We start from the raw sequence: 144,179 nt of genomic DNA on the forward strand, positions 1-144,179 counted from the left end.
TGTAACAAGCAGCAAGTGGCTTAACCACTGAACCATGTCTCCAGCCCCGTGGTAATCATTTTCTCTTTCATTCATTCATTCTTTCTTTCTTTTCTTTCTTTCTTTCTCTCTCTCTTTCTTTCTTTCTTCCTTTCTTGTTTGTTTTTTTGTTTGTTTTGTTTTGTTTGTTTTTCGAGACAGGGCTTCTCTGTAGCTTTGGAGCCTGTCCTGGAACTCCTTCTGTAGACCAGGCTGGCCTCGAACTCACAGATCCAACTGCCTCTGCCTTCCAAGTGCTGGGACTAAAGGTGTGCGCCACCAATGCCTGGCATCATTTTCAATTAAGTAAATACTTTTGTTTAGAGACAATCACACACTTACAGAGAGCTTCCTGAACCATGCGCCTGATCCCCTCCTATATTCTAATGTGTTTCCTACAGGCTAGGACAAAAACAATCTAACAGCATGCAGACACACACACACACACACACACACACACACCCAGTGGCACAGCATCACCACCTAACCTTCACCCCCAGTTGTTTTTTGTTTTTGTTTTGTGGCTCTAAACAATTTTATCTAAAAAAGAAAAGGAAGGAAGAAAGGAAGGAAGGAAGGAAGGAAGGAAGGAAGGAAGGAAGGAAATGGAAGGAATGAAGGAAGGAAGAGAAAGAACCATCTCCAGAAGGGAAGGCTCTCGGTGAGCCCCTGCCTATCTTTCTATTTTTCTCCCTGGCTTCAGAGACTTCTGCAGAGGCCCCAGCTGCTCACTCCCATTCAGTTTTCAACCAGATAACAAATGCCTTTTATGCAAAATAAATAAGACTCCATTGAGAATCACAGGCCACACTCTATTGCTTCATGTCTCTTTGGGCTTCCTTAGTCTGGAGCAGTTCCTTGATCTCACCTTAATCTTCATGACCATGACATTTTGGAGACTGCCGGCCAGCTAGTTTGTAAAATACAACTTCATCTGGGGTTTTGCCTAGATTTTTCAAGCACTCTTAGCTATTTTATTTTCTCTCCTGTATCTGTTTTGTATGTGATGTACTGGTTGTATTTAGTCTGCCTCGGTTTTGCTTTATTTAATAGTTACAGTAAATAACTTAGTAACTAGGACTCTCTGTGGGCTGGGTGGATTTGGGTGCGTTTCCCTGGGAAATCCAGAGGGTGGTGCTGTCATCTCTTGATGCATCCTGTCAGGTGGTAGATAATTTTGATTTGTCCCCGTGGTCGAAGTCTGCCAGGCTTTTTCACCATGAGGTTTTCCTATATGGTGTTGCCTTATTTTTCCCAGGGGGACACAGGAAAAATGCCCAGTCTCCCCACATGCAGCACCAGTAACAAAATAAAGGAAAGACTGTGTCCAAGTCCAGCCTGGGGAGACTGATGAATTTATTATAGTTACTTAGGGAGTGTGGTGACTCAGAGACAGCTGCTTCACCAAGGAGTCCCACCCCAGCATGGGTAAGGGACTCAGGGAAGTTGTGCGTCGTTACAACTGCTTACTGCTTTCAGAACTGGGCCAGTGAACTTCCAGGACTTGTTAGGTTCCTGTGAGTTTCAGGGTTTTTCCTGTTCCCCACAGAAGGGGATGTGTCAATCCAGAGGGAATGGCTATACAGTGTATGGACACCTTAGGTTTTGTGTTCATAATTATTGTTAGCATTATTTTGATGATATAATCATCTCTGACTTTGAGGGACTGGAGAAGTGGCTCAGTAATTAAGAACATATGAGGACTGAGTTCACAACCATCTATAAGTCGAGTTCCAGGTAATCTGACACCTTTTTCTGGCCTTCACAGGCACCAGGGACACATGTGGGCACATACATGCGTGCAAGCAAACACTCACACATATAAAATCTTTAAAAATGTTACTTGCAGTAAGAGTCCTTTGGGCACATAGCCACCATTCTTTGAAAACTTTTGTGCTGTTTGATATAAACAGTCCAATCTCCTCCTGTAGGCTTCCTTGGAGCCATTTCTCTCCAAGGAGCTCTGGTTTCTTTTAGTGTGAATAGTATTTATTTATTTATGTGTATGTGTGTGCCCACACAAAGTTATGAGCCCCAAGTACATGCAGGAGCCCAAGGAAGCCAGAAAAGATGTCCTGTGCCCTGGAACTGGGGTTAAAGTTGGTTGTGAGCCATCCTGTGAGTGCTGGGGACTGAACCCAGGTCCTCCGAAAGAGCAATAGGCACTCTTACCCACTTACCAGTTCCCCAGCCCTGGAAATAGTTTTTTAAAAACAATAAGCCAGGGCTGGAGAGATGGCTCAGTGGCCAAGAGCCCTGGCTGCTCTTCCAAGAGGACCCCCCATTTCAATACTCAACACCTACACGGAGGCTCACAACCATCTGTAATTTCAGTCCAAAGGGATTTCATGCCCTCTTCTGGCCACTGATGGCACTGCACACACATAGAGCACAAGCAAAATGGAGGCAAAACACTCTTATACATAAAATAAATGAATTAAAAAAAATAAAAGCACAGGCAGTAGTGCACACCTTTAATCTCAATACTCAGGAGGCAGAGGCAGGTGGGTCTCAGTGAGTCTGAGGCCAGTCTGGTCTACAGAGTGATGTCTGCATTACTTTATCAATTAAGTGGAGGTGGAGCATGTCAATTTTTGTATATTGAAAACCATTAGATTGGTATAATGAGGCATGTCTTTAGTCTCATCAATTAGGAGGCAGAGGCAGGAGGATCTATATGAGTTAGAGCCAGCCTGGTCTAAATAGTTACAGGCAGCCAGAGCTACCCTGTCTCAAAGAAAAGAAAAGAAAAAAGAAAAAAGAAAACAGAAAAGGAAAAAGGAAAGGTAAAAGAAAACCATAAGATCACTCTCCCTCCCATTGTAATCTGGCACTGCAAGGCTCTTTTTGTTTTGTTTTTTTGTTTTGACTTTTTTTTTTCTTTCCTGGAGGGGCTTAGTGTGAGATCTTAACTTTCTTTTTCTTTTTCTTTTTCTTTGGGGTAGGGCAGTTTTGAGGCAGGGTTTCTCTGTGGCTTTGGAGGCTGTCCTGGGACCTAGCTCTTGTAGACCAGGCTGGTCTCGAACTCACAGAGATCTGCCTGCCTCTGCCTCCCAAGTGCTGGGATTAAAGGTGTGTGCCACCACTGCCAGGCAGGATTTTAACTTTTAAGCTTTGTGATTCTCTTCACTGCACAATGCTTTGTTTTGCTTGAGACTTAGTAGCCAAAGCTAGCCTTAAATTTGGTATGTACCAGAGGATGATCTTGAATTCTTTTTTATTTTTTTAGACAGGATCTCATTGTGTAACCTTGGCTGGCCTAGAACTCACTATTTGGACCAGGCTAGCCTGGGACTCAGAGATTCACCTACCTCTGGCTCCAGAGTGCTGGAATTAAAGGTACCATTCAATATCTTTTTCTTTCAGATTAAAAAAAATAGGTATGAGTGTTTTGCCTACATGTATGTACATGCACCACTTGCATGCTTGGTGCCCATAGATATGAGAAGAAGGCAATGGATTCCTTGGAATTGGAGTTATGGACAGTTGTGACCACCATAGGTGCTGGGAACTGAAACCAGGTCCTCTACAAGAGCAAAAAAATACTTTTAACTGCCAACCACGTCTCCAACCCAGATTTAAAAAAAAAAAAGGAAAATGTGTTTGCGTGAAAAAGAAATGGGATGGGGGTTATCTGCAAAGACCAGAAGAGGTGTCAGATCCCTTGCAGCTGGAAGTTACAGGTATTTGTGAGCCATTGGGATCCACATTTGGGTCTTCATATTAGAGTAACAAATACTGTTAACCTCTTAGCCATCTCTCCAGCCCAAGCTGCACAATGTCTTTATGAATGAATTGTTCGAAGAGAGGAGAGACAATGAGGAGCTCTGTTGTAATTTTAAAGGTTATTGTCAAATTCCCTTCCACAAGGAATATTCCAATTTTTGTTTTGTTTTTTCAAGACAGCGTTTCTCTGTGTAACAGCCCTAGATGTCTGGAACTTGCTTTGTAGATCATGCTTGCTTTGAACTGACAAAAAATCCACTGGCCTCTGTCTCCAGAGAGCTGGGATTGAAGGCATGGACTACCATGCCCGGTGAATGTTTCGACTTTTACTATTGTTGCTTTTGTGTATTATTCAGATATGTTATTTCTGATGCTTTAATGGCCACTATTATTAAATAATAACTTGATCATTTTTGAATGCCTCTGGTGACAAATGGAAATTGACAAGGAAAGAATGTTATAACTCGGAAGTACTGTCCCCACCAGGTTCAGCACTGTCCCTCCAGGGTTCAGTATTGTCTTTCTGGGTCCAGCACTGTCCCTCTGGGTTCAGCACTGGGGTTTGAACCTGCATATTAGCCAAGCACTCTACCACTACAATATATTTTTAAATCTTGTTTTTTTATTTTGAGACCGGGTCTTGGTAAGTTATCCGGGTTGGGCTTGAACAAAGTCAGCAGCTCAGGCATGTCAGCTTCCTGAGTAGATGGGATTACAGACCTGTACCATGGGGCTTGGCTTTCCCATTTCTGCAAAGCACTAAGGAAAACAGTAAAAAGATTAACTTGGAGTAGCTAGCTGCCTGGCTATTGCTGACAGAAACTTCATGGCAAGCAGTGGCTGCTCCTTGTGTTGTCCCAGCCAGAGAGAAAGCAGTTTGGTCTGTACTGGACACATCCGATGCCTCCATCTGCAGAGGCAGGAGCTGGCTGGTCCCCAGAAGTTCTGTTCAGCTGTTAGTAAACCACACAGGAGGGAAGTGTCTCAGCACTTGTTTGTGGGTATCCCATTCCTGTGTCTTTGATTAAAAATCATTGAAGTCTGACCCTGAGAAGAAAGCCACTCAATTGGAGCAGGCTGTAAGATAACCTAGGTTATGGAACTGCCTCGTATGTTAGTTAGGCTGGCCTGCCTCGTCACATGCAGGATGCACTCAGGCAGGACCGTGGCCAGCCCAGGGTCCTATGGCTGGTACATCACTATGCATCCTGTACCAGGTGCAAAGGTTCCTTTAAGAGGCAAACTCCACCCACTCCTGCCCTTGTCTTTCCTGCTGTTCTCTGAAGGGGGAGATAGGACTTTCTGTCTCTCTCTTCTCTGTCTCCCTCCCTCTCTTTCTGGTCTCTCCCCCTTCTCCCTTCCCCCTCCCCGAATAAAACTTCCCACTTAAGCACTGTCTATCTGGCGTGTTTGTCCCTCACCTGCCATGGAATTAGCGACTGCCTCACCTCATGCCATATTTATAACATTTGTATCTGACTTTTTTTTTAATTAAAAAAAAAAGGAAGGGGCAATTTCTTGTGGATCCTCACTTCAGGTGTCCTTTTTGTTTTTTAAATTCCTATGGATGTCTGTAGCCTGGATGGCCCCCTTCTTCCCATCTCATCCAAGAGCCCCTTGCTCACTCACTTCTCTGCCTGTGAAGAGTATTAAAACATAATCTATCCTTAAAGACACAAAGCAAGAGGCATCTTCTTCCCTAGGGACTCCTTGCTTCTCCCCCAAAACACCAGCCGGGCTCTTCAATCCCCAGCCACTTTGCAAATCCGTCCTTACAGCTTTTTTCTTCTTTTCTAAGATCTGTCTTACATTTCAGGTGGTTGTTAAACCCCTCTCTTCCCTGTTGGACACCCGCCTTGAGGGTGTAGACTGAGTCTTACGTAACACTATCTTCTGAGACACAAGTACCAGGCTTTACATAACGTCAGATACTAGCTTACTGAACAATTTCAAAACTGAATTAACAATCAAATGATAGGAAGCAGAGGTGGCGACAGTCATCGTGCGTGCGTGCGTGCGTGCGTGTGTGTGTAGGGGTGGGGGGTAGCACAAAGTCTCACGAAGTCTCTGAGCACAGCTGCTCAAGGGCTTCAAGAAACTAGTAGTCCCTAAAAATATTAGGCAGCGCATGTCTGTGGTGTGTTTGTGCTGGGCCAAAGTTTTTCACATGTCCTGGGTCTCTCCAGATGTTGAACTCAGCTGGCAGGCTTCATCTACAAACAGGCAGCCTTCAGCCTGTTACTGAGGGGATGTCCACACTTGCCAAGCCCTCTGCCTTGGCCGGGATAAGTTGAGAACTGGAGAGAAACTGCTATCCCAGGCGTACAAAAGCTGCCCATGCCAACTGCAGGGGCCACGTCTATGTTGCAAAATTTCCTTTTCTGAGGACACATGGGGTGTCGGGGAAATCCAGAAAACCAGACAGCTGCTCCCCGCCTGGGCGTGGGATGGGGCTTTCTTGAGCTTTTATAATGCTCTTCTATCAGCAGCATTTTGCAGGAGAGCCAAGCCCAGTTCAGGAATGTGTCCATCCCAAAGCAGGTTCACAGTCAAATGAGATCTCATTTAATAGTAAAAGGAAAAACCCTGGCCCGTGCCCCAGCACTAGATCCTGAAAGTTAGAACACTCCCCGGGGGAACAGCTGCAGGTTGGCTCAAGGCTCACCTGACCTCCTAGGACCAGGAACCTTGCTGACTGCTGGGGCAAACCATGCCCCAGAGACTGAAGATCTGGCTTTGAATGGGCTGATGCCCTGGCTTTGGGAATTCTGAAGGAATTTGTGGCCAGGGTACTAGGTGGAATAGGACCAGGCCCCGGAGATGTTCTCAGGGAGTAGTGATCAGGAAGTGTGTGTGTGTGTGTGTGTGTGTGTGTGTGTGTGTGTGTGTGTGTGTGTGTGTGTGTGTTTGTGTGTGTAAAATGTAGAGGTGATTAGTGGTCCCTGTGGGGGTCCAGGTCAGGGTGGCATGCCTGAGTTCAAATCCTAGCTCAGTGGGTGACTAGTTACTTATGTGGTCTTAGGCTATACTTGAACCTGTCTGAGCTTTGCTTTTTTCACTTGTGAAATGGATAGTCTCTGCCTTGCAAAAGTGGCTTTCTCACAGGCCACTGTCCCTGTTGGAACACAAGCATATTAACAATAACATTTGTTTTGCTGAAGACAGACCTGAGACTGTGCATGGAAGGCTCGGCTTTGTGAGTTGGTGGGCAGGACTGGACTGTATATGTTTCTTTTATCCTGGGCTAGTGTTTGAGAAGACAGGCCACCAACTCCTGCCATGGGGTGGGCTGTTCAGATTCCCTTCTGGCTCCTTCCCTGTTCTATGTTCAAGGCCTTTGGGAATAAAGAGTCTTTTCTTCCAGCTGGGCCTTGGCATTCTGAGTGGGGGTTCCCCAGTACCCTCTGACCAGTCTTAGCAGAAGAGGCAAGTCTCAGTTCCTTCCTCTCCTATTCTCTTAAAAGCAATAGAACTTGCCACTTTCAGGGCAGGGAACAAAGGCTGCCTGTTGCCTGGCAGGAGGTTCCTTCCTTTGCTCTAGTCCAGGCTGAAGATTGGCCAACGCTTTGGCTCTGAGGTCTAACCTGGAAGAGGGGAGGCAGGGTTTTAAGTGAAGGCTTTGCCTTCACTGGGACATGTTCCCTACCCATGCTGGGCTCCTCTTTCTTTGCCTTATCTGAGGAAGTCAGAGAGGGAGTGATGAGCTCTCTCAAGACACGAGTCTTCGCTGGGTAACTTCCTTTGAACTTGCCTGAGGTAGCTGAGTCCGCTGAGTCCACTGAGTCCGCTGAAGCAAGCAGTGGTGGTGTGTGCTCTAGAGGCACAGAGGGAAGTTGAGTTGGAGACAAGGATGAAGGCTTTGCTCAAAAGCCAAGCAGATCAAGGCTACTGGTTACTCTCCACAGCTAGAAGGTCCTATTGCTGAAGACCAAACTTATATATATATCATCAAGCACAGGGAGATTGAGCTGATGTTTGACTAGAAGCATCACCCCTATTGACAAGCATTCAAGGTGCTGGGAGGTGCTCTGCATGCTACCAGAGGCAAAAGGTATCTCTCCCAGCTACCATCCCTGCAGCCTGCCTACAAGATATACTTAGTGGTGCAAGAGTGGCACAAGTTACAGGAGTAAACAACCACTTTCTGGTTAGATTTAAGGTCCATTCCATGAGACAAATCCATACCTGACACTGATAAAGCAGCCAAGATTCCAAAACTAAATAGGCCATAGGCCTGGGGAAAACCTAAAACTATTTTTCTGCTTAAAGGAACACAGCAGAAAAGTGGCCCCTAGTGATAAACTGATACATCCACAGATCAGTGCCTTCCATCAGCTCTCATAGGAGAAGCTGCTTCTTGCAGTAGATGAAGTGTGAGAACCTTAGGAGCACTCACTCCTAAAAGGAATGTCTTTACCAACCCCCCCCCCCACTCACCCTCAGAGACCAATGTGGAAGAGGAGGCAGAAAGATCATTAACAGCCAAAGGTGATGGATGACTCCAGGGAAACTGCATCTTCCAGACACAACAGGACTGATGCACACATGAATCCAGAGTCCTTGGTGATAGGCAGAGGTTCAAGCAAGACAGGGTCCCAAAAATAATGGGCAGAAGTAGACATGGGCTCCCGTCCTTGATCAAGAAACTATCTGCAATTAAAACCTGCTGGCAAAGGAAAAAATGCATTTTCTCCAGTGAAGTCTCATTGGGTATATTAACCACGCACCTCAGGGCAGGCCCCATTCTCAGAAGTTGGCCAACATAAAATGAACTCAGTGGTATTTTTGTAGACTTTTTGGTTTAATCTTGTTTGGGCTTTTTTTTTTTTTTCCTTATTGGTCTTTTGCTTATTTTGACTTTTATTTTTGTGGTTTCATGGGTGTATTTGATTTTTTTTTCCCTTTTATTAGACAGAACATAAAGTTATTTGGGAACTGGAAGTGAGAAGAATCTGGGAGGATTGGGGGAAGGAAAAACATGATCAAAATAGTCTAAATTTTTACCTCAAAAAAAAAAATCCCTCCCAAAAGTCAAGCCTCAACAATGTAGACTTGTTGAGGATGGTGGGACAGACACACACCCTGGTGCTTAACTCCATCCCTGCCCTGCTACCAACAGGCTGTCAGCACATAGCTGGATACATCAGTACCCTCATGTGCAAAGCGGGGAAGCAGATGACCCACTCACTGCAGGGTCTGTGGTTTGTGCCTTTCCTGCTCTGAATACGGAAGTGAGTGCCAGAAGTGAAGGGTAACAATTGAAGGAACCGGCTTCCCTTTTGGCAGCCATAACGGTCGAACATGTGCTTCTATGACCTTGACCTAGTCACTAGAAAGTCAGATGCCTGTCTCGTGACAAGGAACCAATCAGAAGTTAGCTGGTGGCGCTATGCTTTACAACCCTGGGTGTGCTTTACGGACTAGCGCACAGCAATGACGCAGAGAGCATAGCAACCACCCTGGGAGGGCCTATGGGCCATAACAACCAGTTGACCAATCAACACAGGGCAAGCCCTCCAAGCCTGGAGGCACACCAATCGTGAGCCTGTGCGTACCCCTAGACACTCCCCTTACGCTGCCCTATAAAGATCTATGCGCAGCGGCTTCAAGCCGTCTTTTCTAGCTGTCCACCATGGCGGGTGGGTGAAAGACCCGAGCTAACATGGGGTTAGCTCGTTAAATTACAATAAAGCCTCGTGCAGTTTGCAGCAAGCTCTCGAATCCGCCTGGTGATTGGGGTGACCGCGAACGTGGCCTGGGACCCCGGAAACTTGAGTTTTCGGGGGTCTAACACAACCTTCAAGCTGTCTGGGAGAGCTAATTTTGAGTGGTTTTCTGTGCTTGTATCAAGAGGCAGCCTGAGGTTATGGGCAGAGTTCTCTGAGGCATATATCAAGAATGTGGGCGAGAGCAGACATGTTTGAACCCATCAATTCATTTCTCAATTCTGTTTTAATCATTATTGCAGTACGAGGACAGAACACAAGACTGTGTGCTTGCTAGGCCATTTTGGGTTTTGTTGTTTAAGATAGGCTCTTGCTAGCCTTAAACCAGTACCCAACATTTACAATTTTGAGTCCATTTCGTCATTGGAAAGCTCAGGTTGACCATCATTCCACTACTCCACCTACCATCTCTGCCTTGACCTTAGCAAGTTGCTGGGGACAGGGGAAGAGTACAGACTGAGCCTAGAACATACTCCATAGATACTTTGTTGCTACCTTTTGTATTTGACCCTTTCAATTACTTCTTTACCACACCTAAGTTCCTGCTGTTTTCCTGTCTTGCCTGTTGAGGGACCTGACCTCCATTACCACTTCTATAGTTCCTTGGGCAACATGAATGGACCCATCTACCTAATCTCACTATGTATCTCTGGCTGGCCTGGAGTTTCCTATCTAGGCCAGGATGGCCTCAAACTCAGAGATCTGTGTGCACCATCATTCCGTCTGTCCTCATTTTAATCCTGTCCTTACTGACTTCTTTCCCAAACTACACTTCTTTCTTGTGTTAGGGCTCAAACTTCTGGGGCTTTGAGGATGCCAGGCTAGCAAGTGCTGTTCCATTGAATTATATACACACACACCCTTTTTTTTAAACTGGCAGGGTCTCACTGCATAGCCCTGGCTGGTCTTCAACTCCTAATCTTGCCTCTGCCTCTGAAGGGGCAGCATTAAAGGTATGCAACACACTGCTGGTCTTCCTGCAGGCCCTTATTTCCTTCTAGCTTTCCTTCGCACCACCCTTGACATGTCTGTTTTCTCCCACACGCAGTCACCACTGCTGGTTCTGTGTTCTGTGTTCTTAACAAATGCCTCATGAATTTGTCAATTTCTCTCTATCCTAACAGTCATCGCCCAGCTCAGCAATTAGACTTATCTCCCAACCCCTTCAACTTCAGATCCTGCTGAGACCTACCGAAGTGATTTCTGTTTGTAGGATGTGCAAACACCCCTAGTGGGCCGCTGAGGCTGCCACTCTCCATATTACCTCCCTGTGGTCCAAGTCACTGTCCCCTCAAGTTCAGGAGCATGTTCTTTCTTACACTGCATGTGCACATGGCTCCCTTTGTGCTCACACAACCTGTCTAGGGTCATTTCTAGGCTCCTTCACACAGCTTAGCTATATTTCAGTTTGAAGGCTTTCTCCAAGTACCCCATCCCACCTTCTTGTAGGTTCTGGTTTATATCAATCATAACACACTTTTCATTGTCTACTCTCCTGGCCTAATTGACATTCTACACTGGCCCCAACCATATCTGGCTCAAATGTTCAACCCCCCGCTTAAGCACAGTGATTGGTATCCTGAGGAAATATAATCAAGAGACCATGGGTTTCCACTGATGATAGCTGGTGGTCCTTTTCCCAGGGCCATCTTCCTTTGCACTGACAGCAGTGGTCTGTGCCCTCCCAAGAGGCTCCCTCATCCAGTCAACCATCAACCTGTTGGTTCTATGTTCTTAATGAGTGGTTTATGAATAGTTTATGAATGTGTCCAGTTTCCTTAACCTGTGCCAGGCAACACCTCTTCATGAGCCCTTGAACACATCATCTTGTGTGTGTGTACACATGCAGAAGCCAAAGGATGACATCAAGTGTCTTCCTCTATTGCTGTCCATCTTATTTTGGGGGACAGTCTCTGACTGAATCTGGAGCTCACTAATTAGCTAGACTGGCTGGCCAGCAAGCTCCAGACTCTCTCCTCATTTCAGGGATACAGGAACACACCACCACTCTCAGCTTTTTATGTGGGTGCTGGGGGTCTGAACTGAGGTCTGCATGCTTACACACACTTTACCAACCAATCTCTCCTCCCCTCCCCCCTCCTTCCTTTTTGTGGTACTGGAGATTGAACCTAAGGCTTCACACATTGCCAGGCAAGAGCTCTAACATTATGTTAGAGCTTCACCCCCTATACCTACTTTTTTCAATCATCTAGAGTTCTGTAAACACTTTTAGAAAGGACTACATCTCCCAAGAATGCCTTCATAAGAACTTTTATTATTATTTAGAAATGCAGTTATATACATAGAACAATTAAAATTAAATTAAACTTTGTACAAATATTAAAATACTATCTTCATACCCACTGCAATGTACAGGATACCAAAAAATATATATAAAAATAAAATAAAGCAAACCCAGATTGATTGACATCCTGCACAGTCAATTATGCATGTGTTGTTTTAAACCATTATATGAGTACCATTCTGCAAAGGATCCCATAGTGGTGCACAACCTTAAGAAGCCAGGACAGTGTGCATATAGCCATGCAGCCCACAGCCATTTCCTCTCCCTACTTGGCAATCTAAGTGTTCTATCCCCACATCCTCCCTGGTGAGCTCTGCTATTAGAAGAGGGTTTTCTTTGTGTGTGTGTGTGTGTGTGTGTGTGTGTGTGTGTGTGTGTGTGTGTGTGTGTGTGTGAACTCTTTGTTCAAAACTCTACTAGGTTTTCAGCTGGAAATGAAGTCACATCTTAGAAAAACTAGCCCCACCACTTTTGGCTTTCCAGGGAACCAGCTACCACATCACTCAGCCTAAACATCTGCCAAGAAAATATTCTCTAAAGGCTGCAGAAGACCCAGCAGGCCCCACAAGAGGCGGCTCCAGCCATACTGTCAGGCACAGGCATACCTGCCATCAAGCTGTGCAGTAGGCATGCTACGAGTCCCTTCTAAAGCCCCTCTTTGGTCTTTAAGGAGGAGGAAGGGAACAAGAATCTAGAAATGTCTGCAACATATTCCATTTTCTATTCTGGAATGTTCCTCAGGAACAGAGGAGACAATGTTACGTAGGAAGCCAAGTGTTTCAGGAGTTCTGATGGGTTTGGGAAGAAAAAGGCGCCATCTATCCCCATTCAGCCACTCACAAAGCAGGAAAAGTATACCTTTGTCTTGTAGCCTGGCTTCTCTACAGAACTGTAAAGCTGGGGGTGGGGAAGAGGGCAAGATGAATGGGGAAGACTAAGTTCTCTTTGCAAATGGAGTGCTTGTAGAATGTACACTGAAATGCCTTATAAAAGCAAACAAATCCACAAAGTGGTCAGGACTCCACCCACTTCACAGTTCTCACTCAGTGAAACAGGAATACAGAAACGGCACACAAAATACAGAACTGGGCAGATAAAGCCTACCTGTTTAACTAAGGCATGGAGGGACGGAATTTCTATTTTATTCATTTCACCATTCTGGCCCTTGAAAATTGGTAAGACTGTCACCAGGATATAAAACCTGCATTGAGACAGCACAAGTATGAAAAAGCAAAAGCATCCCCCAAACCAAAACAAACAAAAAAACCAAAACTCTGTGTAAAAGTCCTTTGGTGCCGACTGTCTCTTCTGGACAAGTCTGCAGGATGCCCCTGGAGGTAAACCCAGTTAAGCAGGCAGCAAAACTCCTTCCCACTTGCTCTAAGCATCTTTCTACCCAACAGCCTGGCACCTGCCACTGACCCTGTTTCTACCCAGGCTCCACCTCAAGGCAATTAAGTCCCCCAGTCCCTCTGTATGGGACAAAGTCCAGATGCCCCCAAAGCCACAGCACATGGCTGATAGTTAAGAAATCACTTTAGAAAGAGAAACACAGGAAGAAGTTGAAGATGCCAGCAGCAGTAGGTGGGAAACTCCAAGAACAGACCTCAAAACTAGTTTCAGGAGGATGGAGAACATGACCCTTTTGTCCTCCAGTTAGATGAGCCCGGGCTTGTGATCCCCAGAGAGCATGTTAATGGATGGGGAGAGGGAAGGAGGCACCAGGAGGTTCTTTTATCCAAGGGTCAAGCCAGTCTTCTATGTGGCTAAATAACTTCAAAACAAAAGGTGCAATCTGTTAAGGGGCAAAAACCCAGAGTAAAGACACAGAAAAGGGAAGGATCTTCCATTTTTCTCTTAAAAGCTCCTAGAGCAGAATTCAGATTTTTAGAAGAGGAAGGCTCCTTCAGCAGACTCCTGCCCATCTGCCCCACTTCTCTCTTGAGGAGGGAGGGCACCACTGAGGATAAAGAAGAGTCCTTGTGCGATAACTTGGGGCCTCAGAACCCAACCCCCGGGTGGTATATGACAGCAACTGCTAAGAGGTGTGTACTGTCTCCACTGGGCTTTAGTCTTGTTCTAGCACCTTCTCCAGCCATTCCGAGCCAACCACACTTGCCTGGACACTGGGCACAATAGACTGGCCTCCTGGGTGGGAGATGTGGGAGTGGCCAACAGGGAAGCAGGCACTGCCCTAACCCTGAGAGGAAAGAAGACAGGGTGGCAGGAAGCCAGGCATGACAGGGACTAAAGTGCATTGTAAGTGGAGGCAGTGGGCTAGAGGACGTCATTCCCCTATCTGAGGCCACTGATGCCTGCAGCTAACCCTGTTAGGTCAGGAACTATAAATACCTGGGATTTTATTATTTTTACCACCCCAGAGAGGCTCAGGGAGAAATATCATAGGTGCAGTCCAGAATTGGCTGACATGTCCCAGCCTTGAGGAAAAGAATGAAGGGGGGGGGGTGGGAGAAGCACACATTCCTTAATACCACATCTGTCTTCTCAAGATGATAGAAGCCTGGTGGGCTTCAGCTACCCAGGCATTCGGTGCCATAGGAGGGCCCAGCACAATGCCCAGAGTACCCCTTTGATGCCAGCACTTTCGCACTCCCAGGGCCTAAATCTCATGCTTCTGGGTACCCACCAACCCACACCAGCTGGTAAAGCCAGGGGTGCCGGGAAGCATTTCTTAGCTCTGCAGGAAAGACAGAGTGACTTGTCAGCAATGACATGTGTAAGGGCTTGGAGAAGAGAGCAGAGTAGGAGAAGCAGCAACACAGCAGGCCACTTTCTGGGCATAGTTACTAAGGCACATGACTGTGGTGAGGAGGATCCTCGGGACCTGGCCTGAGCTGCCTGCAGCCACAGGGGACTTGGTCTGTACCTCTCAACCTCCCCTCCATCACCACAAACCTAGAAATGGGCAACTTGCCCAGACTGCCAAAACCCAGATGAGCTTTTGTTGGCATCTCAGCAAATCTCAGGGTTCTGTGGGCTGCAAGGAAGCCAGAGCTACCTAGGACGAAGTCCAGGAGACAGCATGCAACTTCCCCTTATCCAGGAACAGAAACCAAGGCCAAAGCAGTCAATGCTGGAAGCAGGAAGTGAGAACTTGCATATTAGGAAGACAATTATTATCTGACAACCTTCTTCCCTCCCGCAGGTCTTCTGGGTGCTTCTTGGAAACTCAAGAGCCAGGAACTTGCACCCAAGTTGGACGGCTGAGTGCTGGGCAGGTTTGGCATGACTTCCCAAACCTACTCTCAGTTAAGGAAGATGCCATCAGTGTCAACACACAGGGCAAGCTCAGGGACCCATATTCTGGCCCCAATAAGAGTCACTCCTGCTTTAAGGGCCTTACTGTTCAATCTGTTTCTGCAGCCCCAGTCCCAGCCCGTGTACAGGTGGCAATAGCCACTAAGGCCTGTGGACAGCAACCCACCTGCATATCGGGGAACCTGGACAGGGTGGGGGAAGGCACAAGTAAACACAGCAGTGCTCAGGCCCTCATGGCTGTGGGGTTGCCACCAGAGAGCTAGCTGGAAGGGATCCAGTGGCTCGGGAAAGGGAGGGTTCAATCCAGCACATTCAGACATGTCCCTGACAGATGGGAAGGCTGGGCCAGGCAAAGAGCCAGGTCCTCCAGCTGTTCAGTGGGCAGATGGTGAGAATCTTCCATGAGTATCCAGCGGGATGGCCTGCAGGCCCTCAGGTACACATAGATACACAGGTGGCAGCTCAGGCATCCAGGCGGGACAACTGGAGAGGACATGGTACTCAAACCCACAGGAGGAGAGAGGACGGGCAGAGAGGAGAGAAGCCAGTGGCAGCCCTCATGCTTCTTTCAACAGTGGGATATCTGCAGAGAGGTGGGGAGAAAACAGTAGTCAACGAAAGCTGTCTCAATTCTACTCCCAACTCTACCTCAGGGACCCCCCACATGGCCCCCATTTAAAGAAATAACGCTCTGCAGCACACATGTAAGCTATTCAGAATTTCTTGCTTTCTGCCTCATCTCTCCAACTGCCTGTATGATAAAATCTCAATGCTGAGCCTGGCATTCAAACACCTTCTGGACCCACCAACACAACCTTGTCTCTTTTCTCTGCTGGTCTAGTTACTTTTAGTTCTCCAGTCTTGCTCTAGGAAGCCACAAAGTCCTCAAGTACCAGCATTTCCTTAAAGCCACCTGACGTCTCTGTGAACCTGGACCAATCACATTGTTTCTTTGGGTTTTGGTCTTCTCAGATGTCACCAGAGGGGAGAAGGCCAGACCCATGTGTCATTTCGTTACTTTATAGCTATCCAATTTTTTAATGTGTGTGTACAACTGCACACTGCAGGGAGTATGTGATGATGTGCACTCGTACCTGCAGGCCACAGAACAACTTTTGGGAGTTCTCATTCTATTATGTGGGGCCCTGGGATCTAATTCAGATCATCAGGTTTGGTAGCAAGTGCCTTTACCCGCTGAGTCATCTTGCTGGCCTTATGTCTCTATTTTAAAGATAGGGTCTATGCAGTTCAAACTAACGTGGACTTGTGGTCCTCTTGTCTCAGTCTCTGAAATGCTAGGATTGCAGGCCTGAGGCAACATCTGGCTAGCACAACAATTACTGGTTCCATAATGCCTCCAATTAAGGCCCCATTGTCTTTCCAACTGATACTCCATGCAGCAGAGTGCATGTTTCCTGTTTGAGTCAGACCTGAAACCCCATTTGGCACCAAACATGAGATGGAGCTTTCAAAAAGGCCTGTTCAAGCCAGGAGTGATGACACCTACTTTTAATTCCAGCAGAATTATTTTTAATTGGAGGCAGAAGCAGGCTAATCTCTGTGGTTTTTAGGCCAGCCAAGGCTACAAGTGAGACCCTGTCATTGAAAAAAGAAAGCTTACTTAAGCTAGCACATGGTAGACAGCTGTGATCAGCCACTTGGGAGGCTGAGGCAGAAGGACAATGGTTTCTAAGGCAGAATGGACTATGCAGAGAGACCCTTTCTCTGAAAACAACAAAGTAACAAAAGCCCTCAATCCAAAAACACAAGCAAGAAGCCATCAAGGAAGAACAGGCAACTTCCTTGGCTCCTGAAGAAGGATAAAGGATGCCACCTGCTCTTAGCCACATCTCATATGTGCCTGAGGGTCCAGAGGTCACTGACTGCCACATCCAAACTAGGTCAGTTATTACAGGGCCCTTGCCATCTTTCTCCAACAAAGAACAAAGATAAGCTACTGATAGACACATTTCTAAGTGTTAGACATAGACTCTCTCCAGCATACCAGGATTTGTGAAGTTTCCTCTAGGGCTCTTTCAGAAAGGCAGAAAGTGTTACTATCAACAGTGAGCTTCTCTGTTTTGTCTGAATCTAGAACTACACTGGGATTTCACCTATAGATATTCTTTAAAGTGACAGATTTGAATTGCAGTTAAATTCTCCAGCAAAGGCAGATTGTCAGTAGTCAACCATTGCACTCTATGGCCAGTCTGACACAAAGGAACTAGTTACCATCATGGCATTGTAAGGTTAAAAATGCTATTTAGGGCTGGAGAGATGGCTCAGAAGAGCCCTGGCTGCTTTTCCAGAGGTCTTGAATTCAATTCCCAGCAACCATATGGTGGCTCACAACCATCTGTAGTGAGATCTTGTGCCCTCTTCTGGCCTGTAGGCTGACATGCAGGTAGAACACTGGATATATAAGAAAAAATTTTAAAATACTGGCTTAGAGGCACAGTCATTTAGTTTTAAATCTCAGGTGTCAATTACCAGTGGATAAATGGGTTCCATTTTCTCCATTTGTAAAGTGGGGACAGTCATAAATACCTATCACTCACTGTCACGCTTAACTGATATAGACAGCACAAGGAAACTGGCAATATACTCCTGTGTAAATGAAGCAGCTGTCTTCTCTACACGACACGCAGGCTACCATTTTCTCAGCAGTCCAGCCCAAGATCTCCTTATTTCCTGCCTTTCAGGAACACAAAACTTTTTAATAGCCCTATACCCTGACCCCTATTCCATTTGGTTTAGCGGAGCCTATGGCTGTGAATAGTATTAGACTCTAGAGCCATCACAATTCATAGGTAACAATGAAGTCTCCCTACTAGATCCCAAAGCTTTACCTGGCATTCTGAGGACCAAATCCTACTTTGTAGGCTAATACTCTGGCTGTTACTTTTTTTTTTGGGTGGTGGGTTGAGGGGTGAAAATACACTAATTATCAGAGTGGCCTACAGGGCTTCCTCATTCCCAGCAAGAATTCCAACAGCTAGTGATCCATGTTTAGCAAAGACCACTTACCATCTGTGTACTCCTCTGATGTGAGGGATAAAAGGCTTTGTATGTCACTGTTCTCCGAATCTGCAGCGTCTTTGTGTGTTGGCCGGCTGCTCCCTGAGCCGGCCACCCAGGAAGATGTGGTTGCTTGGTGCACCATCACAGTCTCTGAGCCCTGGGAACCCCAGGCTTCACACAGCCCAGAATGGCCCGGAGCCTCATCCTCTCCACCTGCAGAAGAGCAGGCCCCCTGGCCCTGAAGCTGCTGTTCCCTTGGCACGTTTCTCCCACTAGGTGCAGACCCTTCTGACAGAACGATCTGTACTCTAGGGTCAGCCGGTGGCATGCAATGACCAGAACTGCCATACACGGCTTCTTCGTATGAAGGTAGTGCAACCTGGACCCCATCCACCATGATGGAGACTTGGTCCCCAGAAACCCCTTGGTCACGCCTGGATCAGAAAAGAAAGACACAAGAATCTGAGCAACACAGAGGTGACTCAATAACATTGTACTAACAAAACCCATCATTCTCCAGCACTTATTATATACCAGCAAGTAGGAAGTACTTTAAACACTTTAGCATGCTGAATGGATCCTCACCTGAGCCCTTTTCATGAATGGATTCACCATTGGCTCAGAGAAGTAACTGCTTGGCAGCCAGAGAGCTGGTAAAGGGCGGACTTGGGATTGAACCCCTTTTTACATACTTCTAAAGACTGTATTCTTGGGGCTGGAGAGGATGGCTCAATGGCTAAGAGCACTGGCTGCTCTTTTTTTTTTTTTAAGATTTTATTATGTATACAACATTCTGCTTCCATGTATATCTGCACACCAGAAGAGGGCACCAGATCTCATAACGATGGTTGTGAGTCACCATGTGGTTGCTGGGAATTGAACTCAGGAGCTTTGGAAGAGCAGCCAGTGCTCTTAACCTTTGAGCCATCTGTCCAGCCCCCTCTTTCTTTTTTTGTTTTTTGTTTTTTTTTTCTTTTCTTCTTCTTCTTTTTTTTAATGAGACAGGGTTTCTTCTGGAACTCTTTAAAGACCAGGCTGGCCTCAAACTCACAGAGATCCACCTGCCTCTGCCTTCCAAGTGCTGGTGCACCACCACCGCCTGGCCCACTGGCTGCTCTTTCAAAGGACCTGGGTTTGATTCCCAGCATCCATATATCATGCATAGACATACATGTAGGCAAATCACTCATATATCTTGCTGGGTGTGGTAATACACACCTCTAATCCTAGCACTTGAGAGGCAGACACAGGAAGAATCTCTGAGTGTGAGGCCAGCTGGTCTAGAGTGAGACTCTAGTTTTTTTTGTCGTTGTTTTTTTTTTAATCACACATACAATTCTGAATTTTAACACAAATGCAGGAAAAAACATGTGGCAAAGTCTACATAAGGCCCCTGCATGATCCCAAGGTGGCACTGGTGTACAACCGAGGCCAGGAGCTGCAGTCTAGGTCCTCTGTTCCCATCCTAGGCACTCCCACTTCCTCAACACAAGGGTCTCACCACCACTGTCTTGGCTTACATGGAAACCACTTGCCTGATTTTTTTTTTTTTTTTTTTTGAGACAGGGTAGACACCACATCCAGCTGATGTTGTTTTTAAAGAGACATGTCTAACCCTGGACTCAGGGTCCTTTTACCTCAGGTTCCCAAATGCTAGAATTACAGGCATATAATATACTAGGGCTGGCTCTTGCTCTGTAGACCAGGCTGGCCTAGAACTCACAGGGATCTGCCTGTCTCTGCCTCCCAAGTGCGCCCACAGACTAGCTTTTACTTTGTATTCTAATAATTTGACTATAACACAAGTCCTTCAACACTGGTTTGGCTTTAAATATATACGTTTAGATATGCAACCCCTCTAGCTTCTTTTTAGTGAACATTGAGAGATTTACTTATTCAGACACCTTTTCTGGGGATCACTCTTATTATACACGCATTCCCCCCCCCACCCATTTTAAAGCATGGTGAAGACAAAATTTTGTATAAGCCTTACGATTTCTTTCCCCATATAACTTACAATGTTGTTACAGTCCAGAAATGTAACAATGGTATACTATAAAACAAGCTTCCCAAATTGTTCACAAAATTGTCTATTGCTGCTCTGTTCTTTGTTTTTATCCAGAATCAAACATACGTGCAGGCTAATTGTATGTCAACTTGATATAGGCTAGAACAGTGGTCCTCAACCTTCCTAATGCTATCACCCTTTAATATAGTTTCTCATGTTGTGATGACCACCCAGCCATAAAATTACTTCATTGCTACTTCATAACCGTAATTTTGTTAGTTATGAACTGTAATATAATTATCTAATATGGGAGTTCCTATGAAAGGGTCATTTGACCCACAAGGGGGTTGTGACCCAGACTAAGAATCACTGGACTAGAGTCATCTGAAAGGAGGGAATCCCAACTGAGAAAATGCCTCCAGAGTGGGCTGTAGGCAAGCCTGCTGAGCATTTCCTCAATTAGTGATTGATGTGGGAGGGCTCAGCCCAGCCCTTTGTGGGTGGGGTCATTCCTGGGCTAATGATCCTGAAAACAGGCAGAACAAGCCAGTAAGCAGTACTCCTTCATGACCTCTGCATTAGTTCCTGCCCTGTTTAAATTTCTGTCCACATCTCCTTCAGTGAAGGATTATGGATGTAGAAGTGTAAACCCTTTCTCTCCAACTTGTTTTTGATCTTGGTGTTTCATTATAACATCAGTAACCCTAAGACGCATACACTCTATGATTATTTGTCCTATCCCTTTCATTTCCACTAGAGTATACACTAGACTTTTATGACATTTTTTAAAAATTAAGATTATTTTATTTTATACGTATGACTGTTTTTTTCTGCATGTATGTCTATGTACCACATGGGTGCAACACTCCCAGTGGCCAGAATAAGGTGTCAGATCCTCTGGAACTGAATCTTCAGATGGTTGAAGCCATCTTGTGGATGCTAGGAATTGAACCCAGGTCCTCTAGAAGAGTACCCAGTGCTCTTAACTGCTGGGTCATCTCTCCAGCTTCAGAGACCCTGACAATTTTTTTAAGTGTCCAGGCCAGCTGTCTAGGAGGATATCCTACTACTTAAATGTGTGTAATTATTTTTCATTATAACTGAATGTAGCTTAGCTTTTACCAAGACTACTCAGACAGGAAGGATGTGTTCCTTCATTTTCCACACTGAGAGGCACAGTACCAATGCCTGGCTATACTGGTATTACCATTGCTCATAAGCGATTAACTCTCAATTTCTTTACCTGTACCTGGCAAACACAATCTACATTGCCCAATTCAAGTAACATATACACTGAAAACAATTAGCATCCCTAAAAGTACCCAGACATTTCTGAAGGGAAATGTTAAAATTTTTTTGTTGCTGGGTGTGGTTATACATGTCTTTAATCCTAACACTTGGGGGGGCAGAGGGAGGAGGGCACCTATGAGTTCTAGGCCAGCCTGGTTTACAGAATTACAAGACAGCCAGGGCTACACAGAAAAATCCTGTCTTGAAAAACAAAACTTTTTATTTATTTAGTGTATGCTGTCCTCTGACCCTCCCACATGTACACCACGTATGCATAGCACATGCTCACTCACATAGTAAACATAGTTAAAGAGTCTCCTTCAAAATACCTCTTTAAAAATAATTGCTACTCCCATTTCTTCTAGACAAGAGGAAAAAGGAAATATCACATTCCTATACAGAAATTCACTTCAGTACCCTGTCCAGTACCTGTAAATTCCAAATCTGGAGCATTTTATAGAGTGTAGTTTAATCTGGACTGTTGTACCTGAGAGCTAAGACAGTGACTAATGTAGGGCTATGAATGACTATAAATGATCTATTCTTCTAAGGCATGAGGTACCCTCAAGGGCTGAGCAACTACAGAAGCCAAGGCAGGGTAGGAGAAAAGTCCCCTATCAGAGATATACTCAGGGCTATTCCCACCGGGGCACCACCATTTGCCACCCCATCTCCTGAGTCTAGGATGATTAGTAGATAATATACCATAAGAGAAAAAGAATCTGCAGATAATCCACTTCTTCTGATTTCAGAATGGTTCCATGGTCCTGGATTCTCACTACACATTAAAATTATCTGAGAAGCTTTCTAGAAATGATTAAGGCCAGGATCCCACTCCAAACCAAAATAAATTAGAATCTGGGGAAGCTGAGCTGCACCAAGGATTAGAAACCAGGAGCAGGAAGAGGTAGCTTGCAAAAACACGCATGTATCCACATCATACAGAGAGCTATAAATCCTATCACTGCGCCTTAGCTCCAAAGTGTCTCAGGAGTGATGATGCCAATGTTGCTAAAACCACACTCCAGAGATAAGTGGAAATGCCATGGCTTTCAGGTTGAACAGATTTAGGTTTAAATTCTGCAGTCATCGTGAGATATAACATGAATATTTCCATTTGTCTGTAATGTTCCCATTAGGATCAAAGTAATGTATGTGAACCAACAAATACAGCAGCATGCAGATTCCAGGAATTTAACACACAGCTGAACCCTCCTCTCCACTTCCCTAAGATACAGACTGCAGAGGCTATAGGCCAGCAGCTTCCTAGAGCTAGTCCAAGGCTGGTCTCATGGGGATGCTTGACTAACAATGTGCTCACCTGTTATGATGAAAAGACTTCAGCTTTGGCTGCAGCAGTACAAACAGCACCACGAGGAGAAGAATGAGTGCCACAGAGCTGGCAGTGGAAGCCACTATGGACAGCGCAGGGACCCCGAGTGACGTATGAGTTTCTTTGTCTAAGGAAACAAGTCATCACAAACATTTGGTACCCAGAAACATAACACATGGGCTCATATTCCCTGCATGGTAATATACAGAAATATTTATTTGACAGCTGAACCTTTTCAGGAAAATCTTATAAAGTGGCCTATGTATGTATAGTATTTCTGGAAACATTTCCTTTCCTGTTCCCTGAATAAGATCCTCCCCTCACTCACTCAGTTTAACTGGTACCTAAACTCACTTAACTCTGGAGTTCTTAAAACACCAATGGCAGGCTGGCAAACATCAACTATTAAAAGGGCCACATCTTTCTACCACCTTGAGTTCCACCATGTTTTCCCCCAATACAGCAGGATAATTAAGAAGTGGGCAAATAATAAGGTCCTGTCCTAAACCCCATATTGTTTCCCATCCTTCTCTGAGGTGTTACAGGTTCTGGTTTTGTAGCCAAGTGTGAAGCAGAGAGAAAGCCATATGACACACACCCTTTTAGAAATCTGCATTTTCCTGTCATGCTAGACAAGAAGAGGCAGGAAGGTAAAAGACGGATTCTGTACAGCAGGGCTACAGCTCCATAACAAAACTGTCACTTTCTACTCAAGAGAAAAACGGAATGGAAGAGACACTGGAAAATGTGTTAGCATTGTGCTCGTTGCTCACTGTGCTTGCAGACAGAACACAGCCTAAGGTCATCAGCATCTGACTAGGCAAACAGCTATCCTGACATCAAAAGAATTTTACATAGTCAGGCAGATGCCTCAATAAAGACACAGAGCTTCTCAACGGTTCAGTGGAATGAAATGTGACATGCACCAGCAACCCAATGACATCCACAAAGACATGGAATACTAAAGAAAGAGAGGCCAAAGGGCTTAACACAGCCAAAGGAGCTCTTGAGAAAGTATGCACCATTCCCCAGAAGCTAGGAAAAAAGCAGGACCCAGGCAGCACCCCATTTCACATGTAGACTCACCTTCATTGAGATGACAGCTGACCTCCATGGCTGGCTTCCACTCACCATCCTTGCAGGTCAGGTATTTGTAGTCGCCCTTCAACATGTAGCCTTCTGCACATAGGTACTCGATGACACTGCCTGCTGTCAGCGGGTCTTTGCAGGGCCGGGGGTGGCAAATGTAGCCACCATTTTCTGGCTCTGGAGGCAGAGGACACACTGCAAAGACAGAGGGAAATGGTATCACAGTGAGGCTTCAATGGGCATGTACTCTCAGTAGCATGGCCCCGAAATACGAGGGGCATAGAACCATCCTTGGAAAAGCCTGCTGAACTAGTATGGAATTCAAGTTGTCACTGACAGGAGGACGTGCACCAGTAAGTCTGGCTACTTACAGCATTTCTCTCCTCCCCACTGGCCAGTAGACTCCAGAAAAGTTCTGTACCTGCTTCAATTTGGACCTGATTCAAACAGTGCTTATTAACAGTCAGACTGAGAGGGGATAAAGCATGGACAACTAACTCATTATGGCAAGTGTTAGGATTTTTTACAACATTGGTGCCAGGAAGACACCCTGGTATAATCAAAGCATGAGTTTGGCTTCTGAGAGGATTTCAGAGAGCTTTCCTGGGAGGCTTCCCAAACCCCATGCACCTTCTCTTGTCGGCCATGCTTCACTTGCCTCTGTCCCACAATTCTCCTCTAGGAATAATGACCAAGTTTTAAAGTTATTGTCATCTCTTAGGATTCTGTGAGGTAGTTATCATTTCTTCCCTCTGACGATGAGGATATTAAGTCCCACAAAGTGAAGCAACTTTTAGCCAAGATTAGGGCAGGGTGACCAGAATCAGGACTTCTGATTCTAACCCTGAGCTCTTTTTCCCATGAGACCTAATGCCTATCCCATGAGTGATTGGGATAGGCCACTCCCTCAATCTGGCCAACGAAGATGGCAAACAGGGTAGGTGGTGGGACTGTGGTTTAGAAAAGCTGTCGTGGGGTCACAGGAGCTGGAAGGTCTGAGCAGCTCTTAGGAGAAGGGAAACTCTTTCTATTTCATATAGATTACAGAACTGAATCCCAAGCCAGGCAGTGCAAGGGGGTGTGTCTAGCCACATTTGAGTCCAGTGGGGCACTAAGGAATCACTGAAAGGCTAGCCTGGGAGAAGGCAGCATGACTAGGCACTCATGACCTCCAACTTTGCAAATGTTTCACAAACACAAGATTCAACAGAGATTTTTCCAAAGGAAATTCAGTTTTGCTGACTACATGCCAGCCTATCCCCTGTATCACAGAGACATCCGTGTGGGAATCAGAATGGTGGTTTCCTTTTCTCACTTCCTCTAACAGACTCTGACTGGGAATGACACAGGACTGTCCGACTATCACGATAAGGCCCTGGCTCACTTCCATGTGAATGTCCCACAGATCAGTCTGCAGCCTCCCAGTAGCTCTGACCCAGAATGCTATTATGCAGTCTGGCTACGGAAAGGTGTTAGACGTAAAAAAGAGCCTCAGGCTGCACATCCCTAGATGTAGGTAGAAAATATGTCATTTTCTTTCTTTCCTTCTTTTTTTTCTTCCTTTCTTTCCTTCCCTGCTCCTCCTCCTCCTTCTTCTGTCATTTAAGTACATTTATAATTTTGGGGGGCATTTCTTGGGACTGAACCAGGGACTTGTGCATGCTAGATAAGCACTCTATCACTGAGACGCTCCCATTCACTTTCCTAGTATATGCTCTACCACTGACCTACACTTCCAGCTCAACAGTTTTTTAAAGTTGCTAATTTAAAAAGCTGCCAAAAGATCTAGAAGTTTGACAACTATGAAACTAGAAGATGAATCCAAATATGAGGCTGTGTCCCCTTGAAGGATATATCTCTGATATCCTTACCACCCACCCAGCTCAGAGTCCTGAGCAGGAGGGAAGAGAATACAAGGATTTCTGTAATTCTCAAAGTCAGTGGTCAAGTCATTCAGAGAGCTGGCCAGCAAACCAGCTGTCTTACTATTTCATTTTCCATCTTTTGTTCAGAGTAAGCCCCCTCAGACCTTCTGACTGATGTTTCTCTGCAGACTGTGTCTAATTGGTTCATTTCCTGGGCATAATTAATGCTGAACATTCTGGGTGGCTTGTGAGAGTAGGCAGGACCCACAGAGGCCAGTGTGCTTGGAAGAGGCTCGCAGAGAAGGGCTAGGATTCGAGGGCCATGCCTACTCTGCTATACCTCCCCTTCCCCTGTAAATCCCATAAATAGATAGGATCTCAGCATATATATATAGCATAAAGTTAAAAAAATAAGGTGTGCAGTGAAAATCCAGACATTTTCTTGCGCTCTGACCAATCAGTTCCCTCCAAAGATAGCATGTAGTTTTCCCTTATGCTTCTAAAACATCTCCCCACGCAGACTTGTTCTAATATGTCCCAAAGGATGGGATTCCTACTTCAAGACAGGGAGCATAAGGGCAGCAGAAATAACAGCTTGTACGGGGGCTCAGAATAACTCTGGAAAAGGGGCCCCTCAGATGAAGCTTCTTTTCATCAGGAGGGGAAGGGGCAATTTTTAGCAAATGCAACGAGATTGGAGAGTGTAAGTTAAGCCCAGGGAATCCAAAGTTTCCCAGTTTGGCTGAGCTGATTAACAAAAACCTTAGAGAGGACCTTGCCTCACAATTAAGAGAAACTTGTTATATGTTTAAGGTTCTTTACAAAAAGAGTTGAATCCATTCTGAGGTGCACCAGATTATTTCAGTAGTACAGCAAAAATAAACTTGGCATAAAAATTATTTTGTGTTTATCTACAAAAGTCACTCAAAAGCAATAAACTGGAATACTGCAGGTTCAGCATCAAGACAGTCAGAACCAGGTTCAAGAAAATAAAGAGGCTCTAGAATGAAGGGTCAGGAAACAGAACAGGCAAGGTCACTCTGAGATAGCAAGGCCACACACATAAAAATATTGCTCTTTAGTCCACAGAGGAGACTATGGGGAAGAGCTAAAACATAGGCCTTCAGTGAAGCCTGAAGGTTACAGGAAAGGGAAGAACATCCAGGGAAACCAAAGTCCACAAGGCAATGAAACACCCAGGAATTTCTGGCAGCCATGGTCCTGGCCAGGAGACTGACAATCTATACTTCAGGCTTTCTTTTTTTGTTTTTGTTTGTTTGTTTTTGTCAATACAGGGTTTCTTTGTGTAACAGTCCTGGCTGTCCTGGAACTAGATTTTTAGACCAGGCTGTCCTAGAATTCACTAATACTCATCTACCACTGCCTCCCAAGTGCTGGGATTAAAGGCTTTGCCACCACTGCCAGGTTTCCTTTTACAATTCCTCACTTAAAAAGGGAAGTTAAAGCTTTGTTCTTAACCCTGGAAAGACAATGAACTTATCTGATTTGGCAATAACTTAATTTTTAAGAGGAACAGAAAGCCAGATAACTTTAGAGGGGAAAAAAATTCATTCTCCTAGTTGCTGCTTCTGCATTCTACTGTCTCCTACAGATACTTAGGGCCTACATGTTAAATACTGTGTCTCCTCTGAGACTTCCTCAACAGCAACACTTAGATCCATAGATTTTAAGTAAAGTAATATCTGAAACTGTCTTGTACCATACCAAGTACATGACAGATATTAATAATTCTTTGTTTACTTTCACATAGTAAATAAATCCTCAAGGGAAGGGGCTAACCCACCAGAAGGCAATGTCTCCAGGGGTAACTAACACACTCTGAGCATTCAGTGACCATCTAGCCAGGCAGCAGTGAGAACACAAATTTGAGAGAAATGATCCAGCTGAAGTTTCCACTTTAGGGTCGCCTTAGCCTAACACACTCCTCAAAACCCAACAAGAACCCCAAAGCCCTTCTAATTGTCTTGCCTTTGTTGTTTTGGTGCCCAGTCTTTCAGGAAAAAGAGGCAACAAATTTTTGTAACAGCTCAAAGAACAAAATAAAACTCCAGGAAAGGTCTCGGGATAAACATACAAATATCTGAACCCTTTCAAAACAAGTAGCAAGCTATAGAAAGAATTGGGATGCAGCATCCAGTCTCTACGGGATTAGAGGGGACAAGGGCAGGCATACATTTAAATATCTAGTATATTTTCAAAAGACTAACCAAAAGAGGTTTCTGCCTAACAGTCACCAAGAAAACATTATACTATCAAACACAGGAGCCGCAGGGTTAACTGTTGTGTCAAGTGTTCACTCACAGGCCTGAAATAATATAGTTTCACATTAAAATCAGTATGTTAGCATTTGGGATACAAATGAGCACAAAGAAATAGTTGTTTAGGGGACTGGAGAGATGGCTCAGCAGTTAACAGCACTGTCTGATCCTCCACAAGATCAGGGTTCCATTCCTAGCAGCACAAGGTATCTCACAATCATCTACAACTCCAATTCCAAGGGATCCAATCAATGCCGCCTTCTGGCCTCTACAGATATTGCAGGTATATGATGTACAGACTGAGGGTGGGGGAGGGGAAGAGAAAGAGGGTCCCAGGCCCAAGCATTAATTCTAGAGAAGTGATCATTGGAGCAGGTTTTGTTGAGACAGGAGTTCTCTGTGAAGTATCCTTCACAAGTTGAGTCTTAACAGCTCATGCCTACTGATGATATATGCCAGGCACTATTTGAAGCAGTTTACACATGGAACTCCTTTATGTTTCACAACACACACAGACATACACACACACAGAGAGACACACGCACATCTTAAATATACTCCTAACATGAGCAAATTAAGGAAGAGAGGTTAAGATACTTGTCCAGTGCTAACCAGCAGGTAAGGCTAGTGCAACATATCAGGAGGTCTCAGAGCCTAGCTTCTCCCCCAAACCTTCACCTGCCATAGGTACCTCAGTGAGAAGTTCAGCAATACGGACAATCTGGACAAGGTAAGCAAACACTGAGGTCATTTCTAGGCTCGTTTTATTACACAAAGGCACTAAACCAAAACACCTCTGAGGTCATTTCTGACATTGAAAATCTGTCTGAAGTTGACTATGTGGTATCACCACCTCTCGAGAGGTTCATTTATAAAAATCCTAAACCAAGTGGTTTTAAACTTGCCTCAGAGTATGAAGGGCTGGCAGCACCTTGTGTCCACATAAGAAAGAGCTCCTTCAATGGAGCAGGTTCTTGCCACAGGCTTGCTGTGGGAGCCAGAAAAGAGAAATCTCATGACTAAGAAGACACCCAGGGCTGCTTCTGAATGGCTCTCCCGGCCTCCTGCATTACTGATCACCACTTGAGTAGTGAAAAGTCTAACACAGGCTGCAGCGAGAGGGAATCAAGATGATTTCTCATGCCATTTGCAACCTTCTCATATAAAACAAATCTTCCCAGCAGTCAGACAGGAAGCCCATTGTCCAGCCAGAATCTCTTTTCTTAGAGAACTTCCCACACACTGGGGGTAGGGCCACTCTGCCATAGTTCCAGCCTTTCTCAGGGTGTGCCACTGTGCTGGGGTGGGAGAGCACAGGAGGAACCACACAGGCCTAGGCTGTCTTCCTGCAGCCCTTCTCAGTCCCCAGTATCTTCCCAAGAAAGGCCTAGCTCAAGCCTTGCTTTGGGACATCAGCAATTGGCAGACAAGTCTAGCTGAGAGACTGTCCTTGTTTTAGTACTGGACTATTTCCCCTCTTTCTTGCCCTCTCTTTCATAGCCAGTAGCCTCAGAAGAGGAAAAGTATTCTTTTATTGCGTAAACATGGCAACTCTTATTACCTAGAGAGATACAAAAAAACTCTTAGTCACTCACAATAAAGTGGTGTTCTCTTGGCAAAGGATCCTGACCTTAAAGCACATATACCCAGGTGAAACTCCCACTTTTATGCTTCAGGGTTCCTGAGCACTTCTCCAGCCACTGCCAGAGAGCACAGGCTAGAATTTGTTAGTGTGGGTCCAGAATTAGATGCCTAGCTTGTTTGTTGCCTTCAAAAGTTACCCACTACAGCCTTAGGAAGATCTAGTCCTCAGTTTCCTCATCTAAAGAAGGGATGGATACATAGGTTGTTGTGAAGATTAATCCCAATATACAAGACAAGTGCCCGGGACAGGGTCTGTTACATACTAAGTGTTCAGTAAGCAGACCTTTATTATTTCCCTCTGCGTTCCTGTAACAATTGCATTCCTCTTGATAAACTACTACGATATTGTTTTTGCATTTATTTTTCCACAGGTCACCCTTCCTCCATTTCTCCACTAAGTGCCAGCACCCATCTGTCCACATTATAGGATAGGGATTTGTTTTGCTCATATTTGGTCCCCAGTGCGTCATAAATAATCTGACAGTAAATACTTAGTAGAAAATGGTATGGAACTTGCAAAAGCCTGTCAACTGCAATCCCTGTCTTGCTTCTAACTAGAATGGGCCACATAAAATAGAGAATCTCTCTGCAAGTAAATCTCTTATCCTGTAAATCGGCATCTAGCTAACCATGAAAATATACTGCCTGCCTAACAGCATCAGGCCAGAAGGGATCAGAGCATGGTCTTAGGTGTCAAACAGATGAATCTGAGTTTCAAGGGTCCACTCTGTGGCCTGTCAACTGCCCTGTCTTCTTCTGAGCTTTACTTAATAGTAATATCTAGTTCTACCAGTGTGATGAGCCATTTAATAAAAACAACATCCATGAAAATGCTTTTATCATGCTGCACATATACTAGGCACTAAAACATTTACTTCACAGAGTAAATTAAACCACATATTTCTGAGTTTTGAATGGGGCAGGACAAAGACCAAAAGAAAAGGACTATTTCAGAATTTCTGGATGTTTAGAGAGGGAATAGGCAGAAAATAGCAGTATGAAGCACTATGGGAGCTCCTTCTTTGCTCGCTCTCTGCACCATTTTAGCAGTGAGCCAACCTCTTTTCCACATCCCCTTTCAGCTGCAGAATTTAGGTTGCACTTGGCTGACAAATGGCCTCCATATGGTCTGTTACCCTTTCACCTCTTCTTGTTTTCACAGCTCAGGAAGGAGGGGAGAACAGGCTGGCAGCTGGGCTGGGTCCTTTCTCCTTCTCATTGTTATGATTGCTAGAAGAAGGGGCAGGCAGGAGGACATTCTCCTTTATCCTGCTACTCCAGGCCACCAGTCTAGCCAGCCACCACTGCTAGCCACCAGTCTTCCAGTTCAGTGAGCTGGAGAGCACAGCTCATAGCTGTTCTGTACGCCCAGGACAGAAAGATGGCCACAAAGCTAAGAAAGCAGGATATTCTGGGCGTGCTAACATATTATTGTGCTACCTTGGTTGGTAGAGAAAGGTCAAGAGAAATCAGAGGAGTTTATTTTTTCTTCAGTAGCAATGGCTACCCGGCCTCATCTCCTCACCCTATCTCCCACCCAAGCTGTCTAATGGTATGCTTTAGCCCTCAGAATTCCACCTGCAGGAGGAAGACCTACTCAGCTGCTTAGACACTGTCAGAGGGTAACCATGATACCTAAGGGCTTCCAGGGAAAATAGAGTTAGAGGCTTGTGTACAAAGGTCAAAGTTGTAGCTTCACTTCCTCTACCATCTAAAAGTAATGTCTAGTCATACCCTTTAAGAAGCATACATTTAAAAATTTAAAACAAACTTAGTCTCTGTTGTCCCACGAGGAGCAAATGAGGAAGAGAATTAACATTTACCAACAGGCACTACTTTAATCTTACTCAATCCCCCCACCCTACAAGAAACATGTAATGAGATTTTAGTCTGACTAAGAAACTAAGGCTCTGATAAATTTAGTAGTGGCTACTGAATTGTGGAATCTATATTCAAACTCTGATTTGCCCTTATGTGCTACATGGAATCTTCCCTGATTACACAATGTCACAGGACACCCCCACCACCCCACAATGCAACATATCACATGGAGATAAGAAACACAAACACAGGGTGCGGCAACTCCTTTCTGGAGTAGAATAAAGATGTGGTGTTTGCTTGTAAACATAGAGGCCTCCAAGGTTCACACACCAGTAGGCAATATTTCCCCAGCAAAGTGGGGAGAAAAGGTCAGTTTCCTTTACTACAAATGGAGCTGTTTAAAGATCACAGATACCAAAGCTGCACCTTGGAAAGGTGGGTACATTTTCAGAAGTGAAATGCAAACTGATGTTACCACTAAATGCAGACTACACAGGGCCACTGAAGTACCTCTAATGAAGCTCAAACAGCCCTATCATGCATCACAGTGAGCCAGGAAGTGCATGCTGCTTCCAGTGTTCAACAGGCACTGGTACTCACAGAGGCAGGCCTGAACAATCTAGAAAACTGAGGCATTCAGTAAATCCTAGTTATGGGTGGCCGGAGAGCTCCGATGAGGCAGTGGCTACATATCCTGGGTCTTTGCAAAATGCTCCCAGGAACTGAGGGGTGGAGATTAGACTTGGTCTAAGAAGTACTATGATGAGAGCTCTATCACTTTGCAGAGGATGTGTATCTGTTCACCCTCTCATGTGTCAGGGACAACAGGACAGAAAGGGGATAGAGGGTGCTATCAGGGGTATCTTGTCTTTTTTTTTTTTTTTTTTTTTTCCAGAACCAAAACATCTCAGAAATAAGGCAATGAAAGTATATGGGTAGAAAGAGGCAAAATCATCCCAAGATCTAGGTATTCTTTCTCTTTCACTTTGTAGGGCAGTGCTTCTCAACCTCGAGCCTCACAGGGGTTTTATCAAATATTCTGCATATCAGATATTTACAACTCAAAACAGTAGCAAAATTACAGTTCTAAGTGAAGTAGCAATAAAATAATTTTATGTATGGGGGTCACAACATGGTGTCCTGTATTAAAGGGTCACATTGATGAAAAGAACTCAGAGATCTGCCTGCCTCTGCCTCTTGAGTACTAGAACTAAAGATGTAAAGGTGTGTACCTCAACACTTGGCTTATTATCTTTTTTTATTTTTTATTTTTTTTTTGGTTTTTCGAGACAGGGTTTCTCTGTGTAGCTTTGGAGCCTATCCTGGCACTCGCTCTGGAGACCAGGCTGGCCTCGAACTCACAGAGATCCGCCTGCCTCTGCCTCCCAAATGCTGGGATTAAAGGCATGCACCAACGCCTGGCTTGGCTTATTATTTTTAAAACAGAGTCTCACCATGTAGCCCTGGCTGGCCTGGAACTCTCTACACAGACCAGGTTGGCTTTAAATCAGCCTGAAGGCCATGACCCTGTCCCCTTTTGTGGCTATTAAATCCTGGAAAGCCTTTGCAGTTGTTTTAAGATGAGGCCTTCCTATATAGCCAAATTTGAGATCCGTCTGTCTCAACCTGCCAAGTAGCTAGTATTTATCACTTTACCCAGCTTCTAGCAAGTCTTTTTTGACTGGCTAGTTTAACAGTCCTGGTCAAAAGATACTATCTGACAGAGCCTCATCTCCTCTGTGTGTCTACAGACAGTAACATGAAAATACAGCATTTAATAAACAGAAATAACCTTTAATCTTATCTTTCTAAAGTGTAATTTAATAACCTTTACCTAAAAGACAATAAAAAATTAAGAGTTTTCATTGTATTGTTTCTGGAAATTACTTTCCTAACAGAAATTTATTCATTAACTTAGAAATCATCTAATGACTACTTACTATGTCTCAGGGTGGTGCTACAAATTCAAGAGCAAACAATACAGCACCTGTCCTTGAAGAGAATCCAGTCTCTCTAGGGTTATAGACAAAGAGTCCCAAGTAGGTTATAGCAATAGTAACATCTACTCTGTTTAAGCTTCAGAGTTCATGTAAGGATTACATTTGCCCATTCATTCCCTTGAGAAGGTTTTACTAAGTACCAAGCACTGTGCCAGGCAATGGAGGAAGGAAGGTAGAATGATGAAAAGACAGTGGTCCTACTCTCTTGGGGGACTCTTGTCTAGTAAGTGACCACAGCATAAATCAATATGGGATATAAGAGGATTTGAAAAAGGATTAACCCAATGAAGAAGTGACTAGAGGAGATGGAATAAATTAGAGTTCCAATTGGAGGGTAACTAGAACCTGTGACCACAGGATAAACGATTGTGACAGAGATAAGCAGTGCAGAGAGAACACACTGAGAGTGGAAACAGGGCAAAGACAGACACAAAAGGTGGCTTGTGTGTAAGAAGTAACAAGTATGTCCAGTATTGGCAGGAGATAAGAGATTTAGAAAAATCAGACTGGTAAAGTAGGTGTTGCAGCTTGTACCTTTAATCTCATCACTGAGAAGCCTCAGCCAGGCTGCAAGTTCAAGCCAGCCAGGCCTACATGGTCAGTTCCTATCTTAGGGGAAAACAGTGGGAGGGATGTCAGATTCAGATAATTAGGGAAGGCCCTAAATGCAAGACTAGGAATGTGAACCTTTGGGTTCTTCTCCCTAGAGATGAACATTCTAAGAATCCTTCCAGCCCTAAAATGTAGAAGTACACTGCTCATAATAAAGTGAAAGTCTGCTTTATGGTACTAATTCTCCCAAAGAAGCCAGGTATATAAATCTGCTTACACACCCTGAAATAAATGCTTCCCAATGGACTGGATGTACAGTGAAGTAGAATAAGGAAAGGGGGAGAGCAGGGGGAAATCGTGGAAGTTTTCCGGTACAATCATCTTGCTTCTCAGGTTTTCGAGGAGACAGGAAAAAAACTGGAGGGTGAAGAGAAAAGGAATACAAAGATGACTTGGGGTCAATTTCTTTTCCAGGACTTGCCACATGGCAGCAGACGGAGTGCATCCCTAGAGGACTGGAACCCAGAAAGCAGCTGCTCCCAGGTTCTAATTCTAACAGGCCATAGGCCCTCTGCACAAACTCAATGCCAGAAATCAATAGGTCCCACTATGCCTGCATGTCAGACTCTCCTATCCCAGACTCATGCCCTACAAGTATTTGGAACAGAAGATTCGGGAAAATGACATAACTTACTTTAAAAGACTCCATTTATAAATTCATAGAAGATAAGAGTAATATAAAAATCTAATTTTACATAAATTGCCCGGAATTTGCTAGGAAAATGAGATGTTAATTATTTTAGACACTAAAGGACATCACCATAGGGGGTGGGGGTGGTAGGGGAGGACTGGAGGGAGAAGGGAACTGGGATTGTCATGTAAAACAATCCTGTTTCTAATTCAAATTAAAAAAAGTTGAAAAAAAAAGAATATCACCATAAAGTAGAGAGACAGAACGGTAGAGTATAACCAGAGTGGGAAAAAAAAAAAAAATCACTAAATGCTTCTGGTCCTCCTTTTCTTGCCCAATGCATTATTTCCCTCCGACCAAAAATCAGGCCAGAGGTTTCAGTATTAGAAGAGAGATTAAAGGATCCATAAAATGACGTGTATGTACACAGAGGAGTATAACTGTATGATTACATAATTAAGTATATTAAAGTATTTATACTGCTGAGACTAAAAGCTCCTTCTCAAAGGCATTCCACCAAAGTTGAAAGGGAAAAAAGAAGATAGAATATACAGCATCTAATTGCAATCTTCCACAACACCAGACATCCCCAGCTGGTGCCACAGCTGAATTCTCTTAATTAAATTCTTGTAACAGCAAGGATGAAAGACTGTATGCTTATCAACTCTACTCAGTGACCAACCAGGCATTTAAGAGGCTCCCAATACCATTATAATCAGAGACTTTTTTTCCAGGACAATGGAAATCCAGTGTGGGATATTAATTAGTTTCCCCTAAAACCTTATTATTTAAAGCACATACTTCACAACTCAATACTCACAAAGCTTCGGACAAGGATTGGAAAATAGAAAAGGTTCACAGTTTAGGAGCTGGTTTAATGTTTGGTGGTTCTCTTAATTCCTCAAACTTGAGGCTTTGCAAGTTAGAGGAATCTAACAATAGTTGAACAGGGTAGCTTTTATTTTACAGACTTAAAGCTGGGTGGTGGTGATACATGCCTTTAATCCCAGCACTTGGGAGGCAGAGAGAGGCAGAATTCTGTGAGTTCAAGGCCAGTCTGGTCTACAAAGTGAATTCCAGGACAGCCAGGACTACATTGAGAAATCCCATCTTGAAAAATAAAAACAAAAACAAAAGCATGGGTTAAATATATCTAAGTGGAATAAAGATGATAGAAATGAACATATTTGAATAAGTAAAATGTGCAGCCATTACTAAATGAAGAGGCTAGATACCCACACAATATATTCCAGAAAACATTCTCACAGTTCTGGAAAGGTCTTTATTTTTACAAAGAAGTTTTATTTCTGTATGACTTAAAGTCATAGTAGGTAGAACCTGTTCCCCTACTTCCCAAATGGTCCCAAAATGTCCCACAATGGGCTTACATATTGAAAGGAAGTCATGTTCTCTGCCAGAAAAAGACATTAAATGCCTAATTATACCCTGCCTCTTGACTATAACTGGGGATAGTACAAACTGGGTATTTCATACAACAGTCCTTATCTGTGCATGTGTTTTCTTCTTCATAGCTGAGCAGAGATGTTGACTCACCCCCAAGTAAATATTCTGCCCTCACTGCCCCATCCCCCACCTCTGGCACATTCACTGACTAAATTCCAAATTTCAAGTATGTCAACTTTGTAAGACCTACCCTTCTCATAACTGGAACCAGCAAATTCATTATCCATTTTCAGTCTAACTTTACAAAATAAAGGTTCGTGATTCTAAAAGTTCTGCTGTAGAGCAGAGGGAACACATGGTACAGCTCAGAGTATAAGTCTGCTTTCACAGGATGATGTCGGTCGAGTTCTTTATCAGCTGCTGCACAACTGTCCAAACTTATTACTCAGAGGTACTGATTTACAACAATCAGAAAGCAGGTTGCTCCTAAATGTCCAGAAGAAAACTGTTCAATTTTGCTTTGGAGATCCTCACTTCCAAGGGCCCAGAGTCATTGCGATACACGAAAAGAAAATATATTCTTAGGTACCCTCACCTGCAAATGAGGAATGTGGTTATAACCAAGGATCTCTGGCACTTAACATATATATTTACCTGCATTTCCCAGAAAACAGGCCTGCATCTGGAGTCAGAGGTTTGCTGTGCCTCATAAGGGAAGTCAAGTTAGTCAGCACCTATACAAGCCTGCTACTATCAAGACAGTTCATCTGGGCTTCTCTAGTTCCTACACTTTGTTGAAAAGACTTGTCAATTATGCAGATAGAGCCCTGAGGTGCTTCCAGCCAGGCCTCCTGGTGGAATAGTATTAGTAGCACAATAGTTTCTTCCCCAGCTGGGACTAGCTCAGCCTATGGCAAACAGAATCAATGTGTTCACTTCTCCATACAAGTGGACAATGTCCTGCAGAACAAAACAAACAAAACCACTCAGCTGAAAAGGGCGTATATGCTTTAGGTCTGATTCTGAACTCTAGGCCTGGTGCTCTTTCCTTCAGCTTTTTCTAAGTACCCTCAATCTTCCTATCATAGGACAAAAAGAAAAAAAAAAAAAAACACAAAGTTCTGTAACTTGGGCAGATGAGGGCTGTTTTAGGGGGACTGTTACTCAACTATAATGAGATACTTCACAATGCAGACCCAAAAAGCTTTCCAGAGAAGAGGAAGGTTTTGCTCTAAGGACAAATGTTGAAAACTCAGGCCTCCTCCTTAGCACTTCTTCTGTCTTATGAGCCCCAAATTCCATGGTGGAGCCTCATCCTGGCCTGGCAACAAATGGGGCTGATTCACAAAGAAATGCTCACTTTCTAAGGTTACAGGCCATGCCTTGGGTCTCTGCCAAGCACCTGAGCCAGGTCTATGAGGAGTGACAGACAGCTCCACCCAGGACCAGCAGCTGGAAGAGAAATGCATTCACTTTCTGTAGGAAATCATTTTACCTTCCCCACTTCTATGAGGAATTAATAGATTTTTGAGATGAGTGCATTTATGCCTATTCATTCCCACAGAATCTCTCAATATTAATTTTCCCAATTTCCATTTCTCACTATGAGCAACAGCTGGATTCTCTCTATTAAAAACACCTTTCTGCCAAACAAAACAGTCTTTATTAGCTAGGTAGTGGTTGCACATGCCTTTATAATCCCAGGACTGGAGGCAGAGGCAGGCAGATGTCTGAGTTTGAGGCCAGTCTGGTCTACAGAGCAAATTCTAGGACAGCTAGGGTTATACAGAGAAACCCTGTCTTGAAAAAAAGAAAAAAACCCAAAACCCCAAAATAAAATAAATAAATAAAATAAATAAAACACCTTTTGACTTAATAAATAAAACACTCTTTTACTTTAATAAAACCCCAAAGCTTCCCAAGTTTCTTATTGAAAATTTGTAAGGGGGCAGATACAAGGGAAGACTATTTGACTAAACACTGGCAAGGGTTTTCAGAAACACTTTTTCACTGCCAACTACCACGCACGAGGTGAATGATGTCCCCAGGACCTGGGCAGTAATCTTTAGCCAATCTCATCCTAAAATGATTGGGATCACTGGGAACTTCACCTCCACCTGGAAGAGAAACTGGTAAAGCTTTACTCAGGGTGGCACCAACTGCTGATCATACTTAGCAGCAACAACCTAGGGCTTTAGCTGCAAGGTCTGGAGAGAGAAACTGGTATCACCACTGAACGATCATCCCATACAAAGACAAAGACAAAGAAGCAGCCGTCTGTCAGCCCTCCCCTTTTCCCAATGCCTAACTTCATGACTTCCTTCTCAACTATGGGCAGTTGTCATTCTTTCTGCTGCCTACCTAGAGGCATACTCCACTTTGCTCTGATAGGTTAACCTCTAAGCACATTCTTCCTTGAGATGTTTCTTTCAGAATCTTTCAAATACTGCTAATTTCTTTCTATATGTCTCAGGGTTTCTGCCAAATATGTGCCTTTCCACAGTTCAACTCAGACCCAAATCAAGCACTAACTGTATCTAAGCTTCTCCTTCAGAAATTTCCTTCTCCGAATTCAAGTCTCCAACAGCAACAATCAAGCACATAATTCTACAATATTATGTTCACTATTTTAAAATGTGTGTGTTCTCCTTGTCCAGCAGCCAAGAGTTACTGGAGCACATTTAAGTCACTGGAAAAACACCAGACAGAGCTGTGTCCAGAAGGCTGATACCTCTCATAGACAAGCCAAATGCTCAAAAATACCCAAGGTTCGTGTTTCCCAGGGAGTCTCTCTCTTCTACAGGCCACTCCTGACCCAGTCCTAGCCAATACAGAGACTTCTGCCTACAGACAGCCCACATTCCAAATTGTATCAAGCATCAAACAAAAGATTTCACAATCCCACCCTTGCTGCAGGCTCCAAAGCTCTTAAAAGGCACCCTGTTTAAACAAGAGGTGCCATACATTTTTGGGAAATGATGAAGCAACTTCCCATAAGAGAAAAGAGAAAAAGCCCGCAAGTACAAAAATGGCTTCTTGGAAACCAGAACAGCTTCCCTGCCAAGGCAGAGAAGAAAGGATTTGACATCTAGGCCCTTTATCCTTGGCAAAGCTGCTCTACAGGAACAGGAGAGAAGGGGCATGTGGGGAAAACAGGAACTCAATGTAATTTCCAGAATCCCAGCATTATCAGATCCTGCATGATCCCCAAAGTCCGGCCCCTTCTCCTCCTCTTTACATATACAATGGATGTGGCCCAAAAACTATTGTAGACACACTTGTTACATTAAAAACAACTTACAATGAGTTTTTGGAGTGTTGTAAAACATTTTTGCTATAGTTACACTATTATTTTAAAAAAGAGAAAAAAAGGGAACATTCTGTATTTCATATAATTCATTACATTATCAGGTGGTTTTCTCTCATTTTCTTTCTTTTTATTTAACTTCATTTTTTATGTGCATTCGTGTTTTGACTGCATGTATGTCTATGTGAGGGTGTCAGATCCTGGAACTGGAGTTACAGACAGTTGGGAACTGCCACATGGGTGCTGAAATTGAACCTAGATTCTTTAGAAGAGCAGCCAGTGCTTTTAACCACTGAGCCATCTCTCCAGCCCTGGTTTTCTCACTTATATTAGTGTGGCTGGTTTCAGAGCAGGGACATGTATAAAACTAGGAAAAACAGAAAATTCCTATCAATCTGCTTGGTAGGCAAAGCTTATTAATTTCCCATATTTCACTTTTAAAACTACTATATTACTATGATACTGGAAGTACTCTTCAATCAAGTACGAAGAAAAATATCACCCACAAAGGAAATTTCCCTCAGGTTCCTGTCTGGAAAAAAAAAAAAAAAAACCAAACATGTCTTGATAATATCTTATACATTCATACAGCATTTGTGAGGGTTCCAAACCCACTTCTTTGACATAAATACTCTACCAAACCTGAGAATTCATTCGCATTTAGCCTGTTTGCCTGGGCTAGGCAGGCAGCAGCTTGTAACACACCAACCCCTAGCTTTTTCCTGGTGAATGGTACATGTAACATCCCCTCCCCTTTTATAGTCCTACTTACTTCATTTTATAGTAGCTATTCTCAATAAGAACAAAGAAAAGGTCATAACAAGCTGCTAAAGAAAGCCCATTTCTATTGGATGCAAAAAATTCCACAAAGTGTCTCTGTAGGGCCCTCCTGTTCTCCAACCCATCCTCCTCTACTGCTGCCATTTGGGCCCTAGCTGTAAATTAGAGCTTCCTTTCTGGTTAACTCCATGGATTCCTGCTACAAAACAATTTCAGAAAATAAAAGTTAATCTGCCTTAATTTTATTAAATTTTACTTTGAACAGTCTACTGTACCATCCAGAATTCTTTCTTTGATTGGAGCCTTCCTTTAGACAGCAGTAACTTATGGACACAACTCACACATCACTTTCAAAATATACCAGATAGCAATTCATTACTTATGAGCAGTATGTGTATCGATGGTGGGGAAAGGGAGAGCTTAGTGTTTCTCTGAGTCTGTTCAACGTTGTCTCCTCCCTGCAGGTAAGCTATGCTGAAAGACAATTTATTAGAGTGTCTCCATCACCTGCTTAAACCCCAAGAAATCCTTTTCTTTCAGCTACTAAAAAATTGGGCTGCAAAATGACAAAGGCCAACCTTATAAATAAAATTTATGGAAAGGAACTTGAGGGAAGGGCTAGAGATATATCATCTTTCCTCCTCTAACAAAGCCACAACTAAAACAAAGACAGAAATTAACCTGGAGGAGTTAGGAATTTTTAGTTCAGTGGTAGAATGCTTGCTTAGCAAGTGCCACCCTGCCCCCACCCCCAGTACTAAGGGCTAACTTGAAAGCTTCATTTTAATTGGAATGGGTTGAGTTAACAGAGAGGCTAAGGGAATCATTCATCCTTTCAATAAGACAGAGTTGAGTTTTGTGGAGTCTGAGCAACAACTGAATTAGAGAAAACAGAATAAGCAAGGCACAGGAGACACACGTCATGATGTATGTGTGACAGGGATGTAAGTTCTGGACAAAAGCCAGAAGGAAAGATGAGGATTATGCCGCTATGGACTGTGGACCTTACCATAGACTTAATTAAACTGCTTGTGTGTAATCACTCCAAGTCTGAGGTTTTAGGAGTTATTTTGGCAGCATGATAGAAGGGAGATTTGTGGAGAGAGCAACAGAGATGACACTGGAGACAGGAAAACCAGCAAGAGATGGAAGACCTTGGATGTCAGTTGTTTTGTTTCTCGTGGACTGGGCTATCATCTGTGCCCTGACTATAGTTAACCACCTGGCTGTGTGCCCACCTGTCTACCCACACAGATACCACCAGGAATAAGAACACCAGGGCCTTTGGAGAGGGGATGCTTCCAGAATCTCTGTCACTTGTAGATTCTGACCTCTAAACAGCAAGCTACAAAACTAGGGATTCAAAGTGAAGAGTATGCACCACCTCAGGGACTCACTGCTACAGTCTGCAAAACACCAGATGTCTCTCTTTAACAGACAGTCTGGACAAAGTGGCAGAACTTCTGTGTACCTGCTCCCAACCCACCTATAAAGAAATGATAGAAAATGTTCTATTCAAGCTATATAAGTATTTGGGGAAAGACATAAAATTAAATATTATTTCTAGTAGTTGAAAGTTCTGGGAAATGGAAGGTGTCAGTCATAAAATATACTCAAAAACTTCTAGAAGAAAACATTAGAGGCCATCTTTACAAAACTAGGATAAGAGATTATGTTTTCTAAATTAAAACAATGGTTATTAGTGTGTGTGTACACATGTGTGTATGGGCACATGTGCTACCATGTGCCTGTGGAAGTTAGAGTTGGTTCTTGCCTCCTATCATGCGTGCATAGCAAGCACTTTTACCTGCTGAGCCATCTCATACATCCTGAGAGAACAGTTGAAACAGGGCAAAAAAACAAAAACAAAAACAAAAACACATCCCAGAGAGGAAAAAAAATACTAGTAAAAGTAACAGTTAAAACAGTACTGGTTCTCAAAACGTTTATTCTCAAGTCCCTTTACCATGTGTAGGCCAGATGTTGTTGTGTGTGCCTGTAGTTCTTGCTACCCTTGGAGGCTGGAGTAAATCACTTGATCTCAGGAATTTGGGGCCAAACAGTCTGAGCAACATAGTAAATGAAAAAAAAAAAAAAATGACTAAGGACCCTGAGCTACTAAAGTCGAATCTGTTTCTGTTATCTTTTTAAAAATAGCTAATTTATTTATAAATTCTTTAAAAAAACACACATACAAAATGGACACTGTCAAGATCATGATATCACGCAGCCTTTGTAAATTAAGCTTCATACACAATGAGTGCAAAAAGAACAAAAAACTCGGGGGGTAATAAGAAAAAAGTTTCAACACTGCTGAGACTGAAATTCCCCAAGAATCTTAGCCATAGAGAAAGTTAAAACAACCTATAAACTAGGAAATAATAAAGGAAAAAAACTGAAGTCTCACAAAGATTTCATTTCCTGCTCATCAGATGGCCAAAACTCAACATCTAACAATATAAGCTGTAATAAGCATGCTGAGAAAAATAATTTTCTTATATTTCAGTATATGTTTAAGTACACAAAAGTCTAGAACCCAGGTATGATGAAATTGGTTTGTTGTTTTATTTTTGAGATTATGTCTCTCACTTCTGAGCTTAGGCAATTCTCTCAGATCATTTTTCCAAGTGTTGGGACTCTAAGTACATATACTGTTTTGTTTTCAGTGTTTACAAATTCTGGAGAAATGGCAACAGATTCAATGTAGCTAATATCTCAAAGACAGTACATATAAAAGTGTTCTTTTTCATTCACAATATTTTAAGCAATAACTTCTATATTTTCAGGCAATGTTGCCACAACTCTGTGCAGCTCTTCAAGAACCAGTTCCTGATGAGTTGAGACCAGGGCTGCATCAGCTATTGCTTCAGGTTATGGTAGGAGACCTGAATATTCTTTATAGATGGTATTTTGCAATGCCCCAAGCTAAGACATATCATTTCTCACCAAGGCATCTGGGAACTTGAAAACTGTTTTCTAATCTTCAGTACCACAGGTCCCATTTGGTCTCCAAGAACAGAGAGAAATCCTAAGAACTCACTGAGATTTGCCAAGTCCTATGGCAGACCTGTTTCCACCAATGCTGTGACTGACCTTGCCCCTCTCCAGAACACTCTCATCTGAAAGCTAAGACCCCAGATAGGATCTGTCAGAGTAACACAAGTAACTATAAGCAGGCCACAACTTTGCTGAAAGGCCCTCAGCCTCAGTGGCCTATTACCTGCCTTTCAAGTGAGGCCAGCAACTGACCCAGCTGCAGAGTCAACCTTGTGTGTATCCATTCTTATCCATTCCCCACTTTTTCATTCCTCCCGTTTTCAATGATAGCAAACTTTATGATGTAAAAATCCAGATCCCTGATTTCTCATTCTCTCTGAAACCATAGAAGCACCAGTATGTTTTTGGATTAGTATCTTGGTGTGGTCCACCCTCACCAACTGCTGAAGAATGACAGGGGCATGGGGGGTGAAGTTTCTGCCTCTGAAAGAAAATGAAATGAGTTTCTTCTCTACAATGAGGAGAACTGAGGATATAGAAAGTGTTTCACATTTTTTATTTTTGAAAAAAGAATGTAGGTTTCTGGTCTGCTCCTCAGGTCTATACAGGAATGGGAATGATTTTAAAAGCCCAGCAAAGGCAGAGAAGCACTGGGGCAGATGAAAAGGACCCACTGCTCCCTGGGGCACTGTTAAGCACTGTGAAAGTTACTGTTACAATTAATGGTAAGTTTTTTGAGCTCTTATAAGTATTCCTGTAAATAAGCAAAAATGGCAGGGGAATGAAGCAATTTGACAACTTAATTGGCAGCTGTTAAACTTTCTTTCTGCCCTGTCTACCTTAAAAGAATTGTCAGTCAAATAACCAGTTCAGCTAACTACCTTATAGCAGCTCTAGCATTTACAATGTTCCAGCCTTGAGAAAACTACAGCTAATGGCCTAGGATCCTAAAGGCAGAGCCTCAGCAAGGGCTGTAGAAAACAGTTTTTGCCAGACTTTTTGCTAGCACAGCCTCAGTGAACTCTAGATGACCTTGCAGCCCTAGACCAGAAAGGAAGTACTGCTGGTAGCCTAGCAGAGAGACTGACTACTGGTGCTAAGGAGGCAAGGCTAATAAGGCCAAGAGACAAGCATCAATGGCTGTGATTAGTCCAAACACTCCTTCCTGGGCTATATAAACAGGCTGCTCTGGCTCCCTTGGTGAGTTAGCTGGAATACCTCTCCTATGCTGCCTCCTATTAATTTTGCACCACCAGGGCTAAGTTTCTCTCAAGTGATCTTTTCTTGCCTACTTTTAGTAGTTCAGGCTAAGAAGAACAGTTATATGGAGAGCCAAACAGCTGGCAGGGATAGCTGTGAAAACAGCACGGCGGCTGGCTACTTAACAGCTGAAGAAGTAGCAGCTGAACAGTTCAAGAGGTACCAGGGCAGGAAGAGGGGACAAGAAGGAGATGACAACTGAGGACAGACAGATGAGGCTGAAGAATAAAAGCAGTAAGGAGCCAAAGAGGAGAAACTGCAGGCTCTAGTAGCCAGAGGAGTTCAGAGAGCTGTCAAAGGGCTAAAGGCCTAGACCTTGGAACGATAACTGTAACACAGGCCAGTGTTAAGGGCTAAGGAATCCTGATACCACAGCCTTCTTGGAAGCTGCAATGCCAGCCACAGCCAAGAACTGTGTGAGCATACTGTGTGTACATCCACATGGTGAACATACAAAACACTTGTACAGATGAGAGGATCTGGATTCAAATCCTGCTTTCCCCACTTCCTAGGACCAGACAAGGTAACACTCGTAGAGCTGACAATCCTAACACCAGAGCCTACAGGAGGACTGTAACAATACAAAGTGCCACTTATTCCTGCCTGGTTACTGGCATGGCCTGCTGCCAAGCAAGCTGCTAGAGACCAATACTTGAACTTCTCAGTGCCTGCCCACAATTTCTCTTCAGGCAGAGCTAAGGGACCCCTCACATCACTACAGCCCAGCAGACTGTAAAAGCATAATCTCAAATGACACTGCTTTTATAAGTCCAATGAAGGATGCAAACCTTGACATCTTTCTTACAGCCAAGAGTGCCTAGCAGCCAACTAATAACCAAAACTTCCCTTCTCTGAAACCTTCTGATTTGAATCTTGTCTCTCTACCAGCCCCAGTTAAGTTTCTCAAAGCTTTGCCAGAGAGAAGCCATTCAGTGTGAACTACTCAAGAGAAACTAAGATTTTCTCTATCTTATCCTATCCCCAATTAGTCTGTAGGACACTCTTTCCCATGAGACAAATGGTCTGCAATACTCAAATAGCTGGGGGTAGTGGTGCATGCCTTCAATTCCAGCACTTAGGAGGCTGAAATAATTTTGAGAATGTCCCATGTTTCAAAATAGCGGAACATTTTAAGTTATTAAAACAATAGTAGACAATGGCATGGGAGGTTAAGTGTTAAAAACAAAATAGACATAGTATTAGAGGGGCTGGAGAGATGGCTCTGTGGTTAGGAGCACTTGCTACTTTTGCAGAGGACTACGGTTGGGTCCCTAGCACTCTCAAGTCAGCTCACAAACTCCTCTAATTCCAGGGGATCCAACATCTTCTTGTGGCTTCCACAGGCATCAGGAATGCACGTGGTATACATCTATACATACAAGCAAACATTTAAAAAAAGTACTTGATTTACAATGAGAGGATCTGGGTTCAAATCCCAGCTTCATCCTTTATGAACTGTGCCATGCTTATTAGAAGGATAATAATATAGTAAAATATACACAAATCTGTTTTACATCATAGCTGTTACAGATAGCTACAACTATCTGTTACATCTCTGGTCTCCTGAGGTGGTTTGTATTATTTATTTTTCTTTGAGTCAAGAATGGAAAAGCACAAGAAATAGAACTACAACTGTGAAAATGTTTACAGGTGTTTACTGCAGGCCCGGTGATCCCTGTGTAGCCAGCACCCCAATGGAATCTGAACTGCTGAAGCTTCTGCATTCCCACATGGGCTACAGAGTTACTGGGAACATGAACAGTGTATGTCACATTCCAGGAGGTCTACAAATGTTGAGTGCTAAGAATGAGTGATGAAAAACTTGTAGATATACTTCCTGGAACAAGACAACATTCTTCACCTGTCTGCAGGCTCCAGGTGGGTGTGAACTTAATCACAGCAACAGTCTCAACTTTTGGAAATTCAGCTAAAGCCAGTCATTAAAATCATCTTCAAACCACATTTCCAGCAGGTGAAAAAGCAGAATGTGGTACCAAGCTGCCTAAATTAAAGCAGTGTGGTAAGGGAAACGAGAAAGTCAGGATTTCCAATTACTGCTAACAAGAGGGTGTTCAGAAGGGAGAAAATTAATGAAATCATCAAAAGACTGGTGATTGTACTTAAAATTAATGAAATCAACTTCAGTCTTTCACTCTTTCAAGAGAGATCTTGGGCTAGTCAGTGCTTGAGTTTCCTGAAAACGTCCCCAGCTGGATTAGAGAGGCTAGCAACAATTAACAAGGGTTGGGAAATCTTTAGCTCCCATGTCACAGGGTAGAAAGACAGGGCCAGACAATGGTTCTGAGGCAGTATGTTAATTCCTTTCAAGTCAGAAGTCCTTCAGCTTGCCAATACAAACATTACCAGGCCCCAGCAGGAAATAAAGGCAGAAAACAGGGTCAAACTCAACTTGCAGAACAGCAAACTCCTTTAGGACAAAACATTCTGTAACTCACAGCTACCCAGAATAACATGGACAGAAAAGAGAAGGGGTCTGAGAGCCCTGAGGGGACAATCACTCACACACACACACACACACACACACACACACACACACACACACACACAGGGTCTCTGGTGATCAACTTGTGTATGCTTCTAATACACTTAACATACATATGCAGCTCTAACAGAAGGGAGGGATTAGGATGAGGATAGGCTATGGTAAGGAGGGAAGGGTGGAAGTGAGCAGGGCAGAGGAAGACAACTGTACCAAGTCTTATTAAGGGAGAAACTACAGGGAAAAAAGAGGGACATAGATATAATTTCCTGTTGTTACAACCCATAACATGGGCCACACTGTGCCGATAGTGGAGGATGTTGGCTAACAATCCCATGCACCTTGGAAATAAGAACACATCATCAGCCTGTGAAGTCTTGCAATGAAGTGTGGTATACTTGAGTACAGCGGTGGGAATATGACAAACACATTAAGTTATTCCTCTCTGGAAGCAGGTATTAGGAAAGCAACAAACAATTTGTACTTTTGGCCAGCCAGTCTTTGAATACCATTCTGGTTCTGTGCTGCTTAGTAACAGTCTCATAGGAAAAATCCAAAGCAAGTAACAATCATCCTTAAGTTTTTGACATAGGGAAAGATATGTCTTAGCATTTCAGGCCCCTGGGCAAATGTCCCTGGAAATGGGACTGATGGCAAGTCCCCAGCTCAGGTTCTTGTTCCTTCATAGCACACAGCCCCAGCTGACAAAAGGCTCCCTGCAATGCATGCAATGCAGTCTTTCAGAGCTCAATCTGCCAGAAAGTCAGAAGAGTACAGGGAAGAAATAGTCAAGGTAACTCAGATCAGGGATTTACCAAGTCCAACTTCTGTTGGAACCAGGCCAATCTGGAGGAGACAAGAAAAAGGCCTGCAGACCCTCGCTTAATATTTAGATCTTCCTAGTGTCTCTGTGTAGCCCTGGCTTCCCTGGAACTTACTCTGTAGACCAGGCTGGCCTTGAATTTAAAGGTGAGTGCCACCACCCAGCTCAATTTGCTTTTTAACATTAAACATTATAAACTGACATTAATATCTTTTAAATAAAACAAACAACTTTAGAAATAATTACCAGCAGCTGGGCAGCGGCCGGTGGATCTCTGTGAGGTTGAGGCCAGCATGGTCTACAGAGTGAGTTTCAGGATAGCTAAAGCTACACAGAAAAACAAAACATAAACATAAAAACAAATAAAAAAAGACCACCCAAAAAATTACTAGCAAAAGCCATTCTTGTGATCTAGGGCATAAAGTCAACATTACACTTGTTAAAAATAGTTTAGTAATCGATTTTCTGAATGCAAAAAGGGACAACTGAACCACAAAGCTTCTGAATTTCCTAACAAGGAACTAAGAACAATGTATGGAAGGATGGGTTCCTTCACTGAAAGCCATTCTAAAGAAACCTGAGACACATTCCTGAAATCTAGAAAACGTCAAATAGAACAGTCCTCATCCCACTTCCCAATTACCCCAGCAGAGTAGATCTCAAATGATGAATACTGGAATACATCCACACGGGCCAGATGGTACCTTCAGTATTCTCCCTCCCCTCACCAAGGAAGAACCTCCCATATCCTTTGGCGTCCCCAAGGAATCCATGATGCTAGCCAAGATCCACAGGGGGCCCTTCACAGTGCATCAGGGAAATAAGAAGTCCTTGTCAAGCATGTCTTTACAGGCTGGTTGAGCTGTGGTAGGAAAGGGTCTATGGAGGGCCTATTTGGACTCTTCCCCCTAGGCAGTCTGGAAAGGCAGCACAAAAGAGCCTGTCAATTCCTGTCCCAACAGGGGATAGAAGCCCAACTAACAATCTTATCACCCTCAATCTTCTCCTACACTTGTACTTAAACTTATCTTCCTCTAACCCTCCCTACTTCCCTGCTTAGAGACAATCCCTTAGTGTTTGTTTTCTTGCACAATTTAATCCTTCAGCTCCTACAAAAGAGTTTGCTCCTCTTCATCTCTGACAAGGGTGTCTGTCTCCACCAGCAGCATCCTGACTCTGCGGAAGGACCCTAAACTGTTCTTTTGGTGCTCTGTAGTTTAAATTCTTGAACTTTTAGGCTCTGGTCAGCACCAGTTTTCTTTTTGGAAACTTCAGTTTCTGGACATGTTCCACCTAAGTGAAGTTGATCATACATTCACCACCCTAACTAGTTTAGGGAGTAAGTATCCTGGATCCCAGTTTTAAAAGAAGTGAAATGGGGTGCTGAGGAGATGTCTCAATCAGTAAAGTGGTTGGTAAGGGCCCGAGTTCAGATTCCAGCACCCAACTGAAAACCTAGATATGGTAGTGTGTGCCTGTAAACCCAGTGCTGAGGAAACAGAAACAGGTAGATCCCTGAACCTCACTGGCCAGCCAGCATTGCTCAATTTAGGAAGTTCTGGGTTCAATGAGAGACCCTGTTTCAAAAAAGAAAAATCAAGAGCAATAGAGGAAGACACCCAAAGTTAACCAATCTCCGGCCTCCACAAACTCATATGCACACTAACAAACACACATACCACCTCACACTCCAAAGCCTTAAACACAAAGCAACCTGACAAGTTTGAGAGAAGGACACACGGCAGATGTTACACTACTTTCTTCCCTTCTAAGGTCCCCAGCAGCTAGCTATGGTCTGCCACTTTACGGTGCCACACTGAAACAGTCATGATATTTGGAATATTTAACCACCACACCTGGTGTGTGCAATACCATTAGAACATTATAGACTCAACCGAGGACAGAACTTGAGAATCTAGTTCAAAATTACATAACATGTTCATACTGAACTAGGATTTATACCAGCCAACCTGGCTGAAGAAACAGCATCCTTAAACTTCCTGTGCCATCTTGCCTCCTTTTGCCTACTAAGTTCTGTTTGCCTTCAGGTCTCAGTAGACACCACTTCCCCAGGAAAGCCTCACAGTGACCACCCCAATCTTCTATGTGTATTCCAGTGCAGTGCTCAATTTTCTCACCAGAGCAGATGTCACATGAACTATCACGGTGCACAGCAGTGCCACAGCCTAGCCAAGTACTCACCACATACTTGTCATCAGAGTGCTTTTTCACAGCTCTGCCTTCATCACAGCACAGGGTACTGCTCCTGGCTACCACTGATGATGTCACAGGCTGGCAAGTGACAGCTTCCACAAACCAGCTCAGTATCTGGCTCCCGGAAAGCCTCCACGTCATTATATACCTCTAGCTGTGTCCTTCCCTGCCCACCTTCTGTCAACACATACTTGCTAAATAAAGGACTCAATGATGATTATGAAAATACCAAACCCAACTGTTTTCACAGCAACTCTGGGTCTCTATTAGTTACTTGTCTTGTTGCTTAAACAAAATACCTGACAAAGCAACATAAAGAAGAAAAGATTTATTTTGGCTCACAGTTTGAGGGAAGAGTCCATTGTGGCTGTTGGCATGAAAGTGATGTAGCTTTTTATAATACAACCAGTCAGTTGCAGAAGCAGTCATGTCAAGCAACTAGTCAGAGGCAGAACCATGGGCACTGCTGCCCATTTCCCTTTCTCCTTTTTACTCAGTGTGGGAACCCCAGCCTATAGAACAGTGCCACTCACATCTAGAGTGAGTCTTCCCTCCTCAATTAGAAATTGGTGTAGAAAACCTAGTGTAGAAAGCCCCTCACAAACACAGACATTTTCATGGTGATTCTAAATCCCACCAAGTTGATAATTAAAATTAACCATCACATCACATAGTCATTAGAATTTGAAGCAAGTTTTTAGGATTTTCATATAATGTATTATAATCTTCAAAACAAAAAGTTCAGGTTTCCAAGTTACAGTTTCCTAAGTCTTATCAAACTGGCTGATCCTTTCAAATAAAAGACAGCCAGGTATTAGAATTTTATTCCTAAGAAAATGCTGGCATTCACTGAAGACAAAGGACCAAACTAAAGACTCTTGCTAACTACACTTATTCACAGACATACAACAAAGCACATTTTCCTTTCTTAGATGCTATTCTCTTTTCTCTTGTTGTGATAAAATACCATGATCACAAACAACTTAAGGAAGAAAGAATTCACTTTGGCTTAGGTTCCAGAGGGATGAGTCCATCATGGCGGAGAGGCATAGTGGCAATTGGCAGGCATGGCAGCAGGAGTAGGAAGCTGAGCAATCACACCTTTACCACAAACACAAAGCATGTCCCACCCTAGTGATGTACTTCTGCCAGCAAGGCTGCACCACTTAAACCTCCCCTAACAGCAAACCAAGTAGGAATAAAGTGTTGAATACCTGAGCCTATGGGGGATATTTTGCATTCAAACCCCTAAATGGTAAGGGACAGGTAGTGTCCTTTAGGAGGTGCTCTGAACTGGACCCTGCAGGATAAAGAGAAGTGTGGAAGGTCAGGGAAGCAGGTGGGATTCAGCCATGGGAAGAACAGGATGAGAATAGGCTTCAAAGTGCTACTGTTCGACCAAAGAGGAATAAAGACAGTCCTTAGTCTTGATCTTTTGGGACAAAGGCTATGTGGACAGAAGAGAAGGTTGTGGGTGAAGATGGAAAGCCAAGCCCTTCAAAAGGCACTACCAAAGCCTCACTTTCCAGTGTGAGAAAGTATTCAGGGATGCCCTGGGTTTCACTTATACTCTTCCACTGACCTCTTCCCTCCATTCTGGCAACAACAAAGGTCTTCCTGTCCCTGTTTCCTTTCCTCTTTTCTCTTCTTTCCCCCACCCCCTTCTCTATTTTCTCCTCTCTGGAACTAATGAGAGATCCACACTGGGCTTCAAGATCCCTACCCAGGCTAGAAATCAGCCCATTCTATGATGGATTCTGGGATCTGACTAAATCCTTTGCCCTCCACCCACATTCCTGAAGCCTGAAAATATCTTAATGTGCTTCTCAACTTCCTCACCAGAAAGCTAGAGACAAGGACCTCACCAGGAACCATAACCAAACAGGGAGGTTGGTTTCGGCTCATCCTCATACAGAGAACAACCCACAATGAAGTAATCCCACCCGAGCGGGACCTTCCCCAGGACACACTTATGATTACTTCTGGCCTGGGTATAACAAAGGAACAATGTATAACTTTGTCCCTGCTTTCAGTAAGCTTAAAAGAAAATACGTAGAAAACCAAAAGAAAGAAAGAAAGAAAGAAAGAAAGAAAGAAAGAAAGAAAGAAAGAAGACGACGACAACTGAAGACTGATAGACAAGTATAAATGATCTTAAAAAATAAAAAGCTCAGATAAAAGCTCAGAAAAGCGTCTCTTTTGTAAGGATATAAAGCAGAGAGCTAAAACAGCCTAGGAAAGTCTCTAGCTAACTTCACAGTGCAGGAATTGGCAAGTATGAGTGAATGTGCACAGCTATAAATAAGTCTAACTGAGCTATAGTGGCTCAAAACACCACTGGTCCTTTGCAACCCAGCCTCCATAAGTAGTGAGCAACTTGAAAGAAGAGAGAGGTTCTTCTCCCATTTGACCCTAAACCTCTCTGCACCTAGCCCCCATACTCAAGAAACACAGATAGGCTGCCACCATGACCACTCAGTTTTTCTCCGTAGGCAATAATTTCAACTAAACTCTTATGCCCTAAGCCATTCCTGAGTCAACAAGGCTGAACTGTCAGAACTCAAGCCAGTGACAACACATGTCCCGCCCCCTCTGGAGGAGACACGTGTCTACTACACATGAAGAGTTGACCTCACCCTCTACATTTCATAAAGTGTTCCTTGTTACTCAGAATAACAAAAGCTAGAAGAGATTTTGTAACCCTGCTGTACTCACCCTAACTTCCTGAAACCCATTTGTGCCCCCCGCCCATAGTTGCAATGTCAAAAACACTTTTTATTCAAGAAAGCTTTGCGAAAAAGAAAACATATTTATCTTCCTTGTATTGCTGCCTAGAATTTAAATGGTTAAACAATTATACCTTATCATGTGGCTACTGGCAAAACTAACAAGTCAAATGAAGGGAAATCTACATCCCTGGAAATGTCAAAAAAAAAAATATAGGTAGAAAAGGCTCTTAAAATTAGAAGTTCTGTGTTGGAAAGATGGCTCAGTGGTTTAAGTGCTTGCTGTCTACTTGTGAAGTCTGGAATTTGGATGTCTAGAACCCTTGTTAATGCTGGGTGTGCATGAAGGCCCACCAGTTAACTAGAGATGGTGCATCCCCAGAACAAGCCAGCTAGGCTAAACTAGCCAGATTAGTATGCAATTGTTCAAGTGAGAAGAGACCCTGGCCCAATGAATAAAGTGGACAGTAAACAAGGAGACTCCAAACATCAACGTCAGGCCTCCATATGCATGTGCACCTACACACATGTACACTATACGTGAGAAAAATATTTTTAAAAAGAACACCAATAAACATAGGAAATACAAGTAAGAAAAGTAGAAGCCAGGTATAACAGTTCTAGTTCTGTAAGTGTAGCTTTTAAGCTCTACCGAAGGAAGACTGTGGGTTTGAAGCCAGTCAACAAAGACTCTATCAAAAAAACAAAACAAAACAAAAAAACAAAAACAAAAACAAGCAAAGAACATAAAGATTATTTCTTTTAATTCCAATTCTTCCAAGTGTGTGTTATATAATATTTTTAATTCTATCACTGTGCTAGTGAAATAAACTGTCTTTAAATGAACATATTCATGATATTTGAAACTTAACATATAAGGTTTTAAAAATGACTTCCAAGCTCCTCACAAAGCACAGCTCTAAAATGTCAACAAGACACAATCTCTCTGAAGGAAAGGCTTACTGTGGAGTCATGTAGGTGGCTCCAGGCACCAACAGCTCAAAGAGGTATCACCAGCTCTTTCATAGTTAACTTTACACAAGATGCCAAAACCAGCATTTGATAATTTAGACAGTTAAGGAAACTATAAGGGTTATAACTCTACTCATGACTGTACTTAATGGAATCAATAGAATGTTAGAGATACAGAAGAACAAGAAACATCTCACTTTATTTAAGATCTGTCTGAACTAAGCAGCTGAGGCATCATAAAAGCTGAAATGTACAATGGTATTAACTGGTGCTTGAATTTGAATTCCCGATAAGGAAATGCCTTTCTGTGTGCCCTACACATGCCATTTCTATTTAATCCTCACAAGGACTGTGTGAAGTTTGGTACTATTATATACCATTCTGGGGGATTACAGAGTAGGGACAGGAAAACTACCCCAAGTAACACGGATAGCAAGGAACAGAGGATATATACTCAAGCACAGATAACCTGACTCTGGAGTTCATACTTTTAATGACCATGGTACTCCTTTAAAAAGAAGGTGGGAGGTAAAGCCAACCATAGCTACATATGATAAATACAAAGCCACACTACTAACCTCAGTGGCTCTATGAGAGCTGCTACTGAAAGTATACACAGATTGAATCCATCCCACCAATTCACACTTCTATGAAAAATTGTAGGAACAATCCCCTAAAAAAAAGTTTTAATCTTAACCTTATCTTCTTGTGAATTCAGGTTTTCTTGTGTTTAATTTTCTCAAGTGAGTTGGATGAGCTAGGGAAAGCTACCAATGAAGCTCTCATTCACATGGCACCATGGAAAGCCTGTCTTCTAACACTGCCGTCCCTTTAAGCTTCAAAGGTAAACACCAGGCTGGCCAAAGCCATGCTTATCTGACCAGTCTGGGCAACCAGCCACAGCAACAGAAGCCACCTGGAGTGGGAGGGAAGCTGCTCACACCCTCTGGAGGTTTATACTCCTGAGTGACAAAGAAGAATGGAATCTTCCAGTGGGTAGGAAGTAACACAAAGAGTTCATCTAGAAGCCCACTCACAATCATTAGAGACTCTGATTACCAACTCTATTTCCCCTCCTTTAGCACTCTGCAATCTCCTTTTGATGAAAAAGATGAACAGGTAAGAAAAATAACCTCCAAGTTAACAAGTTAGACCTGAGAAAAGAATACTGTGCTGAACAAATGGGAGTTTATGTTTAATGAGGATTTAAACCAACTGAGATTCAGCCAGGTATTCAATTTGGTGGGCTTGGGTCTCATTTGTTAGAAAGATAGTACAAAGGTAGTATCATGTACCTGAATGTTCTAAACATGACACAATTAGCCTGTGGAAAGTAATTTTTCAATGTCTTTTCATGACACCAGAGTTCAACAAACCCAGCCTCCTACTGCAATCCCCAAGTCTTTTTATAGTCACAGGTAATTACCCATGGAGAGATTACATCACATTTGTTAGTAGGTTTTGCAGCTGACAGGAAGATGCTTTGGGAACTACATCCTCATTTAGAAACACTTTGCTATGGCTCCTATTGTTCCTTTCCAAGAATAGAACTGCCTTGGCAAACACTGTTCCTAAACTGGAACCAAACAACCAAGAGTCATTGTGGATAAGAACACAACCTCAGAGAAAAACATAGTAACCCAGAGATGACTTCTGTATCTTTTTTATCCACCAGGTAAGAACACAGATAGGGTCTTCATCCTATTATAAGAACAAGTCTCTGAAGACTGGTCTAAGCCTTTCAATCAGGAAACCTGAAAAAAGGGTCCAAGGACACTGACCATTCAGTAGAGGTAGATTGATGCCAGCTGTCACAAGCAGAGTCAGACTTAACACAGATCTGCAGCCAGTTCCACCACTTGGAATCATGTGTCCAAGTAAGCTACTCAGCACCCAACTCAGTTTATCTCACACTCAATGTGGCACAGAACTGGTGTTTCTTATATACATTTCCTATCTGCTGCCCCATCAGCCTAGGTCAGTGTACATTATCTAACTCTAGGTCCTTCTGAGATGGGGAGGTAAGCCAAGGAGGACTGCCAACACCTCTCTGGTAAAGTAGTGGTAAGGACCAAAGTCACTTCCTATCAGAGAACCTGTTTCTTAACAACTTCCATCTTCAACAAAAACTAAGTACTTTCCTTTCTCACTCTTGCTATGTAGAAATGCAGATTGCTGCTTTCCCCACTATCTTAAAACTGCATTGTGTGAACTGTAATGCTAAACATGGTCTTATGCATGATGGCAACATGGGGAGTAGGTGATCAGAAACAAAGAAAATACTAAGTTTGTCAGTAAATACTGTCAGGACAAAGCAGGCAAAGCAAAACTTTTGATCTGTGTCAGCAGGCCAGCCCAACTGAGGTCATCAAACTGTGCAAACATGCGCTTTCGGGAAGACAAAAAGGATTCCTCAAGTAATCAACTCTTCCTCACTGGTCAAATTTAACACCTGCTCCCAAATCTCTTAACCAGTACAAACACTGACTCTGCATGTTCAGTTCCGTGTTTTCATGAGAGCAAAGGTGTTGTCTTCATTTTAAAGTCTCCTGTGCACTGACTCAACAGTAGGTCACTTAACAACTCTGTTGTTATTTAGAAGTTACATCATGTTTTTTATGTCATGTGCCCTCCAATCATTTTCATTAGTCTACACAACACACCAGCCTGACATCCTTAAAGACTGTTGTTTCTCTTTAATAGCAGCATGAAGAGGTCGAGTGATCTGCTCAAGGTCATACCTCAGGTTTCTTCAGATTGAGCAGGCAGAAAGAGCTGGGAGAGACTGCCCCACAGCTGGGACCTAGTTCCTCTCTAGTCCAACAAAAGCCATTTGAGTAGCATATACATACATTTTGTTTTTAATTCTGGTCTTCCCACAGCAATGGTGTGAGACTGCAGAATAAGATATGCTTCCTTTATCATACCTAAAAAGGAGTCTCCAATAACCATCTCTGTTTAAAGAAAAAAACCAGAGGAAAATCTGGTCCTTGGTTAATACTCCTCTAATACTTTTGCTAGTATAATTGCAAATTCCGAGCTATAGATAAGAGGAACAACAGCTAGGTATAGTAACACACAGCTGCAATCCTAGCACTTGAGAAGCTGAGACAGGAAGATTACCAGTTCAAGACTGGTTACATAGTTGAGACTGTCTCAAAAAAACAAAAACAACAACAACAACAAAAAAAAAAACATGGAGGAGGAGGAAGTGAAGAAAAAAGACAAAAGAAAGGGCAGGCAGGATGGCTATGGAACTCAAACTCCAAAAACAATGCAATTTTACCCTAAAACTCTCAAGTGCCTCTTTACACGTGATTCTTTTCTGTTTAATCTGAGATTATAGCCAAGACTCTCAAGATGTTTATAATCAAGAGACTAGGCTTGCATGCCTTTGGGGAAGGCATTACCTATGATCCAATGGGATTCTCATAGTCATGAATGTATGTGACATGTGAGCATGTCTATTATCTCATAGGGTCACTGGTAAGAAGGTAATAAGGCTATAAATTTTACCAATACTCATTTTAAGATCTCTCTGAAATGGGTATTCAGGAGCAGTTATAAAAAACAGGTAAGAAACCAAGAAGGTAGAGGTCTGGAGATGGCTTAATTAGTTAAGATCACTTGCTATACAAGCTTAAGGACCTGAGGACCTAAGTTAGAATCTCTAGCCTATAAAATATGTGTCCATATTGTGGAATCCCGAGAGCTCATTGGCTGGCCAGCCAGCCAAAACAGAGCTCCTAGTTCCTTGAGAGGCCCTATCTCAAGTCTTTAGGAGGAGTACAATGGAGGAAAACACCAGATGTCTTATTCTGGCCTCCACATATTCAGGCCTATGTTTATGTTCAGTTTATGTTCAGATACATAAACTCATAAATTCACATGCATGTAACCACTCCCCCCAACACACACACACACACACACACACACACACACACAAGAAAGGGAAGCAGAGGCTCTTCCTGAAAGGAACTGCTTTTCTTTAGCTTCACTGTATCTGAGAATCTTGGTTTCCTGGTGAGCATACTTGGCACACTGCTCATGGCAGTTACAGCCATGCAGGTGTACACTTGGTTTTCAGGCCAAAAGGGTGGGTACCACCCTCCCCTAGAAGCCACTTCACAGAGGGAAACATTGGCAGCAACTTGGCACACTGGATCTTAGTAATGATAAAGCCCCTTCTCCCTGTCTGCACCTGGCTCCCAGATAGTACATATTTTCTAAGGAATAAAAATGACTTGAATGTTAGGATGGTAGGGGAAGAAGAATGGGGAGGAGAAAAAAACAGCTTCAACTTTTCCATTCTAGTCTGGGCCCACATTATAAACAGATAGTTTCTCCACACTGAAAAATAATAACCCCTTTATCTAGCCATTCTAAAACCTTGGGTGGAAAGTAGGGAAGGTGTTGAGTAAATGGGAAATGGGATGGGAAATGGAAGAAAGCATAGAGCCAATTAAAAAAAAAGGAGGGTGGAGTAGGTGAGATGGCTTAATGAAACTAAAGGGGCTAAAAACTTTCTATACTCTGCTACCAATAATGCTGCTTAACACGCTAGGGCAGCTTCCCAGGAGAAATCATGGGAGAGGCAGGTTGCAGCAGTGTCTTAGGCACTAGTCCAGGGTCTGTTCCTGGCCCTACCAAGGGCTGTGAGACCTCAGGCAAATGTACCACCTCTGAAATGTGGCTGAGAAGTTTACCCTTCCTTCTAGCTCTGACAGTTGTCCCATTCAACCACATACCTATTGAGCACTAACTGTGGGGAGTGCAGCAGGGGAAACACAAAACTTCAGATAAAGAGCCAAACTGTTTTTGTCTGTCTGTCTGATGTAGCCCAGGCTGGTCTTAAACTCATGAACAATCCTCCTCCTAAATTTAGTTTCCTAAATGCTGGGATTATAGGCAAAAACCCAAATAATTCAGATTTGGTCTTTACTATATCTATTTAATTTTTAGCATTATAGTAGTCACAGAAACTATATTCAAGAATGGCTATACCATGTTCCACTCAAATCTAATAGGCATTGAAATTTAAATTTCATATAATTTCTACATATCACAAAATATTACTTTTCTGCCTTCTTTTCCAACAAGTTAAAAATATAGTTAGCAAGCAGGTCATACAAAATAGGTAGCAAGCCAGGCATGGTGATACATACCTGTAATCACAGCACAGAGAAGAACCCCAAACTTAAGGCCAACCTGTATTATATAGCATTTACCAAGTTTTTAGACTAGTTCTGCCTATATAATTGGGGAGGGGACCAGCATGAGGGCTATAGTTTGCTAGTTTCTGCTCTTGAGTTAAGAGCAGTTAGCTAGACAGCTTTTCTACTGTATTTCTGTACCTATCACTTCTAGAAGCCTCGTACAGTCAGGTCTTATTTTCCTTTTCATACAAGCATGATCCCATATTATGGCGTCCGAATCGTCAATGATACTGGGGATTATACTGGGGCTCCTCATGGCCAGGAAGGAAAGGTATGACCCAGAATAGGGTGGAAGTAGGGGCAACAGAAGTATGTACATGACAGGGAAGGCTAAAATGGAACAACAGAATCAATAACTATTTCTCTCAACAATTCAGAAGAACGCTAAATAGGTGAACTTGCTCCATTATCAGTATATATGGGCAAAAGGGTAATAGAAATGATAAGTAATGGAAGAGAAAGCACCGAGTTACGAGAAGCCTACACTGAGCCATAAGTAAGGTGCCTCATCACCACTAAAGTCCCCTGCTGTGGGATATTTTGTACACTGTGTGAAGATATATTGGTTTAATGAAGATCTGAATGGCTAATAGCTAGGCAGGTGGTATAGATGGAATTTCCCAGGACAGAGGACCTTGAGGGGAAGAACGGCAGAGTTGCCAGCCAGACACAGAGGAAGCAGCATGAGCAATATAGAGATGAAGTAATGAGCCACATGATAAAATGTAGATTAAAATAAATGGATTAAATTAAGTTATAGGAGCTAGTAGACAAGCCTAAGCTAAGGCCGAGCTTTCATAGTTAATAATAAGTCTTTGTGTCATTATTTGTAAGCTGGCTGCCCAAAGTCTGACTGCATTTGATGCTCAGCATGTAAATCCACATAGGGTCTAAGAAAGCTGGAAAAAAATAGTTTCTAGTAGGCTCGGTACTTACAGCTCATTTAATGGGGTTTATGAGCATCCGGCAGTGCACTACTCAGTATGTGTGTGTGTGGGGGGGGGGAGATTAGGTAGAACTGGGGCAGATAAATCGGCTCCAGGCTGGAGGAGGGGAGTGCACAGGCATGATGTTCCATTCTCACAATCCTGAAGGCGGCAGAAGCAGCTGCCAGGCCATGTACTAAAAGGAGATACATGGTGGAGGGCCTAGCCACTGCTTAGCAGTTTAAGGTTTAGCTCACGTGGTCTGAGAACGCTGCAAGGCTTAGTAAAGCCAGGTCCAGACACAGAAAACCTCTAAAAAGGTACAGTATGTTTAGAAATGTGCTTGGATGTTGAAGAAAGAAAATAGGTACAGACAGTCATAGAAAAAAATAGTTTTATAACAATAAAGCAAAATCTTTAAAAAGAGTAAAGTAGTATTTTCTAAAAAGTCACATAAACTGGGCAGAGGTGGCGCATGTCTTTAATTCCAGCACTAGGGAGGCAGAGACAGGCAGATCTCTGTGAATTCAAAGCTAGTCTGGTCTAAAGAGTTCCAGGACAAGCTCCAAAGCTACTCAGAGAAACCCTGTCTAGAAAAACCAACCAACCAACCAACCAAACAAACAAACAAACAAACAAGCCACATAAAGATAAAAGATAGGAAATACACAAGGCATCTGGATCCTGAACAGTACACTTTGTTGACTTTAAATGTTTTGAATGCTAATGAACAGAAAAGCACAACCGCTGAGAGACACTGGATTGTGGAATAGACTGCTGAGTTAAACCAGCCTATATACTTTAGGAATGTCTTGACTTCAAAAGTTGGACAATGTGTTGCATTGGGGGAGAGGTTATGCTTTATTTCACAGGAAACAAAAAGCTATGGATTCCTTCAAAGTTAATTGAGATGAGATTTGACCGGGGGAGACCTCCTGAGGATCTTGGCTACAGACATGAGGGAAAGAGCCAAGCAAGACTACAAGACAGATGATACATAAGCTGATCCCTCAACATGGGAACTGCTCTAAGACTGGATGAAACAGAGTAATTCTTGTTGGCTACAGAGTCCTCATGACTTATTATTACATGCCACCCTTTCATATGGCATGGATAGAGGTTTGGTTATACAGTCCAAATGACTTATAAAGTTGACAGATATCTTTTACCTGCTCAAAAATAAAACAAAAAAAATCATCTTTGTACACACTGCACATTCCATACTTGTGGTAATACAGATATATATTACCTTTAAATGTTTGTGTGTTTGCAGCAAAAAAGAACAAGACACCAATAAAGACAAGAAGCCCAGGTGATACAACTTCTCAGAAAGCCTGTTGTAGTTTCCTCAAAATTTTGCAGAACAACTTCAAAGTTACTATCTGAGATGGTTCAGCCTCACAGATTACTCCAGCCAGACTTCAGATAAACTCTACACTTTCCCATTACACTGAGACTAGACAACAACTAGCTCTTCCAGGACTTGACCGTTATCCCAATTTTCTCAAGATCTTCTAAGATGCCGTCACCCACAGATAACAGGAAGCAGTCTAGAGAACACAATGCTCACATTCTCAAGAGGTGGGGTGGTGGTTTTTGGACATTTGGTAGGTTATGGATGTTTGTCGTTGTTTAGGGGGGTTGGTTACAAGTTGTTATTGGTAATGGTCAGAAAAAAGGCTGTAATGATAACTCTTCCCGCCAGCTGCCTGGGTTCTGCTGTCACTTTAGGGCCCCCAAATCACACACAGAGCCTTATATTAGTTACAATGCTGCTGGCCAATGACTAGGATTTCTTATTTGCTGGCTCAGTCTTAATTATCAACCATAACTACTAATCTATATATTTTATAAGGACTTATCTTACCAAGGATGCCGGCCTTATGCATCTTCTCTTCCTGGGATCACATGGAGACTCCCTCCCTTTCCTACATTTCCCAGAATCCTCCTTCTCTGCTACTTTCACCTAACTTATTCCCTATTGGCCAACAGTGCTTTATTTATCAACCAATAAGACAAACATATACACAGAAGGACCTCCCCCATCAAAAGGCTGAACAAAAGATATTAGATTCCGGAATCTCTTTCTGAAGGGAAAAAGGGAGGATATAGTATATAAATGGTGGGATAAAAAGGTGGATTGTTAAGTCTACTTTTGAACAACCATTAGTTTCAAATATTTTACAGTGGTATGTATTTTTATATATTGATAAAATTTAAGGTTATTTTTGTTTATATATGTTTCTACTTTTCTCTAAGGTATTGTACCTGTGCAGATTATTAAACAATGTAATGTAAATTTCTAGACCTTGAAAATTATTACAAACTATTTAAGATAATTAAGAAATACAGGCCACTAGTTAGTTATCTAACAACCAAATTTGTGGCCATGTTAGGTATGTTTTCAAGGTCCAACAGAGAGATATTTTAGACAGATGGTCTTCAAACAGTTCAGAGATCAGTAAGACATATCTGCTCCAGGCAGTACCAGTTTACTTCAAAAAAGGATGACAGGCACTGAAGAACCTCCATATGGAGTTTGCTTTCATTGTGGATAAATTAGCCACTGGACAAGAAACTGTCTTTGCCTCAGCTTATCATGCTACACACACACACACACACACACACACACACACACACACACACACAGAGTCTGTTAGATATTCTAGGTCTATAGGACAAGGATGGATGCCCCAGCATTGCAGAGGAACCTTGGGTGACTGTCCAGGCAACCAGATATCTCTGTCATTTCTTAGTTTTGGAAGTTGTTTGCTCTGCACTTTCTGTTTAATAGGGTAATATATTCTTCTTGAGTCTTTGATGGGATTACAGACTAGATATAGTTACAGTTTTCCTTGTTACCAAATTCAGAAAAGAAAATCACAAAAGAGATATAAAGCATATAAGGTTGAAAGACATAAAAGCTTAACTAGTTTAAGAGAATGTTTTAAAGTCTAAAAAGATAGTTTTGGGTTGGTGAATACAAGTTAGGATAGAAAGTAAATTAAGTACAAAACTTTTGACTCACCAAGATAGGATAGGTAATAAAATATTTCCTCTAAATTTGCCAAATACAGATAGACTGGACATTATAAATATAATCCTTGCCTGATAATTGTTCTTACTGTATATAGTTTTACTGTGTTAGAGTTAAAACCTTTCCTTTTTATTTAGACAAAAAGGGGGGAATGTTGTAGAATATTTGTATACTGTGTCAAGATAAATTGCTGTGATTAGTGTAATAAAGAGCTGAATTGTCAATAGCTAGGAAGGAGGTATAGACAGAACTTCCTGGGACAGAGAGGACTCTGGGAAGAAGAAGGGTGGACTCGTCAGGCAGACACAGAGGAGCATGAGCAGTACAGACAGATGAGGTAACGAGCCACATGACAGAATATAGATTAAAATAAATGGGTTAATTTAAGTTAGAAGAGCTAGTGAGACAAGCCTAAGCTAAGGCTGAGATTTCATAATTAATAAAAGTCTCTATGATATTATTTGTAAACTGGCAGCCCGAAGAAAAGTCTGACTATCATTCCCATTCCAAATTAGCTTTGTGATCTCTCTCCAGGGAACATGTCCTCTCCAAGAAAACTGCCATCTAGTCCCTTTAAAAAAATTATTTACTTTATGTGTATGAGTGACCTGTCTTAGTTCACACCAGAAGAGGGAATCAGATCCCATTACAGATGGTTGTGAGCCCCCATAAGGTTACTAGGAATTGAACTTGGGACCTCTACAAGAGGAGCCAGTGCTCTTAACTGCCGAACCATTTCTCCAGCTCCCATCTAGGTCTTTTTAAAGAACTCTGGCAAGGATTCCACTACTGTTGAACATACAGGACTCACAGATACAGAAATGGTTCTGGCACATCATCCAGTGGTCTGCTGAGTACATTCAAATATGTTTTTTCTGGAAAGGATGCCAGGTCTGAATACCACACAAAGTGAAGTGATACAGGACTTTAGAGTACTGTCAAAGATAACAAGATCGACAAATTCAAAATGGCTCACCCCTGCATTTTCAGCCTCTTTTAGGAACATTCCAGCTTAACATCCTCAAACAAAAAGCTCTCAGAATTATGAAAGTACTAGAGGTGACCTTCAAGGTCATAAGGTCAACTCCTTTATTTAGCACATGAAGAAACTGAACTATGGGACAGTTAAGTGACTTTGCTCAAAATTCAATGTTAGTGGTCAGTTACAGGCCCTATTTTCACTAAGATACAGAGTCTCAATATACCTGGTCTAAGAAGAGGCATAGAAAAATAAGAAAAAAACAAAGAGTGAGCATTCTTAAGTGTTAACTATGCAACATTAATACCTTTACAATCCTCAGTGAGGTAGGTACTGTTATTAACCCACTCTGCAGCTGAGGAAGCTACAAGTTCATAGTAACAGAATCATTCGCTCAGGAGCATAGGCAGTTGTAGGAATGGGTTCTGAACACTGCCAGTCTAACCCAAGTCTATTCCCTTCCCTGTATATCATATGCCCTGGATCCTACACCTCTCTCTTGCCTGAATGAAGATGCCAACAGCTGAAAGAAAGGAAGATAACTATAACCATCACCAGTAGGTTTCCCCACCTCTTTCTATTAGCTCATTGGGCTTCAAAGAACTGGCTCTAAACGTGGGGGGGGGGGTGCTCTTCCCAAACTGCCTGACAAAAGGCACCAGGAGAAACACTGGCATAGTGTTCCCTTCCCCCACACAGAAGGCAGGTCTGGACTTACCAGAGGTTAATCCATCTCCAAGCAGGGTGCTAAGGATCACCAGTTGAAGAAACACTCCATGCCCCACAGAGGTCACAACAAACGCTGAGTTGCTCTTTGGTGCTATCCTGCCATGGCACATCTTTTATCCGTCCGATGTTTTTTATTTATTTATTTATTTATTTTTTAAAGAGAAGACTTTAAAATCCAGAAGTAAGAATCCTAAAGCCAGCCAGGAGTAGCTTCACCTATAATAAACAAACAGACAAAAAGATTTAAGTAAAATGAAAATTTCAGCCATAAGTTGACAAGAAGCAAGCACTCTGCAAGGAAGCCACAATCCCACACTAAGATGAAAGAATTCTAGCAACTGAATCATTACTGCCAAGAGAAGAGACAAGCACAGAAGTAGGTTTCAGCTTGTCTTGGGGAGCTGCCAAAGCTTGCTGCCAGCTGTTGTCAAAATCCTGGTTCAGGAGCCAGACCCTTGCAAAAAGGGTCAGGGGACAGTTCCAGCTCACCTGGATGTCACCTGCATCGCTAGCCAGGTCAGTGTTGCTTTCAGAGACTTCTTCCTGCTCTGCCAGGACCACTGACTTATGGGCTCCAGCAGAAAGCAGCTGTTGACACAGAGCTGCTACGCCTATGTCACTTGGCCTCAAAGCTAACCAAAGGAAAAACAGTGAGCACATGTGTTAAAGAAATAACTACACCGCCTAGAGAAGGAATGCAGCAGCAGCTAAGTCCACAGAGGCCTAGCCTGTCAGACACTCAGGAGCCTCAGAGGATCTGACTCGACAGCCACAAATCTCAAAACTATTCAAGGCTCAACCCAGACACCTGTGACCAGATACCTGTGACCAGAGGGGTGACATTCTACTGACTGTCCCTGACAATGATGGGGATGTGGAATACATGCTGTGGTTGCTAATTGGTTCCACCACTCACTCTGGTTCAGGCTGACTTCTGAAGAGTGGAAAGTATTATTTTAAAAAAGAAAGAAATCAAGCCATGTGTGGTGGCATACACATTTAATCCTTGAGTTCTGGAGGAAGAGGCAAGGAGATCTTTGTGAGTTCAAGACCAACCTAATCTATACAAGGAGTTCCAAATCAACCAGGACTACACAGTGAGACCCTGTCTCAAACAAACAAACAAAATCAATCTGTAATCAAGAATTTAAGGATTATTTTCTGTCGTTAGAGAAGGTGTTGGGTTAATGACACATTATAAAATGACCCTACTTCAGGGTTTCTCTGTGTAGCCCTGGCTGTCCTTGAACTCACTCTCTCAGGTTGGCCTGGAACTCAAGAGATCCTCCTGCCTCTGCCTCCTAAGTGTTGGGATTAAAGGTATATGCCACTAACACCTGGCTAGTCAGTTCTTCTTAAAAAAAAAAATTCTATACACTTAACATAAAGCTTTACAGACACAGGTTAGAGGGTTTGCCACCTACAACCCTAAAAAAGGACTCCCTGTGTCTTGGCCAAAAATGTTAACTACACTCAACTTTAATATATGTCTGAAGCCTTAACTCAAACCCATGTCTCTCCCAGAGAAGACATCTGCAAGCAGTAACATAAGTTCTCTCAGTCCAAAAGAGGGCAGTTATGATTCTTCAGTAAACATTAGCCAGAGATCAAGAACAGAGCTAGTTACTGGTCTTCACCTCTTTTCCCTAGTAATTGTAACAATAGCATCTTTGGTCCTTAGTTTTTAGTCACACTCTAACTTGAGCCTTTAAAGCTATAGACAAAAGTGATTCTTGGGTAAGTCTGTATGTCTATACATGTGTGGAATGTGTTCACATTGATATGGCTGTAAATGGGAGTCAGAATGCCCAGCTATATTCATATATTTGCTCCTCTTTGTTCTTAGCCCCCTTTCCTCTGTGAAATAGCACTGTAAGACTCTGACAAAGTGCCCAGACCTATTTAAGTCCTCAATTGTCATTGCTGTTACAGTCACCAATAACACTTGAGCAAGGATCTTTAAGCATCTGCAAAAAAAGGGGGAGGTTTTGTTTAAAGTCAAAGAGGTTAAAGATGTTAAAGGATATGCCCAGAGCCCTAGCTGCCTAATAACAAATTAACAACCAGCTTTGTGGTGCTACCATTTCAGTGTATCCACACTAGATAACCCAATGAGGCATTCTTTAGTCATCTCTTCAAAGCAACAACTGGGAACCATCAAAAATGCCATCTGCATATGCCACATCACAGCACGTGCGTGCACAGTACATAGTTAAGTGGTGAGCAGATATATGTGAGGTTGTGCCTTAGGTGTTCTGTACATGAGTGTCGAGAGTCAAGCAATACTACCCAGAGAAGCTAATGCTCAGCTGAGTCCTAAATGATGGGGGGGGGGGGAGCAGAGTTACCATATATAGGTGAGTCAGAGTACTCCTGGCAGAGGTTCAGAGGAAGGCTAAACCAAGGAATTGACATTCTATTCTGAAAAGCAGGTTATGCTGACGAGGATATTAGGGAAGTTACAAGAGCAAATTCTCTTTTGTAATTTTATTATTTTTAAATTATTATACATGTGTATATGAGTATGGGTATGTGCATGCTGAGTGTAGAGGTCCAAGGGTCAGAAGGTAGTGTTAAATCCTCTGGAACTGGAGTTACATACACTTGTGAGCTGCCTAATATGGCAACTCCCGAACTCTGAAAGAAGTATGGGTAGTATGTGTACTCTTAACCACTAAGCCTTATCTCTAGCCTCACAAGATCAATTTTATTTTTAAGATCACTTTGGAAGGAATTTTTAAGAATTGGTGGGGACAGAAGATAATTTTTTGTTTGTTTTCAAGACAGGGTATCTCTGTATAGCCCTGGCTGTCCTGGAACTTGATCTGAAGACCAAGCTGGCCTTGAACTCACAGAGATCCACTTGCCTCTGACTCCCAAGTACTGGAATTAAAGGTACACACCACCACTGCCCTACTGACAGAAGATAATCTTAACATTTTATATTTTATACATAATGCCTTTGGAAGACAATAATATAGGTTCAAAAAAGCACATATTCTCTGATCTAATCATTCTAATTCTAGATCTGCCCTTACAAATCACACATATAGAAAACATATACATATGTAGGGTACTCAGAGCATTGTTTAGAAAGGGAAAAAACTGGAGTAACATGAAAGTTAAAAAGGAAGTTGGTTAAATTAGTTATAGTACACTCAATAGTATTGTTGCTTAAAAACGGCATTCCAATCCTCGTATGGCTTCTAAAATTAATGTATGAAAAAATTAATGCACCCTTATATTTTTTAATGTTTATTTTTGCTTTTAAAAATACATTCTTTGTAGCCCAGATTAGTGTTGACCTTTGTAGGTAGCCCAAACTGGCTTCTAACTCTTCATCCTGCTACCTCAGCCTTCCAAGTGCTAGTATTACATACATAGGTATATACCATTATACCCAGCCCATGTTTGGGTTTTTAAAGGGTATCTGTTTTACAAGTATCTATATGCACAAAAAAAAAAAACCCTCAGAAAAAAATGTATAAGAAACACCACCTTGCTGGGTGATACACTCCTTTAATCTCAGCACTTGGGTGGCAGAGACAGGAAATATCTGAGTTCAAGACCAGCCTGATCTACACAGAGCAAGTTCCAGGACAGTCAGTGCTATGCAGAGAAACCCAGTCTTGAAAACAGAAGAGGGGAGGAGAGGAGGGGAAAAGGAAGGGGGAAGGGGAAGAGAGAAGGAGAGGGGAAGAGACTGCTTTTAGGAAAGGGAACTGAGAGGTTAAAAATCAGGAAGCAAAATTAAAATAAATTCTTACTATATGCTTTCTCTCAAACTTAATGTACTTCTATTAATTGTTCAAAGAGATAAAATAAAAATTAACTTAATATAGCAAGACTTTCCTGTCTAGGAGCATCTCCAAGAAGAGTCCCTTTCCTGAAACTTCCTATACCATGCCTATCGCCAGAACTGTCTCCTTGGAACCATTCCTCCTAAGCTAGGAGTCTAACTTTGGGGCAGTCACTTATCTCATTTCTGCCTATTTCCTCCTTTGTAAAAGGGAGAGGAGTATTGTTTGCTTTGACTATCTCACTAGGCTCTATTGAAGCTCAGCCAGTCCAAAAAAGAAGAAGAAAAATGAGGGAAAAAATCTTGTAAACTAGACCTGGGGGTTCTGTGTAGTCCTAGCCAGAACCTGCAACTTGAGCCCAAAGTTCATATGGCTTACTTGCTTCCAGGCTAATGACACTGCCTGCTTAAAAGGTTAAAGCTGTCCTTGAGTCTCTTTCAAAACTAGCTCAATGCCTGAGAAAACAGCAGTAGGTGGGATAACCATGAAATAGCATGTACCCTGTTCTCCAGGCGGCCAGTCACACATCATCTTTGACCATTTGCCCAGATGCCTTGGAGAACACCCCTGTGGAGAATGCCAGTTTTGCAGAAGATGGGGGGCAGGAGTTATGTCACAGTGAGCTCTCCTCTCTGGAGTCAAAAGGGCCTGACTCAATAGGCCTTGACTCCCATGTACCTGAAGGCTAGTCAGCTTCAGTTCACATATAATTTTAGGACAAGTTATTTGATAAACCATAAATCATTTATCTATTACTCAGGAAAGGGAACTGGAAAAAGAAAACAAATTTGAAACCTTTTCTTGTCTCAGACTAATATAAAAAGGAATGGAGGGAGTGTAAGAGAATCCAGAACAAGATAGTGTTTTCCTTTGACCAACCCTCTCCCTGCCACATGATAAAGGACAAAGACCATATCCTGACATATGAACAGAATGTAAGCAGCTGATTACATTTCAGAATGTAATGATAAGAAGTCCAAAGTCCTCTCCCAGAGCAGAATCAAAAAGTGACTCCCATTCCTTACCTCTCACCTTCTTAGAGGGGACTACATAATGTTCCCCTTTTCACTCCCATTTACCTTCAAATCATCAGATCCTCCTACCATACCCTACAAACAATAGGAGTTTTTTTAAAGATGCCTTCTATTTCTTCCTTCTAGGGATCTTTCCAGTCACTAACTTCTATTTCTACTGAGCCAACAACACTTCAGTGCTTCAGTGGTCACAATTTCTTCTACTGGGATTTGAGGAACATTTGGCAGAACGTTACCTTATCCACTTCAAGGCAGGGTAGGGCAGGGCAGCAATGGGGGTGGGGTGGGGGAGAGCATGGTAACAAGCTGGCCTTGAACTTGTAATCCTACTGCACCAGCCTCCAAATTGCTGGGATTATAGCTGTGCTCCACCATTCCTAGCTAAAAACAAACCTTTGTTGAAATTTAATTTGCTCCTAATTATAAAAATTACCCACAGCTTTCCTCCTAAACCACCTAAAAGTTACTGGAACATGCCAGAGATTTTCTTGAATTGCTTTGATATTCCTTACAACCCTGTGCTGCTCCAGAAGAATTGCAGTTGATACACTCAAGACATCATACTCTCTCCCAAGATCTAGGCAAGCAGGAATACTAGCAGACACACTACCGTAACCTCCTTCAGTTCTCTCTTTCAGTCTCTAACACCTCTCTCCTAGGACCTAGCAGCAGTTTGGCTATAGCAGGGACCTGACACAGGAGACATTTAGGTCCAGCTTCAACATTAGGCAGTGGTTCTGACCTCAAGCAAGTCACCCAAGCTTCCCAGTGCTTAGAGACGGACCTGGATGGTTCCCAAGGCTCTTTTAGGTCTAAGGAATTCAAAGTCTTCTAGAAGAAACCCAAAAGTATTTCCTCCGAAAAAGTAAATCAACGAAAGTTCTAATTAAAAGGAAGAAATGTTAAACCTATCCTAGTAGCCCTTCCCTCTTCATCGTCCAGGACCAAACTCCAGCACTTATCTCCCTCTGCATTGTAGCAAACTCAGGAGAGTCTACTTTTCCATTTAGAGCTTAATCAATCCACCAGCACATTTGTACCCACAATCTAGTACACGCTGTTCCCAAAGTGCTTTCCAAAAATAACAAACAGCTAACAAAGAGAGAGAGAAAAAAAAACAAAACCCAAACCCAAAAGCCAACCATCCCAAGCCTCTACACACAAGGAGCACTGCAGGAGAAAAGTGCAAGAGAAAAGAGCAGAGGAGGAAAACAAAACAAAACTGACTGACAAGAAAACAAGAGAACAAACTCAGCCTTACAAATTTCTAATCTGTAATCAGGAAGCCACTTTTTTTGTTGTTTGTTTGTTTTGTTTTTTTTTAGGGCAGAGCTTTACCATGGTCTGACAGGCTGACCTATGACAAAAACTTCACTTCCTGGGCTGATTACCTCTCACAAACAGTATAGAAGACCAGGCCAGAGTCTCAGGTCTACTTGGACTGTTTTAATTGGGTGGTCTAAGGAAAGTCATTTTCAGTTCCCATCTGCAAATTGGATGATACTGATCTTATTGGACTATGTAAGGTGGAAAAAAATAAACACAAGCTATAGATGTATCTGCAACTGGAGACTTCAGTTCATAATGGTGAGGGTCCTTTCTTCTATCAGGCTATGTCTGATAACCACTGGACTCCCAAAAGACAGCCTTTGCTTGTGGTTTAGAAACATCCTGAAATCTGGCTCAAGACACAAGGTCAATTCAGATTAAAAAAAATAATAAAATGAAAAACAGTCAAAGAGTTAGAGAACCTTTTTCAACCTTAAACAAGGCTCTTTCCGAATTCCAGAATATTTTTAAAGGCTTTTAAAACTAAGCACTACTGCTCCACGAAGAATTAAATACCTATTTGCCTGCTGAAGAGTGCCCTGCACCTTTGTTTTCCAAATAAAAGGTCAAGCTCAATTTTATCTTTGAACTCAGATTCTCCTGTCTTTGCTTCCTGAGTCAATTCTATCTTGAGATAACCAAAATATCTCCATCCTTGAAGCCATACAGAAACAGGTTTTTCTCAAAAGCTGCATTTACCACAGGTAATCAATGCATAAAACAGGAGAGAAGGAGCACATCCATCTTCAAGTTTTGACAAGTAGCAAAACATGCTTGGCAGAAACAGCAGCAATTGGTTTCTAAGCCTCAGAGACAGATCTTTTATGTCATCACACTCTCTTTATGATTCACAGCAGAGCTGAGAGGAAAAGGCTCCAATACCCACTTTGCAAATAAAGTTCAAGAAGGTGATTTGTTCAATCTGAACTCTTAGGGCTCTGTGTTTCCAGGGACTGACTATAATTCAACTCAGCAAATCTTTACTAGCTGTCTTTTATGCAAGGCTAGGGTAATCTCACAGAGACCAAATGTAGTATCTTACTCTCAAGGAATTCACGATATTCTGGAGAAGTATATGTTTATCTATAGCACTGAAATTGTTACTGGGGACCCAAAAGAAAAAAAACATTTTATAGTGCTAAGAGAAAATAAAGGAGTTGAGAACAAAGACTTTTGATGTGTATGTGGTGGGGAGTGGAAGGGTAAGCTGTACCCCGTGCCCCGTACTCAAGTACATACTGGTACTCACACTTCAAGACAATCTTTTGCATGCAGAAACTACTTATTTGCAGGGAATCAAAACAAAACACAAAACACGCAAGAAAACAAAAAACAAAAGACTAAGTCACTAAAAAGGATGCAGAGGGGTGCAACCCATTTTGTCTGCCTAGAATCACAGAGTGCTCCTGTCTGGTAAGAAGAAATAAATACCTATCTATATATGTCACTGGAGAGGAAATTTAGGAGCCAGAATTTAGTGTTCAAAGTAGTTAAAGCTGTGCAGGAAACACCTCCTCCATGTCAAAAATAGCAAACCCAAAGGAAAAGGCTGTTGCAGTTGTGTTTACTTTTTACCATCTATGTGGATGGCTTTCCAAAGGCCCTGAAGTGGGATGATATAAACAGGTCTGTGTCACTTCCTGGTTCTCAGGCCTTCTGCTACACATTCCCAGTCTGTCTGGAAGACTGCCTATTTAAAAATAAACTTTAAAAGCTCACCAAAAACTCCAAACTTAAACCATCCTTCCCTCTATTTCATTCAATTTCACTAAAATTAAATGGGGAAGAAAGAGCAAGAAAGGAGACAAAATAATCACTGAGAAGGAATCTTCAGCTCAAAACAACACAAAAAAATGTGCTCAATGGAAGTCAAGGTCAAGAGACTCAGGTTCTACTTATGTATCGCCTCTACTGGGAAAACTGACTTAGAGCAAACACTTCATCTCAAGAAGTGCTTAAGCAGTCATACCCTGATGTCTGAATAATCCAGTTTTTCCGTTATCTGTATACCTATTTCACAGGGCTTTCCTTAGTACTATGTAGGGAAAGAAACCCAAAACACTTAGAATAATGCTGGCATGTTGTGAGTTATCTATCAAAAATAGTTACTATTGGGCTGCAGAAATGGCTCAGAGGTTAAGAGCACCAATTGCTCTTCCAAAGGTCCTGAGTTCAATTCCCAGCAACCACATGGTGGCTCACAACCATCTGTAATGAGATCTGGTACCCTCTTCTGGTTGCTGATATACATGGAAGCAGAATGTTGTATACATAAGAAAGAAAAAGAAAGAAAGGAAGGAAGGAAGAAAGGAAGGAAGGAAGGAACTCAGTTGCCTTTGCCTCCAAAAAAAAAAAGTTACTATTATTACCAATACCGATCATCATTATTGTCATCATATTTAAAGCAAAGGGTTGGGACAGATAAACTCTCTTGAAGAGCATCTCTGCTTCAAATCCTGTGAGTCTTAGTTTTTTCCTTCCATTTTTTTTTTTTTAAGAGTGCTAGACAAGAAAGGGAGATAAATTAGGCAAAGCCTGACATTCAAACATCCGAAGCCTCTATGGTAGAAACAGTAAGAAATGGTCAACCTAGAAGGAAACCTACAAGTAAGTTAAAATGAGATATATCACTCTCCAAAATGAAAAGACTGGTTTATTTTCTTTTATTAAACTCATGGCACTGTGACATATTCACCCACGATGCACTCCCATGAATGCCAAGAACAACATTCCCCTGGGCCAAAATCTGACTTTACCCACTTCACCTTTCACTACATAAAGGTCCCCCCAGCAGCTTTTTTTTTTTTCTTTAAAAGATTTATTTATTTATCATATATACAGTGTTCTGCCTGCAGGCCAGAAGAGGGCACCAGATCTCATTATAGATGGTTGTGAGCCACCATGTGGGTGCTGGGAATTGAACTCAGGACCTCTGGAAGAGCAGCCAGTGCTCTTAACCTCTGAGCCATCTCTCCAGCCCCCCAACCCCAGCAGCTTTTTAAGGAAGCCTTAAAAGATAGATAGCACAGTATCCGATCCCACATTTCTAATAATGATTACTCCTACCAAAGTTTTGTTGTTGTTTAAAATTTCTTTACACACACACACACACACACACACACACACACACACACACACACACACACACACACTTCTTTCTAGGGGCTGAGGATGTAGCTCATTCAGTTGGCATAGTGCTTACCTGGCATGTATTTATGTACTGAACCCTAGCCCCTGGACTTACTCCCTAACACTGCATGAAACCTGGCCTGATAGTGCATACCTATAACTGAGGCAACCTGGAACACACTGAATCCTATCCTTTAAAAAAAAATTGGAGTCCATGACATTGAGACCCAACTGCTCCTGGCATACCAATTACATCAGAAAGGAGGATGGACATCAAAGAAACTCATTATGGAGTTTGCTTTCTATATGGTGAGACTAGCCATTTGGGCAAGAAACCACTCTTGCCTGAACTGTTTGACTGTTGCTGTATAAATTGGACATACAGGACCCACAGAAAAATGACTGCTGAAATTGCAAAATAAGATGGACAGTCCTAAAGGGTTCCCGATTCATGGAAGAGTCTGACAGACACTCTATAGAACAGAAAGAAAAATGACTGATAAACTGCCAATACAAATGGGACAGTTTCAAATTTCCTGCTTTGCTGAGAAGTCTGCCAGACACAATATGGCCTATGGGCTGAAGATGGATGCTCCAAGATTACAGAAGAACTTTGGGTGACTGACCATACAGCCAGCTATCTCTGTCAATTCTAGAGTTTATATACTATCCTTCTGTGGTCTTTGATAGAGTTGAAGACAGATAGTTAATAGTTATGGTTTTCCTTAGTTATGATAGGACTTTAGGCTCATAAAGGTAAGATAAATGACAGAATATTTTCTTTAAATCTTTCTAAATGTTAATGAACTAAATATTGTAACTATAGTTCTTAATCCATAACTGTTTTGTTATACATAATTTGACTATGTTAAAGATAAAACCTTTCTTTTTATTTAGACAGAAAAGAGGAGATGATGGGGGAAGTCCTTCTGTGTATATGCCTCTCTTATTGGTTAATGAATAAAACACTGTTTGGCCAATAGGGAAGCAAGATAGATGGAACTAGGGGAGGAAGATTCTGGGAAATGTAGTAGGGAGTCGCCTTGTGATCCTGGGAGGAGAAGACACATGAAGCTGGTGTTCTCGGTAAGGTAAGACATTGTAAAGATACATATATTAGTAGTTATGGGTTAATACTTGAGACAGAATTAGTCCTAGACATTGGCCAACAGCATTGTAACTAATAGAGTCTTTGTGTGTTATTTGGGGGCTCTGAAGCAGCAATAGGACCCAGGCAGGAAACCCGCAACAAAAGACAAAACAGGAAGGTAAGCTGCATCCCAGAAGAGAGAAGTGAAACACATAATTATAGGACTAAACAATGTAGTCTAATAAATCCTATGTGGCTTTTATGGTCATATAAATAGAGGTCAAATTCTGATTCTTGCTTCTCATAGGATTTATGCATGCTTACTGTTTAACAAATATGAGTTTTGTCACATATAAATTTGGAGTACCTCTGGGCATAAGGGTGCATACCTTTAATCCCAGCATTTAGGAGGCAGAGGCAGGCAGATCTCTGTGAATTGAGACCTGGTCTACATAGGGAATTCCAGGACAACCAGAGCTACATAGTGAGACCTTTTTGGGGAAGGGGGAAAAAAAAAATCAAGCAAAGAAAAAAGTAGAGTACCAGTACATGACAATAGAATTGCAGGGTTCACTGAACACATTTTTAAAAAGTTCAATATATTAGCTGGCATAGAGAAGGCAAGGTGAGACAAACAGGCCAGCCACATAAAGACTTAATACCCACTGAGTGGTCTGGATCTAACTAGTAAATAGACAGACAGCCAAACATTTGCTGTCTGCCTATCGATTGTGACTTGTTAGCCTAGGTTTAATGGTAGCATCTTCAGTAAGTACTGGAGAAGGCTCCAAATGTGTGCGCGTGCGTGCGTGCGTGCGTGCGTGCGTGCGTGCGTGCGTGCGTGCGTGCGTGCGTGCGTGCGTGCGTGCGTGCGTGCGTGTGTGTGTGTGTGTGTGTACATTCATGCCAGGATAATACCTGGAAGTATATATTTGGTCTTCTACTAAGAATGTGAAGCATCAGAATGTAGATAAAAGTTACAGATTACACCATATACAACATAATACTGAGACATGCTCATTCTTTTAGACATAATGCATTTTCAAGAACAAATTAACATGATCCAAACTTGATTGAGTTCTCAATAAAATATGTCAAAATGGATGCATGGTTCATCAAGTGACTCCAGAAGGAAAGTAATAGCTAAAGTTAAACATTCATCTGAGATAACAGCCTGAGGGACTTCTACTTTGTTGATGATAGAATGAGAGAGACCAGCTTTACTCTTCTGTGTGCGTGTAGAATATGGATGAATATTAAAGTGTGCATATGCCAGGGCACATGTGTGGAGGTCAGAAGACAACCTCGGGTTACTGGCCCTCACTTTCCACCTTGTCTGAGATGGGGTCTCCTGTTTTACTTCTACAGAGACGAGGCTGAGCGGTCCATAAGGTCAGGGGGTCCTGTTCCAACTCATCTCCCCACTGGATACTGGGGTTACAGATACTTATGCAACACATCTGGCCTTTACCTGGGTTCTGAGGATTAGAACTTAGGTCCTCAAACTTACATGGTAAATTCCCTTGCCCATTGGACTACCTCACTAGCACTTTCTTCAAACAGCTTGAAAACCAGAGGAAACAATGGTTTTCACACACAAATGCAATAATAAAATAAACCTTCTGTGCTCCAGCTTATACTCTAGAGGTCCTAAGCTACAGGATAGGGAAGAAAGAAACCAGAGTTAAGCAATATTAGTGGGTTGAGCTGGGAATCTGGAGGAGACCAAGGAGGTGGGATTTGCAAGGCAAAGTAACTGAGAAGGGGTTTCAAAAACAAAAGACTCAACACTTTAATCCCAGCATTTGGGAGGCAGAGGCCAGCTGATCTCTGAATTCAAGGTCAACCTGACCTACAATGTAAGTTCCAAGATAGCCAAGGCTGCACAGAGAAACCCTGTTATGACAAACAAAAACAAAAGAAATACTTGCAGAACAAAATGGTCAAAGATTTTTAAAAATTGATGGAAATTTTAAAGCCAAATTTTCATCAAATCTCAAGAAGCACAAAAAGAAAATACAAGGCACATCATCATCAAAATATTGAACAACAAAGATAAAGAGAAACCTTTAAAAGCAACTTGGAGTGGGCAAGCAGGATATATCCACTACATACAGAAGAAAGAATACTTACAGCAGACTCACTGTCAGAAATCAAGCAAGCCAAGAGGCAACGGAGGCTCCACCCTACTAGTAATAATTATGTGTTCAAGTATTTTCATTGGTGCTTACCATTGAGCACAAGGAGTCAATAGTCTTGAAAAACATTTACAACTACAGTATCCCCCAAGAAGTGAAATAAAGTTCTCTTCTAGGGTCATACCAAAGGAAATTATTTCTGTTCTCTAACAACCCAACCTGCAGCCCTGTGCCACCTTACAGAAACAATGGAATATATTAACACACTTGAAATGAGTAAGGAGGTCCTCATACTATCACAAAATAAAATCAAGTTAAAATAAACATTAAGGCTTGAGATCTACTAGCATGTCACGACAATGTCTTCTTCAAGAATTAGCACTTTGAGTATTAATATGTTTGATGGACTTCTACAAATTAAGATAAAAAGTTTTCAGAATAGAAGTATGTTCCTTGAGCAGAAACAAAAATAACTCAAGTTGGAATATAAATTATTAAGCTCTTAGTTATGCAATCTAGCCCAAGACAGCAGCACAATTTTATCACATACTTTGCTTTGGTGACTTGTTTTTTATAACCCAGCCCAGGGTCTATACTCTAAAGAAGGCATAAAGCTGGTAATTTACTTTTCCAAGAATGTTGGCTTGTTTTCTCAAAGCAATGTCTGGAGGTAATTCTGGCTGTCACAATTTGGGGAAGGGTATCTGATGATTATCTAATGATTAAGGTCAGTATTACTGCTAAACACTTTACTATACCCAGGCCAGCTACCCAAAACAAATAATTACTTGACCAAGGTCAATACTCTGCAGTTAAGATCTACAGCCAAGTGAATAAATGCTGAGCTGGGCTAAACTGCACATATACCAGAAGATATACTGGTGAGACCTAGCTAGTGTGAAACCTGGTCAACACAGAAAAGCCTTGTATCATACTTCAGGTTCCCGTGAAGACTCAATACCCCGTGAAGGTAAAAGTCAAACCCAAGCAAAGAAAGCATAAAAAAGTCAATACACATTTTATCCTCTCTTTCTAACTCAGGACTATAGTCTTTCAAGAGAAAGAAGCTTCAGAACTGGGGAGGTGGCTCACTGGTTAACAGCACTAGCTGCTCTTCCATAAAACCCAGGTTCAATTCCCAGCACCCACACATCAGCTCATAACCATCTGGAACTCCAGTCCTAGAGGATCCAGCTTCTTCTGGCCTCTGTGGCTATCAGGTATACTTGTAACACACAGACAGACACACAGACAAAAGACCCATAAAAACAAGTAATTTTTTGTTTTGGTTTTTTTGAGACAGGGTTTCTCAAAAACCTGGCTGCCCTGGAACTCACTCTGTAGACCAGACTGGCCTGGAATTCACAAAGATCCACCTGCCTCTGCTTCCCCAGTGCTGGGATTAAAGGTGTGTGCTATCACTGCCCTGTAATAGATTAATTTTTGACAACAAGGGAGAGGAAGAGCAGAGCAGACCTTAGGAATGAAGACATCTAGTTTTCTACTCCAGATCAGCCACTGAGTGTAATTCTAGGCATGATGCACATTTTTCTGTACTCAATTTTCTGATACAGTTCTTCTGCCTCTAAAATTCTATTTAAGATCTAGGTTTAGTCTTATCTGTTTACAATAAATCACAGAAAAGGAGGAAAGACTCAATACCCCGTGAAGGTAAAAGTCAAACCCAAGCAAAGAAAGCATAAAAAAGTCAAGAGCTTGGATAACAGAACCAAGGAAGACTTGCAGGTACTGGCTAGTCCTGAATTTAAAACACAACAGTCTGTACCAGCCTGCCTTCCTCAGGTCAATCCTAATGGGAAAAAAAAGGCAAAAGGAGGACAAAGTTTTGCTAGTCCAGCTAAGGTTCACCCAAGCACTGCAATGGCAACACCTGAAAGCTTTTCAGAAACATTAACTTCTCAGCCTTCATCCCAAATCTACTCAATCAGAACCTGCATTACCTAAGATTCCCCAGATAATCATCTGCACATTAATATTTGAGAAATATTACTTTATAATATGCTAACTTCTAGTCACCATTCTGTTGCTTCTTCACTTAGTAAAAAATAACATTTTACCCAAGTTCCCTTGATAACCTCACCTCCTTGTATTTTACATACACAATTTTATGCCAGCTTAGAACCTCCAAACTCAAGATTACCAAGGCAATGAGGGCACATTACATTCCCCTTACATATTTCTTCTCTGCACAAAGCTAAAGAAAGGCAAGGCTGTCCTACAACCTAAATTATAACTCTTCCAAGTAAGTAATTCCACCCATACATATTGTTTAAAGATCTCCCAGGAGGAAAAGTGGAAAACAAGGTGGTAAACCCAAAGATACTAATTGATAGGTAGAGGCTCATCATTTACATGTGAAAGAGATCCAAAGTTTCATTTATGAATGTTTTTATTTTTCTTTTCCTCCTGCTATGTTATTTTATATTACATGAAGATTCTCAGAGACCAGGGCAAAAGGGTAAAGCACTCACAGAGTAAACAAAAACTAGCAAGTGTTCTCTAGCAGAGTGGTTAGGGGGCAGCAGCTGGAACAAAACCAAGACCTGGATAAGATGAGGTGTAACATGCATTGCAACAGAAGTCAGAGCCGGGGCGGGAGCCCAGGACCATCCATACAGTTAGTCCCTGAAAAAAACCCAAAACCAAAATCAAAAACAAAAAAACAGGTAGTTGCTCACCCTGAACCTCTTCCCCTGCTCAGATCACTCACAAGCAGCAGAAGGAAGGCCTCAGCCCCAGGCAGATGATTGAATATGGAGGGTAACAGGACAAAACTAAGGCCACTCACTGCTTACAAGAGTGCCTGGGGGTTGGCACAACTCAAAATCAATAGCATTACCCAAAGTTCTCCAGCACCCACAGAGCTCAGAGAGAATGTGGGTAAGGAGTTTGGAGTTAGGGAAAGACCCAGTACAGCTCCCAGCTGGCACTGAGGTATGCTGGCCTAGAGGGATATTTATTCATTTACTGTGAATATACCACAATCAAAGCAGTGTACCAGCAACTAGAAAAACAACGACAGAGGTGGTGACAGGTAATCCCAAGGTAATCGGCTCTCAGGAAGTTCACTGAAGTATAAGGGTAAAGAATTGAAAGAGATGGGAATGCAGTGAGGGAAGTGAAAGAACAGTGGTATAAGCAGGAGACACCCAGAATACAGGACTCCAAACTGGCCCTGGCCTTACACATTCTAGCCAGACATTAATGAAGGAGGTGGTCAAAGGCTTAGGGACCATTCCAAAAAAGAAACTTAGAGGCTGAAGAGATTTGGGAACTATCCCACCTTTGCTGCTAGCACGAGACCCAATCACTACTGCCTAAAATGAACAGTTGGGGCTATCTTACAGTGTCCTGTCTACTCAATATAACAGCAAACTGACTTCAGCGTGAGTTGCAACTTGCCCAGGGATACAGGCCTTATGAGTGCCAGAGCGAGAGCCCAGTTCTCTTCCTCAACATTTTCCTTGGGTGTTTCCTAATCAGAATCTTACTGCTGACTTGAACCCTCAAGGACACAGTATCAGCCACAGGTCTGCTCCCCCTTGGGTTAGGTGTATTCTGAGCAGCCCTGGAGGGCTCTTGCCTAGGTCTCTCTAACACTGGCCTTCAGGAGCTCCAGTGTTATGTGTGTATGTTTGTGCTATTGAGAGGGGGGGTGGAGAAAGAAAGAGAAAGAGAGAGAGAGAGAGAGAATGGGACTTTGGGGGAAATCTGCCAGTACAGACAGGAGGTGTACAGGCAGGCTTAATTAAGACTCCACAGCCTGTTCCCTAGGAGCCCACCTCCTTATCTGGCTGGCCACACTAACTTAGCTGTGAGAAGCAGTCACCATAGAGAAGCTAACATTGGAGAGGTAAGCTATCAGTCTAGGGACCAAGGCCCTAGTGTCAGGGCCCAGCTGCCCTGTCACCTCAATCTCTGCTTTCAACAGCAATTGCTCTGTGGTCCCCAGCTCTCAACCAGGTTGCCCACTCTAAATCAGACTATTTGTAGGTTAGAAGAGAGCATTCCTTAACTTTTGGAGTTTAACTCTCTCTAGACTCTAAACAAACAGTAAGTACAGTTGTTCAACTGCCAAAGCATAATTTCTCCTCTGCTTATAACAAAGCACAACTACATGTCAATATTTGGTTAGCTGGTTCTAACTTGTGGGGGCTGACAAGAAGGCTCAGTTGGTAAAAGGATCATACTACCAAGTCTGACAACCTGAGTTTAATCCCTAGGACCCACAACACCATTAGGAAAGAATCTACGCCAAGTTGTCCTCTGACCTCCACGTACCCTGCCTCATGTACACAAAATAAATATTTTTTAATGTGCAGAAAGAGGCTAGTAAGTTTCAAATCTGTTTACTATCCCATTTACTGCCTGGTGATCATCCACTCCAAGACTTTAAAGCAAAGGTATGATGAAAACAGTCCAATCACCAGATATCTTTGCTTCCTCCACTACCCTCAGATTTGTCCTCTGACCACATCTCCAGTGCAATTGCCAAATGATGGCTTTGAGGTCTGAGAGTGTGGTTCAGTAGTACAGCACTTACACAGATGTAAGATGAAACCCTGGGCTTCATCCTCAGAGCCACAAAGTCATCATAAAAGCTTTCTGATCCTAGCCTTCAAGGACAAAACCAGCTAGGAACAGTCAGGGCCTGACAAAAGAATGACTTATGAAGGGACTGAAAAGCCAAGTTCAGGCATGTATCCTGAACTCCTTCACATCTACCATGAGAAAGCTACAGGTAGGGGTGAGGGTATTTGTATCTGTGTGAGATGACTCTATCCAGACTTCCTTCTCTCCATAAAAAATCTCCCTTTGGACCTTGAACTCCTAAAAGGGAATATCAGTTTTGATTTCCAGATGAATGCTCCCATTAAGGGAAGGGCAACTAAGGGTAGAAAGGAATGTCTACTTGAGTTCCAGAGCCATTACACTTTTGCAAAGGCTTCCTCAAAAGAGGCAAAATACCCATTCCAAACAGAAAACAGACTTCATTCAGATAACTTCTCTAAAATGTACCATTTTGGTAGATGATGTCTCTGTTCTCCATGACTGCTTTTTTTCTTTACATGGCATTAAAACTCTCACATATAATGTATAGAATTCTCTTACCAGGAGCTTTGGAACTATTGGTTGTGGTCACACACATACGGACACACATAGACACCTGTATTCCCATTATTGGAGAAGAGACAAAAAGACTGTAGTTGAAGCTAGCCTACATTATGTAGTGACTTCAATGCCAGTATGAACTACACAGTGATAACCTATCTTGTTGGGTGGGGGAAGAGACGGCACCTGGACATGGTGGCATGCGCCTTTAATCCCATTCTCAGGAGTCAGAGGCAGGCAGGCAGATCTTTGTAAGCTAGAGGCAAACCTGCTCCACATATCAAGTTCCATGACAGCCAAAGCTACACTGTGAGACCTTGTCTCACAAAACAAAAACAAAAACAGGAAAGGAATGAAGGAAGATAGATCTCCAAACTGACTTTTCAAAAAATTAAAAATAGAACTACATGACGCAGCTATTTTTCTCCTAGGCATATACCCAGAGAACTCTATACCCTACCATAGAGATATTTACATCCCATGTTTATTACTGCTTTATTCACTGTAGCAAAGAATTGAAAACAACTTAGTTGTCCATCAGCAGACTAATGGACAATAAAAATCTGATACACACACGCGCACACACGGAATACTACTCAACTCTTAAGAAAATGAAGTTTAAGCCGGATGTTGGTGGCACACGCCTTTAATCCCAGCACTCGGGAGGCAGAGGCAGGTGGATCTCTGTGAGTTCGAGGCCAGCTTGGTTTCCAGAGCGAGTGCCAGGATAGGCTCCAAAGCTACACAGAGAAACCCTGTCTCAAAAAAAAAAAAAAAAAAAAAGAAAGAAAGAAAGAAAGAAAGAAAAGAAAAAAAAAGAAAGAAAAGAAAATGAAGTTTAAAAATTTTCAGGAAAACAGATGAACTTAGAATGTATAATATTAAGTGAGGCCACAAATCTCAGAAAGAAAAAAATGCATGTTTTCTCTTATATATAGAATCTAGCCAACAATATACATATACACAAACAAATATACATGTGGCTAGTACAGTATAACATAAGGAAAAGAGAATAGGAGGCTAAGGGGTGAGGAGAGACTAGATGCAAGTAGTGAAAACAAATTATGAAAGAGAATATAAAGCTACTTGTTTTTCTAGTTCTGATTCTGTCACTCATTTTTTGTTTTGGATGTTACATAAGTGCAAAGTGAAAAATGTGAAGCTCCTCAGTTTCTGTTCTGAATGCCTACTCTAACTGTATAGAAATTCATTTGAGTTATATAGACTTTAAATATGGTTAATTTTGGCATGTGATATTTCTATTTCTTTGTAATTTTTAATAATAAAGTTTATAAAAAATTTAAATTATTCAGAAAAAGAATTTTTACAAAGTAGTAGTATTAGTTCACAACTCAATTAGTGTACCTGCTATTGTATGTCACATTTAGGTAAATGAAAGTCATCTTTTTAGGCAGAACAGAAGAGGAAGAGGCAGCAGCATTTTTCAAAGACATAGGATTCTGAGAATCACTCACTAGCTTATCCACCACAACAGTAGTAGAGCTGCCACCCAAAAGTCCATTTGTAAAAAGAAAGGATTTATAGGTATAGAGAAAGGTTTGGAGGTCTTGCTGTGAGAAGAAAACTGACACTAGTTTCATTTCCACAAAAATGACAACTCCTTGAGTTTTGTCTATGCAACCACACTTTCTACTTAATTTCAGCACTTGGCTATCCCCCAGGAATTTACCTGGCTGAAGCTGGTCCCTGTCCACAGTTGTTACCCAATGTTCCATAGTCCTAGAGAGGCCAGAGAAGAGGGAAAATGGGGGAATCAACATGATGCTTAAAACTCTATCCCAAGTCAGCAGAAGGCACTATTTTTAATTTCATCCAGATTCTACTATTCAAATTAAAAACTAACATAGGCCTATAAGCCCCACCAATGACAAAGCAAAGAAAAAAAGATGCTGTTCATACTTGCACAACAAGTTCAAATCTCCAAACTGCCCAGATAAGTCCAGTACAAATGTCAATAATATGTATAAACAAATCCTTAGTCTAACAGATCTGCTTACTGGTGCTCCTATCTAGTCCCTTAAGCTGTAAGCTTCCCTGTGACTAGGCATCCTCCATACCTTCTATTAGAAACTAGATCAGAGACACCTGCTTTTATCACCATTCCAACAACCCTAGCAGTCTTCTAGAATAAACACATTTTCCACCCAAACCTTTCAGCTTCTAGGAAAATTTCAAGGTTGAACAAACTCTAGAGACACAAGTCTGACCATGCCTGTACTTGGCAGTTTCTCTCAGGTTCTTGGTTCCCAATAGCCTAAAAACTCCAGATACTTGCTCTATCCTCTAGCACCTGAAGTTGTTAAGAACCATGCTCCCTGTTCTATCATGTCCTAGCAACCTTTTCTACACAGCCTGTAAAATGTACAGAAGGCATAGACCTCAACCCCTCCCCCAACACCCGAACTTTCAATAGAGCTAAGGAGGCTACAGATTCAGACAGCAAACTACCAAGACAGGAGTATCTATTTCAATATCCTATGTCGGTGCAAAAATGTTGAAGTGTGCAGTATGAATAATGACAAAATGAGGAAGAACAACAACTACTTATAAGTTACAAACAAAATAATGAAAAACAATAGAGATCAAAGAAATTAATCTGAACCAAGATAATCAAAGAAGGCCTTCTAAAGGAAAGTCAAAAGGTTGGACATAAAAGCTTGGAAGGCTGACAAAGTAGAGAGGCAGTCTGGCACAATGGTATAAAGCTGTAATCCAGCACAGGAGTGTGTCACATTTGAGGACAGCCTGAGCTACATAATGATGCCATGTCTTAAAAAGTATCAAGAGGCAAAGAGGGAGGACACATAAGAATGTTCCTTCTTGAACATTTTTTGGAGCAGAACACTGAAGTTAGTCATCCTAGATGGGGAAAGTTCAAGGATCCTCACAACGATTCTTACTCGTTTCCCTAGTTTCTGCCACCTGGCAGGTTCTGGTTATTCCACAAAGTAGTAAATAGGGCCAGCTTGGAAACTCACCCTTGGGTCAGTACACAGTGGGCACAGAAGGAAAGAACAGAGGTGTCACACCCTGACATACAATTTTTATTCTCTTACCTAATCCCCTGAGATGATAAGCACTGTGAAAGGGAGGTGCTAACTGACCCTAGCAAAAGCAACTACAGCAACCTGGAAGGCCAGTCAGAACAGCACAAAAGAAGCCTTTGTCAGGATACTGGTGACAGGAACCTGCAGAAGGTGGCACAAGAAAGGCTCTGAAGGAGGAGCACTGGGCAGAACTGGAAGATTCAGGTTTCCATCCCCAGATGGTTCCATTATCTTCAGACCTTGATGCTTTGGCTCAGCTGACAGATGCCAAATGCTAAGGTCAGTCAGCTCAGCACTCTGCTTGCTTCTGGGAATAGGGGTTACACATTCCATCCTTCCCATCTGCCTGTGGTTTTATATGCTAGCTGTGATTTCCTGTAATTCCTGTTTATAAGGGGATCGATGAGAAGATAAGCACAAGCACAGGCAACTCCTCTATCACACTGTGACAAACACATTTCAAGAGTCCTGCACTACAGTTTTACTGGTAACTCTGATTATGGGAAGAAGAGAAAAGGGGAAGGAAGCATCTTGCTTTGAAAGCTGTAAGGGAAGTGCCCTTCTTACACAATCAATTTCCCCTTTTGGCAGAGCCTTCCCAGAATGCATTTAGTGAGAGGGAGGAGAACCAACAGTTTCCAACCCTAAGCCCTAAGTACTGACTGGTTCCTGCACCGATAAGGAACCCAAGATCCCTCACTTTCTTACACTGTGAAAAATGAGTACAGAACCAGGAACCAAGTGTCAACATAGGAGGCTTCCAAGTACACAGCACCTTGAAAACTGGGTGCTAGCCTTTCACAGTGAGGACTCTAAGGGGGACAGGACACATAAAGCATAGCCACTGCAAAAGGCTTGTCTCAAAGTAGGGAAGAAGACTGAAAGTTCAGGCCAGACTGGCCTATAGCAAGACCTCTTCTCAAATAAACAGTCTTACTTATAATTTTTTTCTTTTTCTTTTTGTTCTTTGAGGTAAGGTTTCATATATTTCAGGCTGGCCTGAAAACTATTTAATGGAAATTGACCTTGGTTTTGTTTTGCTTTTGTTTGTTTTGTTTTTGAAACAGTGACTTTCTGTGTAGCCCTAGCTATCCCGGAACTCCCTCTGTAGACCAGGCTGGCCTCAAACTCTAAGATATCCACTTGCCTGGGCTTCCCAAGTGCTGGGATTAAAGGCATTCATGACCAAGTCAGGCTTTATGTGATGCTGGGAATCAAACCCAGTGCTTCAGGCATGCTAAGCAAGCATTTTACCAACAGAGCTATATCACTAGCCATAAACTGATTTCTAAAAGATTTAAGATGTGGGAAGAACAAATTTCAGATGTGTATCTTCACACAGGAAAAGCACATTCCAGTACTTTTCTAACTATTAAATAAGCATAAGGGAGAAAGAGAGCAGATTGAAAGAAGAACAAAGTGTTGTTAGTTATAACTTGGTGAGTTCTGACATTTTCTAAACAAGCACTTCCCTCCCACCAGTGGCAGATTCAAGCACCCCAGAACAGTCACACTGTGTTCTTCCACATGGGCCTCGGAAAACTAAATCTAGATGATGACTTGAGAATACCTGTTACTGCATGATTTTTTTCCAGGATTAGGCCTTCTAGGGATGCCAAGCAGTCCTTTACAAGATCATGCCCTGGCTGTGTTAGCAGGGAGAGTGACATTTTGTCATTCTCTGTAACTGAAGTGGTCGTAATTCCATCCCAGGATACTCAATAGCACCATTATTATTATATTAACTAGCATTTGACTGCTTATTTGCTGGGCATGAATCTAAATACTTTATATTTACTATCTGATCTAGCCCTCACAACTACCTTAAAAGGTAGGTAAAACAAACTAGCATGCACAAAGCTCTGATTGCAATTCCCAACACTATATAAACAGGACATAATGATGCACACCTGCAATCCCAAAAATTGGGGAACAGAGGCCGGAGGATCAGAAGTTTAAAGTTATCCTTGACTATATAGAAAGTTTGTGGCCACCCTGGTATACATGACTGTCTCAAAAAACAAACAAAAACAACAACAACAAAATCCAGGAGGTGGCGGGGCATGCCTTTAATCCCAGCATTTGGGCTGCAGAGGCAGGAGGATCTCTATGAGTTCAAGACAACGTTGTCTACAGAGTGAGTTCCAGGGCAGTCAGGGCTATACAAAGAAATCCTGTCTCAAAAAAACAAAACAAAACAAAAAAACAATCAATCAAACAAACAAAAACAGAGCTAGAATGTAACACAGTTGTACAGCATTTGCCTAGCATATAGAAGTCCTGGGTTCAATAGTCAATACTATCAAAAATGTAAGTACAAAATGGTTACAAACAACTTCAAAGTTGCTGGAAGACAAATTAGTACATACAAAACAGTAAGATCAGTGTCTAATACAAAGAAAACTTTTAATAGTATGATAGCACATACCTGCAATCTCAGAATTCAGGAAAGTTAGACAAAAGAATAGTGAAAAAACCAGCCTTGGCTATGTTATAAGTTTGAAGCCACTTTGGGCTACATTTCAAAATGCTGACCCAAAACAAACAAAACAAAAACATCGTTTTTTGTTCAGTATCATCCTACCTTGTATTAATTTAGTTCTATATGAATTTGGGCTTTATGCATTTTAAATGTGTTTTAATCCATTGTGACTATATTCAAGCTTCACAATAACCATGTACATTAGATCAGACTGAAAGCTTATGAATAGTTCCTGCTATAAGGAAAAACAACTAGCCAAAGGGTAGGAACTGAATACACAGCAAATGCCCTCCTTAAGCCAGAGACATGTCTCCATCATTTCTGAATACCACCCCCCATTCCCATCCACATAAGCACATATTCAATAAATCCATGTTAAATTGGACTGACTACACAGTTGTCAGGCTATGAACAGAACAACCCCAGCCCAGTAGCCAGAGGATGAGGAAAAAAAAAAAAAAAAAAAAAAAAAAAAAAAAAAAAAAAAAAAAAAAAAAAAAAAAAAAAAAAAAACAGGATTCATCATTCCTGGGCATTCCTAACCAGCCTGAACAGACAAGAGGGCTACTATTCCCAGGCCAGACTCCAACTCATTCCTGAGAGGGAAGGGAGCATCCAGAGGTCACTTAGAGGGAAATGTCTGTATTGCCCCTGCACAAATAACCTCTGAAGCAGCAAGGAACCAGGCTAATGTAATAGGACATTGTTCAGACCATCCCACCAGGCCAAATGGGGATCTACATATGCTTCAGAGGCACATAATGCTGCCTTGCTAATTGAAGGGGGAGTTGCCTTTTACAGAGCTTAGGCCAGTCTATAAATACATGGTCCTACCCATAAATGTTTTGTCTCCCTCTCCAGCTTATCCTACACTCACTATTCCTATCCCCCACAGACTTTGTCTTCCATGAAATAAATACTGGCTCTGAAATCACTGTAACTTTGGTTCTAGCTCTAACACAGTAAATTACAGTACTTCATGTTGTTGAGATTGGTATCCTGATCTATACAGTGTGGTGGCTTCTATAGCAAGATCCTATCTAAAAAGAAAACAAGGAAAAAAGGGAAAGAAATAGGGAGGGAGGCAGAGTCACTTAAGCACCCTGTGCCTCACCTTCAGTAACTTTAAAGTGTAACTCCCACCCCACTTCAAGCCATAGTCATGAGAATAAGAGCTGATAACACCAGCATTAGCTGAATACTACCCATGTGCTAGATACCAGGCCAGGCACTTCAGAGTTCTCATTTCAGATAATGCTCAAAACCCACAGCCTATGGTACATGCAGTTATTAACCCCCATTTTCAGTTGAAGAAGCTGAGACTTAGCAAAAAGACTCAGATAGAAAACTCTAACACTATGAAAGCAAGAGTCATCTGCTTTTATCATTTCTTCCTCAAACAGCTATTTGAGTATCTTTTGGTTGTTAGAACTGTTCCCTCTAATGGAGATACCATAATAAAGGGAGACATTTTAGGTTTACAGAGAAATCAGGCACTAGGGAAATATCTGGATATCTACAAAAATGACACCAGCTAACAATCTAAGCAACAGAGGAGAGGCTACCTTAAATGCCCTCCCCTGATAATAAGATTGATGACTGACTTATATGCCACCCGATAGCCCTCATCCAGCAGCTGGTGGAAGTAGAAGCAGACACCCACAACTTATCACTGAACTGAACTGGAACCCAGATGCAGAAAAGGATGAGTGAAGAGCAAAGGGGTCCAGACCAGGCTGGTGAAACCCACAGAAACAACTGACCTGAACATCGGGGAACTCTTGCTCCCCAGACTGATAGCTGGGATACCAGCATGGGATTGATCCAGACCCCAGGAACATGGATTTCATTGAGGAAACCTCAGAAATCTACAGGACCTCCTGTAATAGTTCAGTACTTATCCCTAGCATAGGTGTGGACTTTGGGAGCCCATTCCACATAGAGGAATACTCCCTGAGCCAACACACACAGGGGTGGGCCTAGGCCCTATCCCAAAGGATATGATAGACTCTGATGACACCCTATGGAAGGTCTCACCATCCAGAGGAAGCAGAAAGGATATGTGATAGGTAGGGTTTTGGTTGGGGGGGTAGGGGAGGACGGGAGAAGGAACTGGGATTGTCATGTAAAACAATCTTGTTTCTAATTCAAAAAAAAAAAAATCTGAAAAAAAAAGACAAAGCTAAAAAAAAAAGAACTGTTCCTTTTGTTTTAAATATGTCCATTTGATTTTCATATCAATTGTATTAAATGTGGCTTTAATAAGTTACTCAAGTTAAACATACCACTAGCATATAATTCAAATAACACAAAAAAGTAGTTTAAGCTGCTATAGTTTAGACAAACAGATCTCTGTGAGTTTGAGGCCAGCCTCATCATCTACATGGCAAGTTCTAAGACAGCCAGAGTTACTCATAGATACCTACCACTTCCCCACAAAAAAAGAGAGGAGAGAATGAGGCAAGATGAAGTTATAGTTTCTCTTATCTTTATGACCTAGAATTCCCTCCCCCAGGTGATTATTAATATGTTAATAAGCTACCTTTCTAGAGACTGTGAACATCAGTTCTGTTTTACAAACTACGAAACTGAGGATCAGTTGGGAATAATGATGAATACCTATAATCTCAGTATTAAGAAGGCTAAGGCAGGAAGATTGCCGAGTTTGAGACTAGCCTGGGCTACAAAGTGAGACCTCATCTAAAACAAATTGTAAAGACTGAAAAATAAAGTCCAATTTGCTCAAGATCATACAACTGGCAAGTAGAAGAGCTGAGACGAAGCAAGGTCACTCTAAGCCCACTACCTTTTCTGTTGCCTTCTACTAAGTACTCTCTTATGAAAACAACTGTCATTTTTAAAGGACACAGGAACAGGGAAACTGCACCTGGCCCACAGCCAGTTTTACTCCTCCACTTTCCCAACTAAATAAAAAAGCAGGCAGGCTGCCCAAGTACATCTCTGGTCCAAGAATGCTGCCACTCCTTCATATTCTTTCTATTCTAGGCAGCCACAGCTATACTGTCCTTGCAGCTCACAGTCTCATCTTCAGCCTCTGAAACAATACAAGGTCAATTGTTTAGAGTCAGAGAACATGCTGGTCTCCTCTTAGCAATATCAAAAGGAAGACTCTTCAAAAGCCCAGAAACACCACCAGGCTAAGAGTCCATCAGATGATTACAAAGGAACAGTTAGAATCAAGATTCCAACAACACCTAATTTGGGGTGAGCTTGCTGAGCCACTCAAAATCCCCAGGGCACAGTGTTTGTAACCTAATGAACTTGGTTCATCTCTGCTTTGTTTTACTCCTATTTGACCATCAACCATATAGATTTTGAGATATTATTTCTGTTCCTGGGGACTTTCTCCCTCTTCCGTTGTGTTATATGGGAACATTCTTTCTTAGGATATTAAGGCTATCAAATTATACACATTCACATTTTTTCCGATTTATTTTTATGGTGTGTGTGTGTGTGTGTGTGTGTGTGTGTGTCTGTCTGTCTGTCTGTCTGTCTGTCTGTCTGTCTGTCTGTCTGTGTAGGCAGGTATGAACATGCCTGAATATGCATTGGATTCCCTCTTAGAGCTGGAGTTACAGCCAGTTGTGAGCTGCCCAGCATGGATGATGGATCCTCTTCAAGAATAGGACTGGTTCTAACTACTGTACCATCTCCCCAGCCCCCATGTTTGAAATTTTGCTCCACTGATCCACAAAAACACACTGACTTTTGAGCACTTGCTGCTCTTACAGAGGACCTGGGTTCAGTTCCCAGGAACCACATGGTAGCTCACAACCATCTGTAACTGCCTCCAATTCTAGGGAATCTAATGCCTTCTTCAGGACTCTGAGGGCCCAAAGCATACAGGAGATGCATATACATACATACAGGCAAAACAAACACGTTAAAAGAAATCCTTTTTTTTAAATCCCAACTCATTGTCAAAGGTTTTTGCTTTTCCCATTTATATAAGAAGAATAAAATTTAAGTACAGTTGTCCCTTAGTATTCACAGGATTACTGGTTCCAAGACCCCTGAAGATACCAAAATCTGAAGCTATTCAAGTACCTTATTTAAAAATAACATAGCAGTTACTTACAAATATCCTCCCATATATATATACACACATATATATATATATATATACATATATTTCCCATATATACTAAATCCTCTCTAGATTACTTGTAAGAACTAATGCCGTACAAATTGTTATGCTGTATTGTTTAGAGTAACAAGGAAAACAGTCTACATGTTGCCCAATACAGACACATTTTTCTCCCCCCAAATTGTCAATGTAGGTTAGATGAATCCACAGATGAAGAACTCACAACCTTGTGAGGGCACATATGTTATATACGAGATATCTTGTGTGAGAACAACTTATACAATGCAGAAATTTTTGCTGCTATTAATATAGATGTCTAGCCCATAGAGTAAGCATAGGAAATTTAAAACACACTTAAGGTATTTGAAATGTGTAAGAAAAGACTAAAACACTGGAGAACGACTCAAATAATACGTCATTAAGGGAGAGGGCATTCAGTAACCTCTCATACAATTAACACCTAAGTCTAGACGCATTACGTGAAAAACTCCTTACCTTAGCACCATCATGTCTATATCTTCCCTATTAAAGGTGTCACCAATGGCTCTGACATCTGGTTCATATTACCACCCTCTGCTTATAGTCCTAAAAATAAGCATGTACTTTTAGACAAGCATACAGGGGGCAAATGAGAAGCAACTATAAAATTATTCATTTCTGAAGAACAAAGAAGCAAATCATCCTGTGTTAACTATTTCCTTATCTATAGCTGAATTCACACTCAGTGACAAATACATTTATTTCTCTAAGCTCAAAAACAAATGTGTAAATGGTTTTAGGGCATGACTGAGACCTACCAACAAGACTCTAGAAGCAAAACCTGCACCTGCAAATTAGCAGATACACCGTTTCTGTTTTCAACCATAACACTTTAAAGAACCCTGTAATGTTTTCTAAAAATATTTTATAGGTGTTTTGCATGCATGTATGTCTGTGCACCACGTTATGTGCCTAGTGCCCACAGAGGTCAGAGAGGGTTTTAGATCTGCTGTGAGCCACCATGAAAGTGCTGGGGATCTAACCCAGGTCCTCTGGAAGAGCACCCAGTACTCTCTGATAAGTCATCTCTCCAGCCCCATATAATTTGTTATTTACTGCCCTTGCTATATAGTGAGACCCTGTCTCCTAAATCAAATAAATAAAGTACAATATAAAAACTTGAGGGAATATGAGAAGGGGAAAAGAACCTATGAAATACACACCACCAGGGGCTGGAGAAATGGCTCAGCTGTTAAGAGCACTAACTCTTCTTCCAGAGGTCCTGAGTTCAATTCCCGGCAACCACATGGTAGATCACAACCACCTTGAATGAGATCTTTGCGCCTTCTGCTGGCATGCAGGCAGAAGACTGTATACTTGATAAATAAATAAACTCTTTAAAAAAAAAGGAAAAGAAAAGAAATACACACCACCTATCCTATCTATTCCCTTCTCCCACATTGTCTCTCTCAATAGAAAATAAAGGGCAGTGTAAGGCTTGGGATGTAGCTGAGTTGGTAGGACACACATAGCATGCACAAAGCTGTGGGATCTTTCTTGTACAAATAAAGCCTGTCTGGGGGGTCAGAGAATAGAGCTTCCACTAGCTAACCATAGAGGACTGGAGATCTGTACAGAATGACAGGAAGTGATGTAGCTGGGCAGAAACAGGATATAAGCAGGGAGAAACAGGAAATCGTTCTCTCTCTGCTGAGACACTTAGGAGGTAAGAGGTGCTGTGGCTTGCTCCTTCTCTCTGATCTCTCAGCATTTCCCTCTATATCTGACTCCTCCTTTTTCTTATATAGACCAACTAAGAACTCCTTTTACACAGAGCTTTGGGTTCAAATCCCAGTACCACATAAACAAACATGAAAGTACCTACTTATAACCCCTAGAACTTGAGAGGCAGAGGCAAGAGGTTCAGAGTTCAAGGCCAGGGACTGAAGGGTTAAGAGAATTGGCTTCACTTCTAAGGGATCCAGGTTTGATTCCCAGCAGCCATATGGCATAACAGCCTGAAAACTCCATCCAAGGGATCCTGGCCTCTGGAGGCACACACAAATGGTACACAACTCTTTTTCTGAAATGGAATTTCACCATATAGATGCTGACCTCAAACTTGAAATCCCCCTGCCTTAGAGTGAATAGACACTGAGTTATAGATATGGCAGGCCATGTCTTGTTAGAATTATTAATTGGTAAGATCTTTTCCTGACATTATTTAACTGTGGTTTTATAAGCAGTTAAATACATAGGTTTCCAATAGAGCTAAATCCCTGTATATTTTTATTTCTGTACATAGTCATTTCTTCTCAGAGGTCAGGTCAGCCCAAGCACACACAAAGACACAGACTCCAGGATCCTAAAACACCATCATATTAAAATCTGGTTAAGTGAAGCTACAAAGCAAAAAAGCCTTACACCACCCAGATCAAGCTCCTCTATCTAGCAAGCAGTTTACTACTAGTGAGATTAAGGAACTCGCCAAGGATTCTGCCAGAGGTCTCTCTTCCTTTCTAGGGTGACTGCAAGCCCAATATACAGAAACCACTAATGAAGTCAGAATGGTAAGGCTCTGTGTCTACTGTATACAACAGAGTTCTCTAAGTTAACTCCTGGGTATTTCCCTAGACCGATAACTCACGCAGTCAAGTATTTTAACTATTTTGTTCTCTTTTAAGAACTGTATATATGGATTGGACATGGTGGCACATGTCTTTAATCTGGGGGCAGAGGCAGAATGATCTGAGTTTGAGATCAGCCTACATAGCAAACTCCAGAAATGTATAGAGTGACCCTGTCTCAAAAAACAAACAAACAAAATGTACATATGGCACCTAGCTGATGTATTCACTACATGCCAAATAAATTTAATTTCTTTTATTTTTTTTGCAGTAACTATCTACCTGCCTCTCACCAGTCCAAAACCCAAACTGATTATCTGCTCATAAATTATTACAACTTGAGGGTATATGTAAACAGGAAAAACCATGGACCAATCAACTCTTAAGAAACCCAGAGCCTGTTTTTCTTGCTACCCTGCTATGCAACAAATAAAATCCCCACAGGATTAAACAAGGAAGATGGCCTTCCTAGAGCAGAGCTTCTACCTGCAGGTGGATGAGAAATAATCAAGGACTAATAACAAAGGTGTGCAGTCAGCACACCATTCACTAATGTCTAGAAATGCCCTGAAAACACCAACCACAACAAAACAACAGCTCCAAATATAAAATTTTGTTCACTAGCTTTCAGGAATGGGGAAGAAGAGAATGTATGAGCTTTTTCTTTCCTAGGAGACCTACAGTTACAGATGTGTGTTCACAGTATCTTTTAAGTGTGTGGCTGATTCCATAAAAAATAAACCCCAGAAATCAAACCCAAACTATGAAGGGGCTGTCACTAATGGAAGGAAGAAAAGAGTGGGGAGGGGGATAGGTAATAAGTAAGGAGGTGGGAATATAGGATTCTTCCAGATGACTGCTGTCTCCCAATCTTCAAGCAACCCTACTATGTCTAAGACACTAACAGCACCTGCTACGGTCTCACCTGGAAGACCTAGGGAGAATAAAAACAACAGAAAATACAACCCATTGGCCTGAGGTCAAGTAGCATTTCTGAATCACAAAGAGAGCACAGCACAGGGGCAAAAAATAGTTAAGAAGCCTAGCTATTATGCAACTATACCCATATAAAGAAAGCATTCTCTTGGGCTGGATGGCTCCAGCAGCTAAGAGCAAGTACTGCCTCCAGAATACCAGAGATTGATTTCCAGCAACAACACTGGGTGGCTCACAACCACCTATATTCCAGGGCCAGAGAATCTAACACCCCTTTCTGGTCTCTATGGGTACCTGCACTCAAGTACACATATCCCTTCAAAACTACCACTGCAGAGGCTAGGGTAGCTCAGATGATAGAATGTTTGCCAGCATTCATAAAGCCCAGGATTTTATCCCTAGTACTAAATAAATCAGGATACAAGCCTATAATCCATCACTTGGGACGCACAGGTAGGAGGATCATAGTTCAAGGTCATCCTCAGCTTCTTGCCAGTTCCAGACCAGACTTGGTGGCATATCCTGTCTCAGAAACAACACACCATAGAAGAACATGAGTTTATTCAGAACAAAACAAAACAATATGAATCACACACTTGGCTAAGGACCCAATCCACTTTCTAAAGATAGGCCCAGAGGAAGACAAAAAACAAAATGACAAGGTGATCATACTGGGGTAGGAAGGAGCCTGGCTTCTCCACTGATCCTTTCCAAGTAAGCTCTGGGCCTCCATTTCTCCTTTTTCTTTTAATAGGAAAAGAGGATCTCAGACTTCAAAGTCCAATTCTCCCAACTTTAATGAGCCTACAGTTTCTCTTCAAATACTTGGTTTGTTGCACAAGAACCTGATGGAATCTAGAAACTTACCTACAGTCAAAAAGTTTATGCACTATGGTGTCTTATGCCTTTAACCCCAGCATTGTGGAGGCAGAGAAAGGTGGATCTCTGTGAATTGGAGGCCAGCTTGGTCTACACTGCGAGTTCTAGACAGGGCTAAATAGACAGACCTTGTCTCAAAAAAATAAAAATAAGTAAAATTAAAAATAATTTGACTCAAAAAATTAATAATAATAATTTGACTCAGGTGGGCGTTGGTGGTGCATGCCTTTAATCCCAGCACTCCGGAGGCAGAGGCAGGCGGATTTCTGTGAGTTTGAGGCCAGCCTGGTCTCCAGAGTCAGTGCCAGGATAGGCTCCAAAGCTACACAGAGAAACCCTGTCTCGAAAAACCAAAATAATAATAATAATAATAATATAAATAAAAAAATAATTTTACTCCTCACTGGGCCTCTTGAAACTCTAGGGCTTGAATCTGTATTAACAGTAGGGCCTACTCCAAATCCCAACAATTTAGACAATGAACTCTACCAGGTAAGTTATAGCTGCATTCATGAATATTTATACACACACATCTGAAGAACTTTCCAGAAGGATTAACCTTTGGCTTAGTTCCAGATATAAGAAGGCTACCTAAAGTTCCCCGTTTTTGCCTGTCCTGGAGGGCATGGGCCCTGCCCTATATTTCTCTAGAAAGAAACTGTCCTGATACTCTTGATAGAAAACAACTAGGTGACCCATAAGTGTGTAGTTTCAAGGGCTTTTAGTAATGATCTAGAAGCAAGAAAAACAAAACCTGCGGCTGATTATGAAGGCTGTTCCAATTAGGACAAGGGCAAAAGGAGAGAAGCCATTACATTATTCCAGTAAGGTGGCTGGCTTGATGAAAATGCTCAGGATTAGACCCCATAGAGGAAACGACACTCTCAGCAGCACCATCTGCTCCTTCTGGTGTCTAGCCTGATTTTTTTTTTAACTCAGCTGAAGCCAGAGTACACCTGTATGAGGGCTGTGAAAGCTGCTCCAAAGAGCACTGTTTCTCAGATCTGCATATTCACTGTATTCAAAGCCACTTCAGATCTTTCCTACCTCTCCAGAAGACACATGGAACCACAGCACAATCTCTACAAGGAAAGGAAAAACTTCTGAGAACTACAGATCACATTTAATAATGAAAGCATAATAATGATACTGTGATATGCTGGGTAAGGTCTCTCTGAAAAGTACAATGACACTTTAGAACTGAGGCTTCACACTGAAAATATTCTACTTTTTTTTTTTTTTTTTTAAAGAAGCAGTATTTGGGCACTAAATTTAGGTACTATTCTGTCAGCTCTCATCATTAGGTCCTACACCATAGGGCAATCTCAACAGAACAAGACCAAAAGATTTTATCCTAACATTGTTTTTCCTCACTAAGTAGGCTATCCAGAAATATGGATGCAGCTTTAAAATACAGCCCCAAGAAATGAAAACATAAGTCCACACAAAAACTTATACAAAGATGTTCTTAGCTGACTATGGGAGCTGAGGTAAAAGGATTTCAAATTCAAAGCCAGCCTAGAATACATGATGTATGTATGTATGTGTATATGTATATTATAATACATAGCAACATTATTCAAAACCAAAAGTGGAAGCAATGCAAATGTCTATCAGCTAGGTGTAGTATATCTATACAAAGAAATAGTATGTGGCAATAAACTGGGACTGAAGCACAGATAAATGCTACAACATCAATAAACCTTAACAATAGTAAGTGGGGCTGCAGAGATGGCTCAGCAGTTAAGAACACTGCTGTTCTTCCAGAAGACTCAAGTTCGATTCCCAGCACCCACACAGTGGCCCACAACTGTCTTTTTAACTCCAGTTCCAGGATATCTAATACCATCTTCTGGCACCCAGGGGTACTGTATGAACATGGTACACAGGCAAAAAAGACCACACACACACACACACACACACACACACACACACACACACACACACACAGGCAAAAAGTAACCAAAAATGAAAGAAGGCAGTTACTAAGGACTACATGCCATAATTACAATAATATGAAATGTCCAAGTAGGTAAACATACATCGAAAGTAGACCAATGGTGACCTAGGAATGGGGAGATTGTAGAGAAGTGATTGATAATAGACTTCACTTAGGGTTGAGGAGAGTAGTCTAAAATTAGATTGTTGTGATCTTATCTAACCTGCAAATATACTAAAAACAGTTACATTGTGTATGCAAATATCTATCAACTGATGCTTAAAGAAAGTGATATAGACTGGACAGTGGTGGCACACACCTTCAATTCCAGCATCAAGAAACAGAGGCTGGTAGACCTCTATGAATTCAAGGCCAGCCTTGTTTATATACTGATTTGCAGGACAGCCAGAGCTACATAGTGAGACCTTTTTTCAAAAAAAAAAAAAAAAAAAAAAATCATCTTGGCCAGTCAATGGTGGCTCGCGTCTTTAATCCCAGCAGTGGGGAGGCATCGGCAGGTGAGTCTCTGAGTTCGAGGCCAGCCTGGTCTACAAAGTGAGTTCCAGGACAGCCAGAGTTGTTACACAGAGAAACTCTGTCTTGAAAAACTCAAAAAAATAAATAAAAACAATCTTAAAAAGTGGTACATCTCGGGGCTGGAGAGATGGCTCAGAGGTTAAGAGCACTGACTACTCTTCCAGAGGTCCTGAGTTCAATTCCCAGCAACCACATGATAGCTCACAACCATCAGTTATGAGATCTGGTGCCCTCTGCTGGTGTGCAGATGTACCTGGAAGCAGAATGTTGTATACATAATAAATAAATAAAATCTTTAAAAAAAAAGTGGTACATCTATACAAAGAAATATTACTCAATGATAAACAGAATAACATACTCTAACAAAAACCTCAAAAACATGCTAAGTGAAAGAGGCCACACTTTAAATAGGTGGGTTGTTATGATATATAAGTTATTAGTCAACAAAGCCATTTCTTTAAAAAGTCACCTGACAAAATAATATGCTAAATGCCCCCCAAAAAAACTCCTTTAGCAAACTGAGAAGCCTAGCTAGCTAGCTAGCTATAACCACAAAGCCATTTGAACTTTTAAGGGTGAGTCACAGGAAAAATGGTTATAGAAAAACATTGAGAAAAACAAAATTCAAAACTGGATGTTTAGGGATATTACCACAAAAGATGTTAGAAACAGAATACACAGAAAAAATGCGTTAGGTTGCACAATAAGGCTTGTTTTTTTTTTTTTTTGCCTTGTATATTCTAACCTTTCTGTAATCTTTTCCCACTATAATGGCAATTAAAGAGAAAATTCCCCTACAATCTTCCCTCAGCCTGAGAAAATTACAATTTAAGATACGAAATAGGCAACCCAGCTCCTTGATTCCCCCTTTCAGACTTCTACCCATTTAGTTTTCAGAGATCTACTGAGAGCAACCCAAATGAGGAAGAATTGGACTAACAAGCAGCTATCCCATTCCCAAAAGCCAGTGTCATTCACAGCCTAGTCAAAAGCCAAAGCCTAGTCCAGCCAGAGAACTTCAGCAAGGACAGGCAACTCTACTCTGATCTTAAACTTCTGTGGGTGCAGATGAGTCACTGCTAGTGGTAAATTGGGTTTGGGCAGATTAGATACATGTTTCTCCTTGAGAAAAGTTGGTAAGAAAAGGGAGTCTGGAAGAGTCCCTATTCAAATCTCTTCTCTTGAGGTTTTGCTCAATCTCAAACTACAGGAGCAAAGAATCCCAAGCCATTTAACTTTTCCACATAAAAAGATCCTGCTCTGAGTAATAAAGAACTGCCAGTCACCACCTCTGCAGTCTGAAAAAGCACTGAGTCTGCTGCTAGCAATCCCAGGCTAGCTTCGCAAGTCAAGTGATGGAGCACTGCAAACAATAAAAACCAAAACAAAACACTTAAACTGGAGGGGGTATATCAATCAGGGAACACAGCTACCAGGTAATTTTAGAGCTCTCTCAACACTGGCCACTGTAATAGGCAACTACATCTGTTTCTGCTTCAGAGACTGCTTTGCTAATATCCTGTTTGGGGAATATGCATGAATGATTGGCATGCAGCCTTTCAGATGTCTCCAGGAGGGAGACACATCACAGACAACACCAGAGTCTGAACCCCTGCTCTGTTCTCACTGTAGCTGCAGTACTCCCTGCTACTCTTATACCTAGTACCTTCACAGACTCAACTGTCCCTCTGCCTTGGGATCAAAGCAACAGTGACCCAACACCACTCCCAGATCTACGAGGTACCTGGAGACCTCTACACACAGCTGAGAACCAGAGCAAACGAAGAAACCTTGCTTGTTTCCATCCCCAAAAAGCCAAGGAGGTAGGGCATCACAGACAGACACAGATACGAGGATAAAGATAGAAAACAACAGGTGGCCGGGCGTTGGTGGCGCACACTTTTAATCCCAGAACACTCGGGAGGCAGAGGCAGGCGGATCTCTGTGCGTTTGAGGCCAGCCTGGTCTACAGAGCGAGTGCCAGAATAGGCTCCAAAGCTACACAGAGAAACCCTGTCTCGAAAAACCAAAAAAGAAAAAAACAGGTGGCTGCAGCACTCATGATCATACACCAACCAAAAGATCGATGTCTATTTGACTCTCAGTCATGATATAGCGAATAGATCTTCATGCCCAAGGTCAGTCACCTCAAGGTTTACCTGACTGCTTCCTGGGTCTCAAGATCTACAGCTTCAAATACTCATCACAAAGCTTCTAGCCTCAACTAACTCTCAGCTGCATTCTTCCTCCCATCAACAAACAAACAGTCCTCCCACATCACAGTATTTTCACTGCTTTAAGTTTTTAAGTATCCTACAATGTGGCCATATACCTTATGAGCATGAATTTTCTAAAAACCATTCACTAGGTGAATTTTCTAAAAACCAATCAACTATTCACTATTATTACATATGTGGATGCTGTGGGTTTTGGTTTGTGACTTTGTTTGGAAGCAGGGTCTCAGTATGCAACTCAAACTAACCTTGAATTTAGGATCTTCCCTCCTCTTCATCCCATGGTTTGAATGTGTCCCCTAAAAGTTCAGGTACTAGAAAATCCTCAAAAGTCATATATTACTTCTATTTGGGATAGGTGAGTGGATATATTAGCAGATAACTAGGATTAGTGAGGTCTCGAGGGTGGGGCACCCATGCTGACTTTACAAGAGGAAGAGACTCAAGTTACCAAGTTTGCTCATTTTACCATGTGATACCATGTGCTGTGTTATGATACAGGTGCCAAACTCTCCAACTTCCTGGTTTCCAGAACTGTGAGCCAAATAAGCTTCTCTTTTTTTATGAATCACATCTCCAGGTACTTTGTTACAATAACAGAAAATGGGTTGAGACAGAGAGTGATCTCTGCCTGCACAGAAGCAATTTTCAGAGAAGCCAAAAGAATCTCATCACATATTACCTGCTTCGTTTTTTGCCCTTAACCCAAATGTCATAATCTCCACATTCAAATCTGCAACATAGAAATTCTTTTTTTTAGTTGTTTTAATTATTTGTTTTAATTATTTTTAATTATTTTGTTTTAATTATTTTATTTATTTGTTTTAATTTAATTTAACTAATATCTAGTTGTTTTAATTATTTATTTATTTCATGTGCATTTATTTCATGGTGTTTTGCCTGCATGTATGTCTGTGAGGGTGTTAGGTCCCCAAGAACTGTAGTCACAGACAATTGTGAGCTGCCATGTGGATGCTGGGAATTGAACTCAGGTCCTCTAGAAGAACAGTCAGTGCTTTTAACCGCTGAGCTATCTTTCCAGCCCCTTTATTTCTGTTTTTCAAGATAGGGTTTCTCTGTGTAGCCCTGGCTTTCCTGGAACTAGCTCTGTAGATCAGGCTGGCCTCTAACTCAGAGTTCTGCCTGCCTCTGCCTTCCAAGTGCTAGGATTAATGGCGTGTGGCACCACTGCCGGCAAGAAATAACACAAGGTTTCTCTTAATGCAACAGCTCTGGCTGTCCTAGAATTTGCTTTGTAGACCAGGCTGGCCCCAATCTTAATACATCTGCTCCTTTTCTCCATTCTCCACTGCTTAAGAGAATGCTCAGCAGGAATCCAATGTCAGGTGGATAGAGGAAGGAAAATGAATTTTGTTCATCAGCTTCAATTAGACCACTTGCCAATCCAAGAGCTCAGTAAAATGTTTAATGTACGGCAGATAGGTGACCAAGCTACATGGGCTATATGGATCTGCCCCTACTTCTCATGAATTGTCACTTGGTAAACAGAGAAACGGGGAAAAGAACAAGCACCATATGTTCTTTGGCTTTCCTTCATTGCCAGCAAATGGTTCTGCTTCATTCTTTCAGATCACCTGTTTGGTACTGAAATGAGGACTATAATGTTCCTCGTTGGATTTTTAACAACTCTTCCTCCTCTTCCTCTTCCTCCTCCTCCTCCTCCTCCTCCTCCTCCTCCTCTTTCTTCTTTTTAAGACAGGTGTCACTATGTAGAACTGGCAGTCCCAGAATTTGTAGAAGTGACTTGGCCTCAAACTCTGCCTCTGCCTCCCCAGTGCTGGGATTAAAGGCATTCGACACCATGTCTGTCTCAACAGAATTTTTAAGATTTTATTGTTTATATGTAGGTCTGTGTGCATTCGGGGGCCAGAAAAGGGGATCAACACCCCTGAAGCTGGAATTATGAATGACTGAGCTGGTTGGGTGCTAGGAATCAAACTCCAGTCCTTTGCAAGAGCAGCATGCACTCCTAATCACTAAGCCCTCGCTACAGCCCCTAATTGAATTTTTAAGACACTTCACTGTTTCTCTGGGACACCAGCAGTGAACAGCTGTCAAGAGAGCCAAAGATACAGAAAAAGCCCAAGGAAAAGTATGAAATGAAAGCAAGGAGCCGGGAGTTAATGGTGCATGCCTTTAAAGCCAGCACTCAGGAGGAAGAGGCAGAGGATCTCTGTGAGTTCGAGACCAGCCTGGTCTACAAGAGCTAGTTCCAGGACAGCCTCCAAAGACACAGAGAAACCCTGTCTCGAAAAACCAAAGAGAGAGAGAGAGAGAGAGAGAGAGAGAGAGAGAGAGAGAGAGAGAGAGAGAGAAAGAGAAAGCAATGGGGAGCTTTTGGTTGTTGTTGTCATCTGATTTTGACACAGGGTTTCACTGTGTATGTACCCAGGCTAACTGGAACTTATGACCCTCCTACCTCAGGGCTCCCCAGTGCTGAGATTACAGACCTGCAGAACCAAAGGCAAGTTTTAATCTGAGAAATGGACTAGCACAACGTGAGCAAAATAGTAATAAAACTAAACTTGTTTTTTTTTTTTTAAAAAAAAAAAAGGTCTTACTTTTAGAAGCCAAGTGAATTACTACCTTTGGCGGGTACATGTATGCATGTGTGTGGAGGAGGCAGTGAGGCAGGAGCTGCTGCCCCAGCAACAGCAGAGAAGGAAATCCCCTGTCAGGAAGATGCCTCATTACATAAGAGCTCCAGATCAATCACCACACCTTGGAGACCAGCCAGAAAACCACAGATAGCTGAGGTCCTGCCGCCTGCCTGGCTGCAACACCTCTTCTTAACCTGTCTTCCTCTTCTTTCAATGAGCCTGAATGCTAGCCTTGGAGAAGCTGGGCACAGCGAGAGTGGGTTTGCTCTCAGGACTACACACCCTGAGGCTTTTCTATAGCAGTAGGTGAGGGTTTGACTCATAGACCATTCCTACAATATCCAAAGTCCGTCTGAGGACAGAATGCCCATCTACAGGTTTCAAATTGCTAACTGTCCTCTGTTTAACTTAGTGGGTACAAGTTCCTAAAAGCAGCAAACAGTAATGAAAATAAACCAAGCCAGGTGTGGTGGTGCATACCTTTAATCCCAGCCCATGGGAGGCAGAGGCAGGTGGATCTCTGTGAGTTCAAGGATTGTTACACACAGAAACTCTGTCTCAAAAAAAGGGGGGGGCGCAAAAAAAAACCTGAGCACCATGAAGACCTGTCTGGTTTCGGTTTTACTCATGGTATCTCTAACTTCAGGCAACCGCTGGTATATGCTGTGTGTGGATCACATGAAATAGAACAAAAAATTTTTAAAAAGTAAACAAGTAGTATTGTGCAAACCGACCATAAATGTGCATCCAGGAGAAAGTTAGGGACGCTTATAATTAGAGAAACAGCCTCAAGTAGTGGTGCTTTGAGAAGGATCTAGAGACTCCAGAACTCCTGTTTGTGGCCTTAAATTATTTAACTTGTGTAGCGTTTGTGGTGGTTTAAAAGCACTTGCCACCAGCCCTGATCACCAAAGTTCAGTCCCTGGGAGGCAGAAATCTGGCTCCTGCAAGTTATTCTTTGACCTTCCTACCAGCACCATGGTGTGTATGTATACAAGCTCACACACTTGAACCAACTCACGCACACCAAATACATGTAATTTTTTTTTAAAGTGAAACTTTTAGCACAATTTTGGTACACAATAAACCCTCAGGAAATTTTCCATATTACCACCGCTTTATGAAACTATTCCTTTACTGATGTATAGGAACACCCTCTAACTCAGACAATTCTCATTTCTGTTTGCATATGCATCTAACGAAAAGTACAAAGCTCAGAAAACTAAGAAGTAATGCCAAGGACATGTCTCTACTAGTCTCCGCTAGATGGTGACAATCTGGGTGTAGAATTCCCAGAACACAAAAGTAAGTGTGTGTGTGTGTGTGTGTGTGTGTGTGTGTGTGTGTGTGTGTGTGTGTGTAGAATTCCCAGAACACAAAAGTAAGTCTGTGTGTGTGTGTGTGTGTGTGTGTGTGTGTGTGTTGTGTGTGAATTCCCAGAACACAAAAGTAAGTCTGTGTGTGTGTGTGTGTGTGTGTGTGTGTGTGTGTGTGTGTCTTCTTTTTAACTCAAGGGCTTCTAACAGCAAAACGTTGTGAGGAGTGGAAAGACACTGCAAATCGACCCATGGCTTAACTGAACTGGAAAACGTCCCTGCACCTCTCTCTGTACACAGCACTTCAAATCCCAGTCAGCTCAGCAAAAGCAACAAAGGGCAGCGTAATGCCTTGTCACCATAGAAGTGTGTGACAACTTTAGGCCTCTGCGGAGCCCTGAGGTTCCTAATGAACTTGAGGACTCTTTTCCCAAGTCTTGCTGTCTTCCCAATTCCGTTACAGGTTTTTAAGTTTTTCCACCACGGTGGCTGCACAACCACAACCGCGAGGGACCGTCAGACTCACAAATATTTATGATTTTAGTTAGGACTCAAAAAGAAAGTCTACATGTAGTCACGTTTAAAACAAAACAAAACAAAACAGGAAGTGGCTTCGGCGAGTTTCAGCCCACATAATAAGAAACTTTCTGCGACTGAAGAGGCGACAAGGCGCCGGGGCTCCAGAGAGCTCACGCGCACACGCGAGCGGCTGCAAGATTTCCTCGGGAAATCCACCTCGGCCAAGCCCGTCCCGTCCCGCAACGCCGGGCCGCGCGGATTCGCTGGGCGCGAGGGCCAGAGCGGCCACAACGAGGGCCTCCGCCCGCCGCGGATCCTCGGGTTCCCGGCACCGCACAGCCAGCCACGCCGCCGCCCTAAGAGCGGCCGGGCCCGGCTACCGGAGCGCGCCCCGAGCCGCTGACACGGGCCAGAGCGAGAGCAGGCGGCCGCGCTGAGGCCCGCGTCCCTGCGGAGGTGCGTGCCCGCCCGTGCCCTGACAACCAGACCCGCGCGCCGCTGACACAAAGCCGGCCCTCCGGCCCGGGCGGCAGTGACAACTCACCCGGGAGTCGCGCCGAGACCTCCGGGAAGGGGGCGCTCGCAGCCCCCGCGCCGCAGAACCCGCTCGCTCCGCCGCTGCGCGCGCCCTCCTGCACTCCCTGTCGGGTCCCCGCGACGCCTCGCGTGCCCTGGACTGGCTCGTGCCGTCGGGCGCTACGGGAGGAGCAGGAGGCGAGCGGCGGCCGGCTTCGGAGGATGGAACGCGGCGTCCGCTGCGCCAGCGTCACTGGCCCAGCTGTACAGGGCGGGCGGGGAGGCCCCGCGGAGGGCGGGGGGAAGGGAAGGGCCCGGGCCTGGGCGGGGCCAGACGCGCACGCAACAAGCGCCGGCGTCGCGTCGCTGCGACCGCCCCGCGGAGTCGCGCGCACGCGCCGCCGACCTTGTCTGACACGCCCCTGGGGGGGGGGAAATGGTGTGTGTGTGGGGGGGGAGCCTTAAAGAGACAGTAGCTCTGACCTCACTGGCTGTAATGTAAACACTAGTTGGCCGCCTTTCCCGGGCGCTCTCCAGTTGTCTTACTGTATTGTTTGGTTATTATTTGGCTGTTTTAATTACTGTCATTTGCAAAGAAGTACACATTGCTGTTTAAGAGGCTCTGTCGCACACGTTGCCTGACCTATCTCTGAAGCAGGTTATTATCTCCCTATTAAGCAGTATTCTAGGTTATGGTCTGTAACTTAACTATCTCAAAAGTGCCCCGAGGGGTTAGGTAGGTGTGGAAATGTAGATCCAGACATTTTGAGTCTATAAAGCTGGCATGGACTACCGGAATCTTTTTAATGGGTGTTCCAAAGTGCTGTTTCTGCACACTCAAAAGCACCTGGTTCCGGCAAGGTCTGGGGAACCCGGAGCTGTAGGCATGGCCCCTAGCTTTGCTCTGCTATCGAGCCCTTCTCAAGTGACCAAACTATATTGGCCTGCGGCATCCATCTAACAGTGACCTCTCACTGCAGAGGGGTGGCCACGTGATAGTGGAAACTGTGGCTCTTCGTGCCCACATCCTTGTACTTGACCTGTCTCAGAAGTGCTGGATGAATGTTGAGATACTCCTTCCTGAAAATCAGTGGCTCATAAATCAGTCAGGCATTTTAGTTGCCCTTTTCTTTTTTTATAAGCAGGTGCCCTACCTAGCTCCACTGGGAGGGAGGTGTTTTTGTTTCTTTTGCCAGATGCCCTTTGAACAAAGCTACACCTCAGGCCTTTCACCTAGAAAGCTTTCAATAAAGGTGCTGTGAACTACCACCACCACAACACACCCACCCTCTAGAGAGTTCTTCCTCTTGGGCCTCAGAAACCCTTGACGTGTTTCTACCTCCCTCCCGCCACCCCGGGGAAAATGGACACCCGGAATCCTGCTCATTCACCCACCCTAATGGAGCTGCACTGCCCAGACCATTAAAGGGTTGAAATACATCAGCCTGTAATTTCAGCACTTAGGAAGGAGGCTGAGGCAGGAGGATTCCAAATACGAGGCCAGCCTCAGTCACAAAGCAAGAACCTGTCTCAAAAAAGAAAGAAAGAAAGAAAGAAAGAAAGAAAGAAAGAAAGAAAGAAAGGATGACAAACGCTGTAGGACTGTAGCAAGCTTGCTGAAACGTGTGGTCCTAGCAGGAGTACCCAAGAGACAAAGAGAAATGAAGCCGAGGAAAGAGTAGAGAAACTGGAGAGAAGAAACGGAGGGATGAAGAAGAGGCAAGGGAAGAAAGTGCGAGTGAGCGCACAGGTCGGATTTTCCAAGAGGGCAGCTGAGTCTCCAGCCATGTGTGGCAATTTGAACATTAATAGGGGACCTCAGGAAGGACTTGCCAGTTCTCCCAGGGTAACATGGTATCATCACTCACTGCCTACCAGAGTCCACCCACTGAGAACAAAGTCCGCAGTACAGATTGTATCCAGGTCTCTCCACAGTCCGGCAGAAACCCAACCTTATCACACCCTGAACAACTGACACTCCGGCCTCCCCACCTGTCTCACAGAGTTCTAACAGGCCACCACCTGTCACACCTGAGTCCTCACCAGCTGCTCCCCTACCTGGAGTGTCCTTTCCCATTCGCCCTCCCTTACTTGGCAGCTCTGCTCCTCCTGCCCCTCTGTGGTGCTTTGGATTAGCTTTGCTCACACATTTATTTCCTTTTACCTTGTATTGCCAGGGTCAGGACCAGGGTAAATCCCCTTTCTCTCTTATCAATACTGCCTCTCCAACCTCTTCCCTCCCCTCATAGCTTACTTTCTGATGCTACTTATAGATCTGGGTCAAAAATCTTCTTACAGCCTGCTTATAATAAGCCTTGATCAACTCTCCTGCAAAATGAGGATGGTACTCCCTGGCTTAGGATAAGTTTTTTGTTGTGGTTTGGTTTCTTTTCTTTTCTCTCTCTTTTTTTTTTTTTTTTTTTGGATGGGGTAGGGTGGTCAATGATGAGCTATCCTAACATGGAGATTAAGACTGCTTTGTGCTCCCAGCCATGCTCACACAAGCAACCCTACTTAAATGAAGTAGGGCCCACACACACACACACACACACACAAAAAAAAAAAAGTCATCAAAGTAGGGTCTGAGAAGTGAGTTGCTGGTAAGAAGAAAGGGTTTGGTAGCTGGGGACAAGAGGACGATGGGCCTGTGGAAAATTATATATATATATATATATATATATATATATATATATATATATTCATATATATTCATGTGAAATTGTGAAAGAATAACTAAGAATAATTTGGATTTACGAGATTCTCAAGTGCATAAGAGGAACATTGGTTTAAGGAGGGGGATTTTTTGTATTTTGTTATGGTACTAGGGTCTTTTTTTTTCCCCCACAACAGGGTTTCTCTCTGTAGTTCTGGCAGTCCTGGAACTCACTCTGTAGACCAGACTGGCCTTAAACACACAGGCATCTGCCTGCCTCTGCCCCTCCACCCCTGAGAGCTGGGATTAAAGGCATGCACCATTTCTACCAACTCCAAACCCAGGTCTTTACGCATGGTAGGCAAGAATTTTACCATTATATCCTTGGCCTGCTGACATTGGTTTTCTTTTGTTGGTTTGGTTTGATATGGTTTGGTTTGGTTTGAAGCAGTCTATGAAGCCCAGGCTTGTCTTGAACTGAAGATCTTCTCAATTACCTCCTGAGAGACAGGAAACTTTAGGTCTGGCAAGAGAAATCATCTAGGAAAGGCATAAGCCTGATGACCTGAGTATAGTCTTCTGAACACATTTGGAAGAAGGAAGAAACTGACTTCCTCAAATTGTCCTCTGACTTCCACCTGTGCGTGGTGGTAAAGATGTCTACACACACACACACACACACACACACACACACACACACACACACACAAATAAGCAGATATATAAATATACATTTAATTTATTTATTTTATTTTATGTGCATCGGTGTTTTTGCCTGCATGTATGTCTATGAGGGTGTTGGATTCCCTGGAACTGGAATTACAGACAATTGTAAACTGCCATGCAGGTGTTGGGAATTGGACCCGAGTACTCTGGAAGAGCAGCCAGTGCTCTTAACCACTGAGTCATCATCTCTCCAGCCCCCATAAACATACACTTTAAAACCTTAAAATATCTTTTAATGTTGCAGCTTTATTTTGTTATAGAACTCATCACCAATTCACAACTTAAATGTACAATTATACATTTAACAAATACAACTGGATGTTTTTAAAATATATTTACAGTATTGTATAACCATTACCACAGTCAATTTCAGAACATTTTCAGGACTCCCAAAAGACACTATGATAAGTTTGGAACCCAGGATTCAAGAGCATGCTAAGGCATGCTGACTGCCACTACACTGCATTGGTAGCCTCCAAAATGAACTGTAATACTCCATATCTAGGCAACCTAATATTTATGCCAGAGAAGTTGGGCTAACCCTAGTGAGAAGTAGAAAAGGCAACCATTACACTTTATCAGTGACTAAGGGGATTCCTAGCTGGTGTCACACCCAGCACTAAAATTAGGACAGTCTTGAGCAAAGAAGGCAAGTTGGTCAGTTCCTTAGAGTCTGGAGGCAAAGTATTCCTTCCTTTCCCAGGAACCCAGCCAGGAGTACATGGTCCCTCAGGCAGGAATAGAGAAGCTTAGTTCTTTGGGAGATGGGGAGTGGGGGTGGATGGCTCAGAATAAGTGTGTGGCATCGTTGTTGCTGTGATTATGACATATAACAGCTGTAATGATAGCCACTATTTATAGAGACCTACTGCGTGCCAGGTACTTACTTGATAGGAACTTTATTCCCGTAACTTCTAATTTTGGTAACAATCTTCCAAGTCAAGCATCATCATCATTTTACCTGGAAGATTTATAGAGAGGTTTCTAACTTATCAAAAACCATGCAGCAGGTATGTTGCAAAACCAGAATTTTTTGTTTGTGTTCCAAAGGCCATTCTTTTCCAAAAAGAAAAAAAAAAAAAAAAACAGAAAGAAAAGAAAGCATGCAGCCTCTCCTACCCACTGCAAGGGGAGGGGGTGGATGGGACATAACACACAACACGACACAATGGTCCTTGTGTATCTATCTGTTCCTGTCTCAAAGGGTGTCTTTACACACCAGCTCATTGTATCCTCACAGCATTCCCACAAAATGAGCCATGACTTCTCCCTATTTTACCCAAGGAAGCTTTGGTAAGGGGATGTCTTAGTTAGGGTTTCTACTGCTGTGAAGAGAGAGACTATGATCATGGCAACTCTTACAAAGAGAAAACATTTAATTGAGGGAGCAGCTTATAGTTTCAGAGGTTTGGTCCATTATCATCATGGCATGCAGGCAGACATGGTACTGGCTACATCTTGATAAGAAGTCAACAGGATGTGAACTGTCTCACTGGCATGGCTTGAGCATATATGAACTCTCAAAGCCTGCCTCCACAGTGACACACTTTCTCCAACAAGAATATACCTACAAGCATACCATATCAACAAAGCTACACTTCCTAATAATGCCACTCATTTTGGGGGCCATTTTCTTTCACACCACCACCGGCTAATTTCATCTCACACAGCCATTAGTTCCAGTTTCTAGTTTTAATTCAAGATTCCTTGGGTAGCCTTCACAGTCCAAGAAAGGAAACCTACTTGACTCCAAGGGAAGTAGAAGTATTCAGTTGCTAAAGAAAGCAGAAGTCTAGTATGGATGGGCCACGGGGCTCCACCGGCCTGAGCTGAGGGGAAGATCCCATCCAAAGGAGGAAGCTGTGGGTTTGTAAGCCAGCACTGTCATAAGGATACCCCTTCCTGCAGCTTGATGGGAACCTGTGAGAACCAGACTTGATATCTAGATCTCTGGAGACAGCCAGTCAAATAGGGCTTTGCAGAGCTCAGGTTTCAAATCACAACAGGTAGGGCATTACCCTATGCACCCCAACCCTGCTCCCAGCCTTATAATATGCACTGCCTAGGCTTGGTGGCCCACACCGTTAAACCGAGCACCAAGGAGGCAGAGGCCGGTGGATCTTTCTGAGTCTAAGGCCAGCCTGGTCTACACAGGGAGTTTCAGGACAGACAGAGCTACAAAGAAAAACCCTGTCTCAAATTAAAAATAAAATAATAAAAAATAAGACTTTTAAAGAAGGAAGAAAGAAAATGTATACTGGAATCTGCAGGGCCAGTTGGTGTGGACTATGCCCCCCTCTTGATTTTCTGAAGCACTAAACTCTAACTACATTTTTATGCCCAACACAGATCCAGTAATCTGGGTAAAAGCGTTGGACCCATTTTTTTCACACAAAAGAAAACCAAGATAGAAAGCAGCCCCTAGTCTGGACTACATAATAAGACCATGTAAGAAAGAAAGGAGAGAGAGATAGAGATAGATAGATAGAGAGAGAGAGAGAGAGAGAGAGAGAGAGAGAGAGAGAGAGAGAGGTGAGAAAGGGAGGGAAGCATTCAAATATCAAAGTCCATCTGCTGTGTTCCCAGGTGGCCCAGGTGGTAACCCAGCGGGAGAAAAATGCCAGATCCTGTCACAGGCACACACCCAAGGCTGGCCAACCAGATCACCTTTGCCCAAGAGCTGGGCGGGGACTCTGGGAGATGACCAGCCTGGAAGGAGGAAGGAACAGAGGACAGCTGATGACCTGAGGCCTTTATAGCTACAACCAACCCACAAACCTCACCCACACTGCTCTCGGTCTTATGACACCACTGTCCCTTGGTGACTCTTCCTCCTCCAGGTTTCTTGATTGTTCATTTTCCTATGACTTAATGGAGAGAAGAGAGAGCTGTATGATTGGTTCAGCAAGTTCTGAGGTGCCAATGGCCGGAGGAATGGAGTATTCTCCTCCTTCAGATCACCAGGGTTGGGAAGCCCTGACAGCTGCCATGCAGAGTGCTTACATGCTGACACGCTTACATGTGCAATGTCCTGTCTCTAATCCCCAGAACCAAAAAATAAAAATAAATCAGATTTCCAAGTTTATTGTTAAACAAAATTAAATCACATGCAGAAAATTTAATAAAGTGTGATATTAATGTGATACTCAGCATCACTTATTTTTGCCAGGTATTGGTGGCACACGCCTTTAATCCCAGCACTCAGTAGGCAGAGGCAGGTGGATCTCTGTGAGTTCGAGACCAGCCTGGTCTACAAGAGCTAGTTCCAGGACAGCCTCCAAAGCCACAGAGATACCCTGTCTCGAAAAACGAAAAAAAAAAACACTTATTTTTAATATTTATTTTTATTTTATTTGCATTGGTGTTTTGCAGGTATGCATGTCTGTGTAGGGGTGTCAAACTTGTAGTCACAGACAATTGTTAGCTACCATGTGGTTGCTGGGAATTGAACCTGGGTCCTCTGAAAGAACAGTCAGTGTTCTTAATCACTGAGCCATCTCTCTAGCCCCTTCCATATCACTTTTTAATTACTTTACTACACTGTACTTTTCTTTCTGCTTTCACGTTTATCTACATTTACTCTATCTGTATGTTGGGAATACTAATGTAGTTCTAGTATGACATCTCCTTCCAACTCTATATACAACAACATCACACTGAGACAGCCTCAAATCAGGGTGGAAGTATTAACACGAGAGACACTGGCAAATCCTATAATTCAGCTCCCATCTCAGCATACATTGTCAAACACTTACATCTGAATTATCAAATACATACATCTAACAAGAAAAAATATCCAACAGTTTCCAATACCTACATCTACAGATGTGAATGAATAGGAATAGGAGGAGGTGGGCCCAGCACAGGTGGCCCAGGATTAGCCAAACTCAGGGTAGCAGAGCCACTGTCATGAATGAAGGTGGTAACAGGTCAAGAGTGCCCAAAGAGGCAGCCAGAACACACAACTGGAAAGGTGGTAGATGGACCCACACAACAGGCCAGAGATGTTTGGTATTGGCCCATCTGCCTCTCTTTCTTTCTCCCAGTAAGGATTCAATCCCAAGTTACCATAGAAGATGAGGATACCAAGTCTGAAAGGAAGCAGGTGACCTCTAGTGGTAATGAAAATACTGGCCGCAGCCTTCCAGACTTCTGACATAATTTCAAGCCCTCTCCTTAAACAGAGCACAGGTAGCAGACACCTGGAACAGGACAGCAGGAACAACTGTTGTGATACAGACAGACCATGAACAGAAGCAATTATTCAAGCCAGTGGGCTACAAGCACTGCCTTGGAATCTATGCCCTTTAGCACAGCAAGGATCTGATGGTGATGACCTTATTACCATGAGATGAAGACCTTAACAGAATCTGCTTATAGCATTATTGCAAGAAATAAAGAAAGGCATGCACACCAGGCTTGGTGGTGCACGCCTTTAATCCCAGCACTCGGGAGGCAGAGGCAGGCGGATCTCTGTGAGTTTGAGGCCTGCCTGGTCTACAGAGCGAGTGCCAGGATAAGCTCCAAAGCTAAATAGAGAAGCCCTGTCTTGAAAAACCACACACAAAAAAAAAAAAAAAAAAAAAAACAGAGAAAAGAAATGCGTGCACATGTCTCTAAGAGATATGTTCAAGAATGATAATTCACGATAGAAAAACAAAACAAACAAAAACTGAAGACAACCAAAATGTCCATCAATGGTAGAATGGATCAACTGGTTATGGTATGCCTTGTATGGTATGCAGTAGGTAAAAATTAACAAACTTCCAAGTTGTGAATGAATCTCATAAATGGAATCAAAACTAAAAGGAGCCAGACATTAAAATGGATGCACTATGGTTTTTGTTGTAAATCAAGAAATCATAAGTGAGGACAAAATAAAAGACAGTTTTATTTGGGTGCAGAATAGATTTGCAAATCTGGGATGTTGGCTCAGTTCAGAAGCTAGGTGAGGTTCCATGTAAGATAAGCAGGGCTGAGGTTTGCACAACATAAAAAGCATTCTTTAGGATGATAAGGAGAACTGAGATAAGTTCTGTGTTGGGAACCAGAGTGGTAAGTCCTTTGGAATGTCCAGGTCAAGAGGCAAACCTGCTAATCTAGTCTCTACAAAACACTGTCAGATTCCAGAAAATCACTCTGACAGATTCAGTTCCTGGCTTGAGTCTTTATGGCAGTTCATTTCTGTCACACACAAAACAATTTCAAAGGCTTAGGATGGGGTTTTTGCTATGTTTTTTTTTACTGTTCTGTAGTCATTTTGACTAATTACTATTTATATCAAGTTCATATAGGCAAAATTCATTTAAGGTGTTAGAAGTTGGGATGGCAAGCTGGGCGTTGGTGGCGCGTGTCTTTAATCCCAGCACTTGGGAGGCAGAGGCAGGTGGATCTCTGTGAGTTTGAGGACAGCCTGGTCTCCAGAGCGAGCGACAGACTAAGCTCCAAAGCTACACAGAGAAACCCTGTCTGGAAAAGAAGAAGAAGAAGAAGAAGAAGAAGAAGAAGAAGAAGAAGAAGAAGAAGAAGAAGAAGAAGAAGAAGAAGAAGAAGAAGAAGTTGGGATGGCATGGCAGTTACCTTTAGGGGAAGTTTTGGTTAAGATTGGACTACCAGACTGATGAAAATATTGATACATGATCTCACTGTTATAGCAGGCTTTCTTTTGAGCTGCCAGCCAGCTCCCAAATTATGACATGGAGAATTATTACTAGTTATGAATGTTCAGCCTTATCTTATGCTCACTTCTTCCTGGCTTTCTTTCTGTCTGTCTGTCTTTCTTTCTCTTTCTTCTTTCTTTCTTTCTTTCTTTCTTTCTTTCTTTCTTTCTTTTTCTCTTGGAACTGAGTGCTGAACCCAGGGCCTTGCGCTTGCTAGGCAAGTGTTTTGCCACTGAGCTAAATCCTCAATCCCCTTGCTAGTGCTTATAATTTATATTAACCTGTTTCTCTTCATCTACGTTTTGCTTTGGGGCTTTTTACCTTTCTTTCATTCTCTTTGTCGACTGGCTGTCGGCTGCTTGGCTGGCTGGCCCTGGGCATCTCCCTTCCTTTTTCCCTCATTCTCCCCTTCTTCTCGTGTTCTCTCTTGAGCCTAGATTCCTCCTCCTATTTATTCTCTCTGCCCATTAGTCCTGCCTATGCCTCTACTGTCTAGCTATTGGCTGTTCAGCTTTTTATTAGACTAATCAGGAAAGCTCCTCCTCCTCCTCCTCCTCCTCCTCCTCCTCCTCCTCCTCCTCGTCCTCGTCCTCTTCCTCTTCCTCTTCCTCTTCCTCTTCTTCTTTCTTCTTTCTTCTTCTTCTTCTTCTTCTTCCTCTTCCTCTTCTTCCTCCTCCTCCTCCTCCTCCTCCTCCTCCTCCTCCTCTTCTTCTTCTTCTTCAGTGCTGGGTACCAAATTAAACACCTTGAACATACTCAGCATGTTCAAGAAACATGTTAAACTCCACCACTGATCTACACATCCCAGCCATGTTTTGCCTCTTGATCTGGGTGCTAATGACACAGCATGTCCATTTTGGGAAAGTTCATAAAGATGTACATTCATATACTTTTTGAGGCAGGTGTGCTGGTGTGTACACTTGTGATCTCAGTAACTCGGGAGACTGAGGCAGGAGGATATTGCCAAGAGTTTGAGGCCAGCCCAAGCTACATATGGAGCTCCTTCCTCAATCTCTCCACTCTCCTAGGGAGAAAAAGTGTGTAGCTTACAAAAAAAGTTCAGTGTTCTAACTATAAATGAGAGGAGAAAGATAAAGTCGATTGAATCATGGCCACAGCAATCACTAATATGATGTGGCTGTGGTTTTTCTGACATCAGTGCTTTGGGCATTGTCAGCACTGACTTCCTTGACTTTTGAAATGGTGAACTCAAAAGTGCTTACAAATACAGCATGCTCTTTGGGCAGTTTACACACGTGAAATAAACATATCAGAAGGTCAGTCTTTGGACTAAGTGTCTATACTGGTAAAAATCAAAATAGAGCCACTTGGGCCAAAGTTCTAAGTTGTTAAACTGAAACGAAACTATCCGTCTAACATTCCAAGAAACCAAGATTAAAGAGTTAGCCAAATTTCACAAGCAAGCCAGTTTCAATCAACATAACAATGGTCCCTTGGCCTTAGTCTATGCATGTAGTAACAGATATCCTCAACGAACCCAATGGTAAACAGTTGTGTTTCTACTTCTCCATCTCCCTCACTGAAATAAAAAGGATTTTGAAATGGTGGCTCTGCTTTTTGTTGGTTGTTCCTGCTTTCTTTAACTCTTCCCTATCTCTAAAACCCATTAGCAGGATTTTTTTCCTACATTAAACACCCAAAGGCTGGCTGTATATCTTTAATATCAGCACTTGAGTAGAGGCAGGTGGACCATGAAATGGATCAACATGGGATACAAAGCAATACCCTGTCTCAATAAAAAAAAAATACAAAATAAAAACAAAATGGGGTCATGCCTGCAGGAGCTATGCAACACAGGATGTTTCTCTACAGTGTAGGGATGGTGTGTCTATTACATGCTAACCAATGCTCTCTCATCTGTGAAATGTGGTTGGTGGCAGAATATGCTGGGTAAGACTATGTGGAGATTAAATGATCTCATCTCATTAAAAAGCTAAAACCGGGGCTGGAGAGATGGCTCAGAGGTTAAGAGCATTGATTGTTTCTCCAGAGGTCCTGAGTTCAATTCCCAGCAAGCAAATGGTGGCTTCACAACCATCTGTAATGAGATCTGGTGCTCTTTTCTGGCCTTCAGGCAAATATGCAGACAGAACACTGTATACATAATAACTAAATCTTAAAAAAAAAAAACTAAAACCAGAGCCTGGCACATAATAGCCAAAAAATAAGTGTTTGATATTGTTTGTCTTGCTCTGGACCCCACCCACTAAATACCAAAGGTGTCCTCATCATCAACAGCCTAAAAGACTCCCCTGGGTGTCCAAACAGCCTACAGTGTTAGGCTTTAAATATATTGAGTGGCCAGAACCATTGAGGAAGGAGCTGCATCCTTTATGCATTTGTTCACAAGAATGCTGGGGACTGCTGGTACCAGGCCCGGCATTCAAGATGCTGAATAGGGACACAAGACGACCGCTAAACAGGACAAGTGTCAACATAGCCCAGTATAACAGATTGTGTATCTCAGGCCCCAGCTTGCCACAGAGGGAATTGATATGCGTTGTGGTTTGTCGTTTGCTTAAGCTTGTGTTTAGCTGCAGTAAGAGAAAATTGGAAGGTTTCATATATTTAGAATCTAGTTTTCCTACTTGTCTTTAGCAAGTCTAAAGTTTGAGTTCATATGGTCAGGAGCTCTGCCCCTTGTCACAATCCCTAACTGACTTTCATCCACTTTCCTACCAGGTCTTCATAGACCCTCAAACTTGGAGCCAGTGACACAGGTCTGTTTGATGACAGCTACGGGACCAGGAGAAAAACCAAATGCTTCTGGACGGAGCTGATAAGTGAGCCTTAAGTGCTGAATAGGAGGCAGATAAAGTGAGAGAGGACCACATGTTCAGAGGCTCATGCTGCCTTGCCACCAGCCTGCTGCAGCATAGGCAGACTGACATTAGCTACAGATGGCACTAGCCCGCTGCTTCTCTGCATGCTTGCTTAGCATCAAAGCACACTTAAAATCTTAATACCAGGACTGAGATGCTGTGGGACATGGCTCCCATTGTCTTTGCACCTGGGCTTGCCGACACTGTGCCTGTAAGGACATTAGGAGATGAGCAAGGAATGAAGAACATGGAATAACACAGCATAGTCCTTAGAGTCTGGGGGCTAATAGCAATTGTCGACTTGGCAGGATCTAGAATTGCCTAGGAGACAAACCTTGGGCATGTCTGTGAGGAAGCTTCTAGATTAGGTTAATCGAGGTGGGCACACCCACCCTAAATTTGGGAGGTACTAGTCCATTGGCTGGGATTTTATACTAAATAAAAAGGAGAAAGAGAGCTGAGCATTCCTGACTGTAGATGCAACCTGACCAGCTGCTTCACACCCCCAAACTTCCCTGTCACAATGGACCATACCCTCCAACTGTGAGCCAGACAAACCATTCCTACCTTAAGTTACTTTTGCCAGATATTTTGATTCAAGCAATGAGAAAAGTAACTAACATGAGTCCCTACAGGGATGACATGCCATAGCATGACTTAAGGAAATGAACGGGGATCCCCTGAACATGTCTACAGATTGACATCCCCTAGCTTGCTCCTCAACCTTTGGTGTACACACAGATCACCCAGGGCTCTTGTTAAAATGCAGATTCTGAGGTCTAGAACGGCACCAGCAGGTCAGTATCTCAACTCCCCATGGAGGCTGCCCTGCCTGGTTCTAAAACCCACACTTAGTAAGAACTCTAGAGCCTCGTTCTCAACTACAGCACTGTTAGAATTTTGGATATGATGAGCCCCAACAATGGGAGACAATTTAATTCTTCATGCAAATGGGTTTCATGCTCACCCAACTGTGAGATGCTTAGTCTCATCCTTGCCTAATACCTGAACTGGCTTGGAACCTACTCTGTAGCCCAGGCTGGTCTTGATCCTGCTGAGTTCTTGGATAACAAGACTGCCTCACCATCCCCAGCATGGAATTCTTCAAATATAAATATCTAGGACTTCCCTGGAAGAGAGATTTCAATGCCTAAGGCCCAGCTGATCACGTAATTTGTAAAGCATAATGCAATATAAAACACGGTCTTTGTTCAAAGAGCAGGAAATAGGCACTACTGCCTATACTGGGTCACAAAATTTGGCCTTTAAAAATATTTACTTAGGCCAGGTGGTGGTGGCGCATGCCTTTAGTCCCAGCACTCAGGAGGCAGAGACAGGCAGATCTCTGTGAGTTTGAGGCCAGCCTGATCTACTGAGCAAGTTCCAAGAGAGCCTCCAAAAGCTACAGAGAAACCCTGTCTTGAAAAACCAATAATAATAATAATAATAATAATAATAATAATAATAATAACTCATTATGAACTGGTATAGGACTACAGGTCTGTATCACTGCACTGGCTGAATTCAGCTGTAGATGTAAGCTTACATCATGGTCTTTGAATGTTTCTTCTGACGTTTTCTGTAGCTTATAAAAGTCACACAAGAAACTAAAAGTAGCTTCAGCTTTGATGTATAATTTAAAACATCCATTTACGCTTTCTCACTGTGGCTTCAATTACGAGAAAAATTAATTTTAAAATTGTCTTGTTAATAACTGGTTTAACAAGAACTTCCCATGAAATTCCATCCATTGAATACAGTGACATTTAAATTTAATTTCTCCTACCCTTGAACCTGATGTATTATTTATACAGCCAGGGACAGAGAAGCAGACTTTCCATTGAGGGTCCCAGAACCTCCCCCTTGGGTAGCTTCTTTTTCCTGTGGTTGCTGATATTGTCCCTATATGTGCCACCAACCTAGGCCCAGTAGATCGAAAGACTGTTTTAGACATAGAGGGCATGGGGGCACACACCTGTAACCCTAACCCCGAGGAAACAGAGGCAAAGAGGATTGCTGCAAATTCAAGGCCACTATGATCTATGGGACATGACAGGACAGTGGCAGTGAGTTCCAGGACCAGCCAGGGATACAGAGTGAGATTTTGTATCAAACAAGCAGAGACTGTCACAAGCATAGGTGTGACTATAGGGCCACCAGGCTCCAAGTGTCTGCCTTGTATGTGTAGCCACCTGGTGTCTTGTGGCTCCTGCTCACATTCATGCTTCAGGGCCTCACTGGACTTCACGGACCAAACACAGGTGGGAAGATACAATTGTTAAGTGTTGAGCCATGTTGAGGGTGGTGGTATATGCCTTAAATCCCAGCACTCTAGATGTAAGAGGCAGGCAAATGTCTGTGACTTCAAGGTCAACCTGGTCTATATAGGTGAGTTCCAGACCAATCAGGGCCACACAGGTGAGACCCTATCTCAAAATAAATAAATAAATAAATAAAGAGTGGATTCAGACTGACTCTTCAGGGGTGAAGAGCACTTGCTGAGATTGGTTATGAGTGCCCATATCAGGCAGCCCATAAACACCTGTAACTCCAGCTTTGGGGCATCCGGTGTCTTCTTTTGGCGTCCAAGGGTATCTAGACACATGTAATACACACACACACACACACACACACACACACACACACACACACACACACCTTAAAAAAGAGAAGAAAGAATTATGTCATAGGGGAGACAGATGTGTGAAGAAGACAAGCTAGAGGCCAGCCTGGGCTATATAGTGAAACCATGTCTCCAAAAAAAAAAAAAAAAAGTTGAGAATTTCAAGGTGGAGAGAATTAAAGGTAGGTGGGGCCCTTCCAAGCATGTAATCTACTACTATTAGGTACGAGTCGTTCCTGGGAATGGCAGCAGTGCCTGAGCCGATTCCGTGAGGGAAATTGACACAAGAATCTACAAGAGGTGACAGGAAGCATAGAGAGAAGGAGAGGGTAGAGGAGTCTGAGGCTGTTGGTGGGGGGGGTCAGTGTGGGTTTCCAGATGGACACGGGTGTATCTCGTGCAAACCCAGAGAGACCGACTGCCGTGCACCCTGACAGTGACAGAAAGCCCTGCCATCAGCAAAAGTTTGTCCCCAGGAATTGCTATCTCCTGTGGCTACATATGAGGTGACCGTGACCCACTAACTAGAAGCTTCTAGTCTGTCACACCCTCAGACTGCTATGGAAGGAATCCTCTCCTGACTTCACTACCTGCTCTTGGTCTTGCCAGCCCTCCGATGCAGGGAACATGTGCTTTCTCTCTTGCCCTGTCCTGTGGAGTAGGGCCTGATCGTCTTTGATAGTAAGAAATATTTTAAGAGGAAAATTGATTTCAGGATGACTAGAAATATATGAAAGTCCTTCTCCCAAAGGCCGAGAATAGGAAGGAGAAAGAAAAAAAAAAAAAAGCATGAAAAGAGAAACTGGTTTTTAAATGTAAATGCCATTTTCATTTGAAGTCTTCAGTAAAGCCCAGCCTCCAGTCTCTTAGGGACTCCGGGAAAACTCACTTTTGAAGTCACCAGCCAAGGATATGCTGAGCTCTTAAGCTGAGCCAAACAACAACAGCAAAGCAAGTTCAGTTAATAGGACATCCTACCTCCAGACACACATTGCTAGTGACTTCAAGATGGCTGCTAATAAATCACTCGTGTGCACGATGTCGGTTAACAAGGCACATCTGCACCCGCTGCAGCTCCATGAGCTGACTTTAGCAAGGGCTGTCAAGGCGAGGAAAGAGCCTCACCCAACATTACCAGCTAGGGACCTACAGCACAGGGATTCAAACCCAGGTCTACCCGACTACTGACTTTTTTCTACACTGAGCTGTGTCTTTCCCGTAAAGCTGCCTTGAGCAGGTTAGAATACTTGGCCAAGTTGATTTTTCACCAAGTATTCTTCAGATCTCTTGCTGTCCTTTTGGAAGTGGAATAAAGTGTGGCTGTGCTGGGGCCTCATGCATGCTAGGCCAGTACTCCACCACTGAACCCGTCCCACCCTGAGCCCCTGACCTTTCCTTTTCATTGGCTATTTCTCCCTTCTTCCCTCCCTCCCTCCCTCCGTCCCTCCCTCTTCCTCTTCCTTCCTTCCTTCCTTCCTTCCTTCCTTTTTTTTTTTTTTTTTTTTTTTTTTTTCTCTGACAAATCTACCTAGTTCTTAAAACTGGCAGTGGTGGGGCCAGGCATTGGTGGTGCATGCCTTTAATCCCAGCACTCAGGAGGCAGAGGCAGGCAGATCTCTGTGGGTTCGAGGTCAGCCTGGTCTACAGAGCGAGTACCAGGACAGGCTCCAAAACAATACAGAGAAACCCTGTCTCTAAAAACCAACAACACAACAACAACAACAAACAAAAAAACAAAACAAAAATACCCACCAACAACAAAAAACCTGGCAGTGGTGGGATTTCAGGCTTGCCTTGGAGACAGATATCTTCCAGTAGGCAGACCTCTCTGGTGCCTCAAGGAACCTCTTCTGAAGAGGGATGTAGGTTGGTCAGTTGTACCTGAGTGAATGGGCTTTCGGTGCAGACATATTCATGTGTGTGGTGCCCACATTAGTTCTAACAATTCTTTTAAAAGTTTTTTTTTGGGGGGGGGGCGGGGGTTTCATGACAGGGTTTCTCTGTAGCTTTGGAGCCTGTCCCAGAACTTACTCTGTAGACCAGGATGGCCTCAAATTCACAGAGATCCAGCTGCCTCTGCCTCTGAGAGCTGGGACTAACAGCATGCACCACCACGGCCCGGCCCTAGTTCTAGCAATTCTCAGATCTTGACTCCTTGGCAAACTTCAGGCATTAAATTGTTCCTCTTTTAAAAACAGGGAAGCTGAGTATGAAGCTGGAAGAAGAGAGACTCTGTCTCAAGCACTCTGTGGGTGAAGCATAGGAAGGACGATGTCTTGTGTGATTTGTGAGTGCGATGTAGGGAAGACTATGTTTGAGCACTCTGTAACTTAGGTGCCAGGGAGCTGTTCACATGGTCATTTGCTTTGTACTCTTTCTGTTAAGTTTGAAAAGATTTCCTGGGATTCCTGTCTCCCAGGGGACTGCATGGGCTTCGGCAGAAGTGCCTGCCTCCTGACCTTTCCTCTCTGCCTCTGTACAGTGTCTTTGAGTCTTTGTTCTGTGGTCTCTGGAGCCATCTGAGCTCCAGTCCATGCTGGCCACCCACCCAGCAACATCTGCCCCAGAGGGTCAATCTAGCATTTGAAAAGCTCCCCCTCACAAACTCTCCAGCCTGGCACCATGCCCAGCCCCAACAGTGAAGGGCAGCAATGTTTATGTGGCTTTTCCAGCAATGGCTTTGTATGGCCTACTGAGCAGCTTTGATCTTCATGGTGCTGGGGAGGGATAAAAATGAAGAAAGAGGCACAAAGTTAAAAGGAAGGCTTGCACGTACTTGCTCTGGATCCAGCCTTTCTACCCAGCACCTGCTGGCTCTATACAGCCCAAGGAGCCAACAGGTGTGATTTACACATTTAACATTCAACTTTGATACTGACCCTCAGGCAGAATTCCTCATCAGTTCTAAGCAATATACTGTGGAATTTGGAGTTCAAGAGGGTGTCTCTAGAATGTAATTGATGTCTTTTGGAGTTTGGGAGTGTCTAGGAATTTATGTTTCCATCTAGATTATGGGACATTTAAATATTTTGGTATCAGATTAACAGAGACATACTTTCTGCCTGTGTTCTTTGTGAGTTATTCTGTAGTGTGACTCTGTAATATACTAATAAATGCAAGGCTTTGTGACAAGCTATGGCATGGATACTCAAAACCAAGTGATTTGGTTAGGGATGTGGTTCCATGATAAAACACTTGCCTAGTACATGTAAGACTCTAGGTTTAATGCTAAGTACCAAAACAAAACCACAAAAGGACCAGCAAGGTTGGTAAAGATACTTGCCACCAAAACGAGTGACCTGTGTTCAATCCCCAGGAGAGAGAGAAAAAGGAAGAAAGAAAGAAAGAAAGAAAGAAAGAAAGAGAGAGAGAGAGAAAGAGAGAGAGAAAGAGAGAGATGCACACACACTTGAATTTCTCTATAATGAAACATTATTCCTATAATTGCAGTAATTCAGGTGACTGCAGCAGCAGGATTGTGAGTCCAGACCAGTCTGGTTTACATAAAAAGTTCCAAGCCAACATGGGTTAGGTAGTAAGACTCTATCTTTAGAAAAAACCAAGCCATGTGTGTTGATGCATGCCTTTAACCCCAGCAGGGGCAGGCAAATCTCTATTAGTTTGAGGCCAGCCTGGTCTACAAAGCAAGTCCAGGACCACCAGAGCTGTTACACAGAGAAACCCTGTCTCAAAACCCAGAAAAAAAAGAAAGAATTATCAAGACATTAAAATTTATATATTGTTGCTCACCCAAATACTATGCATTGTGCAGAGGTGCCCAGCCCAAACTTAAGACTCAGTCAATGAGGACCTCACTTCGATGACATTTGAGGTGAATTGAGTCAGTTCTACAGCTGGAAGGAATGAGTATTGTCATCCAGCCCCCTTATCAGACTGACCTTTGGGTAAGAATTGCCCTCCTGAATTGAAGGATCTGCTCCGGTGCCCAGGTCTGGAATGTCGCTTTGGGTGGAGATCCAGAGCCTCAATGATTTGCTGATGAGCAGTGGAGTGGCACCACCTGGAGGTAGAAGCACAGAGCTCACATTGAGTTTCCAGTCTCCCACTTAGCCCTGGGTCAAGTTAACCCAGGGGCCATTCAACTCTGCCTAGGAGCCCAGCAGCAGAGAAATCCTCTCATTTCCAGGAGCAACTGGAAAAAATAAAAGGCAACATTCCCAAACGGAGCTGAGGAATTGAGATTCTTCCAGTTAGAGACACGGTTTGTAAGTGCAAAGAAAACCCACCAAAAGAAAGTTTGGATTTACTCATTATTTCGTTTAGATTTAGTTAACAGTAACAATTGCCTTGTTATGTGCTGGGCTGTAATTGCTGTGTTATGAGCTGGACATGTTTCATCTCATTTAATTCTCAGTAACAACCTTGTGAGATAGGTTGTGCTATAGCCCCCTCCCCCTCCTCTTAAAAGATGGGCAATGGAGAGATGGCTCAGTAGCTGCTTTTCAGAAGGACCAGGGGTTCAATCCCCAGCATCCACACAGTGATTCGCAACCAGTCCCAGGGATTCCCAGGCACCATTTTCTGGCCTACTGGAGTGCCAGGCATGCAAGGGATGCACAGACATACATGCAGGCAAAACACCCATACACACAACCAAACCAAACCATAAAGTAAAAGGACAAGCAAAGTTTATTGACAAAATAAAGAAAACAAATCCCCTATGACAGCCATTCTATAGTGGTCCAATGGCTGTTCAGAGAGGCTCAGTAATTTCCTCAAGGCCACAGAGCCAATACATGGACAAACTGGGATTTGAACATCTGAAGCAGATGCGCTTATCCTTAAACAACCTGATGGATTCAGTCACCAACACATTAAAAGTGGTACTCATCGACTTTGCCTTTCCTCCTCCTCCTTCATTTCTAATCTGAGTAAATAACACTATCTCCCTTCCACCCCCACTCGGTGGCCCATTCCAGAAACCTAGGAGTTTTAACTCCACACAGATTCACTCACCGATTGTGTCTCTTATGTGTACTTTTATCTTTCAGTGCTGGGGATTGAACGAGGGCCTCACACACAGGAGGCAAGTGCTTTCCCACTGAGAGAGAGCTGCGTTCTCAACTCTGGCAATACACTTTAGAGTTTTCCTCTGTTCTCTGTCTTCACGGTCTCAGCCTCAGTTCCGCCCTGCCCAGTGCTTACCAGATTAGATGCCTGTCCAGAAGACCCTGTCCTTCTCAGCACAGGATGGTTGATTTATAATAGATTCTCCCATCCTACTCTCCATGACGAGAGGCTGTGCCACTGCTGTCCCAGAGGTGGGCACCAAGGAGACACTCAATATCTGAGTGGCTGAAGGTAGCCAGAAGTCATTGTTTCATTTTTACCAATGTTCTCTTGAGACATAGGCCCTCAACATTCATATCTGTTCGATCCCTGGAAGTTGGCACCTTCATCTGTGACTGGAGTCAAGAGCCTTTAAAACACTCCGAGTTAAAATGGAATCATCTCGGTGGCTCTATTCCCACGTGGCTGGTGCTCTGTAAGTGAGGAGGTTAGGGGCTGGGGAGACGACAGCTAAGTCTGTAAAGTGTTGGCCTTGGCAAGCATTAAGGAGTCAAGTTTGGTCCCCAGAATCCATATTTTAATATCTGGGCAAGGTGATACCCAGCTTTTTAGTACAGAGCTAAACACAGAGCTAAGGAGGTGGAAGCAAGGAGCCCTGGGGCTTGCTGCCCAGCCAGCCTAGCCTTCTTGATAAGTTCTGGGCCAGCAAGAGAACTGGCAAAAAAAAAAAAAAAAAAATAGCAAATGGTACTTCAGGGAGGATACTGGATAGCCTGGTTGTCCTTGAGCTCCAAACACATGTGTGTGCAAACACACACACACACACACACACACACACACACACACACACACACACACACACGTGTACATATATCCATATACTTTACACATAAAGAAGGAAAAAGAGATCAGAATTCAGAAAACACAGACAGGGCCACCTTGTGGGCACAGTGAGAAAGCAAAAAATAATGTTGACCTTATCTTGGATTTCCTTCCAGTGAGCAGAACAGCAAAGACATGATCTTCTACAGTTAAGGGACCCACTCAGTGGCATTTTCTTACAGTAGCTCTACCACATAAATATTATCAAAACAGGAACTCAGTCTCAGCAGTTGAGGGAATGATCAATGCACAGCCAATTAGCAATGCATTGATCACATTCTGCCTAATGGTCACATTTGTTTGCAGCTTTTTTTTTTTTTTTTCAGCTCTTGTAACTGACTTATTAGCTTCTTAAATGTCTGGGACTTGTTACTCTGCCTGGCATGCAAGGCAAGGGCCCTGTCTTCCCCTTCTCCATGTTCCCAGGCTTTCAGGCTAAGCTTGGTGTGTTGTTTTGTGGTGCAGAAATGGAACCCAGAGCCTGGGCATGTTAGGCAGGCACTCTACACTAGCTCCCCGGGCTGATGACTCTTAATGAAAACCTTTCAGTGCACTTTGTATTGCTATTGTGTGATTGGTTGACACATTTGGATCTGTGAAAGGGATGCTGAAGGCAAATGCCAGATCCTCAAGAGAGGCATAAAGAGGGGACAACCACCCGTCTCCAGAAATGAAGTATGACTTTTCTTGGAGTGAGATTCAGGATGACTGGCCTAAGGTATTACACAGGGCAATAGTGCATAATATTTGAAGTTAGGACTCCCCATTAAAAAGAGGAAAGGGGGGCTGGAGAGATGGTTCAACAGTGAAGAGTGTTTTTTGCTCTCGTAGAGGACCTGAGTTCGGTTCCCAGGACCCAGATTTTGTGGCTCCCAACTGTCCATAACTGCAGTTTCAGGGAATCTGACTTCTGGCCTACACAAGCATCCACACACGTGTGCACATACATTCACACGTAAATGAAAATAAATCTTTTAAAAAGACAGAGACACAGAGATAAGAAGATAAGGAGGTGTGAGTTAGGGAAGAAGCCTGTGAAAACAATGGCTCTGACTCCAAAGTAGTCCATTGCAAAAGGTAATGGGGCCTATAGCACCTGCAGGCAAGTGGCTCTTAAGAGAGAGAAACTAGAACAAGGATGGCTTCTGAGCAACACTCAGACCTATGCAAACTCACGTATCACCGATAAAATATCCAAAGGACATCACCCCAATGTACAATCACCCTCAGGAATGAGGGTCCTTCTTCAGTATCATTTAAGATGATTCTGGGTCTAACTGTAGACAAAAAAAAAAAAAAAAAAAAAATCACTGAATTGATTGTAATGGTTCCTCCAGGTCTCCTTGGTGACATGATGCAGGCAATTAAAACAAACAAACAAACCAAAACCTGTGTGTTTGATATGTGTGTGCATGTATGTAAGTGCAGGTGCATGCATGCCAGGGCACAGATATGGAATTCAGAAGACAACTTCAGGTGTTGGTCTTGGCCCTCCATCTTGTTTGAGACAGAGTTTCTTGCTGTTTGATGTTGTGTGAGCCATGCTAGCTGACTCAAAACTTCCAGGGGTTGTCTTGTCTTTGTGTCCCATCTCACCGTAGGGACGCTGTAATCACAGACATGTGCTACTGTGCTCAGCTTTATGTGGGTCCTGGAGATATGAACTTAGATCCTCATGCTCACACAACAGGTCTTTTACCCACTGAGCCATCTTCCAGACCAGGCATGTTGGTTCTTGCTCTCACACAGGACACTAGCTTTACCTGCATTGGACATTTATTGCCACAGATTGACCAAAGCAGGTTAATAGCTCAAAATATTTTGATGCAGCCAGTTTCACAACACATACAAGGAACAGAGTAGCAGCACTCAGACCCCATTCCTTTTCAATGATGCACCAGGCAGAAAGGATACATTCCTAAACAGCCATGACCCAAAACAGACAAAGCCCTGCCTATTCTGCAGGGTAACTTGGAAGTCCTTGCTATTGTCACACTGAGCTAGAACAGTGATGGTCTTTGAAGGGTCCTTTTCCTACTGGTGACCTTTTCCCTTCCTAATTTCTGTGTTGTCTAATTTCTTGTTTTGATTAGCACATATTACATTTTTTAAAAATTACTTATTTTTATTTTATGTGCATTGATGTTTTTCCTGTATGTATGTCTGTGTGGGGGTGTTGCCTCCTGCAGTTACAGACAGTTGTAAACTGCCATGTGGGAATTGAGCCTGGGTCCTCTGGAGGAGCTGTCAGTGCTCTTAACCACTGAGCCATCTCTCCAGCCCCAGCACATATTACTTACTAAAGTATAAAATAAAACATCTTCTTTTGTCAAATATTACCTTTACCGGCTGGTTTACATCTGAGATTTCTTCGTAATGCTTTAATCTCAAATATTAGGGATGGTGATATTTTAATCATATTGGTCTGGAGCCACTTGGGAGATAGAAAGCCATAGTAATTTAAACAGGGGAAGCTTAATTTAAAGAGGAATTAAGCTAAGAAAAGAAAATGAATGCACACACACATAGTCTTCCTCAGCCTTGGGTGTTCAAGGAAGGACACTGAAGGAAAAATCCTGCCTCAAGATCAAGGTCCAGGCTTTCTTGGAGAAGGTGATGTTGCAGTCTTCCAGGAAGCCAAGATGTCTGCCTGGTGCAAGCTGTTCCACAGTTGTTGGACAAGGAGGAAACCGTCTTCAAAACTGCAGGTGAATTGAGGCTGGGGTGTCAGGACACTAGAACAAGGCACAAGACCTAGGGGCAGGCAGTGTCTACCTCAGAAGGGCAACGGAAGGTGGTGCCCAAACCTAGGCATCACCAAGGGACTGTTCTGGGCGTTCAGCTGGAGGGCACACCACAGGAAGTCCCCATGCTTCTGTGTCACTAATCAGGTAGCAAGAATAGGAAAAGACCAGTAGCCAGGAGGAATCAGGAGAAGCCCCTTGCCTGCTGAGCTCCTCCCTTTCCTCGTGAGCCTGCCTGTGATGCTCACTGTCAAATGGGAAGTACTTAGTCTGTTTTTCCAGGACAGGTACTGCAGGGTGGATTTGGAGCTGTAAGTTGATGACTGATACAAGCTGTTATCAGTCATTAGAACTGGGGTTGGGAAACAGTTCCACCAGGAGCTCGATAATAAGCAGTTAGAGATTTGTGAGTCATGTAGTCACTGTCAAAGCTACTGACGTTGGCCACTGTCATACAAAATCAGTATAGACAAGATATAAACAAATATACATGGCTGGGTTCCAGGAAAACCTGATTTACAAAAACCGGCAATGGACTAAGCCAACTCCTGACGTGGAACTTCAGAGTGAAGAAAAACAAAACCAAACCTCTTCTCTGGAAAGGTTTGTATATTGTATATTGGGGGTGGTGGTGGTGAGAGTAGGGTGTACAGAGCTGAGGCAGAAGAGGGAGGCCCAACAAGAGGAATTTGGGGGTTTTGTGGGTTGGTTGCTTCTAAGATAGGGTCTTGAAGCCTCAAATCCTCAAGCCTCCTGCTTCACACGCCCAAGTGCTGGGATTATGATCACACTGACAGCAAAAGGAATTTAAATAAAGACAATAATGTGTATGTTGGGTGATGCATTTGTTTTTGTTTTAGTCTAAATTAATAAGCTATGGCATTAAAAAGTCTAAGGACTGGTACAAGGCAAAATAAATCTGTATTTAAGATGAGAGTCAGAGGGGTTAAAAAAAAAAAAACTAAAAACTTGTTGGGGTTAGAGAGATGGTTCAGAGGTCAGGAGAATTTACTGCTCTTCCAGAGAGCTTTAGTTCAGTTCTGCCCCTGACAAGGTATGTGGCAGGTAGGGCACAACTACCTGTAACTCCAGTTTCAGGGGCTCACACATACACACACACACACACACACACACACACACACACACACACACACACACATCTTCCTATTGGTTTGACCGTATCTACAGGGCTTATCAAGAAAATCAAAATAAATGGTATTTACCACTGCTCAGTAAAAATATGTTTGCTTATAATTTTACATACAGTCTTTCTAGTTCTTCAAGATATTTTTTTGAGACAGGGTTTCTCTGTGCAACAACTCTGGCTGCCCTGGAACACAATTTGTAGACCAGTTGGCCTTGAACTCACAGAGATCACCTGCCACTGCCTCCTGAGTTCTGGTATTAAAGGCATATGCCACCATACCCAGCTTTCTGCAAGATAATTTAATGGAATTCTCTGCAAAGAGGAAAACCCAGGCATGGATACGTTGACTTGTCCACCCCTCTCATCACCACCTGAAGTGATATCTCTCCAGATTCACAGTTCAATGTGGAAGTTCAAAGCATGGCATTCATTCTCTTCAAGATTAGACAGAGCCTGGTCCAAATCCCAGCCCCACCGCTTACTGGCCATGTGACCAACGGCTCCTTTACTATTTCATGCTGCATGTCGTATAAAGCTTTTTTTAGACTTTATTGCATGGATGCTTGTTCAGCAAACATCCCTGAGCAATAAATAAGGTAGTGCCCCCACCAAGGTCAGAGGGAGAATCTTCTTTGCCAGCCAGGATAACTAAAATAATGCCCTCCTTGGGACAAAGAGAGCCCATGCTTGCTATTAGCTCCCATGTTAGTTACTCTTCACATTGCTATGGTCAAATATCCGATATAAGCAACTTGAGAGAAAAATATTTATTTTGATTCCTGGTTTAAAAATGGTTACAGTCCATCATGATGCAAAGGCATAGAGACAGGTGACATTGTGTCCATAGTCAAAAAACAGAGGTACAAATGTAAGACTGTTGGTACTTAGCTCACATTGCATTTTCTGTCCCTTTTTTTTTTTTTGCAGGTGTAACATTAAAGTTTTTTTTCTATTACTTTTTTTATTTTATTAGTTCAAATTAGGAACAAGCTTGCTTCAGATGTCAATCCCTTCTTCCTCTCCCTCCCCTCCTCCCCAACATCCCACCTGCCCCTAGCCATCCCCCCTCCACTCCCCAGGCAGGATAAGGCCCTCAAAAGGGGCTCCCCAAAGTCTACCACATCATCCTGGGCCAGGCCTAGGCCCTTCCCCATGTGTCCAGGTCAAGAGAGCATCCCTTCACAAGGGATGGGCTCTCAAAATCCCTTTTTTTTTTAAAGACCTTACATATTTAATACAGTGTGTTACCCCTGTACAAATGGAAAAAAAATTAAGTTCAACATTTCTAGACCAATATGGCTGTTAATTTTTGTACAATGCCAACTCAACACAGGAAACTGGGATACTTTTTCCAAAGTTGACAGCACAGCTAAAGTTTCCAAAAATTCAAATTATATATGCATATATTTATATTTATATAAAAAGACCAATAATGGCAGTATGTTTGAGACAAAAAGGTCTTTGTATTTCAGCATAGGTTAGCCTCCAGGTCAATACTAAGGATAACCTTGAATTTTCTGATCTGCCTCCACCTCCTGAGTGCTGGGATTACAGAAATGCACTATCATGCAGGCTTTATGTGGTATTAGAGATCAAACTCAGGTCTTTGTGCATGCCAGGCAAGCACTGTGCCAACAGAGCTACACCCCCACCTCTCATTACCTTCTCTCATTCAGTCCAGGACCCGAGATGATGGGCTGGTGCTCCCACGTTCAGACTGGGCCTTCCTCCTGAAGCTAACCCTCCCTGAAAATGCCATACAGACACACCTAGAGGCGTGTCTCTAGGCGATTCAAGTGCAATCAAACTGATATATTAAGCATCACAGCCCCCTTTAAAATATTAGAGTGCCCCAACTGTGACATATGCCCCTTTTGTGTGCAAAATCTACTTGGTCCCACTCTCCGACCAAGAAAATGAATCTCATGTTCTTTCTGTACATGACTAACAAAGTCCTTTGTTTCTGGCCCGGGAGTATCAGTGTCTTCTGCCAGCATCTATGCAAGATGGAGGCTGACTCGCTAGCTTTTAAGTAGGATGAAGGTCAAACCTTACAGCTCTTAACATCATCACCTAATAGTCAAAAGGATCAATTCCTACTTCCTTGACCACCATTGCGCTTTGTCATCTGCTCCCAGTATAAAACACTGACTTGTTTTCCTTTTTGTTTTTTTGTTTTTTGCCAGTGTCACCCGAGGCTGGCAACTGTTAGTTTCTTTGGATATTTGATTCCAGAAGAAACCAGTTTGGACATCTGTAGCCCTTAGCACGGGGTGCATATTCTTCTGAGTGTTCTGCTCACACAGCACACTCCTTCTGTTCCTTGTTGGTCTCATCCATGCATCTCTTTTTCCTTTGAAGGCCCATCAACGACTTCCTCTTATCAACCTATCTTTCCTCCCTGGGTGACCTCATTCATATTACTGGTTTTAAGAATACCTTAGTTAGGGTTTCTACTGCTAGATAGAATACCACGACCAAAGCAACTTGGGGAGGAAAGATTTTATTTCTGCTTACAGTTCTACATCACAGTTTCATCATTGAAGGAAGTCAGGGCAGGAAGTCAAGGCAAGACCCTGGAGGCTGGGACAGATACAGAGGCAATGGAGGGATGCTGCTTACTGGCTTGCTCCCCAAGGCTTGCTCAGCCTGCTTCCTTACACACCCAGGATCCCACAACAGGTAGGCCCTCCCACATCAATCACTAATTAAGAAAAGGCAACACAGTTTGGCCTACAGAACAGTCTGGGGATGCATTTTTTCTGGTTGAGGTTACCTTTTCTTAACTGAGTCTAGCTTGTGTCAGGTCGACTTAAAACTAACCAGCACAGGAACCTTACATAGGTGAGGACATCCTCAATCTAGCTCCAGTCCAGACCTCTAATATGACTTACCCAGCCACCTGTTGAGCAGCCCTGCTCTATATTTAACTGATGTGTGGGGCAACTGTCTAACACTGGCATCCCATAGCAGGTAGTCCTCCCCCTGGACCCAATGTCTTTCCGTGACACACACAGCATCTCACTATTCCAGACAGTCTTTTTTTTTTTTTTTTTTGGTTTTTCAAGAGAGGGTTTCTCTGTGGCTTTGGAGACTGTCCTGGAACTAGCTCTTGTAGACCAGGCTGGTCTCGAACTCACAGAGATCCACCTGCCTCTGCCTCCTGAGTGCTGAGACTAAAGGTGTGCGCCACCAACACCCCGCTTCCAGACAGTCATTCTTGATCCTTCACTTTTCCAAACCCTAGAGCTGAGATATGAAGTGTTTTTCCTTTCATTCTGTTTACAGAACCCCCACTCCTCTTTCCCTACCACAGCTCCATTTTTGGTTCTAGCATTCCCTGTGTTGGGTTACTGCAGTGCCTCCCTAACTGGGCTTCCTTAGTCTTTTTGTCCTTTGCCCTGCTGTTGTTAGAGTTACGTTCCTAAAATATAAGATAAATCTATGTCGTTTCCTTGCTCAAAACCATAACTTTCTCCTCACAGTTTCCCTGTCAGAGTCTTAAACAGCATAGTTCAGCACTCTCTAATGCTACATCTCACCTACCTCCTCTCCTTGGAGGATTCCAATCTGGAATCTCTTTGGCCACTACCACTCAAAATGGGATGAGGTGTCAGCAAACAGCACTCATTAAATGGTACTAACTTGCTTTGTCACGTGAAACTAGCAATTCAGAAGTTTCGCTCACTGGTCACTTACGCTCTGCCAGCATCAAACCCATACATGTTTTTGTTTTGTTTTGTTTTTTAATTTAGGTTAGCATACAATGTAATGACATCTTCACACATATGTGTCATTACACTTCGCTCTCATTCGTTCTCCCATCTTGGTTTGCCTTAAATAATAAACTCACAATTTGGATCAAGCGCTCTATTTCTACCCAATCACTTGCTGTCTAGTTTGTTTGTGTCTCAGGATCCCTTTGAGAAATATTCCATCTCACCCACTTCATTCCACCCACCTAAGGGGCCCAAAGATTAGGTTTCTAGTGATATTGCTCTATCCACACCTCTCTGTATGTGTGTATTACATGTGTATGCATACAGGTCTATATTCACACATATGTCTATATTCATACATAAATATGTGTAGTTGCTGTGTTTTTAATAGCTTTGTCGTCCTCTAAGCAAACAAACGAACCTCCTTAAGTGGCCACCAGGAGGCGCCAAGGGCAGCGAAAGACCTGCGGTACCTTGGCTGTAGAGATGGAGATGGATGCAGCGGCGAGGGAACCCAGCTTCCTTTTTTAAGAATCAGTGTGAGCAAGGGAACAGAGCCACGTTATTTTAGGGAGACTTTGTCGCACTCCCCCTCCCCCGGGTAGGTAGCGTCTGGGATGTGTGCACCCTGTTCATAGTCCCTCATGGAGAGACGCTGGATGCTGCAGCCGGCAGTAACCCGACCCCGCCGGCGCAGGGACTGAAGAGGCGCCGGGGAGAGCCGCTAGAGGTGAACAAAAGCCCTCGGTGTGGGGACCGGAGCCCGGACCTGGGGTAAGTGAACCCTCCCGGGGATCTAGCAGCTCCCAGCATGGAGCGGAAGGGTTTACAGCGCTAAGAGCCCACTTCCCTGAGATGCAGTGAAGGAACTGGTGGGTGTCTGTCTGGGAGCTGGTGTCTGAGTCCACCATACTGGGGGTTGATTCATTCAGCCTTGGAGATCGGGCGCATCTGGTCGGAGCCAGGTGCTTTGTGCATCCCGGGCAAACACCGGGTGGGGGCTGCAGGAAGAAGCAGGCAGAGCTCCCAGCAAGCCCTGCCGGAGAGGCAGGAGAAAGAATCCATCACTCCACTCAGAGAGGAGCCTTTGGAGACTTCTCTCAGCCTTTCCATCTCCCAGGGGCCCTGCGCCCCGGGTCCTTTTGGCAGAGAGAAATCAACCATAAACTTCTTCCTAGGCAACTGGGGCCCTCGCAGCAATGCACTTTGGCATGAACAGGCCTCTTCCCCTTTTGTGTTCCTGCAAAGCTGCAGCCCAGCAGCCCGCCTAAGCTACAAACAAATAGCTAATCCTCCCGGGAGTCCTCCAGCGCCTCCCTCGCTGGCTGCTGCTTTGCACCTCAATCTTAACAGGAAGGGGATGCATCTAGCGGGTCTGGTACCAACGTATTCTCACCACAGGCCCTGCATTCTAGGACTAAGGGAGATTGAGGCTGCTGAATGAGCCCCAGTGTCCCCCACCCCCATCCCAACTGTTCAGCCTGGGTTTTCAGGGCATCGGTTTTAGGATTTACGTTCCATCAGGCCCCTGAGTCTGAAATCGGATTAGTTGGGAGGGGTCAATATGGTCGAGGAGGGACAAACAGCTCACGGATGCATTCCTCTATGCCCACCCCCTCCTCCCGTCGTCTCAGGGACTCCAACAAAGGACGAGACTCAGCTATGGTGGACCCGGTGCCAGAAGAGGAGAAAGAGGGAGCCGAACCCGGTGGCTCAGAAGGGAATGGGGCCACAGCATCCGTGCCCCCAGATGCCCAGGGAGCCCAACAGCCTGCTGCCTCCTCGACCTCCGCCTCGGCGGTGGCTCCACACAAGGCCGAAGTCCCCTGCGGAGCAGAAGGTGGGCGTCGCGAGCAGTCGCCATTGCTGCACCTCGACCTCTTCAACTTCACCTGCCCGGAGGCAGAGGGCAGCCGCTACGTCCTGACCAGTCCCCGCTCGCTGGAGGCTTGTGCCCGCTGTGCCGTCAAGCCAGTGGAACTGCTGCCTCGGGCCCTGGCCGACCTGGTGCGCGAGGCTCCGGGCCGCTCCATGCGAGTGGCCACTGGGCTGTATGAGGCCTACGAGGCGGAGCGGCTCGCCAAACTGCAGCAGTGCCGTGCCGAGCGCGAACGCATCATGCGCGAGGAGAAGCGGCGCCTGTTCACGCCCAAGGGCCCGGGTGCAGCCCCGGCCCCGGCCCCGGCCCCGGCCCCGGCCTCGGCACTGAGCGCGGGCAGCAGCAGCAGTTGCAGCAGCAGCAGCCTCCCGGCCTCGCCCGCCTCGCGGGTTGCTCGAAGGACTTCTCCCAGTCCCCCCGCCAGGACTCGACCTCCTCCCACGGGTGCTCGGACAGGTAGGAAGAGCCACTCGCTCGACTCGCTGTCCCGCCGGCGGGACGGTGCCCTCAGCTCCGAGTCCGGCGCCTCGTCCTCGTCCTACAGCGGGGAGAGCCTTCGGGAGCTTCGCTGGCCACCCCGAGCTGCAGCCAGGAACAGCTGCCCTGCAGGGTCCGCGTCGTCCGCACCCAACCCACTGGGTCGCCCTTCGGCCCTCGATCTGGTCCCACTCACAGCCCGCAGCTTCAGCCTCGGCGACCTGAGCCACTCGCCCCAGACCGCCCAGCATGTGGAGCGCATCGTGCGCCAAGTGCGCGCAGAGCGAGGCCTGCGCGGGGTACCCGAGCGCGACCGCAAGATCGCCGCTCTCATGCTGGCCAGACACCAGGAGGAGCGCCTGTTGCTGGAGCAACGCGCCGCCGCCCACGGCCAGTGGGAGCAACAGCGCGTGCGCGCCGAGCAGCGGCGGGAGCGCGAGGAACGCGAGAAGCAGCGCGCGCTGGAGCAGGGCCGGCGTGCCTGGGCCGCGCAGGTGGAGGAGCGCCGGGGCCGCCGGGGCCGGGAGGAGCGGGAGGCCGCGCGGAGGCGGCAGCAGCAGTGTGAGCGCAGCGAGGAGCGGCGGCGGGAGCTGGCGGAGCGCCAGGGCCTGCTGCGGCGGGAGAGGGCAGAACGCGCGGCGCGCGACGACCGCCTGCGCAAGCTGCAGCAGGAGCAGAACTTGAAGCAGCGGGAGGAGGGCCTGCAGGAAGGGCGCGAGCGCGCGGAGCTGGTCCGCCGGGAGCGCGCCCAGCGCGCGGCGCGGGCCAAACAGCGACAGGAGGGTCAGCTGCAACGGGAGAAGCGGGAGCTGAGCCGGGCCGAGCGGGCGCGCCACGAGGCGCTGCTCCGAGGCCGAGTCCGGCAGCAGCACGAGGAGCGGGAGGGCCTGAGGAGCTCCCTGGAGGCTAGCTTGGGCCGCGCGCAGGAGAACTACGAGCAGCTGCAGGAGCAGCGCGCCCGGGAGCTACGGGAGCGAGCCCGGAAGGAGGAGCTGCAGGGTCGGCGGGCCAAGGAAGCGGCCGAACGCAAAGAGCGGGAGCATCAGGCGCACTTGGAGGCGCTGGCGCGGGCCGGAGAACGACGGCTGCAGCACGCGGCACAGGTGGCGGAAGAGGCGGTGCAGCAGAAAGCCCGGCGCGTGGTGCAGACTCGCCTGGAGAAGGAGAGGACTCAGCGCGCCAACAAGGAGAAGGTGGAGCGAGACGAGGACTGCCGCCGCCGGGAGCTGCTGCAGGCCATCGGGCGCAAGCTGGAGCGCAGCGAGCAGCTGTCTCGAGAACGGCGAAGCGCGCTGGAGAGCGCTCGCTCCACAGCCCGGGCCTCCTTCCATGTGCGGGAGAAGGTGCGGGAGGAGACCAACACGCGCTCCTTTGATCGCATGGTGCGAGAGGCCCAGCTGCATGCCAGCCTGGACCGCAAATGATAGCCGCCCTGTGCAGGCCGTACTGTTTTATATATCCAGGTGGGGCCTCCCTTAGCCCCCTTGAATAAATTCCAGGCATCTCCAGCCCAGGTGCCACACCATGAACTCCCTAGACTAATGAACCATGAGACAGTGAGAAGCCAGACGGTGTGCTTTTCCGTCTGCCACCGTTGCTTTACAGACTTACTTCACTTAGAAAGGACATGGCACAATTTATCCACATCTACCTGTGTCTTTGGGTTGGAATAGGAAATAGCTGGGGAGGGGGAGGGGTCCCCCAGGAGAGAGCACAGAGGTGAATGTCGGGTTTTCTGCCACAGCTGCCTTGGGCATCTTTCTGACATTTGTGTCCAAAACGACCTTCAGTTGCAGCAGCCCAGGGGAAATCGTCGAGACTCACCGCTATCTTCCAAAATACAAGTTGCACAGAACTTAGTCTCCCAAGAAAGCACAGTTCTTCGAAGATGTTAATTCATGCACAAGTGACCACAAAAGCTGTTAGTTTTGAGCGCCAGACTATTAATCGGACACCTGAACAAATTCTCCCATTCCCATAATTTTCTTCTATTGAGTCCCTAGACTTTCTAGTTAAGACAATCATCTGCAGATAATAATCACTTATTCTCCCACGTAGCATAGGAAATGGGTTGGTTCGGTGATGCTGTTTAGCTTCAATGGAAGCCCTCCATCCCCCACCGCCCTGGAGGTGGTGATTTCCTTAGGCAGCAGTGTTCCACCCCATGAGGCTTCCATGAATTTCGTGTATTTCAGTGGAGGCAGTGTCTGATGGCCACTTCCCTGTGTGGGGCCAGCTCCAGCAGACACAAGCTATTGCCTTATGAAGCAGAGCTACCTTCTGTGCCTGCCCAGGCTGCTCTTGCCTAAAGCCCCAGCCTTGAATGAAGTCTCAAGGGTGAAACTCTGAAGATTCTGGAGTCTGTAGGAGTCCCTCTATGAAAGAGTCAGTTCAGTACCCTGAGGACAATTTAGGATCCTTGGCTGACTGTGGTGACTGAAGGGCTAGAATTGCCTCTGCGTTGAGTTGTGCTATTGTTGGTAGGGTATCACTCTCCCCTAGAGGAAAAAGAGTCTTCCCTCTTTAAATTCCCAGTACCCTCTCACTTATACCTGAAGTATTTAATCAGTTTCTTGGTGCCTCACCTTTCCCATCTACCAGATGGGGCCATCAGAACTCTTCTGGTACCTCAAGGTCTCCTGGATCCAAAGCACCACTTCAGTGTTATTTGTTGGTCTCCTTTGTGCCTTTCTTGACCTGGAGTTGGGAGGCAGGAGGACTGCCATTAGCCTAGTTTGTTTCTGGTAATAAGGATTCCTGGCCTTAGACAGGGCAGTTCATCACAAAGAGAGATGGACATTTAGTGTCTGAGGGGTGTGTGTGTGTGTGTGGCAGGGGTACTTGTAATACCAAGCTGTTTCCTGGTCAGAAGGTTCAGGTAACATTAGGCAATTTTAACCCATAGAGTGCTCCTTGTATAAAGCTGAAACTGACCCCACTGTTATCCACCTATCAGCTGCGTCTTCGACAGGGAAAGTGGGAAGTCAACCATCCCTTTTTACATTAAATCAAGGTCAGGAAGTTAAAAACAAAACAAACAAACAAACTTACCAAAAAGACAGGAATCAGGGTAGAGACATACTGCATTAGATGTGTTTTGTGTATATTCTGCTGGCAGAATCATCCCTAAAATGACTGGTTATTCCCACACCCCTCATTGACCCTACCCTGTCACATGCTAAGAGTAGTCTCGTGTAGAAGAGCACTGTGTTTAGGTGTCACGTGTGAGATGGTGTGAAACCAGGAAAGGAGCTATGTACCAAGGCTTATTTCTTGAATGGGTGGTTTCCCCCTCAAATTTCCTTCTTGTTGGTGACCTGTAATAACTGGTGTTGTCTCTGAGACAGGCGTGTTTAACTAAAATGTTGATGTGATTATGGTTCTTTGATCTTGTGGTTCCTGAGTTGCTTCTGAAACCTTCATAGAATGCTCCAGCCTCAAAACTGCTTTCTTCATACTGTGAGCATTTGTTTGAGGAGGCAATCCGGTGTTGCGAGCCAAGTACTGGAAGGCACATAGGCGATCTTACCTGGCCTTTTACCCAGTTGGCTTTCCACCTTACTGACTTCAGGTAGATCACCTTTCTGGGCCTTAACTCCTACATGTTATGCCAAGCTTGTGAGACCCCCAAAAAGACCACCAAGGAGCCAACTCACTGACGCAAACACATAAGGTTTAATGTCAAGCCTCGACAGGGACCCTGTCCAGCAAACTGGCACAGCAGCTGCAGGAAAAGGGTGTCTGGCCTCCATTGCAAGGGGTTTTTAAAGGAAAAAAACACAAACAGGGTGTTACATGCCTTGGCTGTTCAGCATTGGGTAAGAGTAGGTGACTTTTAGATTCATTGGTCTCAAGGGCTAGGGGAATTTCAAAATTGTTACTACCAGTTGCCCACAAGGACAGTTTTGATGAGATGTTATTTACCAAAATTAGTCATTGCCTAACCACCCGGAAGGAGTTACTTTTTCTGGGGTTGGCACAGTTTGGGTGCTTCTTGGAATTGTTTATGGTTCCTTGGCTGGAGCTGAATCAGCCTTGTGCCAGGCAGGGAATTTCTCAGGGTAGCTTTTTCTGAGGATGGAGTTAACTCCATCCTCTATAGTTTACCTTGCTCTTACACTACACATGCAGAATGGAGATCATGGTTCCTGACCTCTGGTTTGTGCAAGCCAAGGATGACAGTGACAAGTGACCCCCATTTCTATCACTCTGAAACTGCAGGTGCAATTGCTATAAAAGCAGGGTGACATGACTGCTGTGGCTGGAGAATGTATTGGACCATCATGATTTGGTGTAGAAGGAGAAGCCTTAAGAAGCACTTTGCAGATATAGTGTCACATGTGCAAAGGCCCAGGCCTGAATGTCACCAAATTAGCTACTGAGAGAACTACAATGTACCAATACAAACATTTTAGATTTTTACCAAAAAGCCCATAGGCCAATATAGTTGAAAACAAAACTCAAATCTGGTGGCAGTAAGAAATTGTTCCTTCAAGTTCCAGACCACCTACTAGAATACACTACTGAAATTGGACATGGTAAATGGATCATGTCTATAGTCCTAGCACTGAGGAAGCTGACGTAGAAGGACAATTAAATTGAGTCATCAAGACACTGTCTAAACAAACAGACAGACAAAAATGGAAGGAGAACCTCCTGTATATTTTAAAGAAATATTCATGTTTCTCCCTAAAGATGATTAATGTCCAAAGTCTTCCAAGGGCCCCTAATTTAAGTTTTCAGAAAGGAAAAGTTTTGTTTTACTCTGAAATGCAGCAAGAGGACATTGGTGTAGAGCAAGAATGATGGGTGGATAGTTGTCCCTAAACAGCATTTGAACACTTGTCCAGAATTGAGCATGCTGGAAATTTACCACCCAAGAGATCCCAACCTTTAAGTGGCTGCAGCGTCACATTTACTCTTTGGAACATCTGGGTAAAGATGTTCAAAGAAGAAAGAAAATGTGAAATGATATGAGTGGGATGGGAAGGGGTGGAAAAGGTTTAATCTGGTTGAATACCAAGGAAACAAACCCAAACCATTTCAGAAGAAATCATTGGTGATGCTAGTCTAATGCTCTGCTGTGGCGTGAACAAGCATCTACACCCATCCAGACAGGAAAGTGGAAATTTCCTTTTAGAAGCTTACAGATTGGATTTTCAATGGAGTGGTGACCAAGAATTCCCAAAGGCAAAGGGTCTGCAGGGTAGTGGAGCTAGAGGGATGTGTTTGTCTGTTTTATGTTGCTCTAACATAATACCTAAGGCTAAGTTAAAAATAAAAGAGGTTTGTTACTGATAGTTCTGGGGTTCTAGAGCATCTACTTGCCTTCTGATGAGGACGTCAGGGTGATAGCACATTTCAGAGGCACCCGGGGAGGGTTTCTCACATAAGACGGGAAGCAAGAGACCAAGGAGAAACCACACACACTTGGATGTCAACCCACCTTTTAAGGAACTCAACCATTTCCACAAGACTCAGCCCATTCTGCAAGACCAGCATTCATCCGTTCAGAGGGTGGAATCCATAATGTAATTACTTTCCATTAGACCCCACCTCTTAAAGGTCCCACTATCTCAATACTATCACTATGGGAACCTAGGCTCCAGTACATGAACTGTCAGAGGGGCAAACTCTATCGAAGGTATGACAATGATAATGTAGTCTGGATATTCTGTAGTCTGTCAGCCTCCCTCCATCACACAGTCTGTTGAGATAGATGCAACTACATAAGGGGCTGCAACTTATCTCGCACCAAATCCCTTATAGACCATGGTATAGTACCTCACTTGGGATAAGTACATAAACACTAGAGGGAGAGGAGTTTGGAGGTAAGGATGAATGGATGACAGACAAATAAATGGTGATCAGAGGAAATCTGTGTAGAACAGATTGTGTATACAGACAGACCTCCATTCAGTCAACAAATCTTCATTAAGCACCCACTACGTGACAAATACTACTCTTTTCTGTTTGTTTGTGTGTGTGTGAGAGAAAAGGTTTCTCTTTGTGTAGCCCTGATTGTCCTGGAACTCATTCTGTAGTCCAGGCTGGCCTCAAACTCAGGAATCTGCTTGTCTCTGCCTCCTGAGTGATGGGATTAAAGGTAGAGGTCAGCACCACCAGTCCCAAATCCTACTCTTGATGTTGAAATTGAATCTCTTGGATTACTGACCTTATGGGCATTTCCTTAGGGGCATTTTGTGCTACAATGTCATGAACATGTCTCTGTTTCCCCATTGTGCTTACCTGCCTTTCCACCTGGATGTATCCATTCTTGGGTAGACCTAATTGTCCCCGGAGGCACTAGCTTCAAGCCTTTTTGGTCTCCTAGAGACAAACTGTCTGCCTATCAACCATCATCTAGTCATTGTTGCTCTTTTTCCTTCACAAAAGGCTTGGTTAATTGGGTGAAATTTACAATGCCATATACTTAAATTATGAGGCAAGGGAGAAAGAAAGAGAAAGACCAAGAATATCACTTTCCAGGGTGTGATATGTCATTTTAGAGAGAAGGTGCAAATAATCATTGTGGACCTAGAAACCCAAGCCCCAGGCCATACAGAGTCCCAGTTCACCAAATGGGGTGCCTTTCCCATCACTCAGCTGTTCTCATTAAGAGAAGAAAGTTAACATTTCAAAAGTAAATATTTCCCACTTAAAATTCCCTGAATGAGATCTCCAGTTAAGTTTAAATTGATGAGAAAGTTAACTAAGCAAGAATATCCCAGTCACAGAAACCTAATTAAGAACATCTAGGTAACTGACATCACCCACAGGTTGCTATGTAGACTTGCCTTTCCCCCATTGTATACCGACAGCTCTATCTAAATGTCTTAGAGAAGCTTGGCAGAGCAGAAGGAAACAGGTGTTTTTAAATTGTGTCTTGTTTTTGAGACAGAGTTTCTATGTAGCCCAGGCTAATCTCAGTCTTGCAATCCTGGCCAAGCTACTCAGGATGGCAGGCATGTGTCATCACTGTCCAGTAATACTTGGCATCACTTGACACAGCTTGGAAAGGGGCTCATAGGGAACCCACAGCAGACATCTGTAGATTCTAGAACTGCTAAGTGTCCTATGTGGTGCCTGACTTTGCATGTTTGGAGTAGTGCCTAAGTATTACAGTTGGTCACATGCTTTGGTTATGTGTGTCTCTACAGAAGGGCACCTCATTGACTCAAAACATGGAGCTCTCTGGCATTCTCTCTAATGCACCCCCTGCTTTATCTGCCTCCCCCCAGCAGTTTGCCCTCAGCCCTTCCTTCATAGCTACCTCTGTCTAGTTTCTGACTGATCAGCGTTACTCCAGGCTAGAAGCACTAGGATGTTAAGGCATGGGACTTGGGATGTTTTCTTCCCAGGATCACTCATAACACAACCATTTGTAGTTATTGTTCCCCAATTCGTCATGCACAATCATGCCCTCGTGATGACAAAAGCCGTTCCCGTTCATCATGCATAGTCACACCCCTTATGAGCAGAAATACCATCCCCACATGATTTTCAAATCACCTGTCACTTCAAAGGGCTTATTCTTTCTTCCTCTCCCCTGGCATAGTACCAATACCATGTTTTTTGCATCTGACTCTTTCACAGATCACATCTACTACTGTCTGTGCTCACACACCCACCCTATCAATCCCAGTGTTGGGGTTCTGAAGAGGGAGGGACCTCATGCTCTCCCAGGGAACAGTAAGCTATTCCCAAGGGAAATCACATTATTCTTTGGTGGTGGTGGGGGGTCTATTCCTTCCACCTTCCTCTAGTGGGCTGAAGTGTTTCATCTGAAGACTGTTACAGACTCTGGTCTATTAAGCATCGTATCTGGTCCTCTACTGGGCTACATGGATGACAAAGGCTCTTC

General features: G+C 43.4%; 2 protein-coding genes across 3 annotated transcripts; one reads left to right on the forward strand and one right to left on the reverse strand.

Annotated features, from left to right (window-relative positions):
* Positions 1–11,725: 11,725 nt before the first annotated feature.
* Susd6 (sushi domain containing 6) lies at positions 11,726–106,218 on the reverse strand. Of its 2 annotated transcripts, XM_035444948.1 has the most exons (7): positions 105,960–106,218; positions 92,324–92,413; positions 64,507–64,733; positions 23,793–23,990; positions 22,695–22,833; positions 18,082–18,509; positions 11,726–15,637 (listed from the first exon to the last, which is right to left on the reverse strand). In XM_035444948.1, exons 3-7 carry the CDS (start codon positions 64,625–64,627, stop codon positions 15,612–15,614), a joined length of 912 nt encoding a protein of 303 aa, XP_035300839.1. In that variant the 5' UTR covers positions 64,628–64,733; positions 92,324–92,413; positions 105,960–106,218; the 3' UTR covers positions 11,726–15,611. The 2 variants fall into 2 exon arrangements, with proteins under 2 accessions (XP_035300839.1, XP_027274210.1); XM_027418409.2 differs by lacking the exon at positions 92,324–92,413.
* Positions 106,219–135,621: 29,403 nt separating this feature from the next.
* On the forward strand, positions 135,622–137,739 carry LOC113836016 (coiled-coil domain-containing protein 177). Its single transcript, XM_027418656.2, has one exon. The coding sequence runs from the start codon at positions 135,622–135,624 to the stop codon at positions 137,737–137,739; it is 2,118 nt and encodes a 705-aa protein (XP_027274457.1).
* The last annotated feature ends 6,440 nt before the right edge of the window (positions 137,740–144,179 follow it).

This window comes from Cricetulus griseus, chromosome 5 (assembly GCF_003668045.3).
Source record: "Cricetulus griseus strain 17A/GY chromosome 5, alternate assembly CriGri-PICRH-1.0, whole genome shotgun sequence".
NCBI lineage: Eukaryota > Metazoa > Chordata > Mammalia > Rodentia > Cricetidae > Cricetulus > Cricetulus griseus.

What these genes read in the sequence shown, in the direction of transcription:
- Susd6 (XM_027418409.2), bottom strand. Translation starts at nt 64,627, where the DNA reads ATGTGCCATGGCAGGATAGCACCAAAGAGCAACTCAGCGTTTGTTGTG. An exon ending in AAGTCTTTTCATCATAACAG is followed by an intron (nt 18,510 to 22,694) that starts GTGAGCACATTG and finishes TTTCTGATCCAG; the next exon opens with GCGTGACCAAGGGGTTTCTG. An exon ending in ATCAGAGGAGTACACAGATG is followed by an intron (nt 15,638 to 18,081) that starts GTAAGTGGTCTT and finishes ACCTCTCTGCAG; the next exon opens with ATATCCCACTGTTGAAAGAA.
- LOC113836016 (XM_027418656.2), top strand. Translation starts at nt 135,622, where the DNA reads ATGGTGGACCCGGTGCCAGAAGAGGAGAAAGAGGGAGCCGAACCCGGT.